The 144,179-nt window shown below is 32.2% G+C and overlaps 14 protein-coding genes across 22 annotated transcripts; 6 read left to right on the top strand and 8 right to left on the bottom strand.

Annotated features, from left to right (window-relative positions):
• Positions 1-25,034: 25,034 nt before the first annotated feature.
• On the bottom strand, positions 25,035-35,960 carry LOC146537548 (armadillo repeat-containing protein 8-like). 2 transcript variants are annotated; one of them, XM_085187992.1, is made up of 14 exons: positions 35,809-35,960; positions 35,502-35,715; positions 34,860-35,066; positions 33,699-33,942; positions 33,205-33,339; positions 32,669-32,771; positions 32,108-32,323; positions 31,652-31,723; positions 30,911-31,046; positions 30,572-30,663; positions 29,984-30,163; positions 29,416-29,562; positions 28,883-29,101; positions 25,035-28,338 (listed from the first exon to the last, which is right to left on the bottom strand). In XM_085187992.1, exons 1-13 carry the CDS (start codon positions 35,830-35,832, stop codon positions 28,928-28,930), a joined length of 1,944 nt encoding a protein of 647 aa, XP_085044118.1. In that variant the 5' UTR covers positions 35,833-35,960; the 3' UTR covers positions 25,035-28,338; positions 28,883-28,927. The 2 variants fall into 2 exon arrangements, with proteins under 2 accessions (XP_085044118.1, XP_085044116.1); XM_085187990.1 differs by having other exon boundaries at positions 28,932-29,101.
• A 185-nt stretch (positions 35,961-36,145) lies between these two features.
• LOC146537547 (uncharacterized) lies at positions 36,146-37,379 on the top strand. The gene has a single exon (XM_085187995.1). The coding sequence runs from the start codon at positions 36,311-36,313 to the stop codon at positions 37,103-37,105; it is 795 nt and encodes a 264-aa protein (XP_085044121.1). The 5' UTR covers positions 36,146-36,310; the 3' UTR covers positions 37,106-37,379.
• Positions 37,380-37,438: 59 nt separating this feature from the next.
• LOC146537546 (sphingosine kinase 1-like) lies at positions 37,439-52,969 on the bottom strand. Its single transcript, XM_085187993.1, has 3 exons — positions 52,059-52,969; positions 42,326-42,425; positions 37,439-40,705 (listed from the first exon to the last, which is right to left on the bottom strand). Exons 1-3 carry the CDS (start codon positions 52,952-52,954, stop codon positions 39,854-39,856), a joined length of 1,848 nt encoding a protein of 615 aa, XP_085044119.1. The 5' UTR covers positions 52,955-52,969; the 3' UTR covers positions 37,439-39,853.
• A 231-nt stretch (positions 52,970-53,200) lies between these two features.
• On the top strand, positions 53,201-54,544 carry Mt2 (tRNA (cytosine(38)-C(5))-methyltransferase). The gene is made up of 3 exons (XM_085187994.1): positions 53,201-53,389; positions 53,464-53,942; positions 54,024-54,544. The coding sequence occupies exons 1-3, from the start codon at positions 53,251-53,253 to the stop codon at positions 54,486-54,488; spliced, it is 1,083 nt and encodes a 360-aa protein (XP_085044120.1). The 5' UTR covers positions 53,201-53,250; the 3' UTR covers positions 54,489-54,544.
• JTBR (jumping translocation breakpoint protein JTBR) lies at positions 54,283-56,192 on the bottom strand. The gene is made up of 4 exons (XM_085187996.1): positions 55,865-56,192; positions 55,600-55,754; positions 55,368-55,461; positions 54,283-54,802 (listed from the first exon to the last, which is right to left on the bottom strand). The coding sequence occupies exons 1-4, from the start codon at positions 55,918-55,920 to the stop codon at positions 54,637-54,639; spliced, it is 471 nt and encodes a 156-aa protein (XP_085044122.1). The 5' UTR covers positions 55,921-56,192; the 3' UTR covers positions 54,283-54,636.
• Positions 56,193-57,364: 1,172 nt separating this feature from the next.
• Positions 57,365-75,342, top strand: LOC146537543 (protein tudor-like). Of its 3 annotated transcripts, none has more exons than XM_085187975.1 (12): positions 57,365-59,520; positions 59,976-60,176; positions 60,384-60,559; positions 64,026-64,106; positions 64,618-64,758; positions 66,679-66,813; positions 68,222-69,270; positions 69,544-69,692; positions 69,929-70,090; positions 70,402-70,568; positions 71,404-71,639; positions 72,194-75,342. In XM_085187975.1, exons 1-12 carry the CDS (start codon positions 57,628-57,630, stop codon positions 74,677-74,679), a joined length of 6,876 nt encoding a protein of 2,291 aa, XP_085044101.1. In that variant the 5' UTR covers positions 57,365-57,627; the 3' UTR covers positions 74,680-75,342. The 3 variants fall into 3 exon arrangements, with proteins under 3 accessions (XP_085044101.1, XP_085044100.1, XP_085044102.1); XM_085187974.1 differs by having other exon boundaries at positions 66,676-66,813; XM_085187976.1 differs by lacking the exon at positions 66,679-66,813.
• Positions 75,343-76,015: 673 nt separating this feature from the next.
• On the bottom strand, positions 76,016-83,305 carry LOC146537542 (condensin complex subunit 2-like). Of its 2 annotated transcripts, none has more exons than XM_085187980.1 (12): positions 83,089-83,305; positions 82,432-82,593; positions 82,155-82,355; positions 81,437-81,596; positions 80,844-80,952; positions 80,050-80,223; positions 79,473-79,597; positions 78,926-79,129; positions 78,101-78,335; positions 77,414-77,582; positions 76,648-76,758; positions 76,016-76,516 (listed from the first exon to the last, which is right to left on the bottom strand). In XM_085187980.1, the coding sequence occupies exons 2-12, from the start codon at positions 82,489-82,491 to the stop codon at positions 76,196-76,198; spliced, it is 1,869 nt and encodes a 622-aa protein (XP_085044106.1). In that variant the 5' UTR covers positions 82,492-82,593; positions 83,089-83,305; the 3' UTR covers positions 76,016-76,195. The 2 variants fall into 2 exon arrangements, with proteins under 2 accessions (XP_085044106.1, XP_085044104.1); XM_085187978.1 differs by lacking the exon at positions 83,089-83,305 and adding an exon at positions 82,729-83,012.
• Positions 83,306-87,555: 4,250 nt separating this feature from the next.
• Positions 87,556-95,762, top strand: tral (LSM14 family protein trailer hitch). 4 transcript variants are annotated; one of them, XM_085187981.1, is made up of 11 exons: positions 87,556-87,797; positions 88,576-88,989; positions 89,734-89,843; positions 90,333-90,417; positions 90,832-90,927; positions 92,218-92,423; positions 92,494-92,568; positions 93,027-93,163; positions 93,632-93,832; positions 94,223-94,350; positions 94,830-95,762. In XM_085187981.1, exons 1-11 carry the CDS (start codon positions 87,677-87,679, stop codon positions 94,835-94,837), a joined length of 1,581 nt encoding a protein of 526 aa, XP_085044107.1. In that variant the 5' UTR covers positions 87,556-87,676; the 3' UTR covers positions 94,838-95,762. The 4 variants fall into 4 exon arrangements, with proteins under 4 accessions (XP_085044107.1, XP_085044108.1, XP_085044110.1 ...); XM_085187984.1 differs by having other exon boundaries at positions 87,557-87,797; positions 88,576-88,779; XM_085187983.1 differs by having other exon boundaries at positions 87,557-87,797; positions 88,576-88,881.
• A 1,644-nt stretch (positions 95,763-97,406) lies between these two features.
• On the bottom strand, positions 97,407-101,880 carry LOC146537540 (15-hydroxyprostaglandin dehydrogenase [NAD(+)]-like). Its single transcript, XM_085187987.1, has 6 exons — positions 101,642-101,880; positions 100,292-100,415; positions 99,708-99,814; positions 99,215-99,388; positions 98,875-99,029; positions 97,407-98,137 (listed from the first exon to the last, which is right to left on the bottom strand). Exons 1-6 carry the CDS (start codon positions 101,732-101,734, stop codon positions 98,032-98,034), a joined length of 759 nt encoding a protein of 252 aa, XP_085044113.1. The 5' UTR covers positions 101,735-101,880; the 3' UTR covers positions 97,407-98,031.
• Positions 101,881-102,111: 231 nt separating this feature from the next.
• Positions 102,112-107,014, bottom strand: LOC146537539 (kelch-like protein 10). Its single transcript, XM_085187989.1, has 7 exons — positions 106,044-107,014; positions 105,793-105,974; positions 104,501-104,712; positions 103,987-104,135; positions 103,566-103,752; positions 103,090-103,209; positions 102,112-102,898 (listed from the first exon to the last, which is right to left on the bottom strand). The coding sequence occupies exons 1-7, from the start codon at positions 106,884-106,886 to the stop codon at positions 102,708-102,710; spliced, it is 1,884 nt and encodes a 627-aa protein (XP_085044115.1). The 5' UTR covers positions 106,887-107,014; the 3' UTR covers positions 102,112-102,707.
• A 38-nt stretch (positions 107,015-107,052) lies between these two features.
• On the top strand, positions 107,053-109,258 carry RpL18 (ribosomal protein L18). Its single transcript, XM_085187988.1, has 4 exons — positions 107,053-107,124; positions 107,254-107,340; positions 107,432-107,693; positions 109,033-109,258. Exons 1-4 carry the CDS (start codon positions 107,122-107,124, stop codon positions 109,230-109,232), a joined length of 552 nt encoding a protein of 183 aa, XP_085044114.1. The 5' UTR covers positions 107,053-107,121; the 3' UTR covers positions 109,233-109,258.
• BHD (folliculin) lies at positions 107,898-113,480 on the bottom strand. 2 transcript variants are annotated; one of them, XR_014878124.1, is made up of 7 exons: positions 113,008-113,480; positions 112,579-112,764; positions 111,953-112,088; positions 111,361-111,623; positions 110,912-111,110; positions 110,519-110,675; positions 107,898-110,177 (listed from the first exon to the last, which is right to left on the bottom strand). XR_014878124.1 is itself a non-coding variant. In XM_085187985.1 (7 exons), exons 1-7 carry the CDS (start codon positions 113,272-113,274, stop codon positions 110,045-110,047), a joined length of 1,287 nt encoding a protein of 428 aa, XP_085044111.1. In that variant the 5' UTR covers positions 113,275-113,480; the 3' UTR covers positions 107,898-110,044. The 2 variants fall into 2 exon arrangements, 1 of the variants encoding a protein (XP_085044111.1); XM_085187985.1 differs by having other exon boundaries at positions 110,573-110,675.
• A 475-nt stretch (positions 113,481-113,955) lies between these two features.
• Cyt-c1 (Cytochrome c1) lies at positions 113,956-118,586 on the bottom strand. The gene is made up of 7 exons (XM_085187986.1): positions 118,445-118,586; positions 118,091-118,141; positions 117,664-117,812; positions 116,796-116,922; positions 116,409-116,526; positions 115,696-115,877; positions 113,956-114,502 (listed from the first exon to the last, which is right to left on the bottom strand). The coding sequence occupies exons 1-7, from the start codon at positions 118,511-118,513 to the stop codon at positions 114,272-114,274; spliced, it is 927 nt and encodes a 308-aa protein (XP_085044112.1). The 5' UTR covers positions 118,514-118,586; the 3' UTR covers positions 113,956-114,271.
• A 514-nt stretch (positions 118,587-119,100) lies between these two features.
• Art7 (arginine methyltransferase 7) lies at positions 119,101-123,849 on the top strand. The gene is made up of 9 exons (XM_085187977.1): positions 119,101-119,344; positions 119,419-119,660; positions 119,793-120,038; positions 120,474-120,652; positions 120,941-121,166; positions 121,485-122,257; positions 122,806-122,954; positions 123,336-123,495; positions 123,705-123,849. The coding sequence occupies exons 1-9, from the start codon at positions 119,286-119,288 to the stop codon at positions 123,804-123,806; spliced, it is 2,136 nt and encodes a 711-aa protein (XP_085044103.1). The 5' UTR covers positions 119,101-119,285; the 3' UTR covers positions 123,807-123,849.
• Positions 123,850-144,179: the final 20,330 nt, after the last annotated feature.

Genomic DNA, 144,179 nt, shown 5'->3' with positions numbered 1-144,179 from the left:
TTTGTATGGGAATATAGAAAAGTCATGTTTTTGGACCTTTTCTGGTAAATTTTATTTTTTTACTGTCCGTTAGAACCATCCTCGTACTTCAAGGAATATTATAAAAAAAGAATTACCGACATCGGTTCAGCTGCTCTCGAGATTTGCGCTTAGCAACACATTTAGCGATTCATTTTTATAAAAAAGAAGATATTTCGTATATTGTTTTGGGATAGTAGGAATCGAACTCAGAACCTGTCGTGTATATAGTCCGGTGCTTGTGCCACTGCGCCACAACGGGCCTCAAAATTATAAGAATTTAATTTTTTTTATCTGTGATACACATAGATGTTACCGATTTATGGATTTTCTTTTTAAATTTTATTTAATTTGTATATATTTATTAAAAATATTTACTTAAATTTAAATCATTTGGTGTTGAACCATTTTAAATAATAATTGTGGTATTACCTAAACGTCAAAACAAATGTTTATTACGTAGAATAATTTATTTTAAGACGACTGACGAATTATATGTAATAAAGTTTAGCTGGGTGACTGGGGTTCCACATTGGATCCATTTTTTTTTATGTCAACAGAAAATGCTCATCACGTTGAATAACTTTTCCTAATTCGTTGTATTGATATCTCTTATAGATTAGGCGGGCTGCTAGGGTCTCACATCAGGTATTCGGACTATCAAAATAAATTATAGCCTATATGTTGCCGAAGACTAATAGCTATGCAACAAAAGAAGTTTCATTTAAATCTGTCCAGTAGTTTTTGAGTTAAAGAGTCACAACAGACAGACAGACAAGAATTCCAAAAATCATATTTTTACCTTCTATTAGTTGTATTGAGTCCCCCTGAAGTGTTTTTTTCAGTTTATATTCAATGTACAGATTTTACCCCCTTTACAGTTTTATTATATATATAGATATAGATATAGATATAGATTTTGAAAGCAATAAATACTTATTAAGAAATTCCTAGAATATATTTCTTAAAGTATTTATTTAAATTGACGAAATGTAAATATTAAAACACTTTAGTTCTGTAGTTCGGTTGTTAGTTTCCTCAGCAATGCCGCCTTCACGCAGGGGACCAAGATTCGATTTCCCGCCCGCCAGGGAGCAATATTTACTAATATCACATAAAAATATAAAAATGTTAGTATTTTATTGTTATTTAGTTTATTTATCACGCTGTATCCCGCAAACAGCAGGGTAGTAGGCAGAGGGAACCTAGAGTTAAGACACTCCGTTTCCCACTTTTTGCGGAATTCTGAAGGCTCAAATTCAAAAGTAAAATAAGTAACAAAAAATAGAATGATGGAAACATTGTCATACTATTGATATTGATTATTGAAACTGAACATCGATGTTGACATCGCGGTCTCTTCAACAACTTCAACTTCAGAGTTGCATTTTACTCTTGATTTTCATCCTCAAGTGTACACAATCGACAATGTAATATGTACCTTTAATTTTTGTAACTGTTTCTTAGGGTTCCGTACCTCAAAAGAATAAAATTAAAGTTCGTCTCTCTGTCTGTCTTTCCATCTGTCAAGACCATTTTTCTCAAGATCACAAACAGAAATATTGTGGTCGCAATCAAAAAATGCGAGCGTTAATGCTTCGTTTTTGGGCATATTCTATGTATTTTGGTGCGAAATCATCATCTATGTATTACTTTCTGTGGACTTGTAGGTCTTGTGATATTTGCCAAGAATAGAAAGTTTATATGGCAAAAAGACCTTTACAAAGTAATATTTGTAGTTTATGTCAAACAAAATGAGTGTCGATTTGTTTAAGTTGTAAAGAATTGACGTACAATCATAAAATTGATACGGAACCCTCAGTCGGCGAGTACGATACGCACTTGATATTGGTATAAAAATCAGTGTATAAGTAGACTGTAAATTACTCTTCTGGACTTTTCTCTTCATTTACGAATATGATGGATTTTTTTTCATATGAATTGTTTAATACATTAACAAGCGTTAATATACGTAGATGTTTAGTTATAGTGTTAATTAAAAAGTAATGTCTGATTTTTTTTTCTTAAATATATGAAAAGATATAAGAATTGCCTAAAACAAAAAAAAAAAGCTTACCATATTTGTTGGATCGTTAAAAGTTTAAGCAACTTTTGAGGCGGCAATGCAAAATTTTAATATAACGAAGCGAAATTAAGAGTACAGTTGTATAATGACTTTCCTAATTATTTAAATAACATACATATTTTCCTACCGTTCAGGCTAGACTGGAAGTTTCATTCTTATACATGTCTTTCGAATTTGAACCTAAATTTTATTAATAATAAAGTATATTCTTCAGTATTATTAAAATGTAAAATATATTCAAGAGTAAAGTACCTTATTGGGAACCGGACGTCTCCGTGACTTTTGTTAAGTGCGTCGCTTGTCGCTTATGGCGGTTGATGGCCGACGCCGATGTAGACATTTAGCGCTTCCACGAATGTTTATTTGCATTTATATTGCCTCAGTTGTAGTTTACGAATATATATTTTTTTTATATTTTGACATATGTATTAAAAATTTTAGATGAATTGAATAGATTATTAATAAGGCGGGCTTTACAATATTTTCGGTAAAATAAATGTAAGACAGAATAACAAAACGTAAATGAATGGACTATTAATATTTATTACGTAGTCCTCGAGGCCGCTGTATCCCTCACACAGCAGGGTAGACCGAGAGAACCTAGTATTAACACACTTCCCCATTATCTAATGAATTCTGGAGGCATTGCATGATGCGTGGCGGAACTTAACGCCGTACTTTGCCTTGACATTAGAACGAAGAAACGAAAAAATTGCAATTCCTCGAGTTGGAATTGAACCCACAACCAGTCGCGTTTACAGTCACATGCTTCTACGCTGCGACGTGAATTAATCTAACTTAATTAATAAAAACATATTTACATTTCCCGCTATGAATGGAAATAAGTTGTATATATTTAAAAGAACATTTTTAAATTTGTAATAGGAGTAAATTATACAAACTGTACCCTTCCTGCGGAATTACATGAAATTCATCTCATAAACCTTTTTAAAAGCCCATCGAAATGCAGTCAGTCGCTCTTAATGCAAATGCGTGGTTATTATAATACTTCGCGAATGTTATTTTAGATAAAGAAATATATTATAAGTTGAGAGCGAATTTTATACCATGGATGAGTTATTATTTATTACTATTTTCATTTCTTTGCTCTGGTAACAAGGCGAAAGCGCGGCGTAAAACACCGCCACTCTACACACAATGCCTGGAAAAATTCGGAGGAAAGTGGAGAACAGAGTGTTTTAACACTTGGTTCCCTCTGCGTACCCTGCAGTATGATACTTTGATTGGGATAAATAAATGAAGAAATAAGATATGTCTACATCAAATATATCTACTTATATTTATCATCAAAAAATTCTAATAATAGAAAGTATTTTCAAATATCCATAGTTTGGTATTGTAATGAAAGTGCACGCAATAAACAAGGTACAAGGGGACCAGCAATACCGAGATTGAGTACGTGCCTTACAATATAAAAAGAATCTTTGGCGGTGGCGTAGACGTGCTACGAACGTAGAAGGCCGACCACTATTATTGCATAGATTTGATTGGAAAAATATATTAAATTTGTATTTATTTACTTTAAGTGAACAGGAAGCTGTGAATAAACAGTGAAATATAATATTTTAAAAGTTATATTTAATGATAAATGTGAAAAAAACATAGTATTATTAATTACACATCAATGGATGTGACTGTAACGCGACGGTTGTGGATTCGATCCCCACTTGAGGAAATGAATTATTATTTATCAATATTTTTATTGTCTTCGTTCTGGCACCAACGTAAAAGCGTGGCGTTGAGTTCCGCCACTCAACACGAAATGCCTCAAAAAATTTGGCAGAAAGTAGGACTTCTTAACATTAGGTTCCCTCTGCCTACATTGTTGTGTGCTGGTTACAATGTAAAACTGATTTTATAATAAAAATGTATAATGTAAGTATATAAGTTATAAGAAAGTTGTATATCTCCAAATATAGGTATTATATTAATTCTCCTCTCCTCTCCATATTTCTGATGCTAAAAGCAGTGTTTACAACCGTTATATGTTAGCGTTGTTAGAGCACAGTGTATGTGGTTTAAAGTAGGATATTAATGGGTTGCTAGTGCAATGCAATGTAATCTCTGAGGTCCTCGCATTGATTAAAATTAACGAGGCCTGCCTGGAGTCAAGAAACATTGGATTTTTCACATTAAGTTCTACGTAGAACTGGTTGTAAGATCATAGAATGTTTTTGCAAGAAATTTTAACTTGTTTAGTTTATCGAATGTTTATCCAAAATAAATCAGCTTAAACAAGGGTCAAGAGAGAGAACCTAGTGTTTAACACTCCGTTTCCTATTATCCAATATAATAAATATAAATTATGTAATTATTTAGTACATCTGAAATCAAAAAATGGTCTGGATAAATGCAGTTCAATCGATACAAATGCATCAAACGGAATGTTAAGCACCAGGTTCTCTCTCTGCCAACCCTGTTGAATGCGGGATATAATATGAGGCTGATTATTTTTTTTTTTAATAATAAAATACATTCAATTTCAATCCTTTTACAATTCATAGAAAAGCTTTATTGTTTATTTCCTAGAAATTCTATAGAAAGGAACTTGTCTCTTTATATTAGAAATGTGGCGAAGACAAGAAAATAAAACAAAAATATATAGAATGAGATTGTTTGCAACAAATTGTTTCAATTGTCTCCTTTTTGCTGTATTCTTCAAAAACTATCATTTTATTTATTGTTTTAAAAGTATTTATAGTTTGTCGATTGTTATTGTTACTTGTTTATAAAACAATATGAACAAAAGGAGATTTTAGTTATAATCTTTACACACTTTTGTAAAAGATAGAAAGTTTTGTATAAAATATACGTTTATGAGGCCGTCGCGGTACAGTGGCGTAATGTCTCACTGTAAACACTGTGAGCACTGTGTTGTGAATTCGATGCCCACTCAGAATGATCACTGGTAGTTCGTGCCCTTTTCTGCTCTTCTGTCCTTTTGTTTTAGTGTAATTTTGCCTTTTTTTTAAATTCATATTGAACATCATTATAAAAGATGTCTTAACACTGGATTTTCAAAAACTAAAAAAGTACAAATTTCAAATATTATACGAATATTATACGGAAACGAATATTTTAAGCTCTATATCTAGCTTACCTTTTGTGTATTATTTACAAAATATTTGACGTAAAAATGCATAAAATGGCTGGCGCAATTTATATGAAAATATTTTGCGAACTATAATGTACCAACGAACGGTAGCTGAGAAAATACCGATATTACTAAAGTTGTTTGACTAGTCTACTGAGCATCGTATAATTTGTCCATACTATTAATATTTCTTACTATAATTTAAAGAATGTTAAATAAAATATGGCCTTTTATTAATTAATGTCGCGCTGTATTCCCTTTTCAACTTAGTAATAACTAATTCCGTAAGACCTCCCAAGAGTTAAAAGATTCTTAAATAAAGTATGTTAAATGAAAAATATAAAACATTATATTATGTTAAAACTCATTTCTTGTCCGACTTACCATTCTATAAGTAATTATCAGCTTCACGCTGTATCCCTCACACAGTAGGGTAGGCAGAGGGAACCTAGCGTTAAGACATTCTCTTTTTTTTTATTTATAAGTAAGTATTTTAAATAATATAAGTAAATAAAATAAAGTATTTCTAAAAACACCCTTTTAAGCTCCCGAAAATACCTACAGTATATTTAAATCTTTGTATATTATAAATCTGAAGGAAATATTGATACACTGGTAGTGCTTAAAACTTCATCTCTAATAAACTATATTCTTGCACTTTTGGATCACAACTTGAAAAACGTCTTCAAGTATAAACACTTTAGAACTTTATGAAAGGAAACTTGAATTCGATACATTGAGAAATGCGTTTTAGAAGTAGTCGAAACTTTTTTAAAGTAATATTTATGGCCAGTCGTGCTGCAGGGGCACAAGTGTGTGACTGTAAACACGACAGGTAGTGGGTTCAATTCCCACTCGAGGTAATCAAATACTTAATATTTTCGTTTCTTCGCTCTTCGACTAGGTTCCCTCTTTGTGCGGGATACAGCGTGAAACGAACATACCACTAAAATAATATTAGCCATGCATTATTTACATGAAAAATCCTGTGTACAGTGAGACCTGTAAGATAAACGTCCGTGAAGGAGCTGTGAATCTCTATAACGGATTATTTATGGAAGCCGCCCGACCCTGTTATTGTTTGTTTCTCCCGCGACAATTCTCCGGGCCAAGTGTTTTATAGCCTCATTATCAATATTTTTACCCTTTTTTCTTTGTTTTTCTTTTCGTTTTTCGGTGGATTTCTATTTTTAGGTTTTCTAGTTGGTATGTTCGTAGTAAGTACGAATTGCTTGACTACGATAAAATTGTAAAAGGACGTATTATTGTTATATATGTAAACTGAAATTAATGAAATTCTACATTTTAAAAGCTATAATGCAATACGGAATTTTAATTAAAAAAATGATTCTCTTAACAATTTAATTTTAATAACCGCTTCTCCGATTACACTTCCAATGTAAAATCAATCCTTCAGGATCATGTTTACTACTGCTAGTGATATTTAAAAAAATATTTTTTTTTGTAATACTTATTGAATAAAAATAAAAAGAATGTATTCATAAACACAATTTAATAAAAAAAAATACATTTCCAAATAAAAAATATAAAGTTCACCGTCGCCTGTGAAACGTTGGAAAGCTCTGATGATCTCATCGCACCCTTTCTCTAGCCATCGGGTCAGCTGTCATCCTCATAACCCCGTTCTTGACATCCCACAAATGTACCTCTACGTGCTCTACGAGTACGTTACTCGCACGTGCAAATTATGGATTCGTCCCAATTTAACCTGAATGCTATAATAGAATTATTTTTTTTTAATAATATCTTCAAATGCCTTCAAGTCCTGTGAATAATGGGCTAGTTTTTTGGGTTTTTTTCATACAATTTATCTTATAAATGCTATTGGCTTTTTCTAATATAAAAATAGATTACTTAGGTAATGCATTTCATTCATCATTTAGCAATTATTTTCATTAAATATAAAATATATATGTAGTTATACATAAAATAAGTTATCATCATGACTATAACCAATTTATTTTTATAACATTTGTTACTTTTAAGCTATCAACGTACAAAATATATGGGCATATCAAATAAAAAATATAAAAGCATTGTCGAAGCAAACTTTTCAATAACTCTACACATAAAAGTACATATATAATATAATACGTACACATGTTCCATAGAGGGCTCGTATAAAATATTCAAGGTGGCGTTCGTTTGTTTTATTCATGGATTTGCTGCTTTGTTACCTTGTAGGCACGTGCGTGCATAAATTGGCATTCCCATAGCACAGAACTCGAAATTATTTGAAGCCGAAATGTAAAGAGGAAACCATTAAAACCACACATTTACAAAATGATTATTTATATAATTGTTAATGAAAACTTTACAGTTAAAACCTGTAACGGTAATTTATATTTAAAATATTGAACTATTGGCTTTTACCAACTCTCTGGCTACAACCACGTGGTCAAGCTTAAATAATTTAAAGAGTTGTCTGACCGCAGGTACATTGGGTTACATCGAAACTGTTAAGGTCTATCTTATTTGGCTAGGAAAAAATGTAGGAAAATTGTAGTTTTATTATAAAAAAAAACTAAAATAAAAACTTCACAAAAAGTGACAGTAAAATGTATTTAACGTCGTTACTTGTGACAATAATAACAGCTATAAAAATAAACTCTACAAAATTCATTGCAAAGAGAGTCAGTCTGAAAAATTACTCACCGCTAAGTTTAATAAAACAACGGCTTGCATTGCTTTCAAGAAAATGAATTACGTTGCGGTTCACTTTGAGCATTCAAATCTGAAAATTGTGCTTACTAATGAAATATTTGTGGGGTCCGAGGGAAAAGTTTATGAAATTATGCCATTGAGTTTCTGACTTTTGTCAAAAATTACGGTAGTCGTTGTAATATGTGATAAAATTTACACATACCAATTATATGCAATCCATACCTATATTATAAATTCAAAAGTAACTCTGTCTGTCTGTCTGTCTTTTACGCAATCAGGGCCAAACCACTTATTTAATTGTGATAAAATACTCAGATAGAGATACTTGAGGGTCTCGGGATGAATATAGAATACTTTTTTTTCTCATATTTGTAATATTTTCGATATACATATACCAATATATTAAAATACTTATTAATTTGACATGCAATTTATTCCGCCATGTTAATAACAACCATCGCTATGCGACCGTTGCTAAGCAACGAATTGCAAAGTTTGTTGTTAGAAAACGACACCCAAAATGAGCTTGCTTAACGCATCTCTCTATTGAAAACTGGAAATAATTTCATAAATATATTTCATAAATATTCATATAGTTCAAGCGGGCGTAGCCGCTTTCGGGTGCACTAGTGTTATATAAGTTTGAGTCCAATCGTGGCACTGGAGCAGGAATCCGTAGACGCGGCGTAGAGTAGGATAGAGAACGCCGAGTGAAAAACGTAGAGATTTTCACTCGGCGTTGAGATCCGCTAGGCAGTGCCTCCAGGATTCGGCGGAAATGAGAAGCGGAGTGTTAACAACACTAAGCGATGAAACCTAAAAAAGGTAAAAAAAAATGTATTGAGTCTCTTTGTGCATTTCATGTCTCCTCTGCTTTATTAATTGACAGTTGAACTGAGGAAAAATAAAAAAATATATTAATTTATACATATTACTTTATATATTTTATAAATATGTAAATTTAAAAGCTAAAAAAAGAAACAAAACTTGAAACATATAAAATTTATATGTGACCTATTTAGGCCGTCATAGCCTTGAACTAAATTGAGTCACCGTTTAAGTTTTAACTGTTTTATCTAAATATATTTTATTTACATGAATATTTTCATAATGCACAAAGATGTGACTGTAATTCTCTCTCACTCGAGGAAGGGAATTTTATTTATTTATGTTTATATTTCCATTTCTTCGTTCTTGTGTCGAGGCAAAGCGCGGCGTTGAGTTCTGCCACTCAACACGTAATGCCTTCAGAATTTGGCAGAAAATGGGGAACGGAGTATCTTAACACTAGGTTCGCATGGCATGACTAGCTACATATTGGTATGGAAAACTAGTCAAACTAATAAAAATCTAGTGATTTTGATGTTATTGAAAAAAATAAAATAAAAATCAGCTTCACGCTGTATCCCGCACACAGCAGTGTATGCAGAGGGAATCTGGGAACCTAATGCCACACACTCCGGCCAGTAAGACACTTTGCGCTATTCTGGAACTCTACGCCGCACTTTGCCTCGTTGCCAGAGCGAGGTAATTTTTCTTTTATAAAACCATTCTCTCTTCTTTTTCTTTAATATCGGTTAGACGAAGCGATTTTGTACAGATTTTTATTTTATTTTGTTTATAAGATTCGAACTTGTGAGTTTGCACTTAGAAAACAAAACTCGTATAAATAATCATTTACCTCTGCTCTACGAAGGACAAATTTATCCTTGTATGAATAATTTTAATATCAATAACGAAAATACATTATCTATGCTCTTCAAAAGATTACTTTGTTTTCCATTATACCAACGACAAAACAATTTTACTGTCATCAAATAATCATAAAGGAACATGTCTAATACTAATGCTTAAAGATTAGGATGAGACTATTTTTCCGACATTTTATAAAAATGTAATCAAAAAAATCACCTTCACGCTGTATCCCGCATACAATAAGGTAGGTAGAGGGAACCTAGTGTTGAGACACTCCCTTACTCACTTTACGCCGAATTTTTCGAGGCAACGTCGGAAGAAATGGAAATATTAAGAAATAATAAGTCAAGGGGAAATTGAACCCACTACCAGTCGCGTTACAGTCACGACCATTTACCCCTGCGACATAACGGCCTCAAAGTTAACATGTAACGTCATTTAATTTAGAAATCCATTAAAAATTCGCACGCCGCCCGCTTTTAAATCCACGGCGGGCCGCAGTAGCAAATTGGTTTGAAATATTCAAGCCCCGACCCGTTCGCTGGAACCTCGAAGGAAGTGTATGGCTTCATTATGTTAGCGTTTACGAGACTCGGGTTATCTTTATGTTTACGTCAATCATTTGTTTACAGATTGTAATTTTTTTATGTATTTATTAATTATGTTGTTTTAAAGTTTTAGTTGTGAGTTCCTTCCTCGAGAAGGGAAACTTCTCGAATCTTATTTTCGTTTTAGCAGAAAATAAACTGTAGTAACAATGAGTTTTCTTACTCTTCTTTTTGATATTTTTTTGTATCGGCATGATTTTCATTTTATCTTAAAAGAAATCTATATATATAAAATCGAAAGGTCACTCATTCATCACGAAATCTCAAAAACTACATGTGCTAGAAATCTCAAATTCTGCATAGGAGTTACTTATAGGACGTAGGTGCTCGCTAAGACGGGAATTTGCAATATTCGACTTCTAAGGGGTTGTTTTTGGGGTCGAAAGTTTGTATGAAATTTCGTTACTAATGACATTTGTCTTTGTCATTCGTTACTAAATGCTAGGAGTCTCAAATTTTGCATAAACGTCACTAGGACGTAGTCATGGAGACAGAAATTAATAATAACATAGTTCACGCGGGTGAAACCGCGAGCGGGCCGCTAGTTATATATAAAAGTAGCATAAATCTGAAAAAAAATATTTTAATTTTGGTTTTGCCTTTCTATAACTATAATAGTTGTCTAAACAATAATTGAAACATAAGCCTACTTCGGCCACAAGCAAAACTCTACCAGACCCTTGTTTGTATTTACTTGACATTTGACAACTTACCTACCAATAAGACTTCTTGTAATCCTTTTCGATGACGAGAGCAATAAATAACTTTTTATTCATTTATAAATATACAAGGTAAGTTAAAAGTTAGTTTAAGATACTTATAATACTACATTGTTTTTGCTTCACGCTTTATCCCGCACACAGCAGGATCCCGCACATAGCATCATGTCATCACACGTTTTTATAGGTATACATATAATGATTATATTATAGAAAAGTACTAACCTGAGGCCGTCGTACGCACCGGCAACACGACAATTATGGGTTTGATTCTCGCTCTAGTAACGAGGCAAAGCACGTCGTTAAATTCCGCCACTCAACACGCACTGCCTAGAAAATTCGGAAGAAAACGGAGAACGGACGACTCTTACTTGGAACGGACTGTAACAGAAGATTCCTAGGTTCCCTCTGCCTACCATGCCTTACAGCGTGAATCTAAAAAAATAGAAAATAGAAATATATAATGAAAATAGTAATACTAACAAAAAGAGAAAAAAGAATTGTTAACATACGAGTATAACATTTAGACATAAATACTTCACACAAAAGACTCGACAAGTATTTTACAATAAAACAGCCGCATGTTTAAAGCTTAGCTCATACATTAGATCTATTGTGGCTGCATTAAAGCCAACTAGTACGAAGAATAGATACTCTTTATGTATGACATCATTCATGTATTGAAATATTATTTAGATATATAATCATAGTATTTAGTACTTTTATGTAATGCTTAGCTTAATTCTAAATTATTTTATGTGGAGACCAGTTGTAGTGCAGAGGCAGAAGTGTGTGAATGTAAACGATGGGTCGTGGGTTCGATTCCCACTTGAGGAAATGAAATATTTAACATTTTCATTTCTTTGTTCTGTTCTGTTCTGTTCTTTCTATTATGGCGTTCCGAGCGTGCCAGTTGAGCACAAAATCACTCCGCCAGTGTCACGTTGAATGGAGAACTCACGAAAGAGGTTGTACGGTAAAAAAAAGAAATAATATTACACAACAGAAAAATGCATCTTTAAGAGAGATCCAGTTAAAATATTCTTTGTTCTGTTTACAAGGCAATGTGTGGCGTTGAATTCAACCACTCCTGAATTCGGCGAAAAGTGGCGAGCAGTGTCTTAACTACGCTACATCTGCCTAAGCTGCTATATGGATACTGTGTGAAGTTTGATAACGTACTTGATGGGAAGCTCATTCTTCATGTTTTTGAAATTTCTTCGTAAATTATTTTAATTATGTAAGTTAGATTCTGACCCAGTACCAGGATTATTGATATATTTATCGATAATTATCGATTGTAATGTAACCCTGCACTTCAAATTTTTAAGAGACCTAATATTCTTTTGATATTGCGGTGGTATCAAATTCGTCATTTTTACTTGATTTTATTGTATAAACACACTAGCGGACCCGGACGCGGCTACGCCTGCTTGAAATATAAGAATATAATTTCTATAGAAATATAATTTCAATCTAGATGAAATGCTAAAAGTGACTATTATATTTATTTTCATAAGGATGAATATCAAAATGACGCGGTAACGAACGCGGTCGCGTAGCGACGACGGTTGTTATTAACATGGCAGAATAAATTGCATGTCAAATTAGAAAGTATTTTAATTTATTAGGATATATGTGTCATGTAATGTTATATAGCCTATAGCACTTCTGAAGAATGCAGCTTTCATACAAAACAAAAACAAAGTAAATCGATCCAGTAGATCCAGAGATCTTAGCGTTCAAACAAACAAACAAACAAACAAACTCTTCCGCTTTATTATATTAGTATAGATATAAAACCAAATAAAAAAACATTAACAAAGAGATTATATATAATTATTTACTTTTAATAAATAAATTGTCTAACTTTGTCTTTAAAAATATTTTTAAATTATTAAAATGTTAAAAATACAATTTTTACACATCTAAACATTTATTAATTAAGTAATTAAAAAAAACACCATTACCTATATAAATATATGAGTATATTTTACTGTCAAAAGTACTTCAGGAGAATTGATAGGACCACGTCCATTGCATTAACTACGAGTATATCCAAACTGCCAAATTAATGCGGAACTTGGTGTAACTTATATAGAACTGGTAGCTTTGAATTAGTTTCATGATGCAAATTTAGTTTAACTTGAATATACTGAATGTTAATCCTGTATGCATTATGTTTTGGTAATGGGAAATATATTTATTCATAATAATAATATGTCTTGATCAAATAAGTAACGTAGAGGACGATTCCCTAGGGAAATGAGGCCATTCGTGGCGCAAGAGCACAAATGTGTGAATGTAAACCTGACTGGTAGTGAGTTCGATCCCCACTGGAGGAAATGAAATAATTAATATTTTCCAGAATTCAACGGAAAATGAGGAATGATCTATTTTAACACTATATTCCTACTCTACCTACCCGACTGATCTGAATCTGAAAGAAAAAAATAAGCTGTAGCTAGGTGCGATGCGATTCTACACATATAATATTTTTTTAATATGATATTTCACTTCATATATATTTTTAAATATGTTTATACACACATATAACAGCCTAAGTAAAAGAACGTATGATAAACCCCCCAACTGGAATGCTCCCAAAATAAATAAGTTGTAAGAAATGTTTATGAACTTCGACGTAGCTTGTTGGCTTATTGGCATGGCTTAGTGGTCAGAGCGATTAGACGGTTAAGTTGTCTACTTCACTAATAGCAATTAGAAAATATAATATTAAAATCAGTAAATGTTTTTCTTAGTAGCATATTTATACACTATGAATTTCAAATTAGTCTAAAAAGACCAGAGAAATACCGATATGTACCTACGTGACCTACAAAACGGCATATTTATTATACAAAAATGTTTTTATTTTTACATATTAATTTAAAGTTTATATAATTTTAGTTGAAATATTACATCAAGTTGTGAATCCACTATCGGTGTTCGGATATAATAAATAAAACGGACGTAGATCCAATCAATTCAGGCGTGAATAGCAGTCACTACAACTGATGCACTACAATAACTTTCATACTTTGAAATATTGTATTTCAGTTTTATTTGTATTTTTTATAGCGGAAGTTACAAAAGACTTGTATTTTTTGTTATAAAAATAGGGTTGAGTTAAAAAAATAGTTAAAAGATAGTTTTTCAGCTTCACGCTGTATCCCGCTCACAGGTAGGCAGGGGGAATTTGGGGACCTAATGTTAGGACACTCCGTTCCCATTACGACACTATTCCCTACTATTCACTATTTTTCTTCTGAATTCCGGAGGCTTTTCGTTGTGAGTGTCGGAGTTCAACGCCGCAATAGATAATATTTCTTACAATAATAAATAATTACGTGCTAACATTTATGTTTAAATAAAAATACATTAATCATAAATCAAGAATGTTTAAAATTCATATAAAACATGTCCATGTAAGTAATATTTATCTAAATCTTTATTGTGTTATGTAAAATTTAAAAAAAAAACACAAAAGTTCCGGCAAAAGGAGGGAACGAATTGTCCTTAGTACTAGGTTTCTGCCTACTCCGCTGTGTGAGGAATACAGTGAGAAGCTGATTTAATTTTAATTTCAATATATTTCTTAGTAATTTATATAATAGGTTTATTAGAATTATTTATATATATTAAAACATTTTAAATTTGCACTAGCCCGTATCTCTTAAGACTAATTTCTTTCTTCAAAGGTTGTCTGTTAGAGATTGCTATCAGCATTAAGACCTCCTTTGCACGATTGACCTTTATTGTCCTCTGTATCAGCTTTGTGTGCAATAAAGTTTTTCTATCTATCTATCATTAAATAAACGTATCAAAGCGTGTTGCCTACAGTACAATGCACTCGTCACTAAGGGCTCGAGTACAATGTGAGGGCAAATTAAATGTCCGTCGTGTGATTGCATCAACAGCGAACAGACAGTGCGGTTGACTTCGACAATACGTTAAATATTATTGAGAATTAATTTATTAAACTTACATTAAAAATGCAATTCTGTATATGTTTATCAAAATATTAAAAATTGACAATTAAAAAAGTGTTTTTTATAAACATATAATTTTGACTTTACATATATATTAATGCCTATATTTACGGCTCCCTTATTTGTTTTCTGTTATATCTATTAACTATTTTCTAAACTTAAATGTACCAAACGGAGAAGCGAGTCATTCCCGATATAAGTATCCTAGATTACTTACTGGGAAGTCTCAGCGAGTCAACTTGTAAAAAAACTGTGAGAATACAGCTATTTTTATTTATTATTTTTATTATTTACATATTGGGATATATTATACATTTTAATATTATATAATTTGTTTATATGTATACCTATTAAGTAACAAAAGCTTATATAGTGATTCATGTAAATATTTTTTTGTTTGCCCTGCAAAAGGGCGGAACTACACGATGATTATAAAATCAGAGGTATACTTTTCTTAACATACAGTAATTGGGTATTTGGTAGACTGCTACGTTATAGTTAATTTTAAAGTAAAAAAATAAACTTTAACTTTTGTAATTTACATGAAAAATTTTAAAACAAAACTGACTATTTCGTATTTAATATTATAAATTTGAATTTGTTCCACTTTCCCCCAAAAACTACTGAACAGATTTAGATAAAACTTTACAGTAATATACGTAGCTTGTACATTAGAATAACACATAGGCTACAATTTAGATGAAGAGTTTGTATAATTTGACCATAATACAACAATAAGTTTAAGCGGGTGAAGTCGTCGGCGCGTCACTAGTATTAAATATCTTCCTTACTATACAAATAAGAAAAGCAACATAATTGTGAATAATAAAAGTAGCTTACTAAATACCTCTGAACTGCCTCCACTGTAATGAAAATGAAATTTTTCTCTAACTTTAGATGATTAAATTTAGATCGCGCCTAATTGCAGAGCCTCGGAATGAGCTAATTGCAATTGTTATTTACGTTTTACCTTCCCGAACCTTTCCTAATGTTAATTGAAAAATGTTATTGAATTAATATTTTCATTTATATTTAAAATTGTATTTTTTTTTTTATATAACAAAGTATTTAAAAGATAGAAGTAGACTATTAAGACTATAAAGTGTATAATAATATATACTTTATTGATTTTTTCCACTTGTTTCTATTTAGGTACTTTCAGGGATTTATAATAAATTAAAAGCAAAAAATCTTTTTTAGAAAAAGCTTTTATTTAAACTTTCTAAAACAAAGGAAAAAAATCTTTTAAATTTTAACTATCAAATCATAACCTCGTACACAATTTACATGGTCATAAAAGCTAGTCACGTCAATAAATATTTAATTAAATTAAAACCTTTTAATTTTATACTTAGCAAATTTTACATAATTAAATTAGTACTAGTTTATTTACTAAAGTAAATCGCGCGACAGGATCTACAATCATGAAATTGATATGGAACTCTTGGTGGGCGAATTCGACTCGCACTTGACATTATAATTCAATATATTTTGTCATGAAATATAGTTTGCATGATTCATGCACATATGCAAGCGCTCTAAACGCCTCCCTTTGATAGAAACTTGACAGATTCAATATTGTTATCGTATTCTATTAAAAATTCGTTTTCGTCCCGCTTTAAAATCCACATCGTGGAGCGCCAGGAAATTGGTTTCAAATATTCAACATCACTGCCTGGGTTTCATTTTAATCCATCCCGACTTTAGCGTGCTTGAAGAAACTGTTGTGCTGCTCCGTTTATATAAAGCTTACATATATCGAACTTCCATCGTCTGTGGAAAGTTATATTAATTCTACTACTTCAGCATTTTAGTTTATTTTAACAAATGAAACTGATTTTACTTACATTAATAACATTACATTAATATAAAGAATATATAGGATACTAGCGGCCCGCTCGCGGTTTCACCCGCGTGAACTATGTTATTACTAATTTCTGTCTCCATGGCTACGTCCTAGTGACGTCTATGCAAAATTTGACACTCCTAACATTTGTAGTAACGAAGTTTCATACAAACTTTCGACCCCAAAAACAACCCCTTAGAAGGCGTCTTAGCGAGCACCTACGTCCTATAAGTAACTACTATGCAAAATTTGAGATTCCTAGCACATGTAGTTTCTGCGATTTCGTGATGAGTGAGTGACCTTTGGATTTTATATATATGGATAAAGGAAAGCACGATGTTAAGTTTCGCCACTCAACACGCACTCCTCGATCCGGCAGAAAGTTGGAAATGGAGTTATTTGGTCTTAACACTAGGTTCTCTCTGCCTACTCTGCTATAGCGTGAGGCTGAAAAATATATTTATATCTACACCATACGCCATATAGATAAGGAGACATCTAAATATCCTTCAAATGAAAATACTATTATACTGTATACTTAAATATATTATTTAGTCGATACTTCTATTTCGGATTCCAATCATACGTCGATTACCAATAATAGTTATTATTGTACTCGTGTAACTTCATTTCAACGCAATTTCTCTTCTCATCATATGGTTTTCCCTATATTTATATAAGTCAGAAAAATTTGAAACATGAAGCTAAAAAAATGAGGCCATCCATCGTGGCGCAGCGGCACAAAGGTGTGACTGTAACGCGACGGTTGTGGGTTCAATCCCCACTCGTTAAAGTGAAATATTTATTTACGTTTGTATTTCCATTTCTTCGCTTTGGTGGCGAGGCCAAGCGCGGCGTTGAGTTCTGCTACTTAACACGCAATGTCTCCAGAATTCGGCAGAAAATGGGGAACGGACTGTCTTAACATTAGGTTCTTTCTGCCTACCCTGCTGTATGCGGGATACAACGTGAAGCTGATGAAGCTAAAAAAAACGATTAATAAATTAAAAAGCTGTAATTTAACACTCAAATAGGCACTCATCGCTGCTAACGACTGACATTGCTAAAGAAGCGGTCGGTGAATTATTTAAATGGACCCCTTTCAAAACACATCCTGCCGGCTACTTCTGTAAGCCTCGTATCCTCGTTTATCTCATTACGGTTGTTATGAAAACGTTTGACCTTTTAGCAGAAAAGCTCGCTTTGTCGCGTGTTTAATGTCAGTTTGCTCAAAAGAATAAGTTAGTTTAACTTTCGTTGTCTTTTTAAGTTATCTTTTTATTTTAAGCTGATTTTTTAATAAATGTTTCTAAGAAATTTTTTGGTTGTATTTGTATATATAATTATTTATATGAAGTTCATTTAAATATTATGTTAGTGAATTTATGTATAACCTATGTACTTTAGACACCTACGAATACACTATACAAAATTACAAAATAAATATTACATTTAAATTATACTTGAACTGTAAGTAAAATAACAAAAAAAAATCATTCTAGAATTAATGAACTATCTGAAAATAACAAATATGTTAATTTTACCAACTTTATGCCAATAATAATTGTAACTTTGACGAAAACAAAGAAAGTTTATGCTTAACAACTCGGTGGGAGCCTTGAAATTTTAGCTAAAATTAGAGATAAATCTGTGACACTGGAATGTACTAGAAAAAAATGAATGACCCAGTTTCTATAATATGCAGGGTCACGCTACGAAAAACGGTCACCTTGTTAGCCCGAGAAAAAAATAAACATGTTATATTTCAACTGTACCTATATTAATGTCGTCTTTTAATATAAAAGTTACGACAATGTAAAAAAATATTTTTAAAGAATTTAAACCGATAGATAATTGTGTAAAAAAAATCTCTTATGAACGTTTATAATTTATTAAAAAGCTAAATTTAGAATTAAATAAAATTGCCTAGCATCTCACTTTAATAATGATTAATTAAGCTAGTATTTTTCTCTCTTAGTTTAATAAAACTAAGAACGCATTGTATTTTTAATTTAAAACAACAACTTGCAAGTATAAGAAAAATAATCTAGTATTTGTCTTACAGCGTCTTCTGCTGTCTGTTTATTATCAGTAAAAACTAAAGTTAAACTAGGTCATCTAATCCATATTAGAGCGAGCAGCTGAGAAATTACTGCAGAGATAGTGTTCCCGGCGTCCCTATACCCATTTACATTTTAGATATTGAATTTGGTATTTCAGATGCAGTAGCACGCTTGGTGCCTATTGATATATAATGAAATGTCTGTCTGTAATTACTAAATTGCTTATACTAAAGCTACTAGAGGCCGTCATAGCGCAGCGGCACAAGGCAAGGGTGTGACTGTAAGGCGACGGTTGTAGGTTGGATCCCCACTCGAGGGAATGAATTATTATTTATTAATATTTTTATTTCTTGACTCTGGCAACAAGGCTGCCTGGCGTTGAGTACCTGGCGTTGTGAACACTAGAGAGATAACTCTTAGTGCAGGTACCCTTAATACGATTAAATATTTTTTTTTTTTAACAAATAGCTGAGTGAAGCAAAGAATAAATACTAGTACACGAAATTGAAAAAAAAATTGGTAATGTCTGCTATTACTCCTTCGAATACTTCAGACAAACAAACGGCCGTGCTCAAGTATATGTATATTTCTTCAATAGCACTTACAAGAGAAAGTCAATATACTATCATAAATACAAAATATCTTACGAACTCCAAAGAAACTCCAATATTAACACTTCAATAAGCATCTAGAGCGAGTTATATTCTCATAATGCTAAGAGTAGAAATAGACGACTACTAGACAAACAAATCACACGTATGATTTCCCAGGCACTGTTTACCTAGACTGGTCTTTATTAAACCTCTTTCAATATAAAACGTTAGACCGTCGACCGGCCATTGTAGGCGAGGCTTTCAAGCTACTTAATTTCGCTAGCCGCAACCTTACACGGCTTACTAAATTGGGTATACTTTAATAGAAGCCTGTACGAAGCGCGGGTTATTAGTTTGTCAAACCCTCATCTGGAAGCATGACATTTGACGCTTTCTGTTTTATTTAAAGTCCGTAATCCTTCACGGTAATCCGATTTGTTTGTTGCGTTGGTTTATATCCCTTTTATTTAGAAGGAAGAGTTATTTTATGAAAATTAATGAAAATTGGAAAAATGGCTTTTCGTATTTTGATATATTCTTTTGTAAAGGTTTACGCGCCATTATTTTTAAATTATCATATACATACATAGGTATTTGCATAAGTCATGGTAGAAGTGAATTGAATTTTAACGATAAATAAACATTTATTTGTCGTTTGCCACGTTAATTCATATATTTTTCTACTTAAATTATACGGATTAATAATACACGTAGCAGTGTGGACAATAAGGCCGATCGTGTATCCTTATCTGTTTGATTCGCGCTTTCGCTTGCGCGCTGGGCTCAGGCGGAACGTGACAAAAAGTCATGCTTTTACGTGGCGTCTCTTCAACATTTAAGTAACAAATATAGAAAAAAAATATATATTACACATATTTTTTATTCCTCATATTTAAACATTTTTGTAAGTACTTTCACTGATAAGTATAACAAAAAGCACATAGCATCATTAAGACAACATTTTTAAGAAGTCCACTCAAAACTAGAGCGAACAATGATAGCCTACCATTTTGTACGTAAAGTACACCTCTACTCATTCACTTTATGTCCTGTATTTTCTCAAGTAGGTATATATAACAACAATTTCTGCTCGTGTCCGGAACAATTTGTCGCCCGAGATTCGTCCTTTATCTCAATGATTGCCATTACAGTGTTTCCGTGAAGCTTTTTGTGTTATAACTTATCGCCCGAAATGCCAAGAAGAGGCAGATTTGGACAAGAATAGAACGCGTTTATTACATTTTCCATTTCGTTCTTTGAAGGGAATACTTGCTACATTTCTTACGTTAATAAATAAATTATGTATTTTTTTTTATTACATATATTTATGTATATGTAGCCAGAGGCGTAGTGAAGGGAGGATAGGGGGGCAAGGGTATCACGCCCCGGGCGCTACTCCCAAAGGGGCGCCGAATGGTCCGCAAAACTATTTAAATAAAATATTTAATCAATTACATAATATGCATTTGATTAAATTATGTAAGGATCATTCGTTTAAAGCTTAGCTTGAGCCTAAGACTTTATGGATTTATTTATTTTACATATGAAATTATATGGGGGCGCTGAAAAAGTATTTTTCCCCGGACACGAGTTACTCGCGGAGTGGAGTACCACTGTATGTAGTAATATTCCATAATAAAAATATTATGGATTCCTTAAAAGTTTGAACATAATGAAATTTTTGAAAATTCTTGTTTAAACTTTTAAACAGTATAGAGATGGTAAGCTTTACTCCGATCCTGAGTAAATTCTCAATCGGCAGCCTCGATACTTGCGTCCCAACGTGCCCCGAAGGATCGTAAACAGACAAACGGCGAGAAGCAACCCTACTGAGACAGAATATTAAATAATGTTACGCAAGTCCTTATGTTAAAGGTTTTTCCTACATTTTTATCTTCTTCGGGTTCAATAAAAATTTTATTGCGCATGGAAATATTTGGATGTACCTATATTATATTATTTTCGGGTATTTCAAATATTCTGCAAGAAGTAAGCCGTAGTATCCTAGAAATGCTCGTTTGATCGTTTTTCATCTTGTACTTATTTCTAAATATAGTATGTAAACTTTTTTTGTTATACGAGTTCTTTATAAAGGTTTTCTTAGCTTCACACTGTATCCCACACATCGCAGAGTAGGCAAAGGATCTGAGAACCAAATCCATACACCCTGTTCCAATTCCGTTTCCCACTTACCTCCAAACTGGAGACATTGCATGTTGAGTAGTGGCACTCATTTTATGTTAGAAGATAGCAACCCTAAAAGAAATTAAATGCCGCGCATTGCTTACCAGGATCTGATCCCAAAACTATTTATTGCCTACCAAAGTAGAGATCGATCCCACAACTATTCCGTTTAGTCGGCCTAAATTATACTCGGTTGTACTAGCAACTTACATAAATAAATAAAAACCTAAATCCTGTAATAAATACAAAAAAAAACAACCTCACAATTCCAGTGTTTCACATAACTAAAGTGTCGTACAGCATAATTATCTCCGCGCACACGCACAGCCACCTGTGCCCTGATAAGAGATGCACGTCCATGTTGATGGCAGACGACGCTTGCATCGTCACGTTTTACGACGCCATTACTGACGCATGCAGTTTTGCGTAACGAGGTGACAAGTTTCAGTTCAGTGTGTTTTATGGGGACAGCGAAAGTTTATTATGGAACTTGTGAAATATTTTTGTTTTGTTTGTTAGTAAATTTAAAAAAACTTTGTAAATACCTAAGTAGTTATAGTACGTTCAATATGATTAATTTCGCCTAAACAATTAAAAAAAATTAAAAACATCTAATGATACTGGAGATCTATATTAATCGAAAGGTCACTCACTCATCACGAAATCTCAGAAACTACATGTGCTAGGAATCTCAAATTTTACATAATAGGACGTAGGTGCTAGCTAAGACGGGAATTTGTAATATTCGGGGGTTGAAAGTTTGTATGAAACTTCGTTACTACAAATGCTAGAATCTCAAATTTTGCATGGACGTCACTTATAGGACGTAGGTACTTATGGAGACAGAAAATTAATTATTAATAATAAATTATTAATAATAACGTAGTTCACGCAGGCGAAGACGTGGGCGGGCCGCTAGTACTTAATAAAAATATATCACAACATCCGATGTTAATCATCATCAAGTTAAATTTATTTGTACATATTGTGTATATAAACTCATGCCTGTCATATTACACTAACACTAACTTTTCTAAAGTTTCGCTATTGAAAATTGTAACGTAACTAAGTACTTGAGATCAAAGAAAATATTTAACATTCACGAGGCAAAGTTCATCTTGTAAGTCCTAAAAGTTGAGGATCGTTCAACATTCAGAGTATCTATCTAATAGAATTCCTTACATACTTACTTGTTACAAGTTGTTCAAATGAATTTGAGCAAATAATTTAAACTCTACCGTTGTGGCGCAGCGGCACGAGGGTGTGAACGCGACGTGGATTGGATCCCCACTCGGGGAAATGAATTATTGTTGATTAATATATTCATTTATTCACTCTGGCACCAAGGCCCGGAGTTTAGTTCCACAACTCAACACGCCTTGCCTCGAACAATTTGGCTGAAAGTGGAGAACCCTGATATTAAGACACTCCGTCTTAATATCAGGGTTCCTTTGCCTACCCTGCGTATTATATATCCCGCATATAGCGGGATATATAATGTGGGATACGGGATACTAATGATAGCATTAGATTTATGGGAACTGTTTAATTTTATAATTACTTAGATAACTATAAAATTAACCAACACTAGAACATCTAAGTTACTAATAAAATGATCGTTTCACTAATCCTTATCAATTCGTCGTTATTATGACATATCTAGCTCTAAAAGGTTACGGATTCAAATCTTACTACGAAGAGTGTTATGTATATAGCAGCAATCGCCGGTCGTCTAGGATAAATTACAACTATAGATTAATCTATGAACTTTTCTAAAAACCCGGAAAGTGGAAAAGAGGTATTACATTTTATCTGTGAAGATGAAAATCGTAAAATACAATCGTTCGAACTCTGCGCCCCATTTCAATCTTTAGCAGTAATGGTCAAGCATTTTGTAAAAAAATATTGAATAAAGTATAGCCTAAACTAGGTACTACTTCTACTTCTACCAGTCTCTAAAAAGCAAAAAAAAAAAAGAATCTAGTATCTAAATCAAAACACTTCATTATGAAACTTCCAAACTCCGACAACGAAACTAAAATCTAAACGTGATTATGTTCGTTCGTCACTAACACCCATAATGTTTAAATCTAGTGATCCACAAAGGAATACAACGAAAGCTTAAGCACGAATATTCTATCTTGTAGAACAAGATATAAGGCATACAATCGTTTGAAGTTTAATATTAAAAGCACGGGGCCGTTCAGGTTGTGTAAGCAAAGCGCTAATGGAGTGACACTAGAAGCTGCTGGTTAAAACTTCCGACTCCGTGTTGGTATCTGGCTTAAAGTGACACTTGCTGACGCCGTAAAGATCAAAGAGCAGCGTGATAATATAAAAATAGAATCGACTTTTGAGACAAAAGGCTTAGGTAATACCTGTGAAATTGTGAATCCTTATTATTATCGTATGAAGAATTTGGGTTTATATTCAGCAAAAAAGCTAGTATAATCTTTATTTTATCAAACGAATTTTAATGAACTCAAAAGGAAATCTTGCCTTTTCCAATATGAAATTTGAAGTCGCTACCTCCGTTTCATTTCCACAATGTCTTATAATCAAAGTATCTGATCAATTTCTGTTAAATAACTTCCAAGCAACTATGCGCTTAACTATAGCTTCGACCTAGAGTGAATTAAATGGAAAGTCTCGTATAAAGTGCCTACTCTCTGAATACATTAACTGGATATTGCTGAATGCCTCGATACCAGTAGAGTTTAAGGTCAAGTTCTTCAATCAATAAAATGCTAAAGTGGTATAAGTGCTTTATGGAAATTTTTGGTGCAGATATATTTTCAAATAACTGCTTCTTTTCCATTAATATTAATAGATTAGAATATATCGTCGTATCTATCTTTTAAGAATAAATATACATTCATTCAAATCTAAATTGCAAGTTCAATATACACTTGAATTAACATTTTCAATTTTAATAATTTCAATTTTGAACTTGAAATACTTATGTGTTATAGCAACAATATATAGCAGCAATATATAATAGCAACAATTAATATAAATATATATCCAAATTGCACAAACGTTATTTGAAAATATATTAGAGTCCTAGTAAGAAATTACTAGAGAGAGAAATTATTAATTAGAGTTCTAGTTAAAAGTAGCGTTTTTTTGTAAACGTGACGGTTGTGGGTTCGATCCTCACGAGGGGGAATGAATTATTTTTATTTCCTCGCTTCGGATTTCCTCGCTCAGCGTTGAGTATTGGATACACTTAACTACCAATGAATCGAAAACTGGGCAAAGCCTAGGGATCGAAGTATCTCAAACTCTTCACACAAGATACTCTGTGCCTACCCTGATGTATGCGTGATGTACCATAACATATTTTTTCTATTTTGGTAAATTGTTTAAGAAACATTATTAGTTAGCAAAATATGACTCAAAGAAAACGTAGAAATAAAACAACAATTAATATTCTTTATCCGTTCATATTTAACAGAAAACTTAACTGGTATAAATAAAGTCATTTGACAGAGCGAAGGATACAAGGTAAGGCGCAAAGGAAAGATCTACAATATTGCAATAAAATTCATACAATAATTCGTAATATATGTCATAAACATTAATTTTTCATTTTAGTTCATAATTTGCAAAATTCGATTTTGTCCCATAATTTCATTTATTTTATTTATCATTGAAAAATTTTGCTAAAAACGTTAAGTTTCAGCACGAAGGCTTCACAATTTTACAACAACATGAACTGATTTAAAATTTATTTAAGTTGATTTTTTTTTTAACAATTTTACATAATTTTTATGTAATCAATGATCTTTTTATGTAAAATGTTAAATACATATTATATGAATACTACAATGCGTTATAAGATTAAGACTACTTTGATATTATAATCGTTTGAGTGTTAATGCCATATAAGTTTTTAATAATATGTAAGTATGTCTTTCTTCTACCTTTTTCATTTCGGCCATCAGGAAATGCTTTCATTCAATATAATCTAATTTTTATATCTTTTTTATTTTACTTTTACCCCTATAACAAGTTAAAAAGAAACTCTCTACCCTAATTCGTGACATTGTGTGCTGGATAGTGGAGAAACAAAAATAATAAAAAAAACATTAAATATGCTAATTCCTCTAAGCCAGGATCGAGCCCTCAGGTGTACAGTCAAAATGTTTCACGGTGCATTGCATATTTTTTTATTAATCATAATTGCTTTGACTTGCAATAAATAAAAAAGTTTTACTTATATGACGTTATTACTCAAACGATGATCTGTTAGCATACTCAATAAAAACAATTTCAGTAGCAATGTTGTATGAGATTTTTAAAATTCATTTATATACCTTAATAAATATCTGTTAATATGTCACTTACAAAAAACAAATAAGAACATATTACTTATAAGTAATAAAATCTTGGCATGAAATATGTCACACATACATTTACACAATTTTCGTAATTTCATAGATATATAAAAAAGATATTTAAATACTAAATATCTTCTTTTCTTTTCTTTCATACCACACATGGTAGGGTAATCCCAAGGAACCAAGGATTAAATCTCTCCACTCTCAACTTTCCGCCGTGTTATATTGAGTAGCGGAAATCAACGCCTTGCTTTGCTTGCGTAAAGTAAGGTGAATATAATTAATTCCCCCGAGTGGGAATCGAACCTCCAACCATCCCACTACTATATAATACGTCTACTGTATAATATTTTTAGTGTAATCTCTCAATATTTTATACGATACAAGTAAGACTCATCGTTCGTCAACATCCTTCCGTCTCAACAGCGTCTGACATAATTCATTGTTAGTCCCTTGCTCTGATTAAATTTCAATCCACAACCATCGTAAATAGACAAACGCATGTAAACTTTGTTATGAAGGTAGTTTAACAATATCCCTTACAAATTGCTACTGAATTAAATAAATTAGGCCATAGAAGATGCTTATAAAATCTTCAATATAAAATACTTTACAAGGAACAGCAAGCTACACGGATATGACAAAAATTGAACACCAATATGAGTATTTCATTTTAAATCTATTTTTAATGTACACAAAATATATTACTTATACCAATATTTCATTACTTTCGTATTTAAAGTATGTATTGATTGTAAAATAATAAGTAATTGATTTAACTTGTCTCAATAAAATATATATTTTTTTAGCGCTACAACAATTGGACCGATTCATTCTTTTATTTTCAGCTTCATCACACATAAGATCGAACCTAGTGTTAAGACATTCCGTTCAGCAGGTACCGGCAGGTTTTTGGGACATTGCGCGTTGATTGGCAGAACTCTAAACTACGCTTTGGTTTATTACCAAAACAAACAGAATAATTCATTCCTCCAAATGTGAGTCAACCCCACAACCATCACTAACAATTAGGCAAATATCTGTTTATATTTTCTTACTTTCTATAATCATATTGTTCTATTATTGTAATTCGAGCCCAATAGTCAATACAATATAGTCTTAAGTAAATGACCAATGCGAAGAGTAGTTCTGTGATATAGCAAATTTAAGCCTGGAATGATTGCTGCCACTTTATTAAGACAAATTATACCAGGATGTATACACATATATTTGACAATATATGGTTTATAATGAAAATGTAACGACAACATTACAATATTTAATACATAATGAAAACAAGCATACGAAACTTCACATCTTAACTTGTAAAAGCTTATAAACGTCACAATTCCATAAGCTTATAATAATAATGAGATTCTATACTGTCATTAGAATACAAATATAGATTAAATATATATCGTTTATCTGTATGTCATAGACAATTTGGCCTGCTATCGTCATATTACGCTTACACGCCTGCGGAGTGTGTCGTTCCCGTTCATAGGAACAGGGTGCTTGGTTTGTTACAGCTTACTACAGCAAGAGTTGAAATAACCTCGACATCCACGTCTATCATGCTTGCCTGTCAGGAACTTAAATGGAATTGAAGAGTTTAGAATGGATTGGTGCTTGTGGACTCTTACCTTACTTATGAATTTCAACAAGAGTGTAAACGTAACAATACAGGTTATACAAATATCGTGCAAAATAAAAACTCTATGGCAAGATGCTTAGCTATAGACAATTTATACAAGACGTATACATGTTTTATGAAAAAAAAAGATTTCTTTTACAATCTATCGCTCGCAACGTTTTCAACCAGTCTTTCCTCCAATTCAATATGTTATATCAAAAGCTACGATCACTCACATTCATTATCACTTCACGTTTCTGTACCGTGCTTCTTTTATTACACATAAGTATATATATTTTCAATAAGCCGAAAACATTGCTAAAAATTTAACTATATTGTAGTCAAACTACTTTTATGATTTAGCTAGCTTGATGAATAAGGTTAAAACCTTCGAATTGCATGATTTAATTTATTATGAGAATGATTCATTATATACATAATAATATTATATTAATAAAAAAAATTAAAACTGGACAAAAATAACAATATTGCAATATAATATAGTGTACGCATGAAAGTAGGAATAACAGCGAATGAACGAAATGAATGTAATAGTCAACACGATAACTAAAATAAATAACATCGATAATATTCATTGAGACAACAGAGCTATTTACATTTTAAATTAAATACTTAGTGTCAGAACTATGATTAGTTAACTGTTATGACTCGATATCACTAGAGACTATAGACATAGTGTTTCACTCCACTTGCAAGTCTATGTGAAGTCGTTGAACTGCGCGAGCGCTGTTTTTACTCTGTACAAAAGAAAAACATATATAAATATGAATAATATATTGAATTACTCAATTTAAAAACGAAATATAATGAAAATATTAAATAATAAAATTAATTTGCATGTCTCTATCAAATATTAGTAATGAGTAGGATTTGAATATATAGCCTAGATATGCAATATATATTTATAAAGAAATCGATTCAAATGCTATAACAATTTTAATATTTATAAATATTTCAATTTAATAAATATACTTGATAAGACATCAGTTTGTGGTGCCGACAATAAGTGTGAGAAAGTGAATGTGTATAATTTCATACAAGAGTGACATAAGTTTTTGTTGACTTTTTTCAATAGGATTTGTTTTATATTGAGACTGCTGTTTATATTACTTTTTTTATTTTTCAAATAGTCTTATAATAGTAGTAATATAATAGTCTCTAGTATTTTTCAAACACCATACTAATATTATAAATGTAAAAGTTTGTGATATCTGTTGCACTATCACGTAAAAACAATTGAACGGATTTGAATAAAAGTTAAAGTACATTTAATGTAAATACTTTATTATAATACGGCTACAAGGTCCTCCGTAAGGCGACAAGGACTCACTTGTCGTGCAGGTGCGCGGCATCGTGGCGCGCGCGCAGCAGCTTGAGCGCGCGCAGCACGCCGAGGTCGGCGAGACGCGCCTGGCGCGAGGCGGCGCCGGCCTCTCCGCGCCACACGAGGTTGCCCGCTACGAACAGCGCCGCCTCTTGCAGCTTGCTCTCCGGGTGCGCCTGCAACCACCACACCACTTACAGTACAGTCGTAGCCACCTTCGAATTATATGCAGATATACGCAGGTTTGACTTCATTATATTTTCTTCCTTCAGATTATTCTATTCCCGCATTAACAATACGCAAAACTTCAGAAACTAATATAAGTTCAGACTAATGGATATATCATTATTTCAACAACTATAATTTTATCTGAAACATAACAGGATCAATTTTATTATAGTAATAAAGTTATAAATATACAGTCGCACGTTTGTGCCCGTCCGCCAGGACCGACCTCTTCATTTCTATAAAATTAGAATAATCAAATTACCAAATAATCAACAAGTTTCCGCAACACATCCTCATTGGCCATAATAAGGTCCTTCGCCTTCTCCCCGTCGCCGATGTTACCGAGTATGCAGAGCGCTTGTTCCTTTACCTCAGCTGGATATGAACCTTCTAATACTACTATTACTGCCTGGAAATAAATTTTAATCACTATATTTCTCATATTTGAGGTAATAATACAAAACCTAGCAAATCAAACATTCAACTCGCCATATATTTTTTCAATGGATTTATCAGCTTCACACTCTGCCTACCCTGCTGTATCCCGTAGCAGGGTAGGCAGAGGATCACTAGGTAATGTTAAGACACCCCGTTCCTTACTTTCCGCCGTTTTTCTCAAGGCATTGCGTGTTGAGTGGCGGAACTCAAAGCCAGGTTAATTGATTTGTTGTTTTGCCTTGGTGCCAGAGGGAAGAAATAAAAATGTTAAGAAATAATAATTTATTCTCTCGTGTAGGGATCGAACACACAATTGTCACGTTACAGTCACATTCTTGTGCTCCTGCACCACGACTAAGCAAAAATTAATCAAATTAACTATTCAAAAATACCTGCATAACTTGTGATGAATACTCCGCCATAATAGCATCTATATGATGTCTTGTTGATAACAAATTTCTTAATAAACCTAATGTCTTCATAATAACTCTTGTATCACCGTCACCTAGCAACCTAAACATTTGTTCTGTTCCCAAACAACATAATATACGTTGTTTCACTTTTTGTTCAGCCTGGAATTATAAAAGCGAATAAAATATAGGTTTTTTAGTTTTAAGCTGTTTCCTGCATATAGCAGGATAGATAGAGGGAAGCTAGTATTAAGACATTCCAAAAGCACACCCAATGTTTGAGACATAATGTGTTGAGTGATGGAGCTCAACGCTAAGCGTTGTATTCATACCAGGGCAAGAAAATTAAAATAATTCATTTTCCTCTAGAGGCCACTATAGCGCAGTGGGGCAACATCTGACTGTAAAAATTATGGATGTGGGTTTGATCCCCCTCGGAGATGATGAATTATTTTCATTTTTGCGCTGTGTACAAAGGAATGTCTTGTCACTAGGTTCCCTCTACTTACCCGGCTATACTCGAAATAAAACGTGGAAGTAAAAACGTAATGTTTTACGTAATATATATACCTGAAAAGCCATATTCATTAACGCCCAAATTCCATTTAACCGTAATGCCGCCTCTGGCCTCTTTGTTAAGTTACACAGCATTTCTACAGCACCTGATTTTAAAACCAATAACTCATTTAAACAAAATAATTTATCTATACTTACGATAAAATCGTACCTGTAATTGAACGGTATCTGTATTTAAAAGATATACAGGGAGGAAGTGTCTGCGCTCCTTTTACGCATCCTATATGCGTAAATAGTATAGTCATAGTAGTGTGTTTTAATACTAAATTATTTGTGCCTACCCTGTTAAAGTGGAATTGAGCCTAAAAAGTAAAAGCAACTAATAAATCTAACCTTGGTCCAACATAGGTTCTTTTGCGGGCGAGAATTCTAACAGCAAATTACATAGAGTAGAGGATGCGACGGTCAGGAGTTCAGTTCCGGGGGAATCATTTAGTAACTCCATTAGAGGCTTCCATACTGCATGGTCCTGTAATTTAATTGATTTGTTATTAATAATTTCTAGAATTAAATTTCCAATTAACATAAATTTAAATAAATGAAATGAAAAACTACAATACTTATATGTATGTACATTAATCAACATTAAATACAAATTTACATAAACTTTGATAAGAATTGTATTAATAAATTAATATTTTTTTATAAAATCATTGACCAAAAACAATAGAGAATCAAATACAATTTATCATTACGAGTTAATAAAAATATATTTATGAGTTCATTTTTACATGAAGGCTGTACTATATAACAGCACAGCACAGCATCTGATTTTAAGCGCGACAGTTGTGGGTTCGATTCCCACTCGGAGTGACGATTTTTTGTTACCTTCTCGCTATGGTAACAAAATAGAGCACGGCGTTGAGTTGTGCGAATCAACACGCAATGTATCGAAATTGGATAGACGAAAGTACAAACTGCATACGCCAAATGCCAAACGTATAGATAAAAAAAACAGGAAACTGGAATTTATTAAAATAAACAACGACAAAATGACACCTACAAATACAGAAAACATGAATGAATTTTCTATAATTTTCATTAATATTTCATTAATATAAACAAAAGTGTTACCTGAAATGTTGTTCGCAACTGTTGAACCGATCTCGACAGTGAATGAAGACATCTCACAGCCGCTAATCGTACCTAAAAAAATATATATTCTATTTTATATTTAAAAAAGTAAGTGAAATCGATGGGATTTGTAAAAGATAATTTTAATTTTTTAACTATGTCTGCCTATAGCAAGAATGGCGCTGTGGGCTAGAGACTAACTGTAAACGCGATAATTGTGTGTTAAATTGCCATTCGGGAAAAGGAAGTACTCATTTCCTCACTTCGGTAAAATGACAAAGCGCGGCGTTGAATTACCCCACACAACACGCAATGTTTCGAAAACGTTACATAGAGAACACAGTGTCTTAATAGTATTTGCCCTCTGCCTTCTCTGCTATTTGCAGGATACAGTTAAAAAAACAACATCTAATAATATTAAAGGTGAAAGAACTAGAAGAGAACATTAACTCTCACCGACGGCTCATGATAAGACATTCCATTGACAATATGCACCATAAGCCCGTGTGTTTCTATTATTCTCTTCCTTATGTCCTCGTCGTTAGCGCCAAGAGATGCGAAGCATTTGAACGCGCCTTGTTTGGCTGAAGCTGACGAACAATTTACAATGTCCGCTAATGAGGACATTAGGTGGTTTGAAATGGCTGCTAGCCTTTGGAGAGATGTGTCTACCTGGAATAATTAAAAAATATATAATAATTACTAGAAAAAGAGTCGACGTGTATATAGCTCGTGTTGGCATAGCAAAATCTATTTTATTTAGGTAATACAACAGCGTATTTTGTAAACATGTATTTTAAAGCATAAACACAACGGAGTGTCTTAACACTATGTTCCGTCTGCCACCCGAGAAACTACGGGATACAAAGTAAAGGAAAAAAATTGGGAATTATTTTCTTAATGATTAAACAAAATAATGGCGACGCGAGTTCGAGTCACGCTACGTTCAAATGTGCGACATGAACCATTGCACAATTGGAAGTGATATTCACACACTAGGAGTTCCTTTCCACCTACCTCTGCTAAATAAGCTAAGGTCTCGGCCGCCGTCGCCCGAATGTCTTCCGGCATGTCTTTTGTACATAAGCGAGCGAGACATGGTAACGCACCGAAAACGATCCTGTAATATATATATATTAAAAAAATATTAAAATATACATTTAAGTAATCAATCACTACGACTCGATGGAAGTCTAGCCTAGGAGACCCCGGGCACCCGCAGCCTTGATGACTTGCAGGAGGATCGCCATGACTCTCTTGCAGTACCACTAGTGTAAAAGGAGTGGGAGATGAGCATTCGGCCTTCTCCTATCCCCTCTGGCCTACGGCGACTCGCTCACCGTCTTTCTTTACTGCGATAACTGACTCGCAGAAAGAGACCGCCGCAGACCATTTACTCTCACTATTCAACATGGCCCCCACGACAACATTATAACCTAACTTAAGAGATGTTTTCTATGCCTATATTTAGTTTTTTTCAATTCATATTCAACTTTATTTTATTAATATAAAAGTATAAGCTGTAAAAAAATAATAAAAGACTAGTTACAAACCTGTTATCATCAGCCGCCAAAGCTCCCGCTCGATGTATGAAAGTGAGGCATCTCGCTGCACCCATTGCTATGGGCAAAGGTTTATCCCTCGACACTAACACTGTTAGCAATTCTGGTATTGTTTTATCACCATGCCTGGAAATTTTAATGTTTTCTTTAGCTTCACGGTGTACCCCGCATATAGCAGGGTAGGCGGAGGGAGCCTGGTGTTAAGATACGCCTTTGTTATGCGGGGAAACACAACGCCGAGAAAAATAACGTATAAAAATAGCGTATATAAAATAACGTACAAAAATAGTTGTCGAATATATAACTTGCTATTAAACTGCTAAATCACTCCATTCTCCACTTCTGTTTTACTTTCTCATATTATCAAAAGCAATCTCTATTACACATATTTAGTAGCCAATATCTATTGCACTCAGTTTGAATCAAACTCAACACATATTGCATTCACTCAGTATTAACCTCAATACTTATGATTATATACTCACTTAGTATTAAGCACAATTTGACAAACATTGCCATTTTCGAAGCACATTGCCGCCAACAAGTCCAAGGCAGGTAGAGCCCTTGCCAGTGGCGGGGAAGAGAACCCCCTGCACACTAGGAGGGCAGCTATGGCTGTACAAGCTCCCGCTGCGCATAGAGCATCTTGTTCTATGGGACCTCCACACCATATTGAGAGAATTCGAACTACACACGCTCGAGCTGTTGGTGAGCCGTCTCGGGCTATTTCTGTTGTAAAATATGTTACTGTAAATCTCTTTTACTTCTCATTTTTAGACTTATTTCCTCTAAATAGGAATGTGGAAATCAAAATATCTTAACACTAGATAGAATGTTAAGAAAAAACATAATTACGTTTTTTAACTTAACTCTCTTTGAGCGGGATACAGGAAAGTAGGGTAGGAGGCAACCTGGGAACCCTGTGTTAAGAAACTTCCGTTTCCCACTTTCTGCTGAACTCTTGGTGCCTAGTTACCAGGACGAGGAAATGAAAATATGAAATTGAAACCATAACTGTCGCGTTTACAGTCGCACGCACTCCACGACTATGTCTTTATTATAATATAAAATTAATTATGACCAGTATTATGTTATATGCAGTTCAAGTTTAAACCATGATCTTATGACACCATCAAACAAAACTTTAAAAAATAATTAAAACATGCAGAATATATTATAAATTTAAATTTCTTATCACTTTTAAAATTTAACACACCTTGTTAAGCTCTGTTTCATTCTTATATCAAATGGAATAATAAGTAAAATGAAATACAATTATGTAGATTTATTTTTGTTATCTGACTAAAATTGGTGTACAAGAAATGCCAATATGTTTTAAAATTATAAAATATATGTAAATTTATGTTAGTTTCTCGTTCAATTTATAATAGTAATAATTGCTATTAAAATTTTGTCTAGTCTGTGTTTCTTAATAGTGGCACATAAGTAAACAAATAGGTTGTGGCTAAGATATGGCCGTGGAGCAGCATCTGACTGTAAGTGATGGTTGTGAGTTTGTTGCTTGGGGAAATAAAATATATTCAAATTTCCAGCTCTTATTCTTTGTGTTTTGGCAATTTCTTCATTTTGTAATAATTTTGAACACACTTACTAACTTCCACTTAAAGAAATATATGTTTACATACGAGTCAATCTTGTCAGCAGTCTCATGTCAGTAGGTAAAGCACCAATTGGAGCTGGTGGATGTTGAAATATACTTCTTAATGCACATAAACATGCCTCCGCGAACCTGGTACCAGTGGGAACCACCCTTAATAACTCTACTAGCACTATAGTTGAACCCTGTTCTACTAATGATGTTACATTGTCCTGCGTGCCCTTTGCCAATGATCCTGTGATATAATAAAGAATAAATTTGTTTTATTTATTTCTTTGTAGAAAGTATTATCATTTAGTTATTATTATTTTATTCAAATAATGCAGTGTACAATTTAAAGTTACAGCTTTACTACAAGTTGGCCTATTTATTAAGAAAACAAGTGCAAAGTTCAATTCATCTTTTTCTATCTAAACAATATTAGACAAACATATGATTATGTAAACACATACTATGTATCAAAGGAAACCGTGTTTAAAATATTTTAAATATTTTATTATAAAGTACGATAAAATTAAAATAACAAAACATACTGAAGTGACAGTTATATTATACTGAGGCTTAATTCTATCAATAGTATGACATTGATTTCAAAGGACAAGCAGTGTGAGCATGTTTGCCAAGCATATAAGTAACTCAATTTCCTTATGATTTTGAAATATATTTTTACCTATTGTAATTGTTGCTTCAAGACGTATATTTGGATCAAGGGAATCGTCGGTCATCAGTTGAAGCAGTCTAGGAACTATTCCTTGTTGAATGACAGAACTCTTCTGCCTATTACTACCTATCACGGAATTCTTCAGAGTTATTAATGCTTCCAGTATTTTTTCAGGACTTGAAGAATACAGCTCGTCTATATAAGTACGCGAACTCTCTATATCCTTGCGGCAAAAAGTTAAGTTATAGGTTATATAGGCTAAGCTTATAAATTGAAATTTTAAAAATAACAGCATTATAAAGTCATTAATTTTTACCATGAATATAGTAAGCTGCTGCATATTTTTTGATATCTACGCAGAACTGTTGTTAAAAATATCACTAAAATTATTTTATGAACCGATTGGTGAATACGCTGTCGTTGTCAGTCGAACATATGTCAACAGTCACGACTCATGTCTTTGATGTATATACCACAGATTAACTATAGAGATTTAACCAGATATTTTTTTATTTGTTTTTTTATTGACTTTTAATACAGAATGGCATATTTTTTTATTATATACGGTAAAGGATATTATTAGAAAATAAAAATAAATAATTTTAACTTAATTGCGCACACCACTAGTTGATATTAGTTATTATGACAATTTACATAATTTGACGTTTGTATTTGTACTTTGTCAATTGTAGAGAAAGTTTTGTTGTTCTTAAAACAGTTGTTTCTACACTAAATTGTGTAGTTGTCCGAACTAAAATAACGTTTGGTATGTGATCTTTAGCTTTCTAAAATAATAACCAATTAGAATAGTTTTTATAATGGCTGATTCCGGGGTTGACACTGGTAATGAAAGCAGCGATAATCCTGTTTTCGACCACTCATACTGTGTGTTAGAATTTAATCCTCCAGCAATACCAATAAACCTGGCAGGACAACCTATGCCAATAGAGTTCTTAGATGAACCTCATGAGCACATTGGTAAAATAAAATGCTCCACAAAGGCCAGACATTGCAGATTGAAGTATAGATATTCAATTTATTCTTCGAGAAACAAGAAATTACGGTTTGCAGCTTCCACCAATAATACAGATCTTGTTGAAAAGCTGCTTCTATCTGGAGCTGACCCTAATTGTTCAGATGAACATAAAAGAAGTCCTTTGCATTTAGCGGCTTGTAGGGGCTATGTCGATGTAGTTAAAATGTTAATAAGACATGGAGCCAATCCTAATATTAAAGACACATTAGGGAATACACCACTTCACTTAGCTGCATGTACAAATCACATTCCAGTCGTAATTGAGTTGCTAGATGCTGGAACTGATGTAAACTCCCATGACAAAAATGGACGTAATCCCATTCAATTGGCCCAAAGTAAATTGAAATTAATACAAATGAGACCAAGTGGGGCTGGACATTTTGAGGAGACAAAGCAACTTATAAGTGAAATTTGCCTAGTAGTCGAGATGATGTTGAAATATATGAAAATTCAAAAAGCTGATGCAGGAGAATTGGAATCAGTTAGAGAAAGATTAGAAAATGTGAGCACCAGGGAACAAGTTGATTCTGAAGTACAAAACCTGCTAGACAGTCTTGATTCTCTAAAGCTGAGATAAAATGTTATATTAAAGCACCAAGACTGTTTACATAAAATAACTGCCTAAATAAGAGCTCTTAAATTTAGAAATGTACTTTAAAACAATTTGTGTCATCACTTTATTTTTATTATGATTATTGACATAAGTTAAGATTAATTATTTGTATAAACTATAAAGAGACAAATTGTTTGCTTATCATTATAAGTGTTAAAATATATTTGTCTTAAATTGATTTAACAAAATGCATTGTTCAACTAATATCTCATGGAAATAAATCTACTAATATACTTTACATTGATTTTTATTTGATACACACACCAGTCACACGCACCACATTGAAACAAAAACAACTAAACCAATGAATATCCATTTATTAACAATATTTATTATTTAATAATTTTAAATTTATTATATAAATTAAAAAGGAATGTTTACATCCTTTATAACATAGCATTTTTTAATATCTTATACCAGTGCACTAACAATATAAGGAATGTATATACAAACAAACTTATTTATGCAAATTAATTTGTACAGATTAACACCATTTATAAAAAATTTGCACAATTCTTTTGCTTTATACTTTATCTCACATATAGGCAGAGCAACATAATGAAAATTATTAATTCCTTAAGTGGGAATCAAATCCACAATTACCATTTTTATAGTCAGACATTGTACTACTGTAGTGCGGTGTTCAATCTTTGTGCAATTTAAAAAAATTAAATGCAAACATACAATAAAATCAAGAAAATAACTATAAAGAAATACTTATTTTCTATTAAATATGCAAATTATAATTATTGTGATAAATTGTAAATTATTTATATATGTATTTATAATTTTATTATGATAAAGGAAAATAAAACTTTGTATACAACAAAACTTAGTAAAATATAAATGATTGTTTAAAGAATTTTATGAATCATATTACATTATATATAATACGACAACTTTAAAAATTAAATATGCAATATTCAAAGTAAAAATTGAGGCTATAAAAGTTAAATGTTGTAAAAATATTACTGTAGTAAAGTTTCAGAATAGCTATAAACAAATAACATTACTGTATTATTAGGAAATTTATTATATACATATATTAGGCACAGAAATATGGGGTCAACACAGCTGTATAGAAAAGCAATATTTATCACAGAAACATTATGAAATATAATTAAATTAATACTGCTAAATATTAAGTAATAAACAAATAACCTACTCCACTTATTATTATTTAGACAATTACAATCACACTCCAAAAGCTGCTAGCATTTTTACTTTGAAACAAAATACAATTCCAATTATCTGTACATCAATATTACTTCTGAATAGCCACAACATATGGCAAGGATTGGAACATAATGTTAAAAGAATAATGTTACATATATACATATTTATTTTAACTATAGCAGGGTAGGCAGAGGGAAACTAGTGTAGGACACTGTTTCCCACTCACCATCCAATTTTCAAAAGCTTGCTTGTTGAGGGGCGGAACTCAACACCGCGATTTCTCTTGTTACTAGAGAGAACAAATCATTCACCCAAGTGAGAATCGAACCCGTGAACAGAAGCCGTGTTTACAGTCAGACGCTGAACTGCTGCACAACGAGGGCCTCATAAATATTATCATTATGTATGTAAATTATTAGACGTAATAACTACTTAATGATACACAAAACCATTGTTCTAAACTCTAGTGTTTAAATTAAACAATAATAACTAGATATTAAAATGATTATAAATAGATTGTGTCGTCTTTGAACGTTTTAAATGTGACGATATTCTAGGAAATAGTTACATAAGCTCAATTATTAAGATAAATTATTATTATTTGTAATCTTTAAAAAATAATATGTTTTTTGTATAATATCTAAGTATCTACATATATCTATATACATACTTAGGATAATCTTATCTGAAACTAATTGTTGAGCCGATAAGAGAATTGATATTTCACAGTAGAAATGTATAGCAGTATGTTTTTTTTTTTCATTTAAAAACACATTATATAAAATTATCTTGTATTTGGCATTACATATTATACAACATTATTTTATCTTATGGGATATTGTCAATTTGCACATTTTATAATAGCTAAATAAAATATAAAGAAAAATTGTAGTAAAGAAAAGTAATATAGTAAATATAGAGAGGTTTAGATAGTTTACTGTGACAAGAAATAATATTATAATAGCAAGGTATAGCATCACATGTTTAACTGCCTTAACATTTTATTACCACGCAATTACATACACCTAAGTGATTTCGATTGTCAATATCCGTATTGCCCTACTTTGAAGCGTTTGTTATAGTTAACACAATAAACATGATTATTGATCAATTCCCTCAAAACATTTTAGAGTGCAAAATATATTGGCACTATTTATATATATATTATTTAACATTTTGACTAGTTATTATTATTATAATGTCTTTCATCGAAAGAACCGATTTACTTAAATTATTATCACAATTGCAGCTGTTTTAGGGAAATGTTTCTTTTATAAATTTATATTGTTTTTCAAATGGACAGATAATAAATTACTTTGATAATAGAATGCCATAATATATACTTATTATTCATAATGTTTTAATCTTACTTAGTTTTAATTAATTTATACGTGTTTGTGGCACAACCATTTCATGATATAAGAATATTATAATTTTAATTTGAAACCATTTATTGCACAAAGCATCGGCTCGGTAACTGTCTTCAAACTAAATCAGGCAAATTAGCGCTCATACGTATCATACGCGAAAATAACGCTATTTCGTATCTGGTACTAATAAATTTACTATATTAGGAAAGATTTCGGCTTGAATAGGACCGTATTCTACGAGTTCGCCGTCTACAGTGAGATATCCGTTTGGTCCCTCTGGTACTATCCTGAAGGCGCTTACAGGAATCATTTTGATATATTCCGTGTTCATATCAGAATGATTGCCTTGGCTCATTCCTATGAGAAATGAGAAGATTTGTGATCTCGATATACCAGCTTTTATGATGAGCATCCACATGACCCCATCCGATAATTGGGAGCGTGGTGCGAATAGTAAATCTTCTCCGATATAAGATTGGTACGATACGTGGACCATTACGAACTCGCCATGCTCGTGGACCCAGTGGGAAGGCAATGTCGACATAAGGGAAGGCAAGTGCGAAGCGGGGCCGTGCATACACGCGTGTACCGGCGATCGCATTTCAGAGCCGGCACTTGTGACACTGTGGTACTCAGAACCCCTTGTACTATAAAACGCGCTTCTTCTAGAATTTACCGAATACCACGAATCGACACGTTGGTGTTGTTTACCATTCACCGCGCTGGCAAAGACCTCGGAATTTTCGTCGCAATCAAAGAACGCTTCAGCATCGGGTGAGTCAAGAGCACCGTCTTGACTCACACTGTGGCTGATTGTGAGCGGGTGTTTCGGTTTGGGCAAATTGCTTATATCCTTTATTTTTGCGTAACTGACGACTCCCTTGTATTTCCTCAGTCCGACCAGTCTCGCCATCGCCCACAGCGTGAACCTCTGCCCTCCGATCGCCCGTAATCGTTCACTCTCTATATCGATATCTGATAGCAAGCCCCAGCCCACTGATAAGAAGGAAAAAAATATCTGCAAAAAATATTATTAATATGAATTTTATTATGTAAAAGGAAATTTAAACTTCCGAGGTCAGTTTTGGCGTAAGAGCTGTTAACGCGACAGGTTCGATTCCCAGTGGAGAAAATTAAGTCTTAAATATGTTCTTTTTCTCGCTCGGCTAACGAGGTAAAGCGCGGCGTCGAGTTCCGTAACTCAACATGCAATACCTAGAGAATTCGGCGAAAAGTGTGGAACAGAAGTGTCTTAATGGGAACGGGATGGTTTAACACTAGGTTCCCATGTTTCCTCTGCCAACCCTGTTTTATGCCTGGGGTATGTTATATACAGAGAATAATCATAAACATGTTATATACAGAAAACAATCAAATAAATATTTAAGTACGCCTCCTTTTTTCACTCGGTCAGTTTTTTGTAACATTATACCAATTTGCCAAATACGTAGCACTACGTAATTGAAATTAGAATATATTTGAATGCATAAATCACGTGTACAATAAATAGGCGTTATCGTGAATTCGTAATCACTTCGTACAGAGGTATCTATAGGTACGGATGTTATAGAATCAATTATATAGATACAATCAGCTTCACGCTGTATTCCACACACAGCAGGGTAGACAGAGGGTACATAGTGTTTAGACACTCCGTCCCCTACTTTCCGCCGAATTCTGGAGGCATTGCATGTCGAGAGGCAGAGCTCAACGCCGCGCTTAGCCTCGACACCAGGGCGAACAAATGGAAATATAAATTTAAATAAATACTTCATTTCCTTGAGTGGGGATCGAACCCACAACCAGTCGCATTTCCCACGATCACAGTCTGTGCCCCTGCACCACGACTGGCCTCGATGTCGGATGTTATAGAAGCATGGGAATAACCATATCCGCACTACGCCGTTCCTTGTTTGTTATGACGGACGCAGTCAATTGAATAGTGTAATATCATAGCTGAAGGTGAAAAGAAATAAATTGGTGTTATCTATAACATTCAAATTATATCTAAATCGTATTAAATCTAGTAGTCTAATAAATGTATGTAGGTATGTGTGTACGTAATTGCTTAATCGCTATTAACCTTGTTAAATATTTGGATTAATAACGAATTTAAAAATTTCAAAACAATGTTGTAATTGTTTGGGTTTTATTACACTGTGATTATCCTTTACTTGAAATTTAATATAAAATTAAAATAAATCAACTTCATGCTGTATGCCGCACACAGCCTAGTGTTAAGACACTCCGTTCTCCCACTTTCTGCCGAATTCTGGAGGCATTGCGTGTTGAGTGACAGAACTCAACGCCGCGAATTTTACATATTTTTTTGTTCTTACCTTCTAACAAAAAAAAACAAATAAAAAGTGTAGTTCAATAAATTATATTTTATTTAGGCCAACCAAGAAGCTCACTGTAATAAATAAAATATGTTATTAAGGCCATATCCTCCATATCTTAGACAAAGAGTGTACTTCTTTGCCAATATTCCGTCTATCTCGTATTATACACTTACGTCTTAAAGTTATACAAGTGCCAAAAATCTCTGTAAAAGAATGCAATCTAACATAAAAGAAATACAAATTGTGGCCAGTAACATTTCAGTAGTTTTTTTTTACTTTAGCACAGAAATACTTACTTTACTTTTAGTTTCGACTCTGACCACATCCATATGAGCAGTTTTTCCTCTCGTCAGCGCCATTGTCATCCCTGTCAAATTTTGAGGAATGTAGGGTTCACTAAAACAATAAATTATACAAATTAACTACAAACCGCCATCAGTTATGGAGTCATTTCTGACTGAGTAAATTAATCCATTGCCATGCATTTTCCACATATCAGAATATAGAATACAGAAAATAGAACGAGCCTAAGCATTCCTTTCCTTATTAAAGTAAGTACTGGTAGTAGTTTTTTATTACATACTTGAATTCTAATTTACACGCGTTGTTTCACTAAAGTAGTGTTCCGTCATAGACAATGTTTACAATTAGGTAAAAGTTGTATTTTATCATACTAAGTTCTCTCTGCCTAAGGAAGAAGAAGAATAATGAAGAACAATAACATGTTATAGATTAGATACTAGCTAATTAAGACATTTAGAAATAGTATAATTAGATAAATTTATTGAAATGTTATCTTACGTAAATATATCCGTAATAGATATGTAGGTATATTAAAAATTTATCAATTGTAAAATACAACGTGCCATTTTTATATAAATCTATCAAATGAGTAATAGTTTATAGATCCTTTATGTACAATGTAGCTAGTTGATTCTACGATGTTGATATTTTTCTTTAAATCTCATAAAGTAATAAATAAAAAAATATACACAAATATATTTTTACCAGGTACTGCAAGCAATAACACATTTTTAGATTTTTTATCTACTAATTTAACAAACCGTAAAGGTTTTAAAGAAAAACATTTTCCTTTTACGTTTTAATTAGCACGGTGTCGCGCTAGCTAATTAACCTTGGCTGTAAGATCAAACTTTATTATTATTAAGATTGTTGTTAATCTTGGCACTCTTAAAGTTGCCAATTTGCATTTATTACAACAGCCAATATTACAGCACGATGGCTGGATTGAGTATAATTTAGTGCAATATCACTTAAAAAATACAAATTCATTATTAACCTCTTTTTTCAACGTGACATTGACCACGTGTTTTTTCCAAATGATGGGTACTTACGAAACGCCTTAGCTAAAGAACTTAACTCACTTAATTTTATATCTACCTCCAAATATTATGTAATAGGCCATGCACTTGTTTTAAAAATAAAATCCAAATATATACAAACATTTTCCTATAAGACTAAACCTACAAAAATATCACGCAGTGAAGAAAAAAGACAATGCAGTTCCTATTTACTAATAAATTTAAAATATTAAAAAAAAATCAATTTACATAAAAGTCTACGTAAATCTAAATTAGTATACGGAATAAAAAATAAAAAAAAGTATAACAGTCTTAGTAATTTAAAGCAAAAACATTATTGCACAGAAGTGAAAGTATTATACGCGGTTATGAAATTGTGATATAACGCCTGTTCTGCTGCGAAGCGTTTCCTTGTTTAATATACTTATATTTTTTACAACTTTTGTTATTTTTTCGATTATATTAAAACAGTAATATAATTTGTGAATAATACTGCCGATATAAACCAATATTTTTCATATAAAACACGAGAGTAAATCACAAAAATTCAAGAGCACTTCTCTTGTTTAATTTTTTTAAAAAGAGTCTCCATATTGACCTAGCCTTGGCCAGGTTCGACCAACCATTGGTGGCTTTTTTACATTTAACTTTATTGTGAAATATGCCTCGCTTTTAAAATTCACAACTTCAAAATGCTATTTACATTTCACCCTGGGATGAGTCCCCTCAACGTAATCTACATCTGTGTGCCAATCACAGGTCAGTAAGTAAATGTCAGTCAGTCAGTAAATAAATTAATATATAAAATATAAATTGTACGCAAATAAATTTCGGTTATCAAAATATGTTTATAGTCAGTTGTGTCAGTATAGTACATTTTTAATTATTAACAAACAGAACTACATTTAATTCGTTTATTTACAAACAAAATTGATTCAGTCCATGATTGAAAAAGCAATGTTAAATATGCGACCGCTACACCACGATGCCAGCGGCTAACCTCGACATGAACTAGATACATTAAACCAATAAATGGATATTATCATATACTTAGTGAATCATTGAATTTAAATGTGTATATTTATTAATGAAGAATAAGAAAAGGTGGGCCCAGTTATTGTACAATTCCACTCTCGAATTTGAATATTATTATTTACAAATAAATTTGTATTTGTTTGCCCAGTGTAATAAGATTGCAGACTGAGAATAGAACATATATATTTTTTTAGCTTCACACAGTGTCCCGTACAGATCAGAGTAGGCAGAAGCAACCTGGAAACCTAGTGTTAAGACACTCCGTTTCCTATTAAGACACTTTCGTTCCCCATTTTCGGGGGAACTCAATGCTATGCTTTACTTCGTTACCAGAGGGAGGAAATGAAAATATTGAAATCTTTCATTGTCTCACAGTGTGCCTCTGCAACCTCATAAAACATAAATCTTACACATTTATAGGCAAGTTCACTTAAAAAAACATTAACCGGTAGTTAAAGGTAAGAACGTAATACTTTATGATGCATACCCACCTATTTACTTTAATTTCTAATTTAACGATTTTAATATTATTATCAGCTTCACGGTGTATCCCGCATATAGCATAGGCCCCGCATATAGTGTAGGCAGAGAGAATCAAGTGTTGAGACATTCTATTCCACACTTTCCGCCGATTTTTTCGAGGCATTGCGTGTTGAGGAAGGGAACTCAACACTGGGTTTTTACCTTAGTGCCAGAGGGAAGAAATAAATAATAATTAATTTCCTCGAGTGGGGAACTTGAACTCACAACCATCGCGTTACAGTCACACTCTGTCCCTTGCGCCACGACGCGACGGCCTGAACGGTTTTAATGATAATTTGTTTTTTTAGCACATCGTTTATTAGGAATTTTTATTTGTACTTATTACATACTGAACGTAAAACAGTATTTGGACCAATTACAAATAATTAAAGATCTGTAAATTTCTATTAAGTAGTCAAGGCAAGAAACCTATTTGAATCTATTGACGCTATTTAACACATGTAAGTATGTACTAAATAAAAGGAGTTAAATTTATGTCGTGTTCTTTATATTAAAAATATGTGTTCCAATTATTTTTTTTTTATTAAAGCAAGAGTAATAAACAGAACGACAAGCATATCAAATAGCAAAATAATTTCATAATAACCACATTATATATATATATAGCTTGATATAATTTATTTTATTCTATATTTTCCTCTAACTTTCAATTTCCGACGATGAACGTAACTTTTTTGAAGAATAATTGCAAAACCAACTTATCCATACAGTACAATTATAAGTATATGCAATACACATACATTGAGGCCAGTGGCTCTGGTGTCGAGGCAAATCGCGTCGTTGAGTACCGTCACTCAACACGCAAAGCCTCCAGAATTCGGGGGAAAATGAAGAACTGAGTATCTTAACACTAGGTTTGCTCTGCATACTCACCCAGCTGTGAGCGGTATATAGCGTGAAGTTATTTTTTTTACATACAATATGTATTGCAAATAGATAAATAACGACCCAATTGAATACTTTTAATAATTATAAAAAAACACACTTTTGCAGTGGTCATAGCTTTATTGTTTAGGTAAATTATGTTTAACCTAAATAAGAATTATAAATAATACTTAATTACTGGATAAAATAAAATGCCACATTGACCTTTTTTTCATTATTGCTCTTTGTATTTGTTATGAGTCACATTTGAATACGAACTAAGACACGATATATTAAATTAAAGCAGATATTGTATGTTATAAGGAAAAAAATCTTTATTCAAAACTTTGATTAATTTCAAGTATTTAAATATTTATATCATATATTTCTCGGCTCTGGTAAAGGCAAAGCGTGGCGTTGAACTACGCCACTCAACACGGAATGCCTCCAGAATTCGGCGGAAAATGGGGAACGGAGTGTCTTAACACTTGGTTCCCACTGCCTACCCTGCTGTATGCGGGATACAACGTGACGTTAAAAAAACTAGTACCGGGTATTATGTGGCTTAAAGTTAGTTATATTTAAAAAGGCCAATAAAAATGTAAAATATCGTTAATTTATAAATTGCTCTTTACATTAAAAATCGCGAAATAGACCAGAATGGAAGAAGTGGAGAGAGGTCTTTGCCCTCAACAATAGGATGGTATAGGCTAGGGAAAAATAAATAAATATATATTGTAACAATCGCTATACGAATTACTTATTTCTTATAAACTCTTTCTCATACATTTCTAATATAATTACGTTAATTATTTTAGTAATAAGAAGGCATATTAAAATGAAATTGTTTTTTTTTTTATTTATATACAATTACATCAATAACTTTTATTGTACCGGAAAAGAATGTTATAATAATATTATGTTCATCCTCCTTTTCCTAATAATAATAATAGAGCGAGAGGAAGTAAATAAGGAAAACAGTATTAAAAATATTCAATTTCTTGCAAGTCATACATGCCTAATGTTTTGTGTTCATTCTCAGAACTTTGCAATTGGAGAAAAGAGAAAAAGGCCATTGAATTTAATATTTTAATGATAACTCACCAATAAGTAATTAATAAAATTAATATATATATAGATAAAATAAATATAATAAAGAATAATAATTTAATATTCAATTAAACAACACAATTGAAGATAAATAAATACACTTTTTTTAAATTACACGATTAAAATCCGCAAATAATAAAGAGACATTTTTTATGGTTTCTTTTTTGTTTAGACTCGCTTAAAGACAATAGGCTATTTGTCATAAAATCATCTTTGTTATTTTTTCATCCATCTCAAGTGCCTTAGGTACTGGTTAGAGACAGAAAATTGTCCTTGTGGGTCACTTACAAGATATTTGTTTTTCATTTAGAAGTTAGTCAGTTATAGTTAGTTAGTTTACCAAGTTTATATATTATTTATAGTGTACTGAGCAATACTAAAACAATACAACGAATTATGAATCAACATTCAAAATATGAAAGTTAATTTTTTTTAATATTAGATATAAAACTAATGAAACTTGTTCGTATAATGTGGTCCTTAATGACATAATCATTTGTATTCTAAACAGGTTTTAATGATTAACGATAATGACAGGTGGATTTTCAAATGCAATGCATTGACAGCATCGATTGAGTTATTTCTAAATTTTCCTAATCTTCACTTTCATTCTACCTTTCAATTTTGAACTGACTACCATACCATCGAATATTTTATGTATTTAGCCTTTAGACACTTCCTATACCTGAACTAATATGGCGGTTTTCTTTTTATACGTAACAAGAGGGTCTATTGTTCTAGCGTGAGAAAACAGTAACAAGGATCATGTTTTACATTTTGCCTTAATTACAAGACAATGACGATTGTGAAAAGGTAAAAAAAAGGCTTTTTGCTATACATAATTAAATCCGTATATAAAGTATTTTTCCGTTTATTTTTGACTACTACAATATAACCGTGTGCCTATAGAAACAAGCCATACATAAACAAAAACAAAATAAATTAAATAAATATAATATAAAAACATCGAGAAAAAAATTAAATGAAACTCGGGCGTAACGTGAAGAATACTTTTTATGTAGTGCTATTACGCACAAGGATTTCAGTTAAAAAAAAAACAGTAGGTAAACTTAACATTAGAAATACGACGATTCCAATACGATCAGATACGATTCCAATTAACTCTCTGCCTACTCTTCTTTGCGGGATAAAGCGGGAAGATAGAAAAAATTTACTTCCGTAAATCAATTTTCTCTATCTTATCTATCTATCTTACTAACTTGATGAGTTACTATTTGCGATTGCGATGAGATTTAATAACGATATCTATTTAAAAATAAAAAAGTAACATAACATTGCAATAATAAAATCAATGATTACTGAGAAATAGATGAATAAAATTAAGAACGAATAAGTTCTTAAATAAACAACACGTTCTCCCGGATATATGTTATCAAGTTTATTAAAAAAAAACATATATTTACACGCTTATCTGAATATACATAAATGTCTACAGGTTATTTTATAATAAGCAAACAGATATCCACAGTCAGCCAAGTTGTTATATTTTTTTTATACGTACTTAAAGTAAATAAGTATGAAGTAGAAGCTGGTCTGACTACCGGAAAAGATAGTACCTACATATAAACTTTTCGTATGGCATTATCATTTCTTAGATTAATTGAAATTAAATAGATTGTATTGTATTGAAATAAAAAATGTACGACAAATATTTTGATATATTCATAGATTATTAAGAACGATAATATAAGTGACTATCGCGAACTAATCCATGACTAATAAGATCTTGATACTACTCTAACCCAGTACTTGTTACTATGAGATTATAATGAAAAAAAAACCATGTGAACATAAATTACTGCTATTTTATTATTTTTTAATATTCTTTTCTTTTTTTTTATTAGATCCACTAGTGCATAAGATAAGCAAACAGCTAATCCGCATCCAGCCAAGTTAGTGACTATATTTTTTTATACATACTTAAAGTTAATAAGTATGAAGTAGAAGCTGGTCTGGCTACAGGAAAAGATGGAGTACCTACAATGACCTACATATAACATTTTCGTACGGTATTATCATGTCGAGGCGTCACTTACTTAAACCTTAAATAGTAAAGTAAATACTTAAATGTATTGAAATTAAAAAAATGTACGACAAATATTTTTATATTCATAGATTATTAAAAACGATAATATAACTTACTATCGCGAACTAATCCATGACTAATGAGATCTTGATACTACTCTAACCCAGTACTTGTTACTATGAGATTACTAGCGGCCCGCTCGCGGTTTCACCCGCGTGAACTATGTTATTATTAATTTCTGTCTCCTTGACTACGTCCTAGTGACGTCTATGCAAAATTTGACACTCCTAGCATTTGTAGTAACGAAGTTTCATACAAACTTTCGACCCCAAAAACAACCCCTTAGAAGTCGAATATTGCAAATTCCCGTCTTAGCGAGCACCTACGTCCTATAAGTAACTCCTATGCAAAATTTGAAATTCCTAGCACATGTAGTTTCTGAGATTTCGTGATGAGTGAGTGACCTTTCGATTTTATATATATAGATAATGAAAAGAAAAAAACCATGTGAACATAAATTTGCTATTTCATTTTTGTTCAATATATTTTTTATTTATCTATTTATTAGATACACTAGTGATGATAACATTACACAGTGACAAAAGAAAGAAATCTATACTAATATAATAAAGCGGAAGAGTTTGTTTGTTTGTTTGTTTGTTTGTTTGAACGCTAAGATCTCTGGATCTACTGGTCCGATTCACATTGTTTTTGTTTTGTATGAAAGCTGCATTCTTCAGAAGTGCCATAAGCTATATAACATTACATTACACATATGAACTAATATATTTTAAAGTACTTTCTAATTTGACATGCAATTTATTCTGCCATGATAATAACAACCGTCGCGTCGCTACGCAACCGTTACCGCGACATTTTGATATTCATCCTTATGAAAATAAATATAATAGTCACTCTTAACATTTTATGTAAATTGAAATTATAGTTTGCTGTATAGCATTCTAATAAATAATTAAGGAGATGTCACTGATTCGAATTGACCTAACCTTCGGGCGGCATAGTATGAGTATGAGTTATGTAATTTTTTGCTGCTTATAATTTATTTCAACTACACTTTGATTGTCTTCTTATTTTATTTAATATTGCTCGCAAAAATTATCCTATTTAATATAGAAAAATGTTTAGTTTTTTCATAGAGTCGATATCTACGAGTATGTACGCAAGCACGGAAAACTTTAGCTACTTTTTCTAATATTAAGAATATCCTTTAGTTATTTTTACTTCTTTTGTTGGTTCATTTCAATAACTCTGATATTTTTTCTAATAATATGTCTCTACTTATTATTCTTTTTGACAATTTAGGCTTATATTTTCTTACTAATTCTATTGAAAAGTGAAAATAATTTTATAAATATATTTAATAAATATTCTTATAGTTCAAGCAGGCGTAGCCGCGTCCGGGTCCACTAGTTTCTAAAAAATTTTAAGACTAAATGCAACATCTTTTAAAGTGGCTACAGTATGCTATGTTTAAATCTCAATACGTAAGAATGCCTCGTATAATATATGCAAAAATATAAAACTTTTGGTAATTATCGTTTTCATATTATAATTTTTGTGTTCAATGAAAAGTAATATTTTAAATATTTTCATATACATAGCGCACATAAGTAGATACTAAGTGTTTGAAATATTACAGCTCTACAAACACGTGAAACATTATTACATGCTTTTTGCCTGACCTTGACAAGACATTGTTGGACATTTTAAAGTATCTTATGAATTATATTTAAATGTATCTCATACATACATGAGGCCGTCATGCCACATTTTCTGTCACTAAGCGCAATGGTGGAACTCATCAGGGGAATAATTTAATTATTTTTATTTCACCATTCTGGAAGACAGACTACGATGTTTAGTTCTGTCACTCAACAAGCAATGTCATGGAAATTAGGCGGAAAATGAGAAACAGTATCTTAAAATCCTTGATCCTAGTTCTTAGTCTCAGGATTTTTTTTATATAAAGTCAATTACTATTAATTTGATGATTAATGTAAATTAAGAATAGTGACAATTTTTTATGTATATTTAATACAGTTAAAAGAGTATGTGATAGAAATTAAAATAAAAAATGTAAATAAAATTTGTAACTTTGCTAATTAAATAAAACTAAATAAATAAAATAAATAAATAAATAAAACTAATATCAAATGAAACATAAAATGTGTATGGTCATAACTATAATTCCTTTAAAAAAAATTTACATAAAAAATCTCATCCCCCATGAATGAGCAAAAGACGTATTATGACCTAAAAAAAAAGGTACTACCGAGGTATAGCTAGTAACTTAACTTTAAGTTTACAATGTTTTGTTAAGAATATGTGCATATTTACTTATCAAAGGTAATTAGTGTCAATAGGCTCATTACTTTAAAGTAATTATCATCTGCAGATATTATAACATTTGAAAAATAAAATGAGGGTATTGAAATACTTAATAATTAATTATTGAATGATTTTTTCTGAGAAATTTTGATATAGAATTTGTATTAATTTAGAAGGTTTATTTCAAAAGATTTCAATAAGAGTAATGACAAAAACTGTGATCACATTTATGTGGCTTGGCTCAATTTAAAACTACAATTTCAAGTAATCATAACATTTTATGCTGCATCATGCAGGTTATAGGGTACATTTCATAATGGCAACTTAAAGTTTGTATGTATATGTACACACATATAAAACTTACATAAAAAGTATATTGCTAAACTTATCTTATAAATTATCCACATATAAAAATACATTGAAAATAAATTGTCAAAATTAAATAACGTTAAAAATAATGTTTTTTTTTACATCAACTGGATCTGGCACACATCAGGATAGGCAGAGGGAACCTAGTATTAAAACACAACATCCATGGTCCATTTTCCGCCGAAATCTGGAGGCATTGCGTGTCGAGTCGCGGGACGCTTTGCCTCGACACAATAAAAATATGTATTAAATATCTTATTTTCTCCAGGGCAAATCGAACCCACAAACTATTGCATTTACAGTCATAGGCCACAATAATATATTGAGTACAAAACAAATAAATATATTTTTTTAATACATACGTCTATAATATATGGATAATTTACTTACTTATAATGATGGCAGATAGTTCTAGCCAGGCCATTGCCTGAGCCACAGGGCATTATAGCTAATGGCACTTCAGCAAGAGCTTGCTGCCAGTCCAGCCGCTCAAACATTCCATTAAGAATTTCAAATAGGACTCCATCTCCGCCTACCGCCACAATACCGCGCCAGGCGTAAACATTTCTTGTGCGCACAAATTCACGAGCATACTGGGCATATTTTGTTATGTGAAGATCATAAGGAGTCTCGGCTTCTTGAAGAATAGGTGCCGCTTTTGTTTGAAATAATTCTCTAGCTTTTCCAGGCCCCGATTTTGGATTTAAAAGTATTAACATTTTTTTTTCATTTACAGGTAAGGTATATGATATCGGCTGATCGGCCAGTAAACATTTTATTGTAGTCCTCCACTTTTGCGCTTCCCTATTATTGTCTTCGTATTTATCGTAAGATCTGAATCGCAATGTTATTGTTGTTCTCTCTCGTTTCAGGCTACGGCGGCTGCGCTTTAAATTGTAAGCGTAAATGTAAAGATACGCACTGATATCGCTTTCATCAAGGTCGCCACTGTTTTCATCTACCACCTTAAGTTGTTGATGTCCAACAAAAGAACTGCAGACACAAGATCCTCCTCCGACACGCCGTCTTTTGCTTCTCATACATTTACTGCCAATGATATCTTTCAGAAGTATCGTTTGTTCTCTTGAACTATTATCGGTTTCTTTAATTAATGACAATCCATTAGACGTAAGTCTGACACGAAATACAGACTTCTTTTTAGAGAGAATATAAAACGTTTCTTCGAGATAAACATGATCTTTTGAGTCGGCATTTTCATCACTTTTGACATTAAACACGTCCTTACGCTGCTTTAGTTCCGCCATAACTGCCGGAATCAAGGTCATTCAACTGCAAACCTTACTGCCTTATCTTGGTATGACAATAAAAATGTTTTTTGCAATTACATAATTCGTTTAAAGAATTGACAACTTATTTTTTAAATATGCATAGTAAAATTGAAACGTTCTTAAAATAATTAGAACAAATTTAGAGAATGATTATTTTAATAGTTAATAATATATTATACACAATTTCAGAACAAACTTCAAGTTACGTACATATATATACTATATATTTACCAAACGTCAATTTGACGTTTACACAATTGTACATTACATAGGTGTCACGTTTTAGCTTTTAAATGATAAGAACTAACTTAAAGTTTTATATATTATTTATTATTATATTTTGTTATCTCTTTATTTATTCAATAATAAAAATGAAACATAAAATCTTAGAACTTTATAGTGGAATCGGTGGCATGCATTGTGCATGGAATGGTACTTTGAATTTCTTATCCACAAAAAATATATATATGTATTTAAGTAATAAATAAATATTTTAATAATTACAGAATCCGGTTTAAAAGGTGAAATAATAATGGCCGTTGATGTTAATAATGTAGCAAACGACGTTTATAAACACAATTTTCCTGGTATTCATTTAATAAACAGAAATATCCAGTCTTTAACTGCAAAAGAAATTAACGAACTTGATGTTGATACTGTGCTTATGTCACCACCATGTCAACCATTTTCTAGAAATGGGAAATATCTAGATGAAAATGATCCAAGAACAAATTCCTTTATATATTTTATCAATCTACTGGGTCACTTAGAAAAAATTAACTATATATTAATGGAAAATGTTAAGGGATTTGAATGTTCTACAGTAAGGAATTTATTCGTAAATAAATTAAAAGAATGTAATTTTGACTTTCAAGAATATCTTTTAAACCCTATTAGTGTTGGTGTACCCAACTCTAGACTGCGGTATTACTGCTTGGCTAGAAGAAATGTCTTTAAGTGGCATTCAAAAGAAAAAGAAGAAATTGTAAGGATTTAATATAATTTACTACTATTGATATTTATTGTAATTTTTAAAAGTAATAGTAATTATTTGCTTTATTTTTAGATAAAATGCTTGCCGAAAAATTACAGTGAACCTTTTGCTTTAAAGGAAATTATTGTAAACAATGTTCCAGATACATTTTTTGTGAGTGACAAATTGTTAAAATGGGCAAATGTATTGGATATTTGTTATAAAGAATCAAAAAGATCTTGTTGTTTCACTAAAGCTTATACACATTATGTTGAAGGCACTGGTTCTGTGTACACTGATTTACCACCAGAAGAAATAAGTGATTATTTTAAAGAAGCCAACACACACCAAGTTGGAAGTAAAGAATTTATTAGTTCAATAAAAAACATGAAATTGAGATTTTTTACTCCCACTGAAGTTTCATCTCTAATGTCATTTCCACAATATTATTCATTCCCTGACAATATTACATTAAAACAATGTTACAGACTACTAGGAAACAGTGTCAACGTTAAAGTAATTAGTGAACTCCTTAAAATACTATTTGATCAGAATTAATAGAAAGCCGTTGTTGCCTTTTATACATTGTTAAATATATTTTTTTATTGCTTAAAGTTATTTGTTTTTATTTTTAAATACATTTAGTATCTACTTATCTTAATATATTACATCTATTAATAACAATTATTTTAAATTAAGATATATTTCAAATGGAGCCATTACTTAATACTTGACAAGCTCTTCTCTTAGCTCTGTGATTGAGGACTCTCATTCTTAACATGACAGCTAATGATGAAGCCATTCCAATTACAAAAGACCAGATGGTAAATTTCCAGTATGCTCTTTCCTCCAAAAAAGCAACTCGATCACAACTGAAATAGAAATTGTATATCTATAAAAAAAGATTAATCACGTGTCTACACAATATATTACCGTTGCATTGCATGTGCAATTTTTTTTAATAATTACAGTCCACAAGATATAAGCTGAGCTTTCCATTTTTGTGGTTATCCATATATAGTGTAAGTTCAACATCATCCACCTGGCATAAATTTTAAGTTTAGCATTTGGTATTAAGTTTACACTGCTTTTTGACAACTCTTACACTGATATCTTCTTGTAGTGATAGGAATGTCACATATTTAATTTTAAGTATTTTATTTTTGTGCAGGATACAGTGTGAAGGTGATTTAATATTTTTTATGTTCCATTTATTAAAACTTAAATATAATTTGCACTATCACTGTACTAGAATGGAAAAATGTATGTGACCAAGCAGTAAAAAAAGAATCAAAATAGTGGGCATTGCAGTTTTTGATATTATAATGGAAAGATTCATTACTAACTTAAATAACATAAGATGAGAGTAAAAATTTTTAAGATGCAATGCCCTGTTTAGAAGAATTGATATATTTTTTGTATATTAAATATACAAACCTTCTTGTAACAGTTTCACCATTCTTGCATTTAAGAATCTCCTTAAAACTTGTGTGAATACATACACCAATACTTTTACTTCTTATTTCAAAGTCTGAAAGAAAATTAGTTAAAAAAAATTATTTAAAAAAAATCAATGTATAGTGTACAAAATATATTAAAAAAGCTGAGGCATGATATGAGATGAGAAATTTTGCAATATATATCATAATTTTCCAAAAAATAAGTATACCTGAACAAGGATGACATTCACTTAAAACTGTATATGGTTGATGCATCCAACAAGTTGAGTTATTTTCTGTTGGAAATGTTTTGTTTTTCATCCTTTGACTACCTGAGAGGGTGTCAGCCAATTGTGATTCCAATATTAGAATCACAATTGTTAATCTGTAATGCATTTTAGTATAATGTAATTAAAATAAAGAAAATATTTAAAGCATATGTTGTAAATCTTCAATATTTCCTGAATGCTTACACCTAAAAAAACAAATACTTACACTCCTAAGAGAATTGTTCCTAATAACATACATCGTTTTGAACAGGTTTCAATCATCTTGAATTTTTCTTAATGTTTCTATTTCATCACAAAAAGTATACAATACCAAACTTACAATCTATATTGTAAGCTGAGTACATGTTATACCTAACATTATATTTTTTCGCTGCGAATTGTAATTATTAACGATAAAATTACATATTACGATTCGGATAACAAATCTTGAATAACAAAAATGTGAATATGAGAAAAAAATACAAAATACAAATTGCGTTTTGACAAGTCGGAACTTTAATTTTTCTTTGACAGTTGTGTCACGTCATGTAATGATGTAAATCAACACACTGTTTACTTTATGGTATGTCACGCTCGGAACGCCAGATTTAAAGAACCATACCATACCATACTTTATGGTATATAAGTTGTCGTTGGTTAGTTTATATTATATTGTTAGAAATCGGAAGCGATTAGCATTTTTATAATAACACGATAAAAATACATACCGTCTATATGTTTATAACGTACTCGGATAGAGGTTCCACGTAATTACACTAAGTGATATGTATCACTCAATAACAACACTACATATTAGATACCTTCCAATCAGGGCTTCCGCCTACAAGCAACTGTTTCCGTTTGACACAATTTCACTGCTTTTATTGTTTTTTTCACCTAAATCTATCCCCTTTTACACTTGTACGCTAACAATATTTTAATTTTTAGTTCAAATATTTCGGACTAGGCCGAGGTCATCGTGGTGCAGCGGCACACACCTAAATATCATTCACACCACCTGGATACGTGGCACTCCAGTACTATGTGGCTTCGTAGAAATTTCCTACAACGCTCTACGGAACTGTGGAATGGCCTACCCGCGGCAGTGTTTCCAGGTCGGTACGATATGGGTACCTTCAAAAAGCGCGTCTATCTCCACCTTAAAGACCGGCAACGCACCTGTAGCAACTCTGATGTTGCACGGGGTCGTGGGCGGCGGTGATCACCATCAGGTGACCCGAACGCTCGTTTGCTTTGTCCTTTTTCCATAAAAAAAGGGTGTGACAGTAACGCGACGGTTGTGGGTTCGATTCCCACTCGAGGAAGTGAAATATTTGTTTAAAGACCGTTTTTAACACTAAGTTCACTCTACCTACCCTGCTGTGTGCGGGATACATTGTGATGCTGATTTAATATTTAGGACTATTTTTTTAAAAAAATAGTTCAAGAAACTCTAGTCATTAAAAATATTAATTATTCAAACACGTTTTTTATAATGTCTCCGCTTATATCATTCCTTTCTTAAGATTAGCTCCATTTCGACCGAATTTTTATCTATAATTTATTGTTTACACATCCCTTTTCCTCTTCAATACTTTTCCCTCCATAGTTAAAATAAAGTTTGATGTTGCCATTTGTAACCTGTGGAATTTTTAATGTATTTCAAAAGTTGTACTACAGATGAATAATAATGTTGTGGTCATTGACCATTGATATCGCATACGCATAGTCTTTGATTCATACACAAATTAAAAAATATTAAAACGATTCGTCTCTAGTATATGTGTATTATCTATGGATTCGTCAATCGCTAATCGTACCGCCATTGTAATGAAAACGTAAACGGAAAAGAAAGTGCATTTTTTGTTGACTGAAGCTGTAATAGTCCAAAGTGACATACTTACTTTAATTTCTAGTAAGAATAATGTTAAGAAATATTTAATTTTTTTTATTTCAAGTGCCTAACGTTATTGAATAAGTGATTTTACCATGGCTTTGCCGACAGAAGCTCAAAGACCCTTTCGGCTTTATGTTACTCACGTTGATGGTGAGGCACATTTTCTGAAGATAAGTGGCCAACTTGATCAGGCATCTTCATTAATGGTAGAGAGCTTATTTGAGACGGCCAGGGAAAATTTAGAAAAGGGTATAGGAGCGGTGCCCCCGGCAGCTATTCATGAGGGTATTATTTGTGCCGCAAAATACAAAGATGGAACGTATTACAGAGCTAAAATTATAAGCACAACAAACCTGGCCACTGGCTTAGTTGGAGTTCATTTCATTGATTATGGTAATAAAGACATAATATCGTTAAGTACTATACGCTTCTTAGATAGTTATGATCCAATGTTTTTACAATTAAGAGGTCAGGCAACTGACTATTATTTGTCTCGAGTAATGCATCCCTCTGGAAGATGGGACGAACCTCTACTTTTAAAACTTCAAAGCCTGCTATGTTATGCGGAGTACCCAGCAACAGTAGAAGCGCCTACACGCACTTTATCAATAATATCAATTCAATTTAAAGGAAATGATCTTTCGACTCATCTAGTGTCTAATAGGTTTGGGATAGCTTTACCTGTGCCTAAACAAGAAGTACTATTGTTGCAAATGAATGATAGTCCACAAGGTCAAACAAGCTGGTCACCAAGTTTACTAACCGAACCCCCATCTTTTACGGAACATGTACCATTTTTAATCAATCAAAACTTTCCCAATCCTGCCTCAGCAATGAGAATAAATCAGAATGTAGCAGTGCCATATAATGGAACACCTATTCAATCAGGAGTGAGTCAAAGATTGTTAGCCAACAAAGCATCAAGAAATATGGTCAATCTCAGAGCACCAGTTCGCCAACCTCAACACACCCAAAATATAACAATTCCAATGCCTGCTACACCACCATCTACACCAATAACATCCAATAAACCACCATCTCCAAAAAAGTCTATTACCTACAAAAGTCGATTGCTGGAAGTAAATTCTCAACACAAAGTGTTTGTATCATTTGCTGAAGAAGGTCCAGAGCTATTTGCAGTGCAACTTGTATCTGATGCAAAGAAATTGCAAGAAATGATGGATGACATTAACAGAAGGCCCCACAGTAGCTTGGCCGAGCCACCAATGATTGGGACTGTGTGCCTTGGTAGAATGTCCGGTGACCGAATAATTTGCAGAGCTATTGTCATGAACCTATCAGGATCTCAGTGTAAATTATTCTTTGTTGACTTTGGAGACACTGAAATGGTTTCATACTATGACATATTTGATATTCCAGAGGAATTTGTGAAACCAAATGTTTTTGCTATGCGTTTCTGTATATCAGGAGTTAAGAAGTTACATAAGAGTCCGCACTTGATTGAAGCGTTTAAACAATTGGTAAATGGGAAAGTCTTGACATTAAGAGTTGTAGCACCTGAAGGACCACCATTAATTCAATATGGTGAATTGTTTTTAGACAACAAAAATGTTTTAGATTTATTGATGGTAAATATGAAGGACAATTTGCAGTTCAAATGGATAGATATGTTGCCTTTGGGGAATAGACAATCAGTATTAGTTTCTTATGTGGACAGTTGTATAAAATTCTATGTTCAACTGTCTGATAAAATTGATGAATTGAATGCAGTCATGGCAGCTGTTAAGAGTCACTGTGAAAATAGCTCTTCACCTGGAGAGCTTGCGGTAGGTTCTGTATGCTGTGCCAGATTTCCTGATGATGACAATTGGTACAGAGCCATGGTGAGGGGTAGTAGGGGAAAGAAGGTTGTAGTAGCATATGTAGATTATGGTAATGAACAGGAAGTTGATGTGAATGATTTGAGAACAATAACACCGGACTTAATCAAGCTGCCAGCACAAGCCCTGAAATGTGCACTAAAAGTAAGTATGCCCCTGAAATTTCTTTTTTAATTAAATAATTTCTATATACATATCAACAAAATAACAGTTGAAAGAAAACAAAAGGTTGCTACCAATGGGATGCACATGATGAAGTAAAATATGACACCTACACTAAATCTGTATATAGTCATAGATTGCTTGCACATAATTTAGTAATAAAAAAAAAGCATCTATAAAGTTATAAATGAAATATTTTATAATCTGTCAAGTATCTGTAATACTCGGTGTTATAACACTGTTGTGGAAGGTAGCCAAATTTGTTTAGTCTCTTCCTCGTATCCATATTTGTACTCATTATGGCATTATTAGATAAGTAAGTGAAACTTAATTTTGTTCCTATTCTCATACATTCTTATTGGAAACTATATAATTTATATAGAAACTGTGGTTATCTAAGACAACTAAGATTTTACCTTTACTTTTATTTTAACCAGGGCTACGAAAACAAACCAGTTGAATCTAAAACATCAAATCAATTAGAAATGATAGCTCTAGAGAAAACCCTAATGGCGAACGTAATAGGCGTATTGTCCAGTGACACAATGCTAGTGTCCCTAGTGGATGATACTGTGACACCACCGCTGGATGTGGCCCGGCGTATGATGCAGCTGTCTCAACCACGGACAAACGCTGAGGTAATTTTTTTTTCTTCACCTTTGTGCTGGATCCTGCACACATGTTTTCATACTTGATGTATATACAGAGTGTATTTTTGAGCACCACTTTAAATGAAACCACAGTTTTAACGACTCTATAAAAGCCTAATACAATTAAAAATATATTTTTTTCTCCCTAAAATGGAAAAGTTTTTTTTTAAACAAAATAATCGTATCTTTAAACAGATTAAAGCTCAATTGACTCCACCGCGTAAGGATGCGTCTGAAACGTTCAGTTCTCCAGAGGGAAGTGTTCCAGATGACAAGAAAAAGAGCAGCTTTCGACGTGAAAAGAGTTTTAAAGAAGAGAGACGAAGGGATGGCGAAGAGTTTGGCCAGAGGGGAGGCAGTTTTCGTGCCCGGTAAGCTTAATTTGAAAAAACGAATGAAATAATTATAGTACCAGCTCCCTTGCGGCTTTTTAGAGACCGTAGATAATATTAAGTTGTGTAATTACAACATCCACTTCTGATATGTTAACAGGTGTTTTGTATTTTAGTAGCGTTTTTTAAATATATTTCACTTCTGATTTCTAATCATATTAACACTTTAAATTTATTCGCATTCCAATGCAGCCAGTCGTGGCGCAGAAGCACAAACGTGTAAATAAACCTGTAAATGCGACATGAGTTCGATGCCCACTGGAGGAAATAAGATATTAAATATTTTCATTTCTTCGCTCTAGTTTCGAGTCATGGCGCAGCGTTGTATGCCGCCACGCATACAACGCTGAACACACAGAATTCGGTGGAAAATGGGGAATGGAGTCTGTTAACACTAGGTTCCCTCTGCCTCCTACCCCGCTGTGTGCAGGATACAGCGTGTAGCTGTGTATATATTAGCTGTGTCTTTTATCTGAGGCTGGAGTTACCTCGGTCACTTCATCAGTCATGTGTTATACTGTCATACACAACTGATAGTTATTTGCATTTCATGGCAGGGAAGAAGCCGTAGGTAAAAGTTACTTTAAGGTTAGAAAAAGTTACCTAAAAACATATTTTGTCGAATATTATTAGATAATAAATCATAGACCACAATTTACTGAGGTTAATTTAATGACTGCCACAATGTAGCTATAAACATTTGTGAAATTCCATGAGAGATGACAATTTAACTTTTTTTTAAAGAAAAATCTACTTTGATCTGCCATTAGAAACTGAGTAATTGGATTTACTTAAGCTTTATTAACTCGACTACTCAAGCGAAACACATTTCTTACAGTTACATAGCTATTGTTGTAATGTGTGTGCAGATAATAATTAACTGTAAAAGTAGGAAAAGTTATGTTACGTTTTACAAGAAAGATATTATTAGTATATTTTGTAAAGTTTGTAGATGAAGGGAAAAGACTTTTTGCCGCAAATTTTAACCTACAGCTTTGATGTGGTTATTCTATTCAATCCCATTAAATTACTATGCTTTATTTACTAAATACTATCTTGACTTATGTAATAAAGAATTTTAATAAGAAGGTTTAACGTGCTAATCGCATGAACTTTAGTTCGAATTGAAGAATCCTTTTTGTATTAGATAATTCATTCAATGAGTAGTACTATAGACTATATTAAATCAAATTAATACTTTCGACGTCGCCCACTATACCTGCAATCAGAATTACGTCTCCACTTAAAATAAGTTATGTGCAATACAGAACTCTGCTATATTTAGCGGAGCAGACAGAGAAGTTAAATCAGATCGGCTTCACACTGTATCCCGCTCACGGTAGGGGGGCATTTAAATAAATATATATTTCCCTCGAGTGGGGATCGAACCCACAACCAGTCGCGTGTACAGTTACATTTTGAGCCCCTGCGCCACGATTGACCTCCACAGAAATTAAATATAAATATTTTTCCAAATGGGAATCGAATTCATAACCATCACCACACATCATACCTTGCTGATGACTTTATAGATGGTTTAATTCGAGAGACGTAAAGAATAGGAAAAACAATATATATAGCTTCGTAATAAATAAAATATTTGTTAATAAAATCTCCGAATTGAATAAAAATGTGAAAAGTGTTATATATTTGCATTGAACTGCACTTTTAACTTTCACTCGAGTAAAGTGCTTACACAACGCTCTATAAATTTGAAAGCAAAGCGAGATAAAAGTAATATTATATTCACAAAATATACATTTGCACCGATTGACTGACTTTACTGAATACTAAGTTTTTGTCTATTTGGCTTTTTAAATTGTTATTTTTATTGTATTGAAACTTTCATACATTTTCCACGGTAATGATTTCTAAATAAAAATAGTAATCAGATATGACTTCTACAATTAGTTTTAATTTATAATATAAATCCACTTAACGTTATATAGTAATACAAGTGGACCCGAACGCGACTACGCTCGCTTGAACTATACGAATATTTATTAAATATATATTTATGAAATTATTTTCAGTTTTCAATAGAGAGATGCGTTAAGCAAGCTCATTTTGTGTGACGTTTTCTAACAACAAACTTTGCAAATCGTTGCTTAGCAACGGTCGCATAGCGACGATTGTTATTAACATGGCGGAATAAATTGCATGTCAAATTAATAAGTATTTTAACATATTGGTATATATCGAAAATATTACAAATATGAGAAAAAAAAGTATCCTATGTTCATCCCGAGACCCTCAAGTATCTCTATATGAGTATTTGATCACAATTGAATTAGCGGTTTGGCCCTGATTGCGTAAAAGACAGACAGACAGATTTACTTTCGAATTTATAATATAGGTATGGATATTATTTATTAGTATAGTTCACATACTATGTGAATATCTGATGAGAGATTTGTCTGACTGAAGGGAATGTATATTATTAAAATACATTTGTTTGCCTGGTTTGGATAAAGATTGGCATTTGATTCCGACACCCGACGCAACGTCTCCAAATATGTGGAAACCAAAAACGATATGCCATTTTCTACGTTAATTATATTTTCGTTAATCTGGTTCAATACAGGTATGCGTAAATAATAGATCGAGAAGTACATAAATAATAATATTTTTTATGCAGTCGATTAGACTTTTTTGTACCATAGTCGTAGCTGTTAATGTTTCAATAATCAAAATTAAATCTGAATCATTTGTTTAGTAACTGAGCCACAGACAGACAAAATGAAATATTTATCTAAATGTATATTTCCATTTCTTCGCTCTGTTTTCGAGGCAAAGCGCGGCGTTGAGTTCCGCGACTCAATCTACGTAAGTAAGTCTACAATGTGCTACCAGTACAACTCGGCAATGCTTCCAGAATTCGGCGGTAAGTGGGGAACTCTGCCTACCCTGCTGTGTGTGGGATATAGCGTGAAGCTGATAAAAAAAATTAAAATATTTGCACTATATTACTAAACGATGTTTATGTTAATTAAACCGTTTAATTAAAAAGAGAGCATATTTTTATACATCGTAGACTGATTCGTCGAAAAGTTAACTGCGTTTCTGTTAACTTTTTCTTGTACAACAAAAAAATCATAATGGTTTTGAGTCATGGTTACTGTGGCCTTCGTTCGCGGTCTTTGAACTCGTCCAAAGAAATTTTATTTTAGTTGGTACAAGATTTCGTACACACAACATGCACAGATACTGGTATAGGTATAATCGTGCTTTAATTCTATTTCATTATCCATTTTCTCCATATTTTTGTGTGCTTTTCTCCATATTTTTCTTAGTTTTTTTTAAATATTTTTTTGTCATCTATACAACCTTTTTTATTGTATATTTTAAAATATTCTGTTATAAATGTAATTTTTGGTATTAATTTAATTATTATTTTTAACAATACAGTTGACTTTTAGTACTTAAGTGTATTTTTGTATCTCAGAGACCAACGAGAAGGCTTCGAACGGGCGGGACCCGGTCGTCATAGTGACAAGTATGCCGCTAAATCCGATAGAGGCGATAGGTGAGTACTGAGTAATATTTAATTATTAATTTATTCAATTCTGATATAAGATACATCATTGTTATGTTCTATTGTTTATATATTTATGTTTATTTTTATGATCAATTGTATACATAGATTTCTTTTTTAATAAAAATAAAATAATTATTTTATTTAATTTGTGTTGTACATAAGAATCGAGTATAGAAAAGGCTTTATTAATTTTAATTTAATTTAAGTTATTGCTATATGATGTAGGTAGACTTTTGCATATAACAAAAAAATATAAAATCGAATATTTTATATAATTCTGAGTCTAGACATTCCTTAGAAAAACATTTTATTTATGACAGGAATATTTTGGAAGAGAAAGTTTTAAATTAATTATATGCTAGTTAACAATAATTTAAATTAAAGTGTGTGGATATCCTAGATTGTCTCTAATCACCAAATGGAATACAAAATTAGGAGTTGGAATATATAAAAAATTAAAGTAAATCAAATATATATCAAATCTTTCCTTTTCAAACAGACGCGTACCAAACAAACCTCGAGAGCAAACTAATACTGTGCCAGTCGTCGCCAACGATGATGACTGGCAAGAGAATACGCAACCACCACAGAATATAATGCCACCGCCGAGACCTAATAGAGATAGAGATAATAGAGAAAGGTAACATTTTATTGATATTTTGTTTTCTAATTTTGGCCATCATCCAATATAGTAGGGTACGATGAAACCTAGTGTTAAAACACCCTGAACTCCACTATATGAATTTCATATATTGCGTAAACTGGCGGAACTTAACGCTGCGCTCCATCTTACCAGATCAGAAAGTGAAAATACTTTATTATTCTGATTAGGTGTGGAACCTATAAGTGTCACGTTTAGATTCTGTTATGCTATATATGTATATGCCACGATAGCTTCAAGTATTTTATTAAATTAAATTATTTAAATGTTTTAAAATACTCTATAGAGATGGATGGATGGACGAAATTTCATTTTTATAAAACTATTGTACAACACGAACCTAGTGTTAAGACACTCCATGCACCGCCCAGTTTTTGAGGATTTGTGTATTAAGTAATGGAACTCAACCCCGCGCTGTTGTCTACTAGAGAAAAGAAAAGAAATGAAAATTATTCTCTGCGGAATAATTGGGGAATAGCAAATAAAAGTTTTAAAAATTCGTGTCAATATGGCATTTAATGCTTGTTTTATGACTTTTCTGATCTGATTTCTGCATTAACATTTTATTTTGTCGAGACTTGGTTGATTTATTCATTTTTTTTTGTAAAATCATACTCTTTAAAAAATAAAATCAGTAAATCCCCAGTACACAATTTAAAAAATTGTTTATTGCTATCATATACTAGCTATATATATTTTTAAATCGAATAAAAATTGAATTTATAATACTACTACAATGCTTATTACAAAATTATATCGAAACAACGCATTGTGCACTTTTCGTTGCAGCAATAGACTATAGATAAATTTCAATTTATCAATTTCAGTTTCTATTTTTTTTTTCTGTCCTTATTGTGGAATAATACTTTGAAAATATTAAAAATGAATGCTTTTATTATAAAATAATTTTATAAACAATTTTATAATGTTCTTTGTTTATTTTTTTTTTATTTTTGTAGTTTGTATATTGTATATGTAGCAAATAGAAACTTTGTAATTGTTTTTTTTTTTTTGTAATTATTTGCAATGACTTAATTTTGTATTTTATTTATTTGGTCCAAATGGTTGTTCTGTCGCATTATTCCAATTTCTAATGTATTTTTTGTCTTTATCAATATTACAATATGTTGGCCTTATAGACATATATTTTTGGCATATTTTTTTGCACCCGCATATGGCAAAGTAGGCAGAGGGAAACTAGTACACAATTTTCGTTGCTTTACGCATATTACCAGAGAAAGAAAAGAAAAAGAAAGTGAAAATCATTAATTCCCCCCAAGTAAGAATCAAACCCACAACCGTTACAGTCAAACAGTGTACCGCTGCCCCACGACGGTCTCTTAATATGCAATATTTTGTTTCTTTCTTGGATTTTATATTTGAATTTGCAAATACTTAGAGGATTAAAAATTAAGTACAGTAAAATACTGTATTGATTTAGTAACTAAGCTGCGCCAGGGGACATTACTATGCAATATGAACAATATCTAATTCAATATGCACAAATTAACCTAGATTCCTAATACTTAGGTATTATATTATTGTATATCATTATGGATTATTACAAATATATTTAGTATGGTTCGTTTAATAAGCAGTAATATTAACTCTCTTTAGATTGAAAATTTAATCAAAGTCAACCAAATGATAAAGCAATTGCTATATATTAAGCAAAATTGTAAATTATAATTAATATAAAATAAATTAATAGAAAAGTTTATGTATAGTCAGTAATCATTAGAAAAAAATCAAAAGATTAACAAGATAAGAAGATTTGGAAGAAAAAAGGCAGTGAAGTAGGGGAAAGTCGCAGACAAGTCGTTATTTGCGTCTATACTTTTGTATATAAATAATTTAATTATTTAGTGATATAGCATTTTTTTAATATACAATCAGCAGAAGAAAACCAAGAGGTGAACAAGATAAGAAGAGTTGGAAGAAGGAAGGCAGTGGAGTGGGCAAGAGACTCAGACAGGCCGCTGAAGCCGCCTCCCTCGATGCCCAAACACATAAAGTACAGGATAGACTGAAACGGTAGTAAACGTGTGTGAAATGTGTGTGTTTGTCAGTGTTATGTGGTTTAAGCAGTAAATATACAAAACAAAATTGACAATCATAACTTCACGCTGTATCCCGCATGTGGGCAGAAATAGGTTCCCCAGAAAGTAAGACACTCCATTATCCACTTTCCACCGATTTTTTCGTGTTTTTCGAGGCATAACGTTAACGAGGGTTCTCGAGTAAAGAGCGAACAAACGATGGTTTGACTTCCTCGCACCGGTAAGGAGGCAAATCTCGGGGTTGATATCCGCCACCCAATATCTCTCAAATTCAGCGGAAAGTAAGGTACGGAAGTGTTTCAATGGGAATGGAATGTTATAACACTAAGTGCCCAGTGCCTTCCTACCCTGCTATATGCGGGATACAGCGTGAAGCTAAAAAAGCAGAAACTACATTAATATTATAATGTTTTGATTGAAAGGATTTTTAAATTTCATTCAATAATAGTTCAGGTAATTAAATACGGAATCTGGAATAACAGCACATACAATGAAATTTCTGGCTTAGACCTTTTAATGCTGACATTGTAACATACATTTAATATTCATGTGTACAGCTATTTTTGCACTTTTGTACATTTTGTAAATATATTTCATCTAACTCGCTTGCCTTGTTTTGTTGTTTTTTTTACTTAAGACTAAAAACTTTTTTTTATAAAATAATATTTTTTTAATTTTATTTTGTCCAAGTGCGTTCTTCAATATGTAAGTGAAATTATATGTAAAGTTTAAAAATTAAAATAAATGTAGTAAGTGAATTAATTGAAAATAATTATTTAAATTGTGAGCTAAAAACATTAACTTCATAAAAAAAAATATTTTTGGTAAGATCAAAGTTTTGCAATAATTATGCGAAATAGAAATCTTTACTATTTAAAATATTAAAAGAATCGTGTTCTAGAACAATTATAGCATATGCGCATTTGTAATAATAACTGTATATTGCACTCGTTTCGCCCCATTTGCTTCATCACGCATCAACACGTAACTTGGACTCGTTCCGTTAATATTAAATATGCTATAGGAATATTTTACATTGTTATATCACATGTGAAAGTCTTAAAATAAATATTATGTAACTGCCTCTTGACTCTATATTGCTTAAACGCTTTGAATATAAATGTCTAGCATTGTTTTTCCTTGTTTCAGCACATTTTGTATCATATTGTTCGGCTTTGGTTTGGTGTTTATTTTCAGCCTTTATTTTTTTTAACTATTAGTCAAATGTAACAATCGATAGATCTAGTTTTAGGTTTGCACTGATAACAATGTTATTTGGTGTATAAATGCATCTCGAATACTAATTTTAACATTAATGCAAATTAACTTATACATGAACGTCATATATTGCTTAAATCTATATCAATCTGTTATCTTTACAGGGACAGATTCAATCAAGATGATGAACACAAAACCGACGATCGAGGTAATAGACCTTTCAGGCCTGAAAGAAGAGAAAGACGTGATAACTGGGGTGATAAGAAAGAAAATTGGAATCAAAAACGAGAGTACCGTGATAACAAAGCAGAAAGAAGTGACCACAGAGACAATAGAGGAGACAGAGGTGACCATCGAGACAATAGAGGAGACAGAGGTGACCACAGAGAAAATAGAGGAGACAGAGGTGACCACAGAGACAATAGAGGAGATAGAGGGAGAAGTAACTTTACGCCAAGAGATAGGGCTGATAGGGCCGATAGGTCAGATCGATCATTCACCTCAGATGGTGATAAGAGATCGGAAAGGAGCTTTAGATCGCAAGATGGCAGAGAACGTAGACCGCCCTTCAAAAAATTCAACCAAGTGCAGTGCAAAGAATTATCGAATCCACTGCCATTAGATACTCCTTTTACGCAACCAACAGTGGAAATAGGATCTCAACAAGAAGTGTCTGTTACTTGGATTATTTCTCCGGAAAATTTCTATACTCAGATATTGTCGTTGCAACCGAAGTTTCTAGACATGATGCATAAGATTCCACAGCTTTACAAAGGTGTAAGGCCCTACGCCGGCAATATAACTGTAGGCGATTCAGTCTTAGCTCGATATCCAGCTGATGGAGTGCTTTATCGAGCAACAATCGTTTCGGTTCATCCATTTTCAAAATTCATCGTCCGATACGTTGATTTCGGAAATAAACAACTGGTCGACGCTAGGGATATTTGGCAAATGGAGACGGAATTGATGGAATTACCCAAAATGGCCGTCCATTGTTCTTTAACTGGTGTGGGACCGAAACATGGTGAATGGAAAGCAGATCCAGAAATAGATCTTTGTTTTAACGCTCCAAGATATCAGTGTATATTCCAAGAGTGTAATGAAGAACAATATAAAGTCTCTCTATGGAATAATGGTGTCAGTGTAGCTGATATGTTGGTGGAGAAACAATTGGCTGTTATGTCTGAGGCGCAGGCGTCTGTCACGTTGAAAGGTTGGTTTTGGATTTTTAAGTAAATATGAATGAGTTTATAAATGTAATACGAAATTGAATTATTAAAACGAAATTGCGTATGGTAGGTACTACACACAGTCATTAACCAAAAACTAAATAATGATTGTAGTTGTTGACCTGTAGTATTTTATATTGAAAGAAAAAATATAATAAATAAGTTAAATGGGAAACACAAAGGTAATATATTTTTAGGGATAATTCTTACTTTCGCATCTATTACATACGGTAACAATTATTATTTACATATTACAGACGAAGCCATCGATCTAACAATTATAGTGGGCCAACAAATCTTATGTCGTGTAACACACGTCGAATCCTTCGAGAAGTTCTACGTCCAACTCGACTTGGACAAAGCTGATTTGGTAGAAAACGCTATTGCTAACTTTGATCGAGCCAAGGTAATTATAAAATAATGTTAAAAGGAATAGTTTTTAATATGTTAAGAATTTTAGAAACTATGGCGTCACCGTTGATGGGAAAGATTCTATTTTGGTTTGATACAACTAGACTAATTAATGAAATATTAAAGAAGTCATGTTTTAAAATCAAGTTAGTTATGCTTTATCTTGTTACCAAATCGTGAAAATATATGGCGATAATAGGTACAAAATAATATATTTTTCTTTTCCTCCAGTTAACTCCCCTCTCGGCGGATAATCTGGCAAGCGGCGTACACTGCACGGTACAACGGGAGGACCGCGTGTATCGCGCCATACTGAGTGACGTCACCGACGTGGACCACGTGATCGCCAACCTGCCCGACTACGGCAACACCGTGGACACAAGCTTGGGCAATGTATGTAGGGTTTATGTTGAAGAGTCAGGGATTTGAGATGGCGATAGGCCATTAAGGCCGTCCTCGTGCACTGTAAGCGTGACGGCTACCCAGGGAAGTGAAATATTTAATATGTTCATTTCTTTACTCTGGTAATAAGGCAAATTGCGGCTCACTATAGGTTTTTCGACAACTATAAAATAATCACTATCCCTGAAGTAGTCCCTTTTATTGGATTATGTCTATAAAACGCAACAGCTGCCATCATAACAGCTAATGCTAAAAAGATGTCAAAAATATGTTTTAAGATTAATTATGTTTCTTAATTGCAGTTAATGATCCTGCCAACAGAACTTAGTGTGTACTATTACCAATCTCTACAATGCTGTCTTAACAACTTTACCACGGAATCGAATACCCTACTATCACTGGACGAATTAAAGAACAAACTGACTGGGAACAAGTTTATCATTTACGTTAATGATGTTGAAGATATCAGGTAAATATACACATTACATTTGGATGCTAACATGTCGTCTTTAAGTGGCTTTGTCCAATAATTGTGGTTTTAAATCATTTTTTTTTATTTTAAACAGTATCCTTCATATACAGGATATTTTCGTCAACATCACTTTAAATGAAACCACAGTTTTAATTACTCTATAAAAGCCTAATACATTTTTTCCCAAAAATGAAAAAGTTTATTTTCAAAGAAAATAAATAATATAATTATCGTTCTAAAATAAAACGCCATTTCTCAAGAACGACGCACGCCGACATAAACCTATCCGCAGGGACACCGTCGCACACGCCTCATTCCAAAATCGAGTCGTAGATATTGGCGACAAAGTTCAAAGTTGTTTAACCTTTAGTAGTATTTTTGTAGAAGTAAGTGTTTACGTTATTTGTATGTATGTATGGTATGGATACACATCGTGAAATGAAAAAAAAATCTTACATCTAAACTGTTGAAGTATCTTGATTAATTTCTTTAGGTATGGGTTTGAAATATTTTACCCTATGTGCTGTTCCCGTAAAAGGAGCGCTGACGCTTCCACCCTGAAGTAAACTAGGCAAAGGCTGTTGTAAAAACATGATGTTAAACAACTCTGTTCAACTGTGGGGAAATCAACGCCGTGCTGGACTATGAAAATGATTTGTTCCCCCAGCAGTAATCAAACCCGCAAACATCGCCCTTATAGTCTTACACTGTATTACTACTCCACAATGGCCTTAGAAAAATATGCTCGAAACCATCCTGTAGCTAATAACATTGAATAAATTTGTATTGCATGCTTAATTTCATATTAAATCAAACTTTTTTTCTTTTATAGCCTAGTTTCAACACTATATGATGCAATAACAGGAAAGAAGATAGCCATATTTGAACCCGACGAAGGTGCCTACGACGAAGTAGTACAACTTTGTACCCGAGCAGTGTTCAATTATAACTTTGGAAATGCCTACATACCTCATATAGAGAATTTGAATGAAATATACTTACAAAAGGCAATCGATGGTAACAAAATAGCTATGTTGCTGGAGGAATTGTATAATTTTTATGAAAAAGGTATTATGATTTTTTTTTTATTTGACTTTGTTGTAGTAACAATTATAAAGCACTAGTGGCCAGCTCGCGGTTACACCCGCGTGAACTATGTTATTATTAATTTCTGTCTCCATGACTACGTCCTAGTGACGTCTATGCAAAATTTGAGACTCCTAGCATTTGTAGTAACGAAGTTTCATACAAACTTTCGACCCCAAAGACAACCCCTTAGAAGTCGAATATTGAAAATTCCCGTCTTAGCGAGCACCTATGTCCTATAAGTAACTCCTATGCAAAATTTGAGATTCCTAGCACTTGTAGTTTCTGAGATTTGGTGATGAGTGAGTGACCTTTCGATTTTATATATATAGATGGCTCATCATAGAGCCGTCATGGCGCATTGAATGAATTTAAGCGTAACGGCTGTGGGTCACTCGAGAGAATGAATTATTTTCATTTTCCCGATTTAATAATAAGACAAAGAGCGGTGTTAAGTTTCGCCATTTAACGCGCAATGTTTTCAAAATGTGAAGTGTGAAATAAATGTATCATATAGATATATATTTGTCCTACAGGAACTCCTGAAGCATTGACTGAATTTGAAGCAGATGAGCTGTGTGCCGCTAAATCGTCTGACGGTAACTGGTACAGAGCTACAGTAGTAAATTCAACAGAAACAGAGGTTAAGGTTCAATTCTCCGATTACGGCAACTCTGAAGCCGTATCCAAAGATAATGTTAAGAAACTAGATTCAAAGTTCTATGAACCATGCTCACTAGCTTTAGTGGTTAGTTTGGGGCTTTTGGCGTTACAAGATGACACCGTATCGAAATTTACGGAATGGACGACAGAAAAAGAAGTCCAAGTTACTTTAACCTTTGGCAACGATGGCTGGCTCGCCAACTTACACTTGGACGGCGTAGATTTATCTATGAAATTGGTTGATGAGAAATTAGCAGGACCGTGTGTCCCTTCAAGCGAAGTTATAGAAGAACCTAAAATAGAAACGCCCATGGAAGAAGAACCCATTTCATTACCAGAAGGCTGCACACAAGTTTATATCAGTCATATCGACACCCCAGGACACTTTTGGCTACAAATGGCGGATAAAGTTGCCAAAATTGACGAGATTCAAGCGGAACTACAAGCAAATGCTGATAATTATGCGGATATCGAAAACCGTGAAATGAATACGTTATGTGTGGCCAAATATTCAGCTGACGACCAGTGGTACAGAGCGGAAATACTCGATTCGGATTCCGATATAACTACCGTCCGATTTATCGATTACGGGAATACCGATGTGCTCGATAACGAACCGGGCTTAATAAAAATAATGCCAGAGAATTTGAAGGAAGTAGAAAAATTCGCGATAAAATCTAGTGTCAATGCAATCCCGACTGGCACCGGCCAGTGGTCAGAGCCCGCCTCCGACTACTTCACCCAATTAGTGGGCGATACGTCTTCACCAGTCGATGCACTTATCGTTCTTAAGGATGTTACTACTTACGTAGATATCTACGTTAATGGTCAAAATCTGACAGATAAATTAGTATCTGAGGGACACGCAACTCGATCGGAAGAGACTGAATGTGGTGACTTACCGTCGTGTTTCGCCAGCCATGTCAATTCGCCATCCGAGTTTTGGATTCAATTGGAGACGGCAGCACCTGAGTTACAAGCGATGGAGGCTGCCATGGTTGATGCGGAAAATTTCCCGGAGTTAACGGAAAGGGAAGAAGGAGTTTTATGTGCAGCCAAATACCCTGAAGATGGCGCCTGGTACAGAGCGCAAGTTATCGTCGACGGTTCAGAGGGCACTGAAGTGTTGTTCATGGATTATGGTAATGCCTCAATGGCCAACGAACTACGTAGTTTACCTGATGAGCTTAAAGTCAAACCAGCTTTATCAAGAAAATGTGCCTTACAAAAACCCCGTGACATCAAGTCATGGTCGCGAAAATCAGAAATTAAATTTAATGAATTGGCAGCAGAAGGCGCCACAATATTTAACGTCCAATTTATTGCCTCAGGCGATATTTCTATCGTTGAATTATATCTGGAGGGAAAGTCGGTCACAGAGGAACTTGTCGGCCTTTGTGAAGAACATCCCACAACAGAAAGACCGACGCCTATCGGCCAGGACCTGCACAGCAGCGGGAAAGTCTGTTATGTTAACAATTTAGAAGAATTTTACATACAATTGGATGACTCCATGTCAACTCTTGATAAAGTGACCGAGATGCTCACTGGAGGTGAAAAATTTGAACAAATTGGCGAGCTGAAAATAGGATCGATATGTGCTGCGATTTGGAACGAAGATGGTCAATGGTATAGGTCTCGTATCTTAGAATTCTGTGACGTGGGATACCATGTGCAGTTTATAGATTACGGAAACAAGGCCAAGTGTGAAGAGTTTAGACAACTGCCCGAAGATATCGCAATAATAGAACCTTTAGCCAAGTGTTGTCGATTCGCAGGCTTTACTGACGATCCCTCCAATGAAGCAGCAAAATCTAAATTAGAAGATCTAGTCGCTGAGCTGGTCACATTCCAAATTGAATTCTTAGATAGTGTAAAAGAACCCTCCTTGGTAAGACTGCTATTAAATGGGACTGATCTGAGTTTATTGTTAACGAGTGATGTAATTGAAGATGATAAGCAAGATAATGTGGAACCAGAACAATCTCATCAAACAAAAGAAGAAATACCGGAGGTAATCGCTGAAGAACCTCTAAAGGAAGACTTAGACTCATCACAAAACGAATTGAATGAAAGCCTTGATAGTACTAAGACGGTTGTAGAAAATAAGTCTTTTGAAGAGAATGACTCAAAGCATGAAAGTATCGAGTCACTGAAAAATGAAGCGACATCGGAAAAAGAACTGTCTACAGACACTTTGGAAGGTTCCAATGATACTTTAAAAAAACCTGAAAAAGAAGATTCTAAAGATTCATTGAACACGGACACAGGATATATCAGTGAAAACGACAAATCCAAAGATTCCCCAGTTAAGGTTACTAACGAAGTTGAAGAGATTAAATCTGTTACAGCTGAATAGTAACATAATACTTACTTACCTAGAAATAAAATTTCATCAATGTATTTCGTTTTCTAAATTTACATAATATTCACGAAATCTTACACTACAGTATATAAAAAAATCTCATTAGGCAAAGCCCAAACAAGATGATGGTAGTCCATTTTTATTTTAAGCAAGAGAATTCGAGAATTATTTTAAAATTGTGATAATTATTGACTTGTGGTCATTGAAATTTGTATGGTTCTGTGGCTCTTGATGTTTTGATCTTACTTAATTAAAATAATTTTAGGTTCTCCCGTTTTAAATTAAGAACTCCTTGTCTCCATTTGTTAAATTTTTGTCTTATATTTTGATTTTATGTTCCTCTTTAAATATATTGTTGTTATCGTTTTTAATACTCATTTTTTATGGTGATTGTTTTGTCAGTATCCATTCCTAGATAGGATATTTACTTGGAAAGTATAATATTGTTTTTTTTTTTAAATATTTAAGTTTATTATTAGTTTAAAAACTTCATTATTATAGTATTCTAGAACATTAACATAAAAGTAAGCATTTAAAAATATTTTTGAATATTTTTTATCTACTGTTGAACTGTCTACACATTCAAAATATGTACACTAATTATTTGCTGAAAAGTTTATTTGTTTAAAAAAAATAAAGCTTCATGTACAGAAATATTATTTTGTTTTAGTATATATATCAACCCTAATTAATAATAATTAACTAATTTTGTTCGATTTATTAAACGTAAAAGATAATTTTGGTTCTCTTGCTTATTACTGACCAAGTAGCAAAGGAAGAAAAAAAATTTTGTCACAAAGCTGTTTTTGAATATGAAGAATTTATTATTAACAAAAATGACCGTAAAAATAATGAGGATATAGCATGCTCATACAATCTGGTCTAGAAAAGTTTTTCTTGGTTGATATTATTTATTGATGACTAATAATAAATTAATTCTACTGAAGATTATGTGTCTTAACACTAGGTTCCGAGTTGGCTTTGCAGTGAAGGTAAAAAACTATATTTTTCTGGCCCCGATTTTGGTGAACACGCTAAAATGTAAAGTTCAGTTGTAAATGTAACTCTTTATATTTATACATTTTTCACAGTTAAGGTGTTATTTCACGCTAAAGATTAAAAAAAATTCAGAAAATATATGAAAATTTAAGTGTACAGTACAGTCGATGAGTCGTGGCCGCCCTGAAGTAAGCTGTAGATTTGGTTTTAGAATTTTTCTTACATGTTATTATTTTCTTCCCTAACGAAGTACCTCACTGAACAACTCACCCCTGGGACCCTAATTTTTATACGTTTTCTATAATATTTTCCTTTATAATAAAACTCGGCCTTTTATATTATACTCTATTTGCAATAAAAGATACAAAAAACAAACACTTAAAAAATCGATACACAGCTATGACAGAATTATCAATAGTTATTAGAACGAAACTTAATTTTAGAAACATTGTGTGCGGAGTGGCGAAATAACGCCAAATTTTGTCGTTAACAGAGCTTAAAAATGATAACATCATTCCTCTGAATGGGAATTTTTAATAAGGCCTACGATGTCAAAATCTTTAAGATCATCTCTTTTCTCTAATACAAGTCCTTTTTCGTTAGCTAAATGCAATACAGATAATAAAGCTAGTGGTACACTGAGTGATTCTCGCATATTAGGCGTTAATTTATTTGGTAATCTTGAATAAATATTGGAGAAAGTAGTTGGTGTGACATCTTCCCTTTCCCCTTGTGGAGATTTTTCTGTGAGTATTTTCCAAGTACAGTGCTTTAATTGCTTCATATCGACCTTCTTCGCTCGCATCGCGTAAGGAATGAAGATTTTAGCCACCTGTTGAAGAAAATGTTAAAAAATCAAGTATTTGATTTCACTTCATTAAAAACTTTGTGGAGGGGAAGTAAACGCCGTTAAACAATGTTTGTTTAGCGAATAATAAAACAATACGTTAATCTTTAACCCACCTTTGTAGGAGGTTCCAACATATCTCCAAGCTCCTCTGATTCCGCAGTTCTCACTTGATCATGTAGAGCTCCAGCCGCAGTCGCATCCTCATTGGCCCAGTCGTCTCCATCCTTATTGAAAATTATAAATATTACACAGATTGATAAACAGATTATATGTATAATATAAAAAAAAAATTAAAATATAAGGGAGTCTATGGATTATGAAAAAGTTTTTGTACAAGTTTTTCTTAAACGAAAATGAGTAGATTACAATCAAAGAGGCAGTTGTGGCGCAGAGGCACAAGGGTGTGACGGTTGTGGGTTTGATCTCCACTTAAGGGAATGAATTATTATTTATTATTATTTTCATTTCTTCGCTCGGACACCACCGCAAAAGCCCGGTGTTGAATTCCGCCACTCAACACGCAATGCCTTGAAAAATTTGGCGAAAAGTGGGTAACGGAGTGTCTTTTCACTAGGTTTCCTCTGCTTTCCCTGCTATATTGGGACACAGCGTGAAGCTGATTGATTGACATAATTTTACATCGAGGCTGTCGCAGCGGCAGCGGGACCATTGCGGGTTTAATGTCGACACAGATGAATTACCTAATTAATTAATAATTCCATTTTTTCGCTTTGGTCACAAAAGAATAGCGCTGCTTTGCTTAACACGCCATTTCTCTAAAATAGATCAGTGCGTAGGGAACGAAGTGTTTTACCACTAGGTTCACTCTACCTATCCTGCTATACGCGAGATACGTGAACAAAAAAAACCAATACAAACCGGTACATGATTTGGGCAATATGAAGCATCATTTTCGTTATTATAATCATATTCTTTATTCTCCTCCACTGTGAGCGGCTCAGTGTTCTGTTTTTGTTCGTCTTGCTTTCGCATCATTAATACATTGCGACGTAGAAATAATTTACGAAAATGAGTTTCGTCTAGACCTCTGAAAATTATTTTATTTTAATTATAAATATATACGACTTAAAAATTAATAATATTTATATATAGATTATATGTACATTTTACATATTTTATATAAAATATAATCAATCAAGAAATTAGATGAATACAAGCTAAGGAACCAATTCAATCAATAATTATCATTCCATGTGTTGTTATTTGTTATATATTTGTTTTTTTCTTTCTACTTTTTCTATAATAATATTTTTTTGTGTAGAAAATATACATATACAGAGTGTTTTTGTCATCACCACTTTAAATGATAGCAAAGTTTTAAGAACTCTATAATTAAAACAAAAGAGATTTTGGCAAAAATGAAAAAGTTATTTTTTCAAACTAAATAAAACGTCATTTGTTAAGAATGACACCACCGCACACGCCCCATTCACGAAATCGAGTCGCAGTAGTCGTACTCGAATTTGAGTTGAAAATACTTTAAATATCTTATTATTTTGATATATAAATCAATGTATTAGTAATATGTATATAAAAATAGCATACCTATCAATAGGAGTTTTATAGTTTGCTTCATTCCATGTATGCCCAGTGGCCAAAGTCTTTCGGCTGATCATTATCTTGGCAGGTTGTGCGGGTTCGAAGTCCGGCAAATTATTATTTTTGGCGTCGAAAGCAAGGCCTGCGCCTAGAAAATCTAATTGTTTTTTTGTACGAGGTGGTTTTTTTCCTTCTGTTTTCAGTCTGCCTGTAGATTGCGATCGCTCGGACATTTTTGATGCTGTTTAAACATAAATAGCAATTATGATATTGCGTTACGATTTAATATACGAGAGTCATATTGAGAAAAAAATATATATCGAATCAGGTAGGCAGACGGAACCTAGTGTTTAATTTCCTTAGTGTTAAGAATTTATGTTGACAAATATTAAAAAAAAATAAAACAATACGCAGAGGGAATTTTGTGTTTAGACACTATATTCCCAACCCTCTACAAAACTTTATGGAGATGTTACGTGTTGGGTGACAGAATCTAATGCTTCACAAATATATAAAAATGCTCTTTCAGCTTATGTCCACAAAAAAAAAACAAAAAGACAACAGCTCAGCTATGATCTACTGAGTGGCACTAATAAAAAATAAACAAAACATTGAAGCAAAGACCCTAACCAAGCTTAGGCTTCACAGTATCTCAACAATAGCTTAAGCCAATAAAAAAAACACAGCCTGTACAACATTGCCCTATCTAGTGTAGCATCGCTTTTCCTTATCTTATACGCTCCTCAAAAGTAAAGACCCAATCAGTTCAGCCTCTACAATATCTCAAAAACAGCTTAAGCCAATAAACACAAAAAATCACATATCCCATACCACGGTCCCCCTTGAACCGCCAGTGCGAGGGCCCCGCCCACGCGGACACGATGCCGCAGTAGGAGTACTCGAGGCGCGCGTGGTGCGGAGCGCTGGGGCGCAGGTCGTTGAGCGCCGGCCGCGCGGGCACCAGACGCGCCACGCACGCCGCCAACGCCCCGTCCGCCTCCTCGTCGCTCGATATGCCCGCCAGCGGCTCATCCTCTGGAAGTATTGCATATGTTACACATAGACGGAATATGAGACGGAGCAGGCACATAAACAGCGAAATTATAAAAATAACTTATTACTCCAAAATAGGCATTGAAACTGAAATCATCTCAATGATAATAGTCACACAAATGCAATAACTCTTTAAAATATACTATAACAGTATAATATAAAGGTTAAGCGTAAATTTAATTATTAGAATAAAAAAATAATTTAATATCGATCTATGGTTTTTACTTTCAAAAATTAAATAATACATGAAATTAACAAATTTAATAATTTATATATTTTTTTAATCATTATTTATATGTACTATATATACATATTTTACACTCACCAAACAAATCATTTTGTCCCTCATCCTGAGGAATAGGTTCTACTTCAGCATTCACATCAAAAGCAAGAGCTTGCTGTGATAAGTTTAACCTATTCTCTTCAACCCAATTTGTGACTCGATTTTCACTGAAATATAAACATAGTTTTTTAGCTTTACTCTGTATCCCGCATATAGCAAGGTATAGGTATAGGTAACCTAGTACGATCGCACACTGTTCCTATGCACCACCCAATTTGAAAGACAATAAATCTTGAATGGCAAAACTTAATGCTATGCTTTGTCTTTTTACAGTAGTAGTTTTATTTACAGTACTAATAAATAAATATATATACGATAAAATGAGATTCAAAAAGAATATATAAAAACAAAAAACACATACAAATGAAGTTTTTTGACCATCCCAGAGAATGAGTGGCTTTATTGGTGATGTGGTGTGATCAACAATTTCTTATAGGATCATGGATTTAAATCCCATTACATAAACAAATTTACAAGCTTCTAAATAATTTTATCCAGTCAAATAAAATTTGTTAAAATTATTTTTTAAAAATTTACCATATTATTAAAAAATACTTACCAATCCTCAGTTTCAGGGTCCCAGTTGCTTATAGAGAAGCCAGTAAAAGGTTCACAAATATGATCAGTTTCAAGGAAAGGAGGCAGTAATTTTACAGGTATTGTTATGTTATCTTTTAATTCCAATTCTTCTGAAACATTCTCATTGATAGGTTCAAGGAATTGGTCATCAGTTCTGAAAATTGACATAAAACAATATGTATACTACTTTTCTACACATAAATTATATATGTGTACTTTTTTTTTACAAAGCAATAATGTTGAAATGTGATTATTTAATTTTTTTATATACATATATGTTTACATATTTCTTCCATATAAATAATTTTGGCCCGTTTCAGAAAGAATGTAAAATGAATTATATAGAGTACCACATTTTTTCCAATAGGACAGAAAAATATAATTTTAATTTAAACATTGCATATATGCAATGTATATTCAGGCAAGAAGGCTTGCCTTTGATATTTGTATTTTTTTTTTTTATTTAAGATGGCTATAAGTGAGGATGTCATTCTTTTTTAACGTCACACTGTATACTGCACACAGCAGGGTAAGCAGAGGGAATCTGGGAATGTAGTGTTAAGACACTTGTGTCCCCTCCTTTGCCATCAAATTCTTAAGGCATTGTGTGTTGAGTAGCAGAAATTATTGGAGTGAGGAAATGAAAATGTTAAATATTTCTTTCCTCCAAGTGTAAATTGAACCACAATTGTCGCGCTTATAGACACCCGTGTCCTGGGCCCTGACGGTCACATATAGTTATTTAATTATTTAAATTTTATATGAAAAACCAACCTCAATATTAAAGCGTAACTTTCATCATGTATCGGCAAAGTTGCATTGAAGGCTCTGTTTGATGATGTCACATCTCCAGTTGTTGCTGCCAACCTTTCAAAGAAAGGATCTGCAATAAAATAATTTTTAACCCATAAATTATAAATAACATGAAAATATATTTTTTAAAAAAGCTTTTCTGTGGTAAATGAATGTAAATAAGCTATACACATTCATTTCACACATTTCATTCTTACAAGAAAAGTTTCAATTTTCCATTTGGCAAAGATTACTATAAACAAGAATAAAAACACCAGACATGTTATTATCATAAATGTACTTTGTAATAAAAGAAAACTTTTCCTCAAAGTACACAAATGATAAGAGTGTATGGCAAAAGACTATGGTTGTAGATTTGATTCTCATTGGAAGGGAATGAATTATTTTCTTCTTCCAATGCGACAAAATAAAATCCAGGCAGGAAAAAATATATTCACACAGAATTGAGAGAACAGTCTCTTGATATAAGGTTCTCTCTGACAACTCTGCTATATATATAAAAATAATAAAATGTATATCTATCGCAAAATATTATTTTTATAAACAAAACTTACCAATACAATCATTAGCATCAAAATCTCCATTGAGTATTTCAGGGTTAGCTGCAATAGCTCCTTTAGATCTTTTCTTCTTCTTTTTAGGAGCTGCTGCATCACCCTCTGTTGGTGCATCGTCTGGACTGGCATTATCATCATCTTTCTTACCCCTCTTAGACTATATAAATTTATAAAATGACATCTTTTGATATGTGTTGTTCTTTTGTTAAGTACAAAGTCAAAATATTTTTTAGCTTCACATTGTATTCCCCACAAAGCAGGGTAGGCAAAAGGTAAGTGTTAGGAAACTTAGTGTAAAGACACTCCAATCCCATTAAGTCACTTTGTTCCCCATTTCAACTGCATTCTGGAGATGTGGCATGTTAAGTGGCTAAAATCAACACTGCACTTTGCATAATTACCAAAACAAGAAAATATTAAATATTTTGTATAATGGAGTGGAAATTGAAACCCACAACTTGTTGTGTTTACAGTTGCAGAAGTGTGCACAACAATGGGCCTCACATTTAAGTCCTAAGCATGAAATTTCAATATGTAAAGATATTTTAGCTACAACCTTTATCCTACATACAGCAGGTTAAACAGAGGAAACTTAAGTATTAAAACACTCCACTTTCCACATAATTTTCAGGACATATTGAGTGGCTGTACTCAATATTAGTAAGACATTTAAATTGTGTAATGCTTGTAAATATATATAATTTTAAATCATTACCTGAGCAGCTTTACTGAGTCCCCCAGCTATTTTAAGTACATCATAATGAATGGCATCCACTCTAAATGAGTAGATCCTGGCCGACGCATCTATTACAGTAGAAGCAGTTTGTAAATTGTCCATTCGAGCATCATGTCTCCTTAACATAGATGTCATAAAGTCAATAAGTTGCAGATTCCATGCATTGTCTTTGTTTATTTTCTAGAAAATAAAAAATATAGAATAATTTTTATTATACAAATGAATTGTCTAATTAAAGAAATAAAGAGCAACTTACATTTTCTGCATAAAGTTTTAAACATCCTTGAAAATGTTCTTTCTGTGGGGAAGACGACATAGAATCTCTACCCCTACGAGGAGAAGCTAGTGGGGTGGATGTTGCCGCCACTCGATCAGAGGCCACCAGTGATGATCGCTCCGCTTCATCATCATTACATTCCTTAAATAACGAAGGTAGTAAAAGAAATCAGTCAATATTTACTATAAAATACGCTTTAGCTTCCGATAAAGTTTCGATTATAATATTATATAATATTAACTCAGAATTACTAAAGTACTAAGATTCCTTAAATACCTCATCTTTTAATTTATTTGATCGAATTTGTGGAATTAAACTTCGCTTTCGTATTGACGAGTTGCTCCCGCCAACACTTAATCTACTAGTTGGGCTGGCGGAAGTTGATGCTATAGGACTTTCCCACATTATATCACATATATTAATCAAACTTTAGATATAGATTTATAATATTGAAAAATAAAATAATTTCTTTACTATTTTCGTACTTCTCAATTAAAACTTCCACCGTTCGTTCGTGTTATAAAATCAAAAGTCAACGGACACAATTTAGTTACAGATGTACCAAAAAAATTTGTGTGTCAAAAAAGTTATCGCAGATAATCTTAAAATTTATAATCTATGAATGTAATGTTATACCTCGCTTATACGCTTGTGAAAGCGTTGCGTTGCGAGCTTGTTGTCGATCCAAGCCAGTGTTGATTTTTGAACTCAGGTCAAAGGGAGTTTGCATCAAGCCCACGCGTGCTTACACGTTTGACGTATATTCAGTTTCACTCCTCACTCGTGAGTTAGTACCGAACGGATGTTTGGGTGTGTGATATTTTGATTATTTACATACAAATACATCACAGAGAATTGCTGCTTTTAATAAGAGTCAAGTAATAAAAAATGTACATTTATACGGACGGTAAATGAGCTAAAACATGTTTTTATATATTTTAGCTCATTCTCAGTGAATGATTTATATTATTAAGTTTTTTTAAGTACGTAAATATATAATTAGGTTTCAGAAGTGAAATATGAAAATAAAACTATACAACACTAATTTTCCAAATACAATCTTATTTATTAAAAATCTAAATAACTATAAACTGAAGTATAAATAACTAGAAACTTATATAAAACACCAACAACATTCGAAAACACATATAGGTATTTACTCAGTGTTAATTATAGCAGCTCTTTTAACCAATTCACATTATTTATTAATTAAAACATTTAAATTATTTTATAACTTGCTAATAATGATCTATTAACAACCTAGTAACAAATCACATCGACTACAACACGTGTAACCTCAAGTATGTGAGGGCCAAATATGTCTTCCCGCTTAAATTAGTAACTTTTTATAACACATGAAAAGCGCCTGCATTTTGACATTGACAGTGACATTGACACATTGCAGTGCTATATTTGACAGTTGACATATTGTAGCACAGAAGTCTCCTAAATTTATTTCGATGTGCATATTATATTTATTTCATATTACAATACAAATGTACATAGTAATATCAAAATATTACTTCTTTCAAACAACAATTAAACTGACAATGATTGATTTTCTACCGACACTTAAGATTTCTTTTGTTTTATATTATAATATTTAAATATTTTAAGCTGTAGCAGGAGCTGAAATAACTTAGACATATATGTCTGTCATGCTTGCATGTCAGAAACATACTAACACGCAAATAAAAAAAAAATTATAAGCTAATATCTCTGTAAAATATTAGATATTGCTAACCTTCTATGTTTTATTTTTTTATTTGTTATAGGTGAAGGCAATATTTTTACTGTATCTCTTTTAAACATGTGTTCTTTTATTGTGTAACATTGTTTCATTTTTTACTGTACAACCTTTTTCGTTTGTTCTTCGTACAATGTGACATTGGCAATGTGATTTTGTGCTCAACTGGCGAGCTCGAAACGCTATAATAAAACAATTTAACTGAACCACTGACGCGCTCACAAGCGTGTAGATGTTAACTCTTGTAAATGCTTGGAACTTGTCGGCGTTGCCATTTAAACATTTGTGAGCCATCACAAATGTTTAAATGGCCTATTAAAAGAGTTTAAAAATAAACACTATGACTCGCAGGCCAATAGACATAATAAAATAGGTGATGGAAGTGGTCATTTTTCAATTTTTCTTTATAAATAGAATTTGTAAATGCTACAGAAGATTTATGCTACACCACAAACTATTGCTGATTAGACCTATTTAACCAAGTAACTTGAAACCTCCTCAGTAGTCCTTACTTAGCCGCACAGGTAATTAAACCTCAAATTTCAAATTAAATTCAAATTCAAAACATTCATTACTCAAATAGACTTTACAGACACTTATGAAACGTCGGATGAACATAAAGCTAGGTCCACTGACCGACAAGAGCCGTCAAGAAACGAACAGTTGTCCTTGTCCTCCTTAATATTGAGATTACAATTTTATAGCTTAACTAGCGACCCCCTTGCGGCTTCGCCCGCTTTTACTACTGGATTATTCATATAATGTATGTTTGCAAAGCACTTAAGATAATGTGAAAATTAATTAAACCCTAATGCAACCCGTATTTTCATAATTTCAATAAGGATTTTCCAATTGTTTTACACAGCAAGGAGTTTTTAGTAGGGACCGTAATTTTAAATTTGTGCTACTAATCTTTTCAAGTACTTATTAAAATATATTTAAATGACTATTTTTAGATAGTTAAATGACTATTTTTAAACGGAAGAAATTATAAACAAAAGCCTACCTACTAATAACTACTACAAAAAATATATCGCGCTGAAATAATACATTCAACTCCAATTATCCAATACGTGCAAACACATCTAAATCTTCGTTGCTATAAAGGCAGGCGGGTTTTTTTTGCTTGTGGTTAATGCTGAAGAGGGTATTCTGTCCCTGATGAAAAGCAAGCACTACGTGGCTGCCTGTGAGGAAAATTAAATAGAATGCATCGGCCGGGAATCGAACCCGGGCCGCCCGCGTGGCAGGCTAGCATTCTACCACTGAACCACCGATGCGTGTAAGGCAGGCGGGCGCGGCGGACGCATGGCGACTGGCGAGCCGTTTCGCAGCAAGGATTTTTTGATATTGTAACAACTTCTAAAGTACTTATTGAAATGAAAAACAGTAAAAGACAGTTTTGATCTACATTAAATGGCCAACGTAACTAATACATTTATTTATATGCTGAGAGTAAGGGATAAGTAAAACTTGAGTCGATATAGCTGAAGTGTCAACGACGTGATGTGTTAACAATTAAATGCGTTTTTCTCTAAAACTATTCGCAATTTCGAAATTGTGTAAAAAGCAAATTTTATCTTCGTTTAACGTAGAAAATTAATAAAGTATTTTAAAGGATAAGGATTACTACCATTATGGAAAAATATCCCTCACAATAAAAAATATATTGAAATTATTATTTTTAGACAGAAAAATGATCACTACACGTTATTCTTAAAAGATACGAATATGCCGTCGCGCACTTTTTTGTAGATCTCATTAAGAGGAACAATACTTCAGTAAATTTTTTTCATGTAGTACTTACTATTAAAGCAGCGCATGCGCGAAAGTGTCTCAACGGGTAGGAGTTTATTCATATTTATCGTATTTATGTTAATTAACATAAGAATGTACAAATAATAAGCTATATATAAACCTTCTACGAAAAATACTCGACCTAATGGTGAAAACCGCAACAAAATCTGTTGGGTGGTTTAGAAGAAGAAGAGTTAGAAACAACAGACAGACACGAAAAGCGACTTTGTTTTATAAGATATATGATATGATATGATATGATACAATAATACAATGGTAGATATCCTGCAGGAAATTCAAATGATCTTAATTAAAAACTCTTTTATCCTTAAAATATAATAAGCTTGTCTAGTTAACGTTGTTTTCATAGTTATTTTAAAAATTCTAAACTCAAAAAAGTCGGTTAAAAAAGTGATTGTAGCTTTACATTAGTAAATGCTATCTATATAAATAATAATATGATAGTACTTTTATTTTAACTTTTTCTTTAAATTTATTATTATTGATTTTGATGTTGAGACATGAAAGCTAGAGAGTTCTTCTAAATATAAATTACTAGTGGACCCGGACGCGGCTACGCCTGCTTCAACTATAAGAATATTTATTAAATATATTCATTATTTCAAAAAGTACCTAAAGTTTTCCTTGCGTGCGTACATAGATATCGACTCTACGAAATAACTAAACATTTCTCTCTATTAAGCAGGATAATTTTAGCGGGCAATATCAAATAAAATAAGAAGAGAACCAAAGTGTAGCTTAAATTAATTATAAACAGCAAATAATTACATAAACATTTACAATAGTTTGAAAATGTATGAAAATTTATAAAACCGTCAACGTCATCTGCCCGTTCGCGTCGGTCATACTGTGCCGCCCGAAGGCTAGGTCATTTCGAATCAGTGACATCTCCTTAATTATTTATTAGAATGTTATACAGTAAACTATAATTTCAATCTAGATAAAATGTTAATAGTGACTATTATATTTATTTTCATAAGGATGAATATCAAAATGTCGCGGTAACGGTTGCGTAGCGACGCGACGGTTGTTATTAACATGGCAGAATAAATTGCATGTCAAATTAGAAAGTACTTTAAAATATATTAGTATATATGTGTAATGTAATGTTATATAGCCTATAGCACTTCTGAAGAATGCAGCTTTCATACAAAACAAAAACAATGAAAATCGGACCAGTATATCCAGAGATCTTAGCGTTCAAACAAACAAACAAACAAGCAAACAAACAAACTCTTCCGCTTTATTATATTAGTATAGATTTCTTTTCAATACTCGATGAACAATGACAATAGCTCGTTGACTCAAAAAACATATTTTTAAAAATCAAATATTGTAATTTAGCATCGTGGTATCGTACTTTTTCTATATACGTAGAAAATATTCCGAAAGTTAAACATGAATATAACTAATTTGCAATATAACATAAAAAATTTAATTATTAACATTTTATAATTTTACTAATTCAAGTACCATAGTTAATACTTAAAGACAAAATTGCTTATATAAAATATTTTATAATCTATATCCTCAGCTGTTTGTAAACGCCCCGCTTGTTGCCAACTTCCCGTCAGTCATTTCAATCGGTGGCTGTTGGTTTACGGTCAACAATATCGTTAAAAATCTTCGTCATCGGCAGTTAATTTCTAAAGTGACACTATGAGTTCTGGAATGCCTGAATTGGGCTCCAAGATAAGCCTAATATCTAAAGCAGATATTCGCTATGAAGGTCGACTCTTCACCGTCGATCCTCAGGAATGTACCATCGCTTTAGCTAGCGGTAAGTTGACAAATGGATGCTGTTATGTTCTTAGGTGGTACTTTCCACTAAGAACTTTTGCAATAGGATAATTTATGAAATTAATCATCGTCTATAACTAATATTTTGTACAGTATTTCTTACTTTCTAAAAAAAGTTGTCCACTTTCCCTCCTTATTATCGAATACTATAATATGTTTGCACCTTTAAAAGTCCAATGTATATTTTTAAACTTGTTTAGTTCTCATGAAAGTGGAATAATTGACTATATTCGTCGATTATCTAAGCACTTTATTTGGACTCTACCCTCAATTTTTATGTTAAAAAGTACAATAGTGACCGCCGTTTCACATTGATGACGTTGATAATGATTTATTCTTGTAAACAATAAAACCGCTGTTAAGAAAGTGTGTCAAAATATTTAGGCAAAATCATTCTACGATTATTTTGTAACGCTCAAATCCCGCTAATTGTTTACAATCATTTTTGTTGTATTATATGTTTGTTATTCATTACCGTCAACATCTGGCGGGCATTGACACAAAAGGTGTTTTCTAATAAGCAACATTGTAGTTCAGTACATTTGCCTAAATATACTGAAATATAATGTTACTTATTCTTTATGAAACAACAAATCATAGTTCTTTTGTAATTTCATTACATAAATGGATAATGAATAGACTGTAAATTATGTTAATTTACGATTCTAGTTGCTTATATGGAAAAGTGTAATATAAAGAAGTTTTGCATTTTGTACTAAATTATTGCCAAAAATCCTAAATCAAACCATTTTTTTCAGTGCGATCATTTGGTACTGAGGACCGTGAGACTCAGTATCCAGTGGCACCTCAGAGCCAAGTGTACGACTACATCTTGTTCCGAGGTTCTGACATCAAGGATATAAGAGTGTTGAACAATGTACCCTCATTACCAAACGATCCGGCCATTGTGCAGATGTCTGTTCCGCCATCACTTGGCACTGGTGGTCAGGGGCAGTATACAGGCCAGTACAACCACCCAGTTGTGGGTGCCCATTCACAGTACCAACAGTATCATCCCATGGGCGGCTTTCCAGGAAGTGTCCACCCTCAGTTAAATAAGACTAGTGAGTTATCCCCACAAACTTCTGTGGATTTGGCGCAGCCACAACCTCAGCCTGTGACAGCACCTATAGGATCTGGGGTGCTTCACAACAACCAAGTGAAAGACCAAGGTTCCAATTTAAACAGTTCATCTTTGGCTTTGTACATGCTCTGCTTGCGATTTTCATTGCACTATCTATCAACCTGCTTTGGCATCTTAGTATGTAAATATATGTATTTGTATATTTGTACATAATGTTCTTAATTAATTCTTAGTTAATTCTTATTTTAAATGTCATAAACATTATATTATATTCATCTTTTCCATAATAAATATTATTCATAAAAAAAAATTATATCATCACAACTAACATATTTTCAATGTAAATAAAAATTATCCAATTAAAAGGTAACAATTAAGTACTACTAACCTATAACCTATACAACCTAACCAAAAAATCGCAATCTGCATATTGCCTTGGTCTGTTACTTGAGAACAGATTAAAAAGAATTGTTTTGCTTTATTTTTAATTAAGTATTATAATTTATATTTGCTTAAATATGTCACATTCAGTTTTATTTACTGTAAACAACCACTCTTACATCATTAGTATATATTTCGTAGACTGTGAAGTTATGAACACATAATATTGTTAAATTATTAAAGTTCTATTTTTTAATTTCCTTTTTGATTTTTGATATATATAAGACTATATTTCAGTTAGCTGTAGTTCATTTTTCAACTGCTTTATTATCTCTATCTATAATTTGACAAAATGATCTTCGTGTTTATACATCATTATGCTTACATGTGGCTTTAATATATTATTATATGTAAGAAAAAATATACTAAATAAATTAAAATCAATTTCCAGGTTCTATGCTTGATCTTATTGGAGGAGGATCACAACAAAGTGCTTCAAGGTCTGGTACTCCGGCGGCTGTAGGACATAGGAAGAGCCCCACTGCTGATCAAGGCACTCAGGTAAAGCATATAAAACTATATTTTCTTCAAAAAAGCCATGTGGAAATTATAGATAAGTTGGTCATAGCTTGCCAATATATTTAAATTGTCTTATAAGACATTTAATATATATAAGATTTTTCCCCTGTATAACATGAAAGTTCCACATACAATAGAATGTCTTTGTATTTTATGAAGAACACATCTATCAGTTTTAAGGAAAGCAAACTTACAATATTGTGCTTCTAAAATAAACATAGCATAATTTTTTTTGTCTACAATGTTATATTATTATATGTTTTCAATTTTTTATCTTTATATGTAACAAATAAATCAAATAAGATTGTGAAAGAAGGTAACTACATGAATAGTAATAAATTTTTGGAAAAACATTGAAAAATTATCACTTACCTATTCAATAATGACAACCACATAATATACACTTTACAAGAAATGTAGTTGCTGCATTTTGCAAAAAGTAAAATATTTATTTATATATATTCCTCACAGGCCGGCTCCACCAGTGGTTCGGCCCACCGTGACACCAGGCGTACAAGCACAGGTGGTCCTTCAAAAGTAGGCGCAGGAAGTATGGGTATGTTGTATTAGTAACTATTAGGCTGGTGTTATTGCTACCAAGTTTTAATTACTTGGTACTATTAAGTGCTTAAAAAATATAAATCTGATATAATTTGATTAGATTTTATTTTATTTATGTCTATTCCAACTTTTGTATTTAAAATATAGAGGCAATTGAGTGTCCTTATGACGTTGACAAGTAATAAGTGTCATTGTTTTTTGAATAGTATTGATAATTGTTTCAGGAATAACATATCTAATTACACATATTGTGTAGAGTATTTGATACCATTTTCTGTGGTGGACAGAAGATGAATAGTTTCGGATTTCCACTGAGTTTTTAATGCCATTTCTTTATAATTCATGATTTTTAGTATTATGCACAGTTATGTCAATAATGCTTGTATATCATGTATATATTTATCATCAGGCGCAGGTTCGGGGCCTCCTCGAGCGAGGCCAACATCACGCACTCGCCAGCGACAGCCCAGTGGGTCCCAGGGTCAACAGCCTGGTGAGCATGAATGTAAGGAGCTTTGCTTTTTTTTGTTTTGATTATTATGACTTTTTTTATACACCCATATCATGGATATTTCTAAGTAGGTAAAGGGAATATAGTGGTAAGATAACACCAAATTACCGCTTAATTATCAAGATGTTGCTTGTAGAGTGACGAAACTCAACACAACGCTTTTTCTTGTTACCAGAACTAGGGAATGAAATTAATTAATTGCCTGAATTGGGAATTGATTCCATACCCTGTGTTTATAGTCAGAAACTGAGTTGCTAACTGTAAACATAGCAGCAGCCAGATTATGGGCTCTTATTTATTATATGTTTTTATTATTATAATTATTTGCTTTTGCTTTTATTTTTTTATATTAGGTATAGTTTCAAAATATATAAATATAAAAGTAAAGTAAAAAGTAAATATATTATTTTTAAAATGTATTTGAAGGATATTGTGGAATCATATTTTTATTTATTATCTTGTCTTTTATCTTTTGGAATGGCATAATTAAAATAGCTCAAAACAAACTTTACATCCTCATGTTACAATTGAGCACTTATCTGACTACATACAATGCTTGTAGTTTATGTTTCCTCAGTTTATGTACTCAAAGTATAGTAAAGCGGTTTGTCCAAATATACTGTACATATAAATAAAAAAAATATTATGATTAACATTGGTGTGTAGATATATTATCTAGGGTGGACCTTGCCTTGAGCTTAGGACTGATCTTTTTATGTAAATATATTTTCTTTAATATTTCATGCTCAATTTGCAAGTAAAACTTCAGGGATGGGCACGGACCACACGGCCCTCGTAATTCCTACGCCTATGCTTAATCTGCTTATTGTAATAAAGAAATAAAAGACAAAATTTAATGATCGAAATATATATACCTAATAGTTCTAGTGAGAGTACTCTCGAATTTAACAAATACCAAATATTATTATGAAAATAAAATAATGCCTTTTTTAATACATTATAATATGTATATATCATCATACATTTTGAACATTAAAGTGATCAATATATTGTGCAAAACTAAACATTCTTACTGAACTAAAGATTCTTAAGAATGAAAAATTTCTTAATATTTTCGGTACATTTATGGCAACAATTGAATTGTTTTGGTTTGGTTGTTATAGAGTTCCTACAATTTTACATAAACTGTAGTTTTCGATATTCTGTGAATATCGAAAATAAACTAAAACTAATCAAAGTAGAAAGATTTCGACGTTAAATGTAACAATGTTATATACAGTGTATATTTTATATTTCAGTATTTAATATTTTCTATACTTTCAGCTCTACAACAGCATCCGATGCAGAATTACAACCGTGGTGGTTGGAGGGGCAGACCACGTGGTCGCGGCCGCGGCTTCGTGCCACGCAACAAGAACACCCTCAAGTTTGACAACGACTATGACTTTGAACAGGCCAACACGGAATTTGAGGAGCTGAGGAGTCAACTAGCCAAGACTAAGATATCTGATGGGGAAGTTAAAGTTGAGGTGAGAATTGATTTGTGTTTATTATTTTTTAAAAAGTAATGTTGACAACGACCACGACTTTAATAAACAGGCCAACACGGCGTTTGAGGAGCTAAGGAGTCAGCTGGCCAAGACTAAGATATCTGAGGGGGAGACCAAAGTAGAGGTGAGAATTGATTTGTTTTTTTTTGGTATGAAAGTGATGTTTACTTGTGTTTCATTATCAGAAAAAAAATTATGTGTATGAAATAAATTTTTAAACATTTATTTTTTACTTTATATTTCTTACAAAGTATGGCACTAAGCAGAGATTGGTGAACGGTGTCTTATCACTACCTTCTTACTGACATGTTCTGGTATATAAGTACTCTTACAGAAATCGGTTAAAAATTATATTGAAAAGTATAAAGATTACAAAGATATTTCAAAAGATATTACATTGTTTGGTAATCATAAAAGAATTAAAAGTTTTAGCTGTAAAGTACAGCATGACAAAGAGTAGAATAAATTGGTTTCTCCGCTGAGTCAGACAGTTTGTTATCAGTGTTTTGTTACTGTTTATGATAACATTAACAAAACACTGATAATTTGTGTATTAAAAAAATCAAACATGTATTTTTTTAGGGTGAAGTTGACAAGAAAGATGATTCTGGTAATGAGACAGGCGCTGGAGAGGCTGAGTTAGAAGATGAAAGTGGATTTACTGGATATGACAAGAAGAAGAGTTTCTTTGATAATATTTCTTGTGAGGCTGTTGAGAGGTCAGTATTTTTCAAGTAATTTATATAAAGAAACGAAACAATTACGCTGTTAGCTTATATGTTTATAAATAAGCTCACATGTCTATGTAATTGAGGAAAACTAAATGTTACTATATACAATATATTACATTGAAATGTAATACAAAACTACATTGTATGAAATGAATCATTTTGTTTTAGTATAGTAATAGTCGTCAGTACTTTTGCCATAAAAAAATATTTGACATACATGTTAATCCGGAAAGTTTCTCATTGTACACTATATGTTAGTTGTGGTTTGTTTGTAGTTATTTAGTGTATTTTGATACTCACTTGAAGAAATGACGACATTTAAACACTTTTTTATTTCCTGTTCTAGTGATTATGATGCCACTCAGCAGTTTACTTATAGGTTCTATCGGCTCTATGAACATAACTTTGTAAAATATTACAAAATACTAAAATGCTTTGCATTACTTACATCCACAGATCAAAAGGCCGCAGTCAACGCACCGATTGGCGAACGGAACGCAAGCTCAACTCCGAGACCTTCGGTGTGGCATCAGCCCGGCGCGGCGCATGGCGTCCCCGTGCCGCCTGGAGACACCCCCACGGGCACCCCCCGCATCCCCACGGACACCCGCACGGGCATCCCCACGGTCCGCACCCACATCCACATAATATGCACCCGTAAGTGACTTGTGGAGTTTTTTTTTTTTATTTCAATTATTAAGGCAAAAGTCCATGTTCAGTGATTGTAAGTATTTTATTTTAAATTTAGAGCGACAGGAAATAGATCTCAGTTTGTCCATTAAATCAAAACTACTAGACAATCGCAAATTCAAATACATAAATAACTTCTTTATTTTAAGTATAGAATGATAGGCAGAAATCAACAGTCAATGCTTACAGACTAGTAGAAATAAAGCTCAATGTCGTGTAGCTTGGCATCTGTATTTTTTATTATTTTTGAGAATTGTATATAAAATTTTGATTGAAAATATATTTTTAATTGAATTGTTTTTTTTTCCAGAATTTGTATGTTAAACACTATTCTTATTGTATATTTTAAATTTGCAGCATGTCGTACTTCCCCAGCTGGAGGCCGATGCGCGGCCGCGGGCGTCCCGCCCCGCGCCGCCCCGCCGCGCCCCCTGTCAACACGCCCGCTGTGCCCGCGCCCGCACCGCAACCAGCTTCGGCTGCGGGTTGGTTGTTTTGTTATTTATACAATTACGGTTGACGAATCATGTCCGCTCTGAAATCAGGTTTTCTGAACGTTTACATTATTCAGTCAGAATGAAAATTATCTAAAGTAAGGAAAATCCTAAAATCAAATCTAATGAAGGAAAAAATCTAAACGTCAGGAAGAAACTGACACATGTGTGTTCTATTAAGTATTAACATTTTATTTTCCTAATGTGAAAGAAGCGTAATAGAATTAAGTGTCTCTATTCTCCATTTTTATATTCAAAGACTTAAGGAGGTAATGGTATTGATATGAGTGGTGTTTGAATCCACTATCAGTACTTGTAATCAGACATATCAATTGCGCTACAATGCCATTAGATTCTATTGGTATTATAGTGCAATTGATATGTTAATTTTAATATAATTTTATGTAACTATTGTTTATATTATATATATTGTAAATGTATTTTTTAACATATTTCAATTTCTCTTACAGCTAAGTAGGAGAGGGTGGACACGCAGAGTATACTGAATCTTAATTTATTATCGCGAGGACTTACAAATGTAACGGAAAAGTGTATGTCGGTGATTGAAGTGTTTAATTATGTTATCTATAGTAAAACGGACGGGGTGTTATAGTACAGTGAAGGACATTGCTATGGTGTGAAAGTGTTGTATCCAATATATGGAAGGAGTTGTTGGTCCCGTTGGAATCCCGTTATCATCGTCCAACACGTTAGCGTAAACAAACATGTATGTATAGGTGAGACGTCAGTACTCTGATTATATTTTCCTATCTTCTCACCTTGCGCTATTGTGCCTATTAAGAGTTGTAATAGATAATATGTATTTTATTGTTTCCAACGTGTCGTTGCGTTTTTTTATTGTCTGTAAGCAACGACCCGTGCGGCAGTCCTACTAGTATAGTTATACGAGCTTATTGTATCCCCTTGAGCGAGTCTCACTGCTGGACAGGTGTTTGTGAATACAAATCACTCGAGGTGTTTTGGCTTCTTTGTAAATCTTTTACCCACTCGTGATTTGACTGTCATTTTTTAAATTGTTAGTTCTAGAGTAAAATGAAATGTGATAGTAGGACTGCTGGTCTGATCCTGTGGCGGAATCGGTTTGTAGTTCAATAGTAGGCGAAGATTTGTTAATATTGTATAGATATCCTGCCACATGGATAAAACCAGATTTGATTGTTTATCACACAAATTTTTTTAGTGTATTCGGAAAGAGCTTTTTAGGTTCCACAATGTCTCATATTGCGATTGTACATTTTAAAGTCGATTCCGTCTGGTTGCGGACGTTTAAATAAAATTTTTTGACAAATGCTATATATATTTGTAAATCTGTAACTGACTCAAAAAACTGTACCTGGTGATTGAATTAATACGGAAAATATACATTTACTACAAATCTTCCAGATGGCTATTTGATTAAAACATCTTTATTTTTTTTGGATTCTTTTTATTGCAAAAAAACTTAAGCTTGTGTACAGGTTGTACTCAGCGGCAGTTTTATATGCCATTTAATATCAACATAGGTACAAAAGTATACAAAACATATAAAAGTTTCATAATATAAATTAATGGGTCTCAAATATCATTAAATACGTGAATATTAGGACTAATGGGTAATTAAAATTAATAATATTATTATAACACATAAATGCAAAAACACCATCAAGCTATACATAAGTATTGCAAGTACACAACAAGAAGCGCAATTTTACATCTAAAAGACTACAAAAACAATAAATAATGTCTTATTTAGTTTTTGGGAGTTGCCATAAAATTTTTAGTGTCTAATATTGCAAAAAATTCTAAGCAGTCAAAATCGCTTACAAGCGTGAAATAACCTAAAATTAAATATAAAACACACCCATGTCTCACAATCGTAACAAAGCAAATTGAACTATCAATACCAATATGCAATTATGACTACGTTTCATTTCTTCTTATATTTATTTAAATTTATATTTTCATTTCTTCACTCTGGTGTCGAGGTAAAGCGCGGCGTTGAGTTCTGCCACTCGACACGCAATGCCTCCACTAGGTTCCCTCAGCACGCCCTGCTGTGTGCGGGATACATCGTGAAGCTGGCTTTATTTCTTAGTGATTAGAATGTTTTAAATATATAAAGTAGGGTCAACAAGTTGTGACCACCCTAAAGTTGGGTCTCCTTTACTGTAGCGCATTGTATGGTCGGGAAGAATATAATAAAAAAAAACTTAAGACCAAATCTGCGCAGCAATCTACAATAAACTTCAGGTCGGCCACAACTCGGCGGCCGTACTGTAAGTGAAAGATATATGAGCTTAGTTTACATTACTTTACACTTTATAAACACTTTAAAAAATATAAATACCGTTCTTAACACTATTACTACAAGAAGAAAATATTTACACAACCACTTCTTATAGCATAATGCATAGACCTTATTGTCAATAATATAAGTTTTATATAAAACTAGCGGACGCGCGCAGCTTCGCTTGCGTAATTTGGGGTGAATTCTAATAAACCACGAAACATGTGTTCAATGAAATATTTTTAAGAGTCTAAATTTCAAATTTTATAAAAATCGGTGGCGATTTAAAGATTTTTCCATACAAACTTTCAACCCTTTATATGCACCCTTAGGGGAAGAATTCTAAAAAACCATGAAACATGTGTTCAATTAAATACTTTTAAGAGTCTGAATTTCAAATTTTATAAAAATTGGTGCCGATTTAAAAAAAAATCTATACAAACTTTCAACCCCTTATTTGCACCCTTAGGGGGAGAATTATAGAAAACGATGAAACACGTGTTCAATTAAATACTTTTAAAAATCTAAATTTCAAATTTTATAAAAATCGGTGCCGATTTAATTTTTTTTCCATACAAACTTTGAACCCCTATTTCACCCCTTTAGGGTAAAAATTTTTCAAAATCCCTTCTTAGTGGATGTCCAGATTACGAAAGTAAACATCTGACCAAATTCCACGTTTCTACCATCAGCCGTTACGGCTGTGCGTGCGTCTTACCTCAGTCAGTGAGGACAAGTCCTTTTATATATATAGATATCATTAAAAAAAAAAGTGAAAGTTGATTCAGATTTACAAAACCGTAACATCATTATTTCTTATATGCTTAACATCATTATTGCTTAATTATTATTAATTATTATCAAGATTTATATTATTGACAATTAACTCTATTTTTTTTATTTAATGCTATAAGCATAAGTACTTAGCTATTGAGCCTTACGAAATTTTTATTCATACAAGATTACAGAAAAACATGTTAACATTTAAAATTTTCATATAGTTGGTTAATTTCTATAATTAAGGTTATTTATTTTGGCAAAAACCAAGTCTTTGGAGAATTTAAAATGATTAATATATTTTTTTGGATATGTAAGTATGTTGTTGTAACCAATTTCCATTTTGTTTTTTAATATCTGTCCCAACAAAGTACACTTCAAATTTTTTTAACTAACATTAAACAGAAGTCGGTATATGTATCTGGACATATAAAAATTGAATGTCATGTTTTTTTTAAACTCGCATAATTATGAAATATGCTGGTCAATTTTATTAAAAATGTAGAAAAATTTAAATTAATGTATATATAAAAGATTAATTTAAGAAGGTGCATGTGGCACTGCATTAAAATTCAGACCAAAATTATATTATTATAAAGGTTTTAAAATTAGCCACGCCATTCCCGGGCGGGTTGTCCATTTTCCACTATCCATACAGTTCCGCTTTGAGCTTTCATCAAAACTTCGATCAGTGTTCTCCCAACATGTTCAGGACTGAAACATAATTTACAAATTATAGTATTTTTATATAGACGTAGTGAGGGGGGCAGATATTTTCAGATTCTGGGGCGTTGAGTTTCACCACTTAACAAGCAATGCCTCCAGAATTTGGTGGAAAGTGGGGAAGGGAAGTGTACAGTCTGCGAGATAGAGCGAGAAGCTGAAAAAAAAAGGATTTTACAATTTAGTTTTAATGTTTATGTAGTTTGTGTGGTCGACAGAAATTTTTATCTTAATATACAAATTTTCGAATGTATAGTAAAATTTGGAGAATTATATTAATAATGAACTCGTGCTAAAGTGACGCAAAAAATAATTAGATAATCTTATAGAAGATATTAGGACATTTTCACATATTTTATAAAATAAGTAAAACATAATGTCATTATGTTTTGCTTATTTTATAACACTTTGTTCTCCCATTCACTATATTCGTAGAATGTTAGGAATGAAGGAATCCTTTTTTTATTCAGCTTCATGCTGTATACCGCCTACAGCAGAGAAACCATAGTGTCAAGACTCCGTTCTCCGCTTTTCGTACGAACTCAATGGAAGATGTAATTCTTCATGAAACCTTACATCTTAAAACACCAATCCGGCGGGCAATCCTAGGTGGCGGATCCAGTGCCGTTCTTTGTTTTTACTACATCGGAAAGATGAAGATGAATAAATTATAACCATTTCTGCCCGAGCCACGAGCCACGAGCTCTCTTACAAATTCAAATACTCGCCTTTGAGCCTTGCTATTAGCATTATCCCTTTGCCAAGCGGCCTCATACTCGGAAGACATCAGTTGTTTACGTATTTCTTTTACGAGTCCCGTGTCAGTTAACCCCGGGCACAAGGCTATGCTCCTAACACCCGTTAAATTTACGTGGTATTGATCCTAAAATATAAGTTATTACATTAAATGATAAAGTTTCTCAAAATGAGCACCAGTTTTTTTTATTAAAAGCAAGAAAAATCAGTTAAAAACAATTCCATTTCCTTTATTAAGTAAGCGAATGATTTAAGACCAGAACAAAATCTCATAAAATTAACTCATATTTCAAACTATAAGCAAAATCTTACCCCATACGATCTAGTGAGACCGACAACAGCGTAATTAGTGGCGGTGTATATAGGGGTGGACACTTGGGGACGGGCGAAGGCGGTGGACGCGGTGTTCACGATGGTGCCGCCCTGCCCGCCGCGGTCTTTACCCATGAAGCGGTAAGCTAGCAGTGTTCCGCGTATGACTCCGTTCTGCATCATTAAATAGGGTTTTTTAAATATTTGTAGTAGTTATTTTTGTAAATTCGTAATAAAATATGTTTACATTTTCGACTTAGTTTAACAGATGACGCCAATACCAGATGAATATCAGTCTATCCTCTTCACTTTCGAAATTTAAAAGCTGCGCTTCATCTACCAGAGTTGGGAAGTAAAAATAATTAAGATAAAAGCATTCCCCGAGGCCCAGAGTACCGAACCCACGACCATCGGGTTTACAGTCGGAGAAAACGCTGCGCGACAGCCTTAACTATCTGCTACCTATATGTGTATGTTATAACTTTATATTTACCAAATTAACATCAACTTCCAACTCCCAAAACCTGTCGTTCATAACTCCGGCATTATTAATCACAATGTCCAAACGGTTAAAAACCTTTATTGTCATCCCGAAAGCCTCTGTAATAAAAATATATATTTTAGTTAATAACAAGATCAGTGAGTTTGATCGCTACTCGAAGAAATAAATATTTATTAAAATTTTCACTTCGATCTGGTGTGAAGGAAAAACGCGGTTCCGCCACTCGCCAGAAATAGGGGAAACATGGAGAAAGGGGTGTAGTGGAAAGTATTATTTCAAATTCGGACTTTACTATTAATTATTTACTGAAATATTAAATAGTGGAACCCAACATCTTTGAGTTCGATTTAAATCCACAAATACCTTGCATAGTCTCTTATCATAATATAACTTTCTTACTTTTATTAACCACAGTCCACGATATTTATTCAACCAATTTAAATAATATACAAAATTGATAACCCATACACAAACAATGCCGCGATGAATCAACATTGATAACATAATATATTTAGTAAAAGCATTCCAAGTATTAATAACATTAAAGTGCATTTATAAGTAGTGAAATGATATACCTTCATATTGTGGATAATCAGTGACGTCACACTGACAGAACAACACATTCTTCCTGCCATACTTCGCGCCGAGCTCGTCAGCTACTTGTTCTCCGATTTCAGAATCAATATCGCATAGTGATACCTGGTAAATTTAAGTAAACATGGTGTGATTTATAAAAAAAGTGAAATTGTGATATTGGTTGTTAGTTCGCTTCTCAGTTGAGGAATTTAAATTTTTAATATTATAATTTTTTCGCCCTAGTATCGAGTCCTCAATACGCAATGCCTTCAGAATTCGGAGGAAAGTGGGGAACGGGCTTGTTTAATTGGGAACGAAGCATCTTCACACTAGGTTCCCGGGATCTCTCTACCTACTTTGCTATTTGCGGACAAGGCTAAAAAAAATGTAAAGAAATTATAATCAAATCAAATATTATTAAATAAATATTTATTACTCTGTTTCTATTACCCCGTGTTCCCAATATGAATGTCGCTCTTTATGTTCTTAGTTTAATTAATGGCCAGGGTGACCGTGAATTAGACTACATATATTAATTAATCTCTATTTCCAATTATATTCCTTTAATAAGATTTTGAACGACTAATCAAAATGAATTGATTTGAACCTACAGCCACGCTATTCACTTTCTTTATAAAATAAACATAATATACAGATGTTTATATTAGGTATACATAAACTTAAGTATAAGATTTGCTACCACTAATTATATTGTATAGTAGGTATATGTTCAATAGTCATTATATCTTTCAAACGGATAATATGCTACTGGATAGTAAAGCAGTTGGTCGCAAATTCAATTAGGATTTGAACTGAGGTATGTAATGTAGATTCTCTAATGTAATAAAATTAAATATGTATGTAACTAAAGGAATGTGTATTATTAGGCACATATTTGATTTTATTTTCGATCTAATCTAATCATACATATTAGGTCTAGTAAAAATTTTACAGTTATTACCTTTTAATGTAAGCCTTGCAACAGATTTTAAAGTTAGATTGCCTTATAAGATTCGTAAGACGTATAGTTACATATACTTACTATACTATAAAATGGGTGAAACCCGTAATGCGCAGAATACGAGAAATTACAAAACCTCATAAAAATAGGTAAACATAAGTAAATGAAAAGAATCAACGACCGAAGCGCCGTAAAAATCAATACAAATAATAGGTAAGCCGGCAAGTAAAGATACTTGACATCTTTCCTTGCATATTTAGGGATTGCGAATTACACGCGAAGTTGTGGTGTACCAAAATCCTTTGGCGATTTTCCAACCCAGTTTAACCTTTTACCTTGAAATTGGAGATTAGTAACGTGATACGTTTTACGCATTGTTGAGACTTACCTTGGCTCCTTGCTTGAGTAGTTCCTCGCTGTAGGCGAGTCCGATGCCGGCTGCTGCCCCAGTAATCAAAGCTACCTTGCCTTTTAACTCCATTTCGATATTATATGTTTGAGAGGACTGCGCCCGAATGCGGCAACCACTCGGCTCGATGTGGGTGTGCTTCGATCGCGGCGGGATCTCGGGTCGAAAGGGGAGGTGGGGGTGCCTCGTCCCTGCCCAAACCCCTCCCGTAGTAAATATACGCACGATTGCACGCCACTCTCGCTATCCTACGTCGATTCAGGCTCGTCACTTGTGTGGACGCTTCATGGGACACTTTGAACACCGCTATAAATAGGTACCGTACTACGCCACTCATATGTTTTGTGATATGAATGCCCGATCAATGCGCATTGCACGATCAAAAGAAATAAAACTGCGAATTACTGTTTTACTTTATTTGTCAATTTCTCTTTACTTTGTTGATACAATAAATTTTTCTAATTATAAAAAACAATTTTACATTTTTAATAATTTTCTAATGACTAGTGAAAATATCACAGATAGAGCGACACGGGTTCAAACACCAACGTATCGAATATGTACAAAAGTTTTAGAATAAAAAATGCGACAATCTTGATTTAACAGTCGCGCACTGTACACAATAATACCAAAATAAAGTATGTCATAAATCTTAAAACAATAATTCATGACCAGTTAATTTAAAAACTTTGAAAATATGAATTCCAAAAATAAAATAATATACTTGTATTTTCTTTGATTTCTAATTATATAAAAATTACAAATAATTCTAAGAACTTGATTTTAGTTAATCATGATTTTTGTAGTATAAAAAATTGATTAGACAAAATAATATGTACATTTAAAAATATATCACAGAGGATAAATTATTAATGGCCGCTGATAAAATGTCGCCGAAATAAAAAAAAACACTATTTTAACCAATAACTATTGGTATCTTGATTATATAGATTCTATTATATAAACTCAATTTAAGCCCAAAAATATGGAGAAAATTTTGAATTTTATAATATTTGGCTGCTAAAATTCACTATTTTTATTAACTTTACGAATGATGAGCCTGATCAGCTCCAGCCGCTGGAACGGCTTTGGCTAAATAAGAAAAAGATCTTGCATTTGGGAGACCGGCGATAACACATGCACTAAGCGCAGAACGGGTTAAGTTCATGGGAGCCGCGTCGTACCATTCTAACGTATCACCATCGTAGCACTCCACGTGTGGGATCGTCGTCGAGCCTGAAATTTATGATTTTGGTTTGTCATGTATAATTATGTTATAACGATAACTTGAGGCCGTCGTAATGCAGCGGCCCAATGTCTGACCATAAACTTGACAGTTATGAGTTTATAAAATAAGTAAGTAATGTTTAGTTCAAAATTCAAACTCATCAATAACTTCAATTATTCTTCTCTGAAGTAAAACTAACCATTGAATCCTCCAATCACAAAAATCATATCATCAAGCAACACTGTGGCAAAGTTGCTTCTGGCGCTAAACATTTCAGTTACTTCCTGCCACTCGCCGCGCTGTGGACAGAACCGCTCCCCTAAAAATAGATGCCTATAAAGGGGACAATCCTTATTTCTTCGTTTAGTCATAGCTTTATGTAAACGACAAAGAAGAATACATACAAAGACATAATAAACTGTATAACTTATTGCTAGTAAATAATTTCTTTTATATCTTTACACCTATTTTATTGTTTTATTTAAATATATATATATTTGTATAAATGAATGGCTACAGACAGCCGTCAACCTTTCATTAATTTTAGAAAAAGCTGGCTCTTTTTATATCTTTACCGGCGCTAAGACAGCATCATGGGATGAATCATAATTTCAGATAAAACAATTTTCAGAAATATTAGTACGAGAGAATAAATTAATCATTACAAAAATTTACCACTATTAAGACGACTGTAGCCATTGAATCCTCCCAAGGCATATAAAGACTCTCTATACGCAATCAAGCTGACACCCGAGCGTGGACTTATCATAGATCTAATAAAACTCCACTGTTTAGTATCTGGATCAAAAATTTCAGCTGAACTCAATACTTCCTGGCCATTAAAACCACCAACTATATAGATCTATGGAATAAAATAAAAGTTACTTGTAAATACTTTCTTAATATTAATTGAACGAAATCAACCATTCTTAATTTACAACAAGAGCAAGATTACAAATTTTAAAGTACAAAATCGTTAACATAAAACCGAGCTTACGGTCTTGCCATCCGTAGACTAAACAATATATAACTATATAAACATATAAATCCTCAGGGAGAGGCTAAATATATATTGAACTATAAAATACATAGTAACCTTTCCCCCTAGAGAAGCTGCACTGGCGTCAGAGCGTTGCTTGTTCATGGGCGTTATCATCTCCCATTGATTTTTATCTGGATGATATCGTTCCACCGAAGACATTCGTGTGCGGCCATTGTAGCCACCCAGAGCGTATATTAAACCGTCTAGACAATATGTGAAAATTTATGTTATTGCTTATTCCTGATGTCACTTATTTATTGTTAACTTAAATAACGTGTTTGGAATATAAAGTATTTCGTAAGGTATTTTCAATAGAACCCATGTGTATTTACGAAAAATATAATTTAATTTATGATAACTAATTTTTTTTTTTTTATTTTATTTCAGTTCTATTTTTTAACTTTAATTATTAAAAACCATAATATAACAGTCTGCTTTAGTTTAAATTATAACAAGAATATAAGATTGGTATTTCAAAAATGACAATGTATACACAGAGATATATATTAAAAAATGGCAAAAATCATATTCACACTACAACTCGCGCTACAAGTCTACAATCACCAACCGTGAACAACGACACTGACGTAGCACCTCGCCTGGTACATGCAGGCGCGCTCGTGCCACGCGTTGGTCACCGGATCATAACACCGCACGGTGTTAAAGTGGTCGCTGCCATCAAACCCGCCGATCATGTAGATCAAATTATTTAGAGTACACAGGCCGTGGTACGCGCGCGGCGACAAGTCCATGTGGATGGAAAGAAACCAGCGGTCCGCACTGTAAACAATGGCGGCTTTTAAATAAATTTGATAGTTTTTTTTTTTATTTACTTTCGAGAAAGAGGCACACGCTTTTTTGGTGTAGTGAAATGTAAATTTATACGCCGTGCTACACGTGCCGGTCGAGAGTTCAAAGAAAAAATCCAATTTGGTAATACATTTTTCAGGGTGACGATAAAAAATGCGCAATTTTTTTAAATAACTTAAACTTAGTGGCAAGTGGTGGCGCGGGCACAAGCGTGTGCCTATAAACGCGACAGGTTGTGGGTTCGTTTCCTACTCAAGAAAATGAAATATTTAATTTTCATTTTCATTTCTTTGCTCCGGTGTCGGCGTTGAGTTCTGCCACTCAACATGTAATGCACCAGAATTTAGCGGAACGTGGGGAGCCCAACAGTAAGCTCAAAAAAAAATGAAGAAGGCATATCTATATATATAAAAGGACTTGTCCTCACTGACTGAGGTAAGACGCACGCACAGCCGTAACCGCTGATGGTAGAAACGTGAAATTTGGACAAATGTTTACTTTCGCAATCTGGACATCCACTAAGAAGGTATTTTGAAAAATTTTAACTCTAAAGGGGTGAAATAGGGGTTCAAAGTTTGTATGGAAAAAAATTTAAATCGGCACCGATTTTTATAAAATTTGAAATTTAGATTTTTAAAAGTATTTAATTGAACACATGTTTCATCGTTTTCTAGAATTCTCCCCCTAAGGGTGCAAATAAGGGGTTGAAAGTTTGTATAGAAAAAAACTTAAATCGCCACCGATTTTTATAAAATTTCATATTTAGAGTATTAAAAATATTTAGTTGAACATGTGTTTCATGGTTTTCTAGAATTCACCCCCTAAGGGTGCAAATAAGCGGTTGAAAGTTTGTATGGAAAAATCTTTAAATCCCCACCGATTTTGATAAAATTTGAAATTTTGACTCTTAAAAATATTACATTGAACACATGTTTCATGGGTTATTAGAATTCACTCCTAAATACGCAAGCGAAGCTGCGCGCGTCCGCTAGTAAATATATAATACTGCTTCGATAATTTGTTAAAATTATATAATCTTATTAATTTTACCGCGTGTCATAAGTTTCTACAAAACTGGTAGGGCACCCTGCACTCCATCCTCCTACAGCAAAGAGTATTTCATACGGTACACGCGGCCTCGCTAGCGGGTCATTAAGATCTGCTTCCATCTCGGGTCTCGAATCCAATACAGTTAAAAACATTACTGCAGGATATAATGCTTCTTGGCATTTCTATAAAGAAAGACATTAAGTAATTCAATTTTAAATCACATATCCAAAATAATATTTTTATGATCTTACTTCATCTTCCATGACCGGCTGCCATTGTAAAATTTTCGATTTAAAATATTTATAGCTTATGTGACCATAACGTATACAGGTTAATAACGATGGTATGTAAACTTTTCTATTTTGTAAATCATGCTCTACCCAAATTTTTATCGCCTGAAATACTATTTCTTCATTTTTTACATTTAATTCATCATCTTTCAAAATATCTTCCAGTTCTTGAAATGATAAAGATTTAAATTCATTGCATTCTTTTAATATTCTTGCAAAATTTTGTCTTATGTATAATTTTCCTTTGACTTCTAAATCACTACAAAAATAGCACCTTGCGAACTTAAATATGCCAAGACAATTATGTGGTCGAAGTTGCTGTAAAAGAAACTGGCAACATAACTGAATTACACCGACGATATCAAATTGATCAGCATAAGGTAGTAGATTTTCAACATTTTCAGCAGTGACCATGCATGTTCCTGTATAAGCGTAGTCAAGAATTAAACCCATGTAATAAGATGGTACGTCGACTACAATTTCGGTTTCTTCTGTTTTGTCTTTCTTAAGGGAGTTTATGAATATTGCTTTAAAATAAGGACTAACTGCAGAAAGAATTGCTCGATGAATTTGGATAGCTTTTTTATCTCTGCAAATGATTGTGCCGTCACATAGCTGACCGTTTAATCTTAGCTCGTTCCATATTGATGGAAATTCTACTACCGAATAATTTTCAGGAAGACATACACATTTACGTTTTCTTGTGACAATTCTTTTTTTGGTCAATCGAGATTTAACAGATGCAGGCGTACGAATAGAATTTTTGCTTTTTGATAATTTTCGATGTTTCGTATTAAATTCCATCCCTTTAGAAAAAACGGTGGTCGAAACTTGTTATCTGTCGCGACGACAGACTTTAAAGACAATCGTTCCATTTGTTTAATATTTAAAAGCGTAATTCGAATAAAATATTTAACTAGCCAGTAAACAATATTGTCTATGATTTAAAAAAAATAGTGAATTCTCATAAGTGTCAACACCAAGCCGCTGTCATATATTATTATTGTCTATAGACCCTCTTTTTCTTCCGGTTGTCAATATGGTGAGTTTCGCTCGGTGGAAAAATAAAAATAATCCATAAAAATCTTAGTGAAATTAATGTGATGTGGAAAATAAAAGTGGTTTTAAGTTAAACCAGTGAAGTTAAAATGTGTTGCAATATTTATTTCAGGGTGTCGACATCAACCATAAACACGACAGGAAAGTTAGGCGTACCGAAGTCAAATCTCAGGATGTGTACCTGAGATTGCTCGTCAAAGTAAGTATATCCAAAACAAAACCATGTACCATTTATATTTCTCAAAAGAAAATAGTCAGGTTGTAATTCTAACCTATTTCATTGTTGACAGTTATACAGATACTTGGCCAGACGTACAGATGCCAAGTTCAACCAGATTATCCTTCGCCGTCTCTTTATGAGCCGTATTAACCGGGCGCCTATCTCCCTGTCTCGGTTGGCTCGTCACATGAAGAAGCCCACTCGTGAGGGTCTGATCGCAGTAGTGGTCGGCACTATTACCAACGATGTGAGGCTGTACAAGGTTCCCAAACTATCTGTTGCCGCTCTTCATGTTACTGAGAAGGCACGCGCCCGTATTTTGGCTGCTGGAGGTAAGATAATATTTAATAACAAAACCTAGATAGGTTAGGTGGCATGGACTAAAATGATTGAGTGTTGTGAAGTATGTTTAATACCATAAGTAATATCCATACCGGGTATGAAGTTGATAAATCTATTTGCATTTGCAATTTTTTGGCACATTTGAACATTTGAGTTACTTAATTATTTTATTAAACATTAAAGAAAATGCATGATTGTTTGTATAAATTTATTTCACATGTAATTGTTTGAATCAAAATAAACATGAGGTAATTTTGGCTACATTTTGCTAACCTCTAGGTTAGTGTTAACATTATATCAGTTAATTAATTTTTGTTAACCATACTCCAAGACTGAAAAAAATTACATATAAAAGTCCTCTTACCTTCACAATATCCCTTTTATTATAACTTAAATATCAGCTAAAGATTAATTAGTGTTTCCTGTTAATGTATCTATAACAATAATGCCATCTAAAAATATTTGTTATTTTATTGTTGATTTAAATATAACAAATTTACATTAAACAAATAAGTTATTATTTTACTTAACATGTATGTAAAAAATTGCATGCAATACCAGCATCCCAGCATTGTTTAGTGACCCATCTTTTAATATAAAGAAAATGTTACTTATTTTTAATATTGTACGAAAGAAGTAGAAGTATCATAAATGAATAGATGTAAATTTAGCTTATTGCTGTATCCTGCACATAGCAAGTTCGGCAGACCCACTGTTCCTTTTAAGACACCTCTTTTCTTCATAATGAAGAAATGAAAATATTAAATATTTCATTTCCTCAGGTGGGAATCAAATTCACAACTTGTCGCATTTAGTCTTACACTTGTACCCCTGTGCCACGACAGGCTTAAAATAGATAACAATATTATTTAACATTTCAGTATAATTTTATCTTTTCAATGTACTAAAATCCAATCCAATATTTTGCACACACTTCTTATTAAAATTAATCAATTTGCACAAATCCTATGGCAATTTTTCTTTATCATACCATGTTTCTGCATCAACTTTAACAGTGATATTTTTTGAACTATTAATATTATTATTGAAATATGCTAATAACTCTTACAAGATGTTTGTCAGATTATATATAAATATAAACTTCAAAATGTATTGTAGTGAGCATTGTATTTCAGTAAAGGGATGAGTGTTTAACTGTGTGTGCTATGGTAGACAAAGTGCAGCTATTGAGTTCTGCCTTATGTCATGTTTTGAATTTAGATGGAATGCAGAAAATGAAAAAATCCCTTTGCTCATCCTGCTATATACCAAATAAAATGTGGAAGCTAATAAGACAACTTTAAACTTAAATACAAATGATATTTTCAGGTGAAATCCTAACTTTCGATCAGCTTGCCCTTCGCGCTCCCACTGGCCGTAAGACAGTTCTCGTGCAAGGCCGCAGGAACGCACGTGAAGCGGTACGCCACTTCGGGCCCGCTCCAGGCGCCCCACGCTCGCACACGAAGCCCTACGTACGTTCTAAGGGCCATGAGCGCGCTAGACCTAGCCGTAGGTCTAATGTGTAATCTTTAATATAAGGAATACTATCTAATTTGTGTTTTCTTTTAATTTCCGTGATTACTAAAGTAACAGATGTGGTAGTATACTATTCACACTATACAGTGAAAGCATTGCACAAAATTACCATACATTATTAAAATTTAAATAGCACATAATAGAGATAAATATTAATATTGCTATATTCAATCAAATTTGGTCCCATCCTATCAGTCACCGTAGCCTTAGTAGTTTGCCTGTAGCTTTGCCCTCGTGGTCACACTTGGGCAGACATAAATGACTAATTTCTCAGAGACTTCATAGACATAAATGGATACCCATATTATTATTCAATAAATCTATATTTATAACAAAATCGTAACAGATCAGTGTCTGTACATGGAAGATGTGTAAGAAAAAATGTTATTGGTGTCATTAAAAATTGAAATAGAACCAAAAACAATAATTTTTAATTGTTTCATGCTAATCTAGGAAACAACTGATTTAATTGCAATTCGCTATTGTATTTTTCTCTTAACATTTAGTTTTATTTCAATCAGTTTATAAATAAAAAAGTAATATCATTTTAAAGAATGTTCTACAAAATTACTATTAATAATATAATTAATTAAATGATTAATCATATAGTTCAAGCGGGCGAAGCCGCGAGCGCTTGTAAAATTTATAATACAATAAGAATTGAAAAAGGATAATAATCAAACCATTAGTGCCTAAAATTCTAAGATAGTACATATAAAGTGAGAAAGTATGTGCACAAATTAACATTATTTATTAACAAAATATATAATTATAATTAATCTAATGTAATATCACATAACATTTAATCACAAATTTGTGACCAATAGTTTACTAAAGGTTCATCTTGTTGGGTCACACCAAGCACTTGTTTTAATTTATTGATTGCATCTGGCTTCCCTGACGATTGCTCGGCCATTTTGATTGTTTTTACAATACTGAAAAAAACATATTTTAAATTTTATACTATAAAATACTAGCCAAGTAGCTCGTCGTGGCGCATCGTTTGACTACACGCGACAGTTGTGGGCTCAAATCCCATTCCAGAGAAATAATTATTTTTTGGCTACTGTCCAAAAAATTACTAGAAATTATGGTACTGATTAAGTATTTAATTATAGTATAATTGTTGTTAAATTATTGTCATATAATGTTCGTTTTTAAATATTTTTTTTATAGTCTCACATGCAAGCTTCAAATTATAATTTTAAAATCATCTTTTTAGCAAATATTATAAGTTCATTTAAATCATGTATATTAGCATGTTTCTTATGAGTACCTGATAATTATGTGAAAAAAGTGTTTACTACCAATGACCATGGTTCTTTCTTACCCAATCCACTCCAGTTGTAAAGTTTTTAAATGTTGAAGTAAGACTATATCATTGAATTTTGTATTTTTCATTGCATTTTCTATCTTATTCATCAGTGTAGGGCCTGCGAAAACATTTGGGGAAATAGAAAACAACTCAAACTAAGATCTCACTACACTTAAGTATATGAAAAATAACAAATGGTTAGTTATTAAATAAACATTTTAAGCTCCACGCTTAACTCACTTAGGTAATAAATTATAGTCTGGTGTGAGTACTTTTGGTGTATTTTTTATTATTAGGTATTTATTTTCACAATATAAAATAAATCCTAAAATTAATTTCTTAATATTCTCTTACATTTCATAGGCACTGTTCCTTTCCATTTGCAATCAAAATTACAATTTTCAGTTTCTTCTAAAACACAGGAATTATGTAATACTTTTACTTCAGTTCCTTCATCATGTATATGAATACCATTCAAATCTGTTTTTGGTAATAGTATTGATAATGTGTTAATAATTTTAGAAGCGTTAAGCTGCTTGGATTTTATTATAACCTAGAAGAAAAAATATGTTAATTATATAAACATTTTTCATTGAATAGTAGACAATGCGTGACGGAGCTCAATGCTGCGTTTCAGGAAATATTTTTATTAATTTTCCCTCATGGTGATTGGATTAACTTGCGTTTTGAGTCAGACACTGTGTCAAAGTGCCCTATTTTTATAATTAAATTTACTTACAGCAAAATTAAACTTAATAAAACATTATTATTTAGTATAATTAATTATTTTTCTGTATGCTTACATGAACTCCAGTTAAAGTACAATATAATAATATTCTAAAGACAGCATTACTTAATAAATTTTCTAATTCCCTCAATGGCATACACTCATTAGTATTTTGAACTGAACATGCATTTTCTTCAAATATTGTGCCTTTAATCATTTGTGAATTATATTTCTTAAGTAATGCCTGACTTGTATATAAAGTTTCAGTGTATGTAATAGCACCTATTCTTAGCATCCATGTGAAATGGGAATGAAGTTTTTTATAAATATCTTCATCACCTGAAAATAATCGAATATTCTCATTATGTAAAGGTATATAAATTACAAAATATTATAAAGGTTAGTTGCTACAATTTGTCTGTAGTAATGTTGGTAGTGAGTTTGATCTTGGTTATAAACATTTTTTTTCTTAGGTCTAGTACAATAAAACATTGTGTTGAGTTTTGTGATTCTTCACACTATAATATGATGTTTTATGCCTGCTATGTATATGACAATATTTTTATTTATAAAAATTTTTACTTTCCTTTTACCAAAGAGAGTAAAGATTTTTAAACATATACTTGGCGATTACATATAAGCCTATACTGATTTATTTAAAAAAATACCTGTCAATTGTGTAAGAGACCTAGATTGTCCATAATCATTTCTACCAGTGTTAAGTCGCAAAGCTCTTTGTGAACATATGCTTTGCTCATTCGCATACACCACATCAGCCAGTTCTTGTAGTTCTTTTGCTATTTTCTAAAATTTTAATTATATTAGTTCTGCTGTTTTTAATGACAGACATATAAAAATATACATCAAAAGTTGAACTTCACCTCCTTCACATCAATTAAGTTGAAAAATAAAATTAAATAATATAAATTCTAAACATTTTTCTGTCCTTCTTTTGGAATAACTATAAAAAAAAATGTAGAACAAATTATAACATGTTAATTTTAAAATATTTCTCACAAAAATTAATTTTCATTTCTATGCAGTTTTCCTAAAGTGTTAAAAGGAATATGTAAACATTAATTCAAAGAAAAATGTTATTCCATAATAAATTTAGGAAATCTAACTGCATATGTTCAGAAAGCATGGGCATTATGTTTAGCAGTATCATTTTTTCACTGATTAGAACAACTATAGAAAACAGTCTCTTAAGACCTCTTGCCCTAGTATCTTGTAAATGGACTATTAGATTAATTCAAAGAAAAATGTTATACCATAATAAATTTAGAAAATCTACCTGCATATGTTCAGAAAGCATGGGCGTTATGTTTAGCAGCATCATTTTATCTTTCATTAGAACAACTATAGAAAACAGTCTCTTAAGACCTCTTGCCCTAGTATCTTGTAAATGGAACATTAGACTGAGAACATGACCTTGTGTGTCACTGAAGTAGACTACACCACCTTCTTTATTCCAATTTACCTTAAAATCATTAAAGGTTAAAACATTAAATAGTGGTAGTGTTTAGTTGTTGTTGTTTCTTTGGTCTATTAAAAGTAGACATAAGAGGTAAGAAGTGTTACAAGGCCATTGTGGCACAGTCTGGAAGCATCTGATCTTGATTATATTATATTATTAAATTAATGAAAATTATAATAGTAGGGTATTTATACACACTACACTATTAGTAGTTAAGTATCTAAATTTGATTTCTTCTTAACTCACTTCACAGGTAATGCTACGTAAGGCAGCTTGTCGTAAAAAAGCAGTTACATCAGCGCTTGGCACCGATTCTCTACTACAGAATATTGTTCCATCATCTTCTCTTGAGATTAACACTGTTTCAGGGCCGATAGAAGTGCAGCCACTGCATTGTACTGTACATTTTGATGCTTCTGTTGTATGCCGTTCATCACCTGTTGTAAATGTACAAAATAAGGGACGCGGTCCATGAGCCTCACAAAAATGGCACAAACCCACGATAGCATTCATTATTTGTTAAATTGATAGTGATGATTTATAATTTAGGTTTGATATTCGGTTTCTTTTTCATATTCAAGAACATTAAGTGAGTTTTGCTATATGTAACGATATTAATATCAAATTATAGTCGATAAATTTCATTTACATTACGATAAAATTAAAGTCGTATTCAAAAATATTACGTATTAGAAGTTAAAAAACAACTAAAAATAACAATAACATACGAGAGCAGAAAATAATTAGACTACGTCATTGTCAAATTGACAACATCACCGACTGTCATTACATTTGTTTTTATTGTACAGATGATATAAGAACTTAAAGCGCCATAAATTAAGAACTGAACTGATGATATAAGAATCTTTGCTTTATCGTACAACCTCTTCAGTGTGTTCTGCATACGTGACATTGTCGAAGTGATTTTGTGCTCAACTGGCACGCCCGAAGCGCCATAATTAAATAACAGAACAGAATCTTGGTTTTTATTATCATCTATTATAAGCATTGACAATGGAGTTTTCACCAATTCTTTATCGAAATTTTATAGTATAAGCACGCAATATTTTGTTTAAGTAAAATATTTGTTTTTACTGTTTACGTAAGTCATAGTTTTACATAGTCTAAACTCTATATTCTCATTACTGTTTAAACCTGAGATAAATAAATAATAAATTAAAAAAAGAACACAAATTCCACGATTTTCAATAACTCATTTATTGAACTGTACACGGATTCATAATAAAATTTTCATGGAACATCACTAGCACAGCTTATAATACGATCTACAACTGCGCCGCATTCACTGCACAAAGTTAATACAAGTTAACATTACATATTATATAATAAAAACACCTCGCATAGCCAGGATTGGTAACCGCATCAAGCGTGAACATGATCAGAAGGAAAAAAGAGTTACAAATAAATTATTTAATTACAAACAAATAACATGTAGTGTCACCTATTGAAAGAAAAATTTTCTAAATATGTATGCTTTACTACTATGTGTTTATTTCTTAGACACAGGTTTGTAGGCTAGTTTCCTGGACTTGAGTGACGACCATTTGTGCCGTTTGTAGTAGTATACAATAGCGGCGAGTGTGGAGAATATTCCTATGGCCTTGATGGTCATGAGGCGTCGGTCGTCGAGCTCGGGCTCAGAGCACCACCTCAGGAAGGTGGCAACGTCCTTGGCCAGTTGAGATGCTGTGGCGGGAGTACCGTCGCTGTACTCTGCAGCCTGTAATTAAACAATAATTATATTTCTAACAAAGAATTGTTCTTTACAATCATTATAAAATAAGAAATTTAAAAAACAATACAATACGATTATAAATCATATTAGGCATTGTATTTTCCTTGTGCATCACTAGTGTAAATATTGAGATGCAATATATGATTTGTGAATGACATTCAAGGTCAATAATAATTAATATTACAGTCATTAAAATCCATGATCTTATGTAAAATACAGTATATGTATAGTATAGTACAAATATAATTTATTAGCAAACTTGAAAGATATTAATTTCATAGGAGAATATATATATATTTTTTTCTTATTATAAAATTGTTTAAGCTGCTCTGTTCGAGTCACATTTAAGCGCAAGCTCCACATTTACACTGCAAACTGGTAGAACATTTTTTTACACTGCAAACTTTTAATATACATTATTTTTGTTTTTAGCTTCACACTGTATCCCATATATAGCATTGAAGGCAGAGGCAACATACCCTTGGCACCAGAGCAAAGAAGTGATAATATTAAAAAATAATAATTCATTTCAGTAGGGATAGAACTCAAAACTGTTGTGTTCCATAAAATCTTATTTGCAGATTATCTTATAGAAATAAGTCTTTCGTACTTAATATATACATTATTTAGTGTGTCACATTATTAAGGTTCTATGTATGGTTATTTTCTTATTTAATATGTAACAATACATATAGAAAACAAATTTTAGTTTGGAGTTATTTTGTTTGTATTCTCCATATTATTAAAAAAAAAATTGAGCTTTATTTTGGTGCAGTTTAAGCATTTAGTAAATAACATAATAATATTTAAATTATTTCAAGTAGAACTCAAAATAATAAAATAAATAATAATCCAACAATAGGCATCTAACTTTTCAGTGCCAAAAATATACAAAAAAATAATCTTAGAATATTTTTCTTTAGATGTGTCCAATATTAAAAATGAATCATAATAGAAAACTTCTGCAGTGCACACAGACACAATAATTAATGTTTAGCATTTCTTGAAGTAATTGCTTTATTGATGTGTTTTAATAAACATTATGGTTGTCGGTTCAATACGTATTGGACAAAATAAGACATAATTTACATTTTTTTAACATCATTGTTATTTGCACTGCTATTTTTTTTTAAATTATATATATATATTCTTTTTTTTACAATTATCAATTAACAAACCTCATCAAACAACACTTGCGCCATAGATATAGCTCCACCAGGGAAGTATGGGTTGTAGTTCTGTCCTTCGCGGAGTACAACACCGGCCGGGGCGTCCATGTAGCCGGTGAGGAGGGCAAAGATATAGTCCTCCCCTCCCTTACGTCCAGACACTATTAGAGATAGATCTGGAGGGTAAGCACCTGTGGAGAAAAAATAGGGTTATAAAACATTATTTAGCAACTTTGACTTTCAATTAATAAATGATGGGTGATCATTTATTTATACTACAGAACAAACTTATGCATACAAAATTTTTAATATGTGAAGTAAAAATTTTGTGCCCCTATTTACGAAAATTGTGTAGGCAAAGTTATAGTTTATATAGAGTGTAAAATGATTTTATTATTTAATGTTATGCATTACATACAATACATTAAATTATTCAAATAAATATAACACACACTACCATAGATTTGACTATATACTTTTGTAGATGTTGCCGTGGTAATGCATATTGTACATGTTAATTGGTTCTCTAGTAACTGGTAATTAGGTTAAGCAACTCTGAAATAAGTAAATGATCAGTGACCATTTACTGATATATGTATGTTACAAATAATATAATAATATCATCTGAAATGTGATAAATTCAAGTTTAATATATAAAATTTGTAGTGAAATATTTATTTCAGTTTAGTTAGTAGTTTAGTATTAGTTAGCTGTTATAGTACCATTATTGGCAGCTCTGGCAGCATTTTCATTGGGGTAGGGGGACGGCAGATAGTCAGATAACTTCCCGGGCCTCTCAAAGTAGTTGCCCTCCTCATCTGGACCATCCTTTATCATCACCTATAATCAGAAATAATATTAAGATTGTGTATTTAACTATATAGGTTTATAGACTGTGCATGTTGAGTTTTGGAATTCAACGGAATTCAATTCAAATTATAATTACTTACTAGAGTATTTTGTACATTTATTTTGTTTTAACAAATGCCTATATTATATTCTACTTAGATTTCAATATAATTGTACATAATGCAATAAAAATGCTACAGTAATATGTAACACCATTAATCACATTATTTTAGTTAAGAAAACAACAAAAAAATGTATACCTCCGCAGCTTCTGCCTTAGCTTCCTCCTCAGTATGGCTCACATTAACCAAGTTGCGGAAAGCAATGTATTGGAGCGAGTGGCATGCCTTGCACACTTGTTTATAAACTTCGTACCCACGGCGAACACTTGCGAAAAAAAATATAGTTACCAAAAAAATACATAAATCAAAAATATTATGTAAATAAGATAAATCTTTAAATAAATCCATTGATTAACTTCAGGCTGGCCATGGACTCTTTTACCATATTGTATTGTTTTTTTTTTTTCATATTAATCTTGAAGCTATTTTGGTAAATTGGTGCACAATTTATTTTGTATCTAATTAGTTAATTTAGCATTTTTCAATAAAAAGCTGTACAATTTTATATGCATTACTATTACTAAATAAAAAAGTAATTGAAAAATTTTTTTATTTACTTATAAAAGTAAAGGGTACAATAGCCAGGTAAAATATATTTTTTCATTTTGGACTTCTAACAATTATGAAAAAAATATATATATTATTAATGAATGTTCAATTTTACTGTAAAAAAAAAAGATAAAATCTAAAAAAACTAGTTGTTTCAGACTTGACAACCACTTGAGATAAAAGGCTAAAATATAGGTAAATTATTTTGATTCAACACCAACTAACCTGGCTACAGCCTTTTAATTAAAGATTAAAAGGTCATTGAATTTTGTTAATTGAATATCAAATGTAATCCAACAGTAAAATATATATTTAGGCTATCAAAGGACTGGTAAAAAAGGAAAATGGTTATATATTAATGTACCACAACTTTTGTAAAATGGAGGACTATAAAAATAAAAATATTATTTACATCTAAAGACAAATAAAAAGGCATTGAATTGTGAAAATTTCTTACCTGGCATGGTCAAGTGATTGGAACCAGCCATCATGACTCCAGGGTTGGTGGAGTGAATGAGCCCTGTCATCTGATGCTTCTACAGATTGTTCTAAGGCAAAAAGAAGGGCACCTACACCTCCACCCACAACACCCAATGTGGATAACCACTGAAATAGATAAGAACAATCATATGATTTACTAAATTTACCTTATAAATATTAAAATAAAAGTCCTTTTATATATATAGATTACAAAGATCTTTAAAGTTCATAAATATATAGAATCGTGTATGATTTGGATTTTATACAAGATGATTTATTGATTCTATTTTAAATATATGAATTTCATATCTCTTATTGCCAAATAATAAAGATATTACATTGAATTTTTTCGTCGCTTTAATTTAGTAATAGATAAGAGCTTTATAAAATGTCGTAATACATACCAATTTTCTATTGTTTGTCCATCCCTTTGCACTGGTGGACAGCTGACAAACCTGTAAGGGCGATATCTATTAGTTTTCATTACACTTGTTACATAATGTTGAGAAGGTTATACTTCGATCCTATTATATTGAAAAACACTGAGTGGTCATCTTCCTTCTGTTCATCAATAGCACGCACTTTTTTAATTAGAACACTACAATACTTCCTAGGATTGATAAATTTATCGAATATCACTAGTTTTCCGCAAATATTACTTCTTACGAATAGCACATTTTTCTTAATAAAAAGGCACTCATGGGGAAGTTAGTTATTATGAAGCTATCGAAATAAGCTTTTAGTCTTATAGTTAGTACCTGGGGTGTAACTATCCCAATTTTTTTCAAAAGTCGTGCCCCACAAATCCTGCCTACCGCGGCCGCCATGATAGTAAAACGTCGTAATGAAAGACGAATCCACTGACATAAGCGATCAACTAAAAATTGCCATTGTAAAATATAAAATACTGCAACGCAAAGAATGATAGGCATACATCCTTTATTGTTTCTTATAGATAACAACAATCATTATATTATAGTTATAAAGATAAATAAAATGTTGAAAAATAAACTAAACTAATTAATGAGCTGAAATATAAAAGCAAACTAATTAGCTTCACGCTGTACCCGCTCGCAGCATGGCAGGCAAAAAGAACCTAGTGTTAAGACACTCCGTTACCCATTTTCTGAGCGAATTCTGGAGGCATTGCGTGATGAGTGGTCAAACTTAACATCGCATAATGCCTCTACACCAGAAATGGAAATATAATTTTTTAATAAATATTCTATTACCTGGGGATCGAACCCACGACTAGTCACGTTTACAGTAACACACTTATGGCTCTGCGCTACGACTGGCTTCTATAAGATTGAAAATTAATTTATATTTAAATACAAAATATGTGTGGATGGCTGTGACAAATATGATTGTATTTCCAATGCCGATTGCGTTAATATATTCTGTGTACAATGTACATGCTATTGCTAATGTCAAAAGCCGGTGTGAAATGAAATGTGAAGAATGTGACTGAATTGTTCATATGAGTACAATTTTCTTAATTTTTATTGTCTCAATCTCAACACATGCATTTGATTTGGTTAAGGTTCAATATGTGTAAAATAAATTGTTTACAAAACTAAACATGACTATATACTATCAATGAAATTGTTAGTATTCAGAAGATTAAGTAGTTTTGTATTAGATTTTGGACTTATAAGGTATTTTTAATAGATTTTAGAGTGACTTTGAAATTAATGCAGCATGATTTCTAAGGAGGCTTAATTAATTTTAGATCACAAAGTATTTTAACATCTTCCAAAATGCAAGTTTTTACTCAGAAAAGGAATCCTATTACCGGTAGTACTGAATGGGATGTTCAACATGAAGACTATGATTATCACCAGGAAATCGCGCGATCGGCGTTTGCAGATATGCTTCACGATACCGAAAGAAATAAAAAATATTATAGAGCATTGCAGTTAGCAATTGAAAAAATGCATAACGAGGGAAAGAAAGCAAATGTTTTGGATATAGGTAGGAAATAAATGATTTATATATTTAATTTCCCATATTACATATTGGGATGCCAGTTAATGCTCAAGATTTTTTATTTTAGTTATGAATAACTAGTAACTAGTAAATATATAAATGAAAACTTGTTTATAGGAACTGGAACAGGCTTGCTCTCAATAATGGCGGCAAGATGTGGAGCTGATACTATTACAGCATGTGAGGCATTTAAGCCCATGGCCGAATGTTGCTTAAAAATATTGCAAAGAAATGGTGTTGCTGATAAAATTAAAGTTATTCCTAAGAGATCTACTGATTTAACTGTTGGTGAAGATGGAGATTTAAAAGAAAAAGCTAATATATTAGTGACTGAAGTGTTTGACACTGAATTAATTGGTGAAGGTAATAATATAATATTTAAAAGCATTATTCCATTTTTTACCACATACTCATATAGCAGTAAGCAGAGTAAACCTAGTGTTAATATGATGATGATGTCCTCCCAGATGTATCCGTCGACAGCGACACACTGTTGTTAGTAATTTATACTTCGACATTCGTGAGCGTGAATGTGACTTGCAAAACCAAATTTATAATAATGTTAATATACTCTGCTTACCACCTGAATTTTTGACATTGAGTGGCACATTAGTTTTATTAGAAGTATACACACAAAATACAAATTACCTTTTGTTGTTTGTGTAATGTATGTAACATTATATGTACACAAATTTTACTGTATTTCATACAAATACAATCACTCATACAATGTAATCATATTTTAATTCTAGTGTAATATAAGATAAATTAAATAATATTTTATTAACATTTTTATAGGTGCTTTGTCAACATTCTCTCATGCACATAAGTTTCTATTGGAAGAGGATTGTATAGTAGTACCCGATTCAGCAGTAATTTATGCGCAAGTTGTTGAATGCCCCACATTACAGAAATGGAATAAACTAAACGATTTGGCTGATGAGGACTTAGATGTTATATTGAGGACCCCTCAGCAGGTATTTTAATTGTCTATTATTTGGCTACTATTCATGTATTTATTAGTTGTTGTTTTATAGTTTTTGTTTCTTTGTATCAATGGGTAAAATATGTTACTAAAACACAATAATTTAATATTTTCTTTTAATTCTTGTAAAAATGGCTAATGTTCATATGATATTCTAAATTCTGAACATTGGGTAATAAGGAGCTGAACTCAACTTTATGTTTTGTCTTGCCAAGCATAGAAAATAATTCCTCCAAGTGGGAGCATGGGCAAAATGATGAATTTCTTTTGGAATTTCTAGATGAAAAACTGTGCTGGCTCTGCAGCAGTTCATGACATTCAGTTATCTCAACTACCTCGACAAGCTTTTAAAGAACTTTCAGATCAAATACCAGTGTTTTACTATGATTGGTCTGGACATTCACCTATTGATATGAAGAAAACGGTCAAACAACAGTTCAGTGTGACCAATACTGGGAAAGCTCAGATGGTGTTTATGTGGTGGGAACTTAATATGGATCCTGAAGGTCAGTTTCATTGTATTTATGGTTGGTGGTTCAATATCTTTATCAGTTGATATGCTTTAATTATTTTGATTAAAAAATCGAGAATAACCTATTGAGTTTTACCCCATTATAACAGAATATAAAGAGAGAACTTATGTTTACAAAAAACATGACATTTTTTTTGCTTTCCACCAGTATTTTTTCCATCTACAAGACTGGAAATGAATACAATTTATTCTCGTGAACGTAGATTGAGTGCACAACTACTGTGTTTGCGTCGTTGCAGTAGGCATACTCTGGTATATGCTGGGTATAGTTTTCATTAATAATATTTTTCAGGTAAAATATGTCTTAGTTGCGCCCCATGGTGGTCCCATCCAGATGCAAATTTGTCATCGGAGAGACCTCAAGATTCTATACCATGGCGAGATCATTGGATGCAAGCCGTCTATTATTTACCAGAAGAGTTAAATGTCCAAAAAGATAATGAAATTTCTCTAATCTCATGTCAAGATGAATATTCTCTATGGTTCTATTTAGAAAACGAAACATTAAAGCAAAAACACTATAAACGGCCAATATGTGATTGTGGTGTCCATATGGCATTATCAAGAACTCATGTATCGTATTTAAATGATGGGAAGCGAAGTAAAAAGTTTTTAGCCCAAATTAGGGAAAATTTAGCCCAAGATAGTGTTGTTTTGGACTTAAATGGTAGTAGTTTGCTTGGACTATCAGCAGCTAAAATGGGGGCTAAATTGGTTTATATATTAGAAGATAAATCATTACATACTTGTATCCTAAATGATTATATAAACAAAAATGATATCCAAAATGTTAAGATAATTCCAGAACTATCAGATGATGTATTAGAAAGTGTGACAAATGTATTATGTGATCCGAATTTTAGTAGTGCTATATTGCCGTGGGAAAATTTAAAATTGGCATATTTACTATATAAATATGGCAATAAATTAAAAAATGTGATAGTGTTGCCAGAAAGTTGTGAATTTTGGGCGATGCCGGTCGATTTTCAGGATTTGCACAAAATAAGAATACCGTTAGGTATCTGCGAGGGCATAGATATGTCTATATTTGATAGTCTGGTTGAGGTGATTTTTTTTTATAATTATTATACTTTTACCTTTTTCTATAAGTTCTATTTTTGTATCATACTGTATCCTGACTTTATAAGTATGATGGGCGAAAAAAATCTAGTCTCAGGACACTTCGTCTCCATTTTCCTCTCAAATTTAAGATTTGCAAACACTCAATACACAATTGTATTGAGTTGCTAACAACAAGACATTGCATATTAATTATTAAATGGTGGAAATAAATGTATAATTTTAATTCAAATAAAAATAAACATAATATAAGTTTATATGGTTAAGTATTTTAAAAATAAAAATACGCGGCTGTGAGTTTCGCCACTCAAGACGCAATGCTTCCAGAATTCCGAGGAAAGTGGGGAATGGAGTGCATTAACACTAGGCGCCATCATTCTGCCTAACACTGGGTAGGCATGTATGTGCGAGATACAGCTGAGGCGGATAAAAATGACATATTTATATTATTTTTGAAAATGAAAGTCTCAGTTTAAATTACACTTATTGCATAATACAGTTATTAACATATTCAAATTTCTTATTATTATTAGAGTTCCCGTATTATCAGTGATGCAGAAATAGAAGCTCAGCCATTATGGGAATATCCTTGTAGAAGTCGCGGCACACCGAGGAAGTTGTTTGAAGTCAATATGAAAGATTTAAAACCGACCTTGGCTTGCGATGGCGTTAATAGTGTTCTGTAAGTATGTTTATCATTTATAAGACAATATCGAACTTTGTTATCACAAAAAATAATTACGTAATTACATGCTCCAATTATTTAGTTTATATTTTCTTTGTATTTTAGAAGGAAACTAGATGATCAGTAACAATATACCATTTATGTAAAACAACGACGATTTATGTTAGATAAATGACCTAAAACGCGCCTTCCCCCGCTGAAACTTATGCTTAAAATATAGTCGCAAATGACTTCAAACGCGGCGTTGCCCTCTCGTTGACTTATTGTTTAATATAAGTAGTCAAATAATACAAAATCTTGTATTAGTAAAATAGTATTTCTTTCCTAAGTATGGAATAAAACTTTAAAATAGTTAAAAATATTTTTTATTTATTTTAGGGACATTCAATGTGAACAAACCTCTTCAGTGAATGGTTTCGCGATATGGGCAGTGTGGATTGTGGGGGGAAAATCGATCAGCTCCGGTCCAACAGATTATCCAGTCGTAGGTGATTTGGTAAACTGGGACGCGCATACTAGACAGGCGGTCAAAATATTTGTAAGTATTTTTTGATATTTAGTGTGAGTCAATCGTGATACAGGAGCGAACAGTGAAAAAAAAAAGCTTTATGAAGAAAGTGTGAATTGTAAGAGAAACAGGGGGAACCCTGTGATTATTTTCGGACACAGTATCGATGATACTGGAGGAAGGCGAGGCTAGGCTAGGATGTATAAAGTGTGATGAATTAAACATATTGTTTTTTACAGAAAACCTCCAAAGAAGTGAGTGCGTCAGACAAATGGAGCTATCAAGTTGCCTGCGATCTTGGTAAAGGACAGTTTAATTTGAAAATAGAATTTGAAGAATGAATTTCCTATGGAATTTATATATAAATAAATGAGAGATAATTAACATGATATTTATTTTTGTTAGATTTACACTTAGATGTAAGCTTTATGAAATATTGAAAATAACTACATCCAAACTACAGAAATGCCCCAGAGACTGACTCAAAACTTAAATTTTACTAACTACATATTTATTGTAGTAGAGTTTGATTAGCTTCGGAAAGGATACGTCGAGAATGATAAATTTCTTCATGTTCTTGTCTTTGCTCGTCAATGCAATGCTTTTAGAAATACAAAACGAGTGGTTAGCTATAGAAGCCTTAATCGTTGAGTTTGTTCAAAATAGTCGAGGAAAAGTGCGGCATTTAGTTCTGCACGCAATGCCTCCAGACAGTGGCGTAGCCAGGGTATTTGCTGCCCGGTGCGGCTTAGGGGACTTGATGCCCCTTTCTTTTGGATGAGTTCTAAAAAAAAAAACAAAGTGATCGTCGACGTTGATGCCCCTTTCCTTCGGATGCCCGGTGCGACCGCACCGCTCGCACCCCCCTAGCTACGCCACTGCCTCCAGAATTCGGCAGAAAGTGGGGAACGGAGTGCCTTAACTCTAGGTTCCCTCTGCCTACCCTGCTGTATGATATAAACTGATTTTTTTTGTTAATGTCGTCGTTGTAATAACATATCGTATAAGTATTAAATATAGTTAAATATGGATATTAGATCAAGTAACAATTTTCTGAACAAATACAGAAAACTAGTGTAATTAACCAGTAGATAATATTTAAATATTCATAGTCGCAATCGATGAGAGCATTCTTGAGGATAAGTATTTTATTATAAATGGAAACCAAAGAAAGCTGTTATCAAAGATCCGCCACCTCTTCTCTGAAGCTTGACAAAAAGCTTGAATGTTAGAATATGGTAACTAGTCCTGACATCACCTACCGCAGTAACCTTAAAAACATAATGTACGCTTAAGCTATATACACACTTGAATAACAAAAAAGAATAATAAATGTTTAAAGATATTATATAATCTGTGGAGATTAGACTGAAGTGTATTATAAAAAGATAAGTAATCTGTGTATAAATAAGACAATGTGAACTTGGCCTTAGTGATTCCGCATCCGTACTTCGACCACGCTTTTTGTTCTGCCTTCACGCAATCTCATTATACTGTCAGGAACTCACACGATTAATTAATTATTTATAGCTTATTAGAAAATCAGCTTAGCGCCCTATTGAGGCTCGACGTCGGCATAGTGTTGGCTTTTTGTTTTTCCTTGCACATAATTTTAAGCTATCTTGCTCATAAATCTATAAATATAAATTTAAAGTAGGTTTCTCTTTATATTTTTTTAAAAATATTTAAGTATATATTTTTTGCCTTATATATACTTGCAAAGAATATAATGCATCACTCAAACGGATCTTCGTTTATAAGCATATGTTTATTATACATTTAAATTAAGACAAAAATACATATTAAAACGAGAACGCGTGGAGATTTACCAAAGTTAACAATGCTATGCAGGTCGTGAAACAATTACGATTATTTAACTTAAGTAACGATAGTAAGTAAAAATAAAAAGTCCGTACCGTACATGTTATTCTATAAAAGGCAACTGCACATTTTTACATTTTAATTGTTCTTTGAGCGTTACGCTGTATCCCTCACACAGCATGGTAGGCAGAGAGAACCTGGTAAAACACTTGCCCGTTTTCCGCCGAAATCAACGCTGTTATATATTTCATTTCCTTGAATGGGAGTCAAACCCATAACCTGTCGAGTACTGTGCCCCTACGCCACGACTGGCCTCTAATTGTTAGAAATGCGTGAAATAGTACTAAAAAACTATATTATGATATCGAAATATTTGTTACTTTTGTTGTTATTACAGTCACGCTATCTTCAACTTGACAGTACCAAACAGGCACGGATGTAAGTAGCCATAAATCAGTTAAAGCCATGTTTTTGTCACTAAGCGCTGTGGCTTCTCCGCTTGAAGCTACACTTATATAACAGGTTCGACTATCCTTACTTAGTTGTTTTTTTTTAAATGCAACCTCCCAAGCGGAATGTATAGAAGTTGCGGTAAACAAGTAATTATTCAAAAATAGAAGAATACGCAGAAATAAAAAAGATTTACGATCCACTAATGTGGCATTCGTCAGGCAGTTTTGTTGTGCTTCATTTTATTGTTTGTTTACTTAAACTACTTATACTTACTTAGTGGTTATATTTCTTTTTGTGACATTTATGAGAATTTTTAGGCTAATTTGTATAATATAGACCCCTTTTGATATTATTTAGTAGCTCTTCAATATTTTTTTCGTACATAGAGAAATTCAAGTGTTAAGACACTCCGTTCGTCTTCTGCGTAATTTTGAGACATTAGATATCTTAAATTGGAGGAACTTAACGCCGCACTTTGGTCCGTTCATTTCTCGTGAATTTAAAGTTGAGATACAACTTATAACTATCGCTTTTACAAACGCCTCACTAGTCTTTAACCTAGGGAAGAGAGTTTTAGCTTTTTTTAAACTAAAACTGCGATATTTACTTAATTTTTGGCGACTTTCTAGCCAAAGCAGGCAATTGAAAATTGGAATGTATCGTTTCCTTACGACAACAATGCGCCTGATCAGTTTAAATAGCTAAAAATTATTCAAAGCTTTGAAGTATAATAAACTTAAGACTAAACTATACTTCTTATGTATAGTTATGTGCATTAGTTTTGTTTTAGTTGCTATATCGTGACTGAATAAATATTTAAAAAATACAAGACATTTACACCAACAAAAAGCAAAGAGTTACGAAATAAAACAATAAAAAATATTATAACTTAATGTTTTAATGCTCATTATATGTACAACATATGCTCTATGGGATTCCACGATAGTATTCAATCTCATGGACCCCCTGAAGAGTTTGGATTTTAACGAGAACAACTTTTGAAATATGTGGCTGCTACCATATAAATGAGGGTTTTTACATATAAATTTAATATTTCAACGTTTTTACTTCAAAAGCAAAAAGATCTCTGATGCAATAAACAAGGATCCTCGTTGACAGTGACAGGCGACGAGTTTATTATGAATCAGCTGTTTCATACTAATAGATTATAAATTGTGGGTCTAATGATTTTTTATAACTTAATGTGAAAATGTTGCCATATTTTTAAAGAACAAAAAAATAATAAGAAATTGAATATTCAAATTGAGACCACTCGCGGCGCACGGGCACTGCCTGCTAATGTGAACGCGACAGGTTATTTAAATTTCATTGTTTTGGTAACGAGGCAAAGTGCGGCGATAAGTCCCGATACTGCGATAATTGCTCAAAAGTACAAACCATGAGTTTTCAATCGATTAACTTACGTTAAATAAATAAATTTGTTATTGATATAAATAACATTTTAACGTCAAAAAAGACGAAAGGTATATTTAATGATAAGAGCTTGTATTAGAGCCTGTAAAAGTCTAACGGAAGTGTTAGATTAGTCAGAGCTTCTACTAAACACGTAGGAACAAACTGCAAAGTGTAACTACATCATAAATATTGAAGTTGGTGCAATTAGGTGGCTTTCTCATAGTCCAGACTTCCAGAGATCTATTCTGAGAATCTGTTAGTTACTTATTTCAAAGAAATTTTCTAAGAATGACTTTTTGAGTACTTTAGAAATATATAATACATTTATTCACAATTTATATGTTTTCCAATACAACTATTATAGAAAATTGAAGATGATATACAGAATTATATCTCTCATCTTATATAGAGGCTATCTTACCCGCGACTTCATCTGCCGTCTAGTAGAAAAATCAAAATGGTATTCCTAATTTAAAATTATTTTATCTATCAAGCGTTGTGTCCATTATTTAAAAAAGCATAAAAATTAACATAATTGAGTCCAGTCCTATCCTCACAACTATACTATACCATAAACAATTTTAACGAACAAAGATTTACCGTCCATTAGGCTGGGAAAATACAAAAACACAATTATCTGGGTGCAAAGGTTGAAAAACAATCAATTATAATAAATGATCGTCTCGATAGCACACTTTCTAAGTGGCCGCTATGCTGATATATAGAAACGTGAATTTGTACATCTCGATATAGCATTAGACTCTTAGAGTTATGTCTCGGTTAGACGTAACTGTGGGCTGTTGGGTACATTCAATTTATAATCTCCAAGGTATAATAAGGTTAGTGTGCCTTAAGCGGTGCCAAAGGTTAATCGGGGTATGGTGGAAAATATATGCCGTTTCTACTATTGTGAACTTAGGTATATCCTCACCAGGTTGGTCCAAGTTACGTTGGTCCTACTGGTCAGTGAGTAATGCGATGGAATCAGTGTTCAATCATTTATACGTTATTTGTAGGCTTGACCCCTACTCGAAAAATTTAGTAGGGTTAAAAAATGAAACTCTGTCCATTCATTTAACAAATGAAGTGGTTTGAGGAGGGAGAACTGTCAAGATTTTTCATTTTCCATTTTCTGCCTGAATTTGTAATTTGCTTACGACTACCTGTGCCTTCTGCTTCATGGTATGATGATAAAATTTAAAAATAACTAAAAGTAGTGTTTACACAGCTCCTAGATCTATCTAGCAGCAGGTGTTCCATGGTGCTATCTATGGCAGTTCATAGCATTTTTCAGCATTCCAAGTGTTGGAGGAAGCTGCGACCGCAGGTAAATTTGGTACATTAAAACGATTAATGTGATATAATATATAAGCCTTCCTCGATGAATGGACTATACAAATAGAGTTTTCAATTTGGGCCTATGGTGGTTTCTGGGATTGGCGCGATAACTAAACAACTCTTCAGCTCTTCTTTTGTAATATTAATAAAGATAGCCTCGAGCGTTGATTGAATTCACAACCATTAAGTTTATAAAATACGGAACTTTACAATTAATTTAGATATTTATATTAAAAAACATACGGCAAAAGTTATGATAACGTAATGCACGTGAAAACAACTGTAGGCTATATAAGTAATTACTAAATATGAATTGCTAAGCAATCGTAATAATTGCAAACAAAAGGTCAGCAAATTCAATAAATAATAGTATTTATCTGTAATAGAGGCATTGCGATAATATCAGTGATTAAAACTCGATAATAATTAAATATTAATTAAATGTTTACATTACAAGTACTGAAAGTGCCGTTGCTAATTAAAAACTATAAAATTGTGTCTTAATGCTGTTTGTTTGTTTGTTATAATATATTGTAAAGTTTGTTCTACTAGATATTTGAAGAAATATATTGGCTAGTTGGTTAATTGGCTATCAAATATCCCCTAATTTTGTAGGTTCGAATCTTATTCGGGGGAATGAATATATAAATTATTTTCAACTCTAGGTCTCAAGAATTGGGCGGAAAGTGAGGAACGGAGTATCTTAACACTATATTCGCGTGGAATTTTATTTATATATTTTTAAACCGTTAATTAGATTAGATAGATGATTGTATTTTGTTAATCTATATATATAAAATCGAAAGGTCACTCACTCATCACGAAATCTCAGAAATTATAAGTGCTGGGAATCTCAAATTTTGCATAGGAGCTACTTATAGGACGTAGGTGCTCGCTAAGACGGGAATTTGCAATATTCGACTTCTAAGGGGTTGTTTTTGGGGTCGCAAGTTTGTATGAAAGTTTGTTACTACAAATGCTAGGAGTGTCAAATTTTGCATAGACGTCACTAGGACGTAGTCATGGAGACAGAAATTAATAATAACATAGTTCACGCGGGTGAAACCGCGATCGGGCCGCTAGTTTAATTATAAATGAGTATTACAGAAGCATTTATTATAATTAATAGATACAAGTAAAACATTGCAAGTTGCTATTTGCAACCTTTTCACACTACTCTGTTAATATTAGCTCTATACCTACCTATTGGCGCCTTCGTGGCGTTATTGCTGACATATTCGACTGAACGCAATGGATGAAAATTTATGTATTTATTAATAAAATATCTATAACAAAATCTTTACATGATGTAAATAAAGTGTTATGTAAGATTTTGTGTGTTTTTTAAATTTATATATTTTAGCAGTGTCAAATTAGCTTTACTCTATAACCCGCACAGAGTGAGTTCTGCCATTCAACACGCAATGCCTCCAGAATTCGGCACTAGGTTCCCTCTGCCTACCCTGCTGTGTGCGGGATACAGCGTGAAGCTGATTTGATTTAATTTTTTTGAATGACGAATGATGGCTGTTACATGACGGATGACGGAAGTGCAGAAAAATACAATTTCTCGGAATAATTCTAATACAAACCATATACTTATTATTTACGTAATACGTTATATACAAATTTATAAAATATCCATATTTTTATTTCTATATTTATGTTAATATATGTTTTTCAAAGCAGAATTTACATTCTTAGTCACTCAAGCCACAGATATTAATTTCAAGTAGGTATATGCATCTGTTCCCTAGTGTCGTCACCAGCTCTAAAATAGGTTCCCTCTCACCACCGCTAATGAGGTACTGTAATGCTCATAATTTATTCTGAGTGTACGTAATGGTATGAAGAAATACTAAAGTGTGCTATTTGATGTTAAATGAATCTGCATCCGTAACTCTGAAATGCGCATGCGCAATGTGCTTATAAACTATTTTAATTAATCGCTTGTGGTATTTTGTTCTGTTTTCCATTGATTTATCACTTGTTTATATTTGAATATATAATATGGTTTTAACAAAATATTTTCATAAATTAATATTTTTGAAAAAATTGTGATTTGTATAGTACATACAGTATAGAAAAATATCAGAATCATTGGAAAAATTAAGTCAAAACATATATCTATAGTTTCTTTATTATAATCATTTTTTACTACATCAGAACTTACCGCTTAATTGAAATATACCTTTGGAAATGTCATATGTTGGATTATGTAGTCACACGGTGCTACCTAGTTTGCTATCGACTTCAAAGTATGCATTGCTTGGTGACCAGGCAACTGTTTAATATACTTAGGTTCTTTTTTTAAGCAAGGCAAGCCAGCAAATAATACCCTTACATAGCAGGGCACAGGTTGCAGAGGAACCTAGTGTCTAAACACTAAGTTCCCATTAAGACACTTTCGTTCCCCATTGTCCGACGTTAGAATTTATGGCAGAATTCAACGCCGCGCTTTGCATCGTTATCAATGCTAATCGAGGAAATGAAAATATTAAATATTAAAATATTAAATATTTAGTCGCACTCTTGTGCCCCTGCCTGTTGCCCACAACTCATCAGTACTAATAAGGCCATTATTTGACATAGTATCTAGACTCTAGACTAACTAACCAATATTTTCTAGACTAACAGTACTTTATAATATACTAGCGGCCCGCTCGCGGCTTCGCCTGCGTGAACTACGTTATTATTAATTTCTGTCTCCATGAGTACCTACGTTCTATAAGTGACGTCCATACAAAATTTGAGACTGACTGACAAATGCTAGGCATTTGTAGTAACGAAGTTTCATACAAATTTTCAACCTCAAAAACAACCCCTCAGAAGTCGAATATTGCAAATTCCCGTCTTAGCGAGCACCTACGTCCTATAATAAACTCCTATGCAAAATTTGAGATTCCTAGCACTTGTAGTTTCTGAGATTTCGTGATGAGTGACCTTTCGATTTTATATATATATAGATTACATACGTTGAAACTAGACCTATAAACACATTGCTGAAAGGTCAGCTACGAATTTATATATACGATACGTGTTAGGTGATAACATTAAATTACTTCGATAGTAGCGCCAGGTAGACTGTTATAGTAACTTTCTGTAATTTTAATATCTGTTGAAGGAAACTTTACTTGTATTGGCATAAGCTTATTTGTTTTTATTATCTAACTCGATACGGCGTATCGTTATGGTTAGAGTTCAAGTTGCAAAGGTACAGTGATGTTTAAAATAACAGTTTGTTTAACTATTATATTACAAGGTAAATATGATAAACGATTTAAAAGAATATTACATAATGCCATGCAAAAAAGGAAAGGGGGACCAAAAAACAATAATTATTTCAGTATTACTCCCGCTAATATCATAGCTTCACGCTGTATCCTAGTCATAGCAGATGCAGAGGGAACCTGGGAACCTAATGTTATGATGTACTATTATGTAGACACCCTTTATGATGAAAATGATATTATTCGGAATCCTAAGTTTTATCTTTTGATATTTTTTTGTATCAATAAATTTAATACTTCAAAGGTTTTTCTGAATGACTGGTTAAAATATTTAACAGGGCTGAAATGGCCATGCAGATAGACTGCATGTTTGAAGTCCCTTTAAAGTAGCATAAAATGGGTGAGTGAGTTATATTATTTTAAATATTATTTTTTTAGCATAATATGGTAGAAAGAGACACATCACTCCGTCCGTTCTGTATTTTTTGTTGATCAGACGTTGCGTTTAAAGTGGCGAAATCTTCACTTTATTTAACTAGTACGAGAAATTGAAAATATCTTCCAAAAAGCAATCGTGAACTGTATAACGAGTTCAAAAATTTTGAAATTTTACAATAACATTCTTTTCAACAAAGGAAAACCAACGCTAACTGCTAGTATAACACAAACAATAAGATCCTATATTTATAAAATTAAAACAGATCAACAAGCAAACTTTTTATTGTGCCTTATAAAAATCTCTCTCCGCACGCATTATTCACTCCGCTCACCTTTATCTTTCCGGTGTGAAATAATGAGTGCACATTAATTTCGAGAACGAAATGCTATAGTAACCTGTTATTATGATTTATTATTATTGATGCTATAATACCGTGGCTTGGAGAATATGGTTTATCTCTGTTAAGTTAACCTTTATTCCTATAAGACTAGTGCTTTTCGATACAGCTGTTCTCGTACACGAAGCTCCATTGATTTTATCAATTCCGTATAAGTAAATGGGTGCAATTATGTTTTTAATCATATTGATTACGCTAAACCCTAGATGTATAATTATATGAATATAGAAGGTAGGTAACAGAGTGCTGTGTTAAATGTTTTGTTCGTGATATGCCTTTTTAATATATTTTTTTAAATTTATAAACGATTTTACCAATATGGCGTTTTAATATATTGATTTATGTTTGTTTGTATTCTCAATTAATGTGTCGTCGAAATGGCGATTAATAAATATTTTTAGTTTACTGTTGATTTATAAGAGTCGTTTACTTGAATTTCTCACGGCCATTGCATCTTTATCGCTCGTTTAGCTATTATATAGTATTGCTAAATTTCTATATTTTTTTCGAATGTTGTCTTAGGAAGTACAGTGAATAGAGTGTGTACGTAATGCTAGGTTTAGTGGGCTTATGTGTGGGGAATGTGTAAAGAAAAAAAAAAGAAAAACAGAGAAATACATTAGCAATTCACTATTTTTATACACTACTACAAGAAGAGGCATTGTGTTACAAAAAGGCCGGTTTTCAATATAGTAGCGTGATGCTGTGATCTTTTTTCGCAGCGGGTAGCTAGAGCTTAGAGTTAAGGATCCTCACTTTATATTTATTTGTAAATATTTCATTAAATTTGAACTTATTCTAAGCATTTAATATTCTTATTTATAATTTATTTTGTTTTATTTAACATCAAACGTTAATATATCATAAACTATTAAAAAGATACTAAATAATTAAATATAAACATATGTATGTGCGAGAATGTATGCATCGTAATACAAACTCTAGAATCAACTACTAATGTCAAAGTATAAATCTACACAAGGGAAATGTAGCGCGGACATTATTAGCTATTATTAAAATTTATTGTTTGTAAGTTCGTAGTTAAAGCTTAGTACACTGTACTTCGCACCAATTTACAGGTAAGCCGTCGATTATCGTAGCTACGAAACTAAATACTGTTTTTGCCATCTCGATATTTCTCAATCAACCTTATAAGGTGTTTACACGTGCTGGAGGTGGTGGTGGTGATGAAGAACGCTAAGTTATGTTATTCAAGATGGCGTTTTTAAGTTTGTATTTCACTTTAAATGGGGGGGGTTGGTGTTTATTGAACTGTTGTTAGAAACTTTTGGTTGTGTTAATCCATCAAATGTGATTATAATGCTTGGAGAATAATTCATTTATAAAAAATATGATTCTATATATCTTTATTCTATATAGACGTAGGTACATATATGTATAGATTTTCGTCGGAATGTGATAGGTTTATTATATACTATGCTAAAATTATATATATTTTTGTGTGCAACAATATAAGAAATTTTATTATTTTTTCAGCTTCACGCGGTATCCTCTGTAGAAGAATAGCCAGAATAGCCAGAGCAGTAGGGTAGACAGAGGAAAAATTAGGACCTAATCTTAAGGTAATCTGTACCATGGGGTACCATCAAAGAGACGTCCTTCCTCACTTTCTGCTAATTCTAGAGTAGCGTGTTGAATGGCGTAACCCAACGCCGCACTTTGCCTCGTTACCAGAGCTAGGATATGAAAATATTAAATATTTCATTCTCCCGTCTCAAATTATCTATATTACGGTAATTTTATATTAATATACCATTTTCTAATAAGCGGTATAGCATTGTGACAAATAAGACAAAAGCGTGATCATAGTAATGTTAATAGTCGACATTTAGAAGCGTGACTCCACTTTATTTATGTATATAATATTAGTGTTGGTGGCGTGATCTATTCATCATTTGTCTAATTTTGTAGCTGACTATCAAAATGGCAGTTTTATGTTCTTAAATATGAATTATTAATAGTATTTTCAGTTGTTTATTGCGCATCGCTTAGAAAAAAAAACAGGTTCACGTTTTATTCCGCACACAGCAGAGGAGGCAGAGGGAACCTAGTGTTAAGATACTCCCGTTCCCAACTCCGCGCATCGCTTAGCTGGTAAAATATTAAAGAGAGCGAGCCATACTACTAATAAAATAAAAGTTTTTCAGTTATTATCTATTAAGTCTTTTTCACGCTGTATCCCGCGTTTAGTAGGGTAGGCAGAGGGAGCCGAGTGTTAATACGCTCCGTCCCACACTTTCCGCGGATTTTTCGAGATATTGCGTGGTGAGCGGCGGAATTCATCACCGAAATTTGCCTCGTCACCAGAGCGAAGAAATGGTATTATTAAATATTTCATTTCCTCGAAAGGGAATCGAAGATGGTGCCGCTTGAATGTAAACGCGCCGGTAGTGGCTTCGATTCCCGTTTGGGGTAATGAATTACTCTAGTTTCGTAATATGTTGAATCCCTTTATTTTCCATTTCTATCTTTTTATATTTTCTTTCCACGTAATGTATAAAATTTTACTCGCTTCCCAAAGAATAATTTCTATCTATTAAATCAAAGCCGCTAATGAACGTCTAATAGAACGGTCCGTCTTTTGAAATGGCATTTTTTAACCCGAGCGGAAATTCTTCGAACACCATTCACTTGATGGATGCCACACACTTCCTTTTTGTGATGAGATAATTATTTAGTTCTCCAAGTAAATGTCTTATAGCTTTGTTTTATTTACCAATAAGAAATTAATAGACATTTAAGAAATAATTTATATATATATCGAACCATATAAAATCTGCTTGGTAGGTCTAGTGTCAAAACATTCTGTTTTCCGCTTTGCAAAACTCGTGCAAACGTTTCTAGTTGAGTGGTGGAACTCAACGCCGAGCTATGTATTATCAAAATGGGGGAAAAATAAGTGATTTCTTTTGTTAATCCTTCAATCATATCTAATATCATATTTGACTGTAGACATTCTATTCTCACACCATGCTAAGCGGAAAAAAGCGAAAAAAAAATAAAGTTGAAGAAAGAAAAAGATACACAACTTTTTAAAAGATAATTTATCTAATATTTATCTTTTTAACTAAATTACTTTACCAACTAAACAGAAACCGGTTACAGTTATATAGACGTACACTTTGTACTTCATATATGGTGCGTAACAATTAGAGTGATGGTGAAAATTGAATACGCATTACTTAACAAACCCACGTGGGTGGATTGATTGAAAGATTTTTATCATTTAAGTAGTAATCATGTCTGATGACAAGCGGGAACGTAATGTGTTAATTTTCTCATGTTTGATATATAATTTATAATTTTTTTGTTTAACGTAGCTTTTGCCAGTCACTTTAAATTAAACTTTGAAAATAAATAAAAACATTGATAAATAATAAATAAAAATATCGGGGCAAAGTGCGGCGTTAACTTCTGCCATTCAACACACAATGCCTTCGGAATTTGGCGAAAAGTGGAAAACACAATGACAAGCGGGAACGTAATGTGTTAATTTTCTCATGTTTGATATATAATTTTTCAATTTTTTGTTTAACGTAGCTTTTGCCAGTCACTTTAAATTGAACTTTGAAAATAAATAAAAACATTGATAAATAATAAATAAAAATATCGGGGCAAAGTGCGGCGTTAACTTCTGCCATTCAACACACAATGCCAACGGAATTTGGCGAAAGGTGGAAAACGGACTGTCTTAACACTAGATTCCCATTGTCTACCTTGCTGCATGCGGGATACGTGTAGCTGAAAATATGTAATTTCTAAAAAAAATATATATAGTTTAAAGAAATATTGTAAGTTCGATATAGTTTTTTAAATACATATTTTACATTCTTTTATTTATTTTCACGCTATACTCTGCGAACTGCATATATTTCATTAAAATTATTTTTTAGCTAAAAAAATAATGTAATTGCTATAAAATAATAATTTTATAAAAAAAATATAACAATCAACTAATATTATAACAATTAAAGAAACGTAACTAAATATAACACAGATTAAGACATTCAATACTTGTCAACAGAAAGTAAGTAAATGCATCGTTACAAATTCCATTTAACATTCAAACAAAATAACTCACGACAGGAAAGGAAAGTTGCTAACGTAAAATTATTGGTCATAAGAGCGTTAATTTTGATACAAGAAAATAATAAACGGTATTAGATAGTTGAACTGCCTTCCGGATGCTGTAATGGTCTCCCGCTTTACATAGTCGAGCATATTATCAATTAGGCCAATTATATTGTATGTAGAAACTGTTAGAGCTAAATGGAATGAGATTTGAATTTCATTTACTTCTGAGAATGTTTTGTGTCTTGGATGAGAGGGTTTTTAAATGGATAGTCTAGTTTAGATATTGAAATGTTTTGCTGTATCGCTTTTGGTATGGTTGTAGGTTCCATAAGGTCAAAATTTGGTTAGGTAAGGTTATCTTTGATAATAAATTCTTCAAGGGTAAATAAAGAAAGTAATTAATAAACAAATTATTCTTTTTCAATACATCTTAAATGAATAAAATAAGTAACATTTATGTCTCAGAAATTTGTTTCTAGATATTGAATAATGATTTAGAAGTGTATCTCTAAATCAATAGTCCATTTATCAATTACACGACATTTGGACCAGCACCAGGAAACGCTCTACCTGAGAGTTCGCCAATCGATCATTAAGATGTGACAAATGAGGACCGAGCCTTTGGAGACTGAAAATAATAGTAGATATATGCCCTGGATGTGCAAATTCTATCAAATTATATCTAATAGAAAATATCTCTGGGATCAGGATAGGATTTTAATAATTTATACATATAATTAAAAAATCTATTAATTTTCGTTTTTTTATTTAATAATTAATTTTTTTATCACAATTAAATTAGCGGTTTGGGCCTGATTGCGTAAAAGACAGACAGACAGACAGAGTTACTTTCGAATTTATAATATAGGTATGGATTATTTACCTATATAATTATTTTTTACATTTTTTACATGTTAGTTATCTATGCTATAACTGACAAAAACATCGAACTTGTTGAACATGCATATCTTAAAATAATAAAAATTTTAATGAATATGTGGAGTTTCTTAACGTTGTAACAAATGGTAGGTGATAATAACTGATTGAAACTAATGTAAGTAACTTATTGATTTATTAGTTCCGTTGCGAAATAGCCAATGCTGCATAGAAGTTGTATTAGCATGAAATATTGTGGATTTTATTTTTGTCCTTAAAATTATTTGTATGAAATATCAGATAGTTGTTTAATTAATAAGCAAATTTAACGATTTATTTACTAATTTACTTAACACAGAGTGTCTTTACATTATTTTCTCAGGTTTCCTTGCCTGCTATGTGAGAGACCTGGGAAACAGCGTAAATTTTAAAAGAAAACTCTTTATTGTGCTTTAGTTATATGTCGCGTTATGAAAAGTGTGACAGTAATAGATAGGTATACAAAATATAAGTAACTTTTTTCCTGACTTTTATTTTATTTTCAAAACATGTGTGATAATACAATTTTAAATAGGCTTTTTTGGTATTTTAAAATTTCGATATATTTTTCTTAAATTAGGAAAAATAAATAGTCTTTTTAATTTTTAGAATAAATATTTTAATGATTATTAATCAAAGAAAAATCTATGTATTTTGTTAATTATTTAGGTAAAGTACTCTATTCATATATGTCCTGTACACTATTTCTTATTCTGTCTATTGTTACTTTATTTTTCAAAAAATCTCCGTTTAACCAAAACAAATAACGTTTATCTACCGTTCTTCATGTACTACTATACCTTCTATTCATTGCTATAAAAAAATATTGTCTGTTTTCAGTTTTTCACATAGCAAAGTTATTTTTAAAACCAACCCTTCAAATCCCATCAAATGTATCAACAGAGCGTACAGTACTCGTCTAACACTTAAAAATTGAAGCAATCACAATGGGTGGGTTACATACAGGTACCTCTCTCTACCTATACCTCTACCTCTACACGGGAGAGGCAAAACCTACCTCTCCACCTCTAATTGGTCACTTGACGAAGGTTCCACGATAGTCTTTTTTTATCCAACACAGGGGTTGATTGCGGTTCGCAGTAGTCGTTTTTATTCAACGAAAAATATTTGCACTGCCATTGCGATGGATAGGTATGGTAGGATGCCGTTTTAATTCTGTTAAAGTTAGATAATTACTGTTGATCCGCTTTTGTTTTCTAATAAATATTTAGAAAATTGTGTCTGTTCTCTCTCTCTGCAAAATATTATAGATTGGATTTTATAATTGTATGAGAATAATGCGAAAAGGCTTCTATGTCTGTAAAATATATATGTTTTGACATGAAATAAAAGGTTTTCTAGCACCATTGCACAAAAGCTTCATTTATTTTTCAAGCATTTTAGAAGACAAAGAGAACATTGTGTCAATCTTCTCCGTTTTCTGCCGGCTCTCTGAATTCTAGATAAATGAAAAGAATTTAAATGTAATTCCCCCAGTGTGGAAATAAATTAAAAATAATATTAACTTAGGTCTTCCATATCCATACCTATATTATAAATTCGAAAGTTACTCTGTCTGTCTGTCTGTCTGTCTTTTACGCAATCAGGCCCAAACCGCTAATTTAATTGTGATTAAATACTCATATAGAGATACTTAAGGGTCTCGGGATGAACATAGGATACTTTTTTTTCTCATATTTGTAATATTTTCGATATATACCAATATATTAAAATAATTAATTTGACATGCAATTTATTCCGCCATGTCAATAACAATCGTCGCTACGCGTTGCTAAGCAACGGCTTGCAGAGTTTGTTGTTTTAAGAAAACGTCACCCAAAGTGAGTTTGCTTAATGCGTAGGTTCATGGCGCGCGCCGATATAGATTTGTATACATTAACAAAAATTTGATGATTTCTATAATTTGATATTCATCTTTATGTAAATAAATATAATAGTCACTTTTAGCATTTCATCTAGATGGCAATTATAGTTTACTGTATAACATTCTAATAAATAATTAAGATGTCATTGATTCGGAATGACCTATATATAGGTATAGTATGACCGACGCGAACGGACAGATGACTTTGATGATTTTGTAAATTTTTATATATTTTCGAATTACTATTATTTTTTATGTAATTATTTGCTGCTTATAATTAATTTATCTCAGTTCGGTTATCTATACCGATGTTATACACTTAAAATATCGTAATTTTAATCATTTGGGATTTTATTTAATATTGTTCGCAAAAATTAATAATTATTTAATATAGAAAAATGTTTAGTACGCGCAAACTTTAAGTACTTTTTCTAATATTAAGAATTTCCTTTAGTTACTTTTACTTCCTTTGTTTGTTCATTTCGGTTACTCAGATATTTTTTCTAATAATAAATCTCCACTTATTATTATTTTTAACTTATTTTAATTATTTAGGCTTATATTTTCGCGGGCGTAGCCGCGTCCGGGCCCACTAGTTATTAATAAAATGTTTGGTAAAAGAAATTAGGAAGCGTAAGGCTGTTAGCGACAGTTGTAGGTTCGAGTCTCATTTGGGAGAATAAGCAATTGTTTTAAGATTTCTGTTTCTGATTATTTTGTTAAAAAAAGTGGATTGTGAAGTTTTCTATCTTATTTTATTAACTAGTTATCTATCGTTTAAAATGAATACGTTTTAACAATCAAAAACGTCTTTTTCAAATCAACTTTAAGTAATACTTCTAAAAGATACATATTTATAATACTAGCTAGATGTATGTAGTTATATTACATAAACTTCTTGCATCTTCATTATATATTTAAATCCATTCATTTTATTCATAGGAACTTGTCACGTAAGTATTAACATAAGTTAGATGTGCTCTAATGTCACTTATAAATTAAACTGGTTATATTTTTTTTTCTTTTGACATTGATATGATAATTACTATGGAATATACTTTTTTATTGTGCAATATGTATTTTTTTCTGTAAGTTGCCAAATTTCCGTAATGTGATTTTTTTTGTTAAATCTATTTTTTATAAGAAGTTACCTGCAATAAACATCTTTATAACATGTATTAAGAAAAACACAAAAGAATATCTGTGGTGTTCACTAAATATTAAACAAAAATAGTGTAATATTTGAAAATCTATGCCTCTTTTATAAAACTTAAGTTTTACATCCACAATTAAATTCGTTGATTAATTTTACGAGTCCAGCAAGTCGTATAAGATTTCATATTAAAATTCTATCAGCTTTCAAACTACTGGAACTAAGAGAGATAAGTATTATGTAATTTGTTCAAAGACAGTTTATGCAAAGATATAAAATTAATGTATTTATAATAGCAATCGTAAACATTAGTTCTTATCTAAATGCAAGCTGCCTTAATGCCTTTTACTTAGTGCCATAAAAATAGTTTTAAACGTAATAAAGTAACAGTTTCTCGATCAAGTGAGCTTTTATGATGTTAAATTTGCTATTTTAATTTATTGTTAGTATCTTGTTTTTTTTTAGTTTCACCCTGCATATCACTAGATAGAGGGAACTTTTAAATCTAGTGTTAAGACACTCCGTACCTAATAAGACACTTCCCTTTCCCATTTAACACCGAATTGTGTAGGCATTGCATGTTGAGCGGTTTCTGCTTTGCTTCGATATCAGAGCGAGTTAATTAAAATATTAAATATTTAATTTCCTCGAGTGGCAATCGAACCCACAACCTGTCGAGTTGACACCTGTGGCATAAATTATATGGACCAGTATTAACCCAATCGTTTGGTATATTTGCATACTATCCCAGCACGTAAATGAAATACCATGTTCACTATTAACAATTAGAATTTACTATTTAAATGCCCCTTTTCCATGCCCAGCAGTTTATTAACTGCATCTAATAAATATAATCGCGATGCTCATATTAAAATATGTTAAAAATAATATTAAAAAAATATTTATATTACACTAAAAGCTTATTTAATTTTGTTTATTGAAATATTTTTGAAAGTTATTACAATAGTTAAGGAAAGTTTATTTTTTAAATAATGGTTAAACTAAAGACAAAGATAAATGATTTATTTGAATTAATTATTTTTGTTAAAACTATTAAGACAATAGTTCCATAAAAATAAAATATAAAAATACTAAATAATACTGACAAACTATACTTCAACGATTTCCCTTGTATACATATACGGTAACAATATCGATTTTAATTAAGACTCGAATTTAAAACACTAGGTAGCTTAATCCTAAATAAAGATATGGCTCATCTATAAAAGAGAGAGAGAGAGAGAGAGAGAGTCTATATTAGGCAGACAAATACTATGTGACTATGTGCCATTATATCCATGACTTCCTGTCATAGCTGCGGAAGTGGTCGAGACGAGACATGTTCAAAGATGCATGCGTTGCATTTTATAAATGAATTGGTTTTAGTGTGGAATTTCGTATTTACTTGTGTTTTTGATAAATTAATAAAACTTATTACAATGTTTTCCTTTTTCTCAATTTTTTTATTAATATGTTCATAAAAAAATATTACTATTAATAAAAAAAAATACAGAGTATTTTATTTTTTTAATCTGTATTACAGCATACAGTGCCAGTAGCTATATATAGATAATAATTGTGAGAAATTATTTTTGTATCCCATTAATTAAGATTTAGGTTGTACCTGAACAGAGTACTAGCAACACGTCACTCCTTTCTCCGGTTCTAGTACCTTCTTAGAAAGTTACTCTCATATGAAAACTGAAAACGTATTATATTTAACGATATGTTTACATTATTTAACATTTACTTGCTTTAGATATAAGTTGACATTTTTCTGAATAGACGCGAACTAATTATGATTTTTACTTCTTTAGAGATTACTTTTATATATAGTGATTCTGTTGTGTTTTTTTTAGATTATATTAATCCTTCCTCTTCTCGAGAGAGAGAGAGAGAGAGGAGAGATAGATCTCAGAGATCTTCTTGACACAGTGCCACCTTCTGCTTACTCTGCTGCGGAATACAGCATGAAGCTACAAAAATAGTCATAATATCCATATAAAGAAAAATATCTTTAATGTTATTAAATTTGTTCTCATAATTTTTTTACAAAACGAACCGTCATTAAACAGATTATAAGGTGCAGTTTCAATATATTAATTTTAAAGCGCAATATCAAGCTTCATCTTCCTCAAGGGCGTAAAATAATGGATGTTCTTACGAATAACAAAGGCGGTGGTTTTAAACATTTATTAAAACAATATATAATATGTGATACAAGCGAATACCTTTTGTATTCAAATCGTGGTGCTTAGCCCGTAGTGTTGACTAATACTGTAGGCGGTAATATTTTAAGCATGTCGTTCATAAATTCTATTATAATAAAGAAACGATTATATGGGATGAAAATAGATTAATTTATTTTAGAATTTTCATTGTGTTGTTTCGCTTAAAATTTAAATTATATTTTTTTAGTTTCGCGTTATATATTTTAGTGATAAGACACTTCATTCTCCGCATTGCGAGGATTCGACACCGATACGCTTCAAATAATTAAAATAAAAATATGAAATTAAAATTTAATTATTTAAATTTTATCTCGAATCCCACACAGGAACAAACAATGGTAAAATTAGGTAGGAGTGGAGTACTTATTTTGGGAGTTAGAGTACAGGACAAAGGTACCTACTCTATACTAGCTTTGCTCATCTAAGACGTTATTAATATTATTTGGGTGGTATGAATCAATTCAAATCTATAAAATATGTTGAAAAACATTCAATTAAATTTAATTACTCATTTCAGTGTTTTATTTATTTATTTTGTATGTATGTAATACTGTAATATAATGTTATAAATCTATATTCGACTCGTTAAATTTTATGAGTGCTTGAGTGCTGTTTTTCAGTTTGCGTTTATGATTAGTACTTACATGAAACTACTATAGCTGTTATATGTCTTACAATGTATGTGGTATGGAGGTATAATGTGCTATAAGAAATAATGAAAAAACTATAAGAGCTAGTAAAGGTTTTCATTTAGTGTTTTATTATTATTTTTACTATAATATGTTTAGGAAGTGCGCGGGTCGTTAACTGTATACAAGTTTTGAATGCGATAAGTATGAAAGTAAAATTTCCGTAAGAACGTGAAGAAAGTTTAACATTTAACTAGTCTTCGCCTGCATCTCGTATCATAGCTTTCCTCGAAAATTGGTCAATATAAGACAAAAATAATATTTTAACTCGGACCAATAAATACATAGATTACCGCTTTCAACCAAACAGACTCTGATGCTTTATAATGTTAGTATAGAAGTATAGATACATTTTTTCTCCTAAGCGTACCGGCCCCCGTACTATGTGATAGACACTAGAGAAAAATAGTGCGGAGAATGGGAATAACTCTATGTTATATAAAAACTCTAATAAAAATATAACTAACTCTAATAAAAAGCTTGTCGCGTTAATTAATATTAAATAAATTAAAACTTTAAAATTTAAAACTTTTTACAGATTTTACATAATTAAATTAGTACTGGTTTATTTATAAAAGTAAATCGCGCGACAAGCTTTTATGATCATATAAATTGTGTATAATGAAGTTATGTGTTGATAGTTAAAATTTAA

The sequence above is a fragment of the Heliconius melpomene genome, chromosome 7 (assembly GCF_056956725.1).
Source record: "Heliconius melpomene rosina isolate 202511_hmr_F chromosome 7, ASM5695672v1, whole genome shotgun sequence".
In the NCBI taxonomy this organism is placed as follows: Eukaryota; Metazoa; Arthropoda; class Insecta; order Lepidoptera; family Nymphalidae; genus Heliconius; species Heliconius melpomene.
The sequence above is the reverse complement of the archived record's forward strand: the minus strand, read 5'-3'. Positions and strand labels throughout refer to the sequence as shown.

Excerpts from the sequence above, each read along its gene's own strand:
- LOC146537548 (XM_085187990.1), bottom strand. The coding sequence starts at position 35,832 with ATGCAGCAGCTTACTATATTCATG. Across the intron at positions 35,067-35,501 it reads TGAAGCAACAATTACAATAG|GATCATTGGCAAAGGGCACG; the intron begins GTAAAAATATAT and ends ATTATATCACAG. Across the intron at positions 31,724-32,107 it reads TGTCTTATCATGAGCCGTCG|GTACGATTAGCGGCTGTGAG; the intron begins GTGAGAGTTAAT and ends ATATTTTTTTAG.
- LOC146537547 (XM_085187995.1), top strand. The coding sequence starts at position 36,311 with ATGGCTGATTCCGGGGTTGACACTGGTAATGAAAGCAGCGATAATCCT.
- LOC146537546 (XM_085187993.1), bottom strand. The coding sequence starts at position 52,954 with ATGACCTTGATTCCGGCAGTTATGGCGGAACTAAAGCAGCGTAAGGAC. Across the intron at positions 42,426-52,058 it reads ACTATCTGCCATCATTATAA|TGAACCCTACATTCCTCAAA; the intron begins GTAAGTAAATTA and ends TTATTGTTTTAG. Across the intron at positions 40,706-42,325 it reads GAGTCGAAACTAAAAGTAAA|ATATTTTTTTCCTTCTTATC; the intron begins GTAAGTATTTCT and ends TATTTTTTGCAG.
- Mt2 (XM_085187994.1), top strand. The coding sequence starts at position 53,251 with ATGATAAGAACTAACTTAAAGTTTTATATATTATTTATTATTATATTT. Across the intron at positions 53,390-53,463 it reads CATGCATTGTGCATGGAATG|AATCCGGTTTAAAAGGTGAA; the intron begins GTACTTTGAATT and ends TAATAATTACAG. Across the intron at positions 53,943-54,023 it reads CAAAAGAAAAAGAAGAAATT|ATAAAATGCTTGCCGAAAAA; the intron begins GTAAGGATTTAA and ends CTTTATTTTTAG.
- JTBR (XM_085187996.1), bottom strand. The coding sequence starts at position 55,920 with ATGATTGAAACCTGTTCAAAACGATGTATGTTATTAGGAACAATTCTC. Across the intron at positions 55,755-55,864 it reads GGAACAATTCTCTTAGGAGT|ATTAACAATTGTGATTCTAA; the intron begins GTAAGTATTTGT and ends AATGCATTACAG. Across the intron at positions 54,803-55,367 it reads GGTGAAACTGTTACAAGAAG|TTGTGATCGAGTTGCTTTTT; the intron begins GTTTGTATATTT and ends TTTCTATTTCAG.
- LOC146537543 (XM_085187974.1), top strand. The coding sequence starts at position 57,628 with ATGGCTTTGCCGACAGAAGCTCAAAGACCCTTTCGGCTTTATGTTACT. Across the intron at positions 60,560-64,025 it reads GGAGGCAGTTTTCGTGCCCG|AGACCAACGAGAAGGCTTCG; the intron begins GTAAGCTTAATT and ends TTTGTATCTCAG. Across the intron at positions 64,107-64,617 it reads AAATCCGATAGAGGCGATAG|ACGCGTACCAAACAAACCTC; the intron begins GTGAGTACTGAG and ends CTTTTCAAACAG.
- LOC146537542 (XM_085187978.1), bottom strand. The coding sequence starts at position 82,857 with ATGTGGGAAAGTCCTATAGCATCAACTTCCGCCAGCCCAACTAGTAGA. Across the intron at positions 81,597-82,154 it reads GACTCAGTAAAGCTGCTCAG|TCTAAGAGGGGTAAGAAAGA; the intron begins GTAATGATTTAA and ends AAATTTATATAG. Across the intron at positions 79,598-80,049 it reads GACCCTGAAACTGAGGATTG|TGAAAATCGAGTCACAAATT; the intron begins GTAAGTATTTTT and ends TTTATATTTCAG.
- tral (XM_085187981.1), top strand. The coding sequence starts at position 87,677 with ATGAGTTCTGGAATGCCTGAATTGGGCTCCAAGATAAGCCTAATATCT. Across the intron at positions 87,798-88,575 it reads TACCATCGCTTTAGCTAGCG|TGCGATCATTTGGTACTGAG; the intron begins GTAAGTTGACAA and ends CATTTTTTTCAG. Across the intron at positions 93,833-94,222 it reads CATCCACATAATATGCACCC|CATGTCGTACTTCCCCAGCT; the intron begins GTAAGTGACTTG and ends TTAAATTTGCAG.
- LOC146537540 (XM_085187987.1), bottom strand. The coding sequence starts at position 101,734 with ATGGAGTTAAAAGGCAAGGTAGCTTTGATTACTGGGGCAGCAGCCGGC. Across the intron at positions 99,030-99,214 it reads GTCTCACTAGATCGTATGGG|GATCAATACCACGTAAATTT; the intron begins GTAAGATTTTGC and ends CTTATATTTTAG. Across the intron at positions 98,138-98,874 it reads GCTAATAGCAAGGCTCAAAG|TCCTGAACATGTTGGGAGAA; the intron begins GCGAGTATTTGA and ends ATTATGTTTCAG.
- LOC146537539 (XM_085187989.1), bottom strand. The coding sequence starts at position 106,886 with ATGGAATTTAATACGAAACATCGAAAATTATCAAAAAGCAAAAATTCT. Across the intron at positions 104,136-104,500 it reads CGTCAGTGTCGTTGTTCACG|ACGGTTTAATATACGCTCTG; the intron begins GTTGGTGATTGT and ends CATATTGTCTAG. Across the intron at positions 102,899-103,089 it reads TGTGATTGGAGGATTCAATG|GCTCGACGACGATCCCACAC; the intron begins GTTAGTTTTACT and ends CATAAATTTCAG.
- RpL18 (XM_085187988.1), top strand. Across the intron at positions 107,341-107,431 it reads ACCTGAGATTGCTCGTCAAA|TTATACAGATACTTGGCCAG; the intron begins GTAAGTATATCC and ends CATTGTTGACAG. Across the intron at positions 107,694-109,032 it reads CCGTATTTTGGCTGCTGGAG|GTGAAATCCTAACTTTCGAT; the intron begins GTAAGATAATAT and ends TGATATTTTCAG.
- BHD (XM_085187985.1), bottom strand. The coding sequence starts at position 113,274 with ATGAATGCTATCGTGGGTTTGTGCCATTTTTGTGAGGCTCATGGACCG. Across the intron at positions 111,624-111,952 it reads GTCTCTTACACAATTGACAG|GTGATGAAGATATTTATAAA; the intron begins GTATTTTTTTAA and ends GATTATTTTCAG. Across the intron at positions 110,178-110,572 it reads TTACAACTGGAGTGGATTGG|TATTGTAAAAACAATCAAAA; the intron begins GTAAGAAAGAAC and ends TGTTTTTTTCAG.
- Cyt-c1 (XM_085187986.1), bottom strand. The coding sequence starts at position 118,513 with ATGGCGGCCGCGGTAGGCAGGATTTGTGGGGCACGACTTTTGAAAAAA. Across the intron at positions 117,813-118,090 it reads GGACAAACAATAGAAAATTG|TGGTTATCCACATTGGGTGT; the intron begins GTATGTATTACG and ends TATCTATTTCAG. Across the intron at positions 115,878-116,408 it reads TGCCAGAGCTGCCAATAATG|GTGCTTACCCTCCAGATCTA; the intron begins GTACTATAACAG and ends TTTTCTCCACAG.
- Art7 (XM_085187977.1), top strand. The coding sequence starts at position 119,286 with ATGAAATTGTTAGTATTCAGAAGATTAAGTAGTTTTGTATTAGATTTT. Across the intron at positions 120,039-120,473 it reads CACTGAATTAATTGGTGAAG|GTGCTTTGTCAACATTCTCT; the intron begins GTAATAATATAA and ends ACATTTTTATAG. Across the intron at positions 120,653-120,940 it reads TATTGAGGACCCCTCAGCAG|ATGAAAAACTGTGCTGGCTC; the intron begins GTATTTTAATTG and ends TGGAATTTCTAG.